Below are 121896 nucleotides of genomic sequence, written 5' to 3'. Positions count from 1 at the left end.
GGAGGAGGGCGTGCGGCCTTCGGGGACCGCGCAGGGCCGGCTGTGCAGCCTTCGGGGTCAGCTCCGGGACCGAATGCACAGATGAGGGTGTGTGGCCTCAGGGGTCAGCTCCGGGACCGGCTTGCATGTAGCAGGTGTACGGCCTTCGGGGTAAGCTCCGGGTCCGGTTGCACGGAAGGGACGGCTTCACGCATGCGCCGGCTTCCCCGGAACCAGGTCGCTAGGGAACGCTGTGCGCCTGGCGCTAGGGAAGAAGGTCGGGTCTTCCGGAAGTGAGGCACCGGAAGTCGCCTGCTGTGTGCTTCCCGGATCCGGCCGGGTTTCTCACGCGGAGCCGCGGACACCATGCAGTCGGATGATGTGAGTCTTCTTCCAGGGCTCTTGCTCCCTGGCTTGGGCTCCGGGCGTTTCGTGCTTTGGAGAGACGGGGTCTACTCAGGTGGCCTGAACCCCGGGTTTGGGGATTTGGGGGAATCACCTGGAGCTCCGAATGAGGGGCCGGCAGGCCGCCTGCTGAGCCCCAAGGATGTGCTGTGCCCAGGCGTGGAGGACAGCTGGCCCCGGGGTGCCCAGCCGTGAAGGACTGCTGGCCCTGGGCTGGGTGGTCTCCGGGGTGCCCAGCTGAAGGACTGCTGGCCCCGGGCTGGCTGGTCCCTGGGGTGCCCAGGCGTGAAGGACTGCTGGCCCTGGGCTGGGTGGTCCCCAGAGCCCGGGTGGTCCAGGTGCACGCTGGCTCCTCGGGCGGCTTTCCCCTCTCTTCTGTGCACCCAGGCTGTGATGTTGCAAGCATCTGTTTGTCTGCTGCAGGAAGACTTGGTTCATTCAATGTGTTAGGTGTTATGGTAGTCACGGGCCAAGGAGTGCCTGCCCTCCTCAGATGAGGTGGGCGAGGCAGAAAGCAAGTGGAGAAATCCGCACTTGCAGCTCTGAGACCCGGCTGGAGGGGTCAGGTGTACTGTCCCTGCCGACGGACCATGGCTGGGAGTCCCTTCGGGGCAAGTTTGAACAGAAGGGCTTGGGAGCCAGGTGGAACCAGCTGCTGCAAGGGGATGTGGAGATTTGAGAGAAGGGAGAGAGGCTGCTGTGACGGTGTCTGGGAGATGGACCGGGAAAGACGGAGCTGATGCGATGAATTTCCTGAGGGAACGCCTTGTCAGAAGTGTTCCAGAGGGAACACATCGGGAGCGGCACCTGCTCGCTACCTGCAGGCGTTTGGCAGAGGTGGGAGAATGAAGGCGAGGAGATCAGGGTAGGATCGGAGTGGCTTCATTCAGCTAAGCCAGTAACTGTAGGTGTCACCCGTACTGCTGGGGACATGTCAGATGACCAGGGGGTGGCATTTTGGATCCTCTAACTTGTTTCCTATTGTGCCCCATCACACACACACACCTATACAATTCCCAAAAATTTATTTTAGTTTTTCAATACTTTATTTTAGAATTTATTATTATTGGAAAGTCAGATCTACAGAAAGGAAAAGAGACAGAGAGGGAGATCTTCCATTTGTTGATTCACTCTCCAAATAGCCTCAACGGATGGAGCTGAGCCAATCCGAAGCCAGGAACCTGGAGCTTCCTCCGGGTCTCCCATGTAGATGCAGGGACCCAAGGCTTTGGGCCATCCTCTACTGCTTTCCCAGGCCACAAGCAGGGAGCTGGATGCAGGGCTCCAGGATATGAACTGGCGACCATATGGGATCCCCTCGCATGTGAGGAGAGGACCTTAGCCGCTAGGCTACCATGCCAGGTCCCCAAAATTTATTGTTTTGTTTTACCCTTCTTCATGTTTCTTGCTTTGAAACTTTTCCCAGTTTCTCAAGGCAGCTCATACCTAGACACTGTTTCTGTAGCTCTCCCCCTGATTAGACACATAAAACTCTAAGGACTATTTTTGCTGGGGCAGGTGCTGTAGTGCAGCAGGCTGGGTTCCTCCTGAAGCCTCCCCTCCCCCCTTTGGGGATGCCACATCCCACGTCTTGATAGTGCTTCCTTGGAAGTGGCAGGTCATGGCTCAGGGCTTGGGCCCCTGCACAAGAGACCCACGGGCTTTCTGGATCCCTGGCTGTTGCAGAGTTGGGGAATGAACTAGCAGATGGTTGGTTTCAGTCGTTTCCTCTCTCCCTCCTCCCTCTGAGTTTCCCCCTTTGTTCCAAGGAGAGGGAAATTAAAACATTAAGAAAAAAACAGGAGCTATCCTCCTTTCATTCAACAAATACTTGAATGTCTACTGTGTCAGGACTAGGAAATGTGCCCCTTTTTTATATATTTATTTTTATTTGAAAGGCGGATTTACAGAGAGCAGGAGAGAGCTTTTGTCCACTGGTTCATTCCCCAAATGATCGATCCAAAGCCAGGAACTTCTCCTGGGTCTTGCATGTGGGTGCGGAGGCCCCAGGACTTGAGCCATCCTCTGCTTCTTTTCCAGCCATAACAGAGGGCTGGATCAGAAATGGAGCAGCCAGGACACAAACTGGGGCCCAGATGGGATACTGGTGATGTGGGCGAAGGCTTAAGCTGCTATACCACTATGCTGGCCCCAAGAGATGTCATGTCTTAATAAATTAAATATACAGTAAATATTGATTGGCTAGCGAGCACATCAGTGGAGGAAAATAGATTATTTTCCTTGCCCTCAGTGAGATAAAGTTGTGGCATATCTATCCAAACATCTAGGATCATGCAGATTTTTTTTTTTAAGATTTATTCATTTTTATTGGAAAGACAAATACACAGAGAGAAGGAGAGACAGAGAGGAAGGTCTTCCAACTGATGGTTCACTCCCCAGTGGCCAAAACGGCTGGAGCTGAGTCAATCCGAAGCTAGGAGCCAGGAGCTCTTCCAGGTCTCCCACACGGGAGCCGGGTCCTAAGGCTTTGGGCTGTCCTTGACTGCTTTCCCAGGCCAGAGAGCAAGATGTTCCAACTGATGATTCACTCCCCAAGCAGCCACAATGGCCAGAGCTGAGCTGATCAGAAGCCAGGAGCCAGGAGCTTCATCCAAGTCAGTCACGTAGGGGCATGGTCCCAAGGCTTTGGGCCATTCTCGACTGCTTTCTCAGGTCACAAGCAGTTAACTGGATGGGAAGCCCGGCTTCTAGGATTAGAACCAACATCCATATGGGATCCTGGTGTGTTCAAAACAAGGACTTTAACCATTATGCTATGGCACCGGGCCCGGATTATGCAGACTTTAATGGAACACATTAAGTGAAAAGGGGGGGAAATTATATATATACATATACACACACATATGGTATCAGCTTGTTGTTTTGTTTTGTTTTTTTCTCTTAGCACATAGACATAAGCATTCATTATTGTTATTCCTCACAAAGACTTCTCAGTAGCAGTGCCACTCTGGGACATTGTCTTTTTGATGAATGAGGCGTCTGTGGGCTTTGTCTTCCAGGTTATCTGGGATACACTGGGAAACAGGCAGTTCTGTTCCTTCAAAATAAGGTGAGTCCGGATTTGGAAGCATGGACTAAAATGTCTCCTGTTTCCCCCTCACTGACCGCTTTGTAATCTTTGTTTCTTTCCTCCCATCCCAGAACCAAGACTCAGGGCTTTTGCCGAAATGAATACAGCCTGACTGGACTGTGCAATCGGTCCTCCTGCCCCCTGGCAAACAGCCAGTATGCCACCATCAAAGAAGAGAAAGGTAATGCCCGGTCTCCACTGCCACAAGAACTGCTCGCAGCTGAGAGGAAGCCGTGCCCTGGGCTCGGGCAAGAGCAGTAAAGAGGTTTTACTTTTCTCTGCAGGGCAGTGCTACTTGTATATGAAGGTGATAGAGCGAGCAGCTTTCCCCAGGCGCATGTGGGAACGGGTAAGGCTTGAGACGGAGCCGGTGCTCGCTGATGAAATGCATCAGAAACACCACGTGCCCTTCCCTCTGCCTTGGTCACCGTGAAGTTAACCTCGGAAGCCATCCTCACTCAGGCCTTGACGTGCCATCAACAAAACGCAGATGTAATAAGCCATTTACCCTTGCCCCGTAAACTCACTCTTTGGTTGTTGTTGTCGTTTGGTAGGTTCGGCTTAGTAAGAACTATGAGAAAGCACTGGAGCAAATAGATGAAAACCTGATTTATTGGCCCCGTTTTATTCGGCATAAATGTAAGCAGAGATTCACCAAGATAACCCAGTACCTGATACGAATTAGAAAACTTACACTAAAACGACAGTAAGTATTTGGGCCATTATTTTTAAATCTTCCACAGATTTGTAACAGGGGTATAACTTGATTTTCCCTACTTAAAAATCTTCAGAAAGTTTTCTTAACTCTTGAAGAGAATCTTTATGATAGAAAATTACCGGGCCCAGCACAGTAGCCTAGTGGCTAAACTTCACACCTTGCCTGCGCTGGGATCGCATATGAGCACCAGTTCATATCTCAGCTGCTCCCTGCTCCCCTTCCCATCCAGTGTCTTGCCTGTGGCCTGGGGAACCAGTAGAGGGTGGTCCAAAGACTTGGGACCCTGCACCCACGTGGAGATCAGAGCAAGTTCCTGGCTCTTGGCTTCAAATTGACTCAACTCTAGCCATTGCAGCTACTTGGGGAATAAGCCAGCTGACGTAAGATCTTTCTGTCTCCTTCTCTGTAAAATCTGACTTTCCAGTAAAAATCAGTAAATCTAAAAAAAAAAAAAAAGATTGAAAATTACCCACAAAATATAAGTAGGAATGCAAAAACTTCCATCTTCATTCACTGAAACTTACTTCAACAAGTGATATCAAACTACGTGAATTAGTAGAATCCATTTTTAAGGAGCCTTAGTCCCTAATAGTTTTTCGGTTGATTGCTAAGAGTTCATCTTCTAACAGCTAATTTCTTTTCTTTTTTTTTTTTTTCCTCTTCACATAAACACTGCTCTTGCATGGTAAATACCCTCAGAAGCCTCAGAATTCCCAAGGACCAGAAAAGCACTGTGGAAAGTGATTTTATAACATTAAGTGTCTAGAAACTTTTGAGTAAATTTGCTCTATCGAAGGCTGAGGCCTATAAAACTGACACTGATCTTTGCCCCCTTTGCTTTTACAAGCAACACATAACACATGACCTGGTGTTTGATCTGATAATATGTTTTCTTTTCCGTAGGAAGAAACTTGTTCCTTTGAGTAAAAAGGTGGAGCGAAGGGAGAAAAGAAGAGAGGTAAGTAACTGCTCCCGTGTTTGCGGGGTTTTACCCTGGGAGAGGGCTGCAGCACCCTCTGGGGAGCGCGTCAGGCCCCCACGGCGTTCACTGATGTATCTGATTTATCATATCCTCAGATTATGCATGGCTTTGATCTGGAAGCTTCGAGGATATATATGATGAAGGGTGGAGAGAATGTAATCAGTTGAGGTCCACATCTCCTTTTAGAAATTCTTGAGTTCGGATATTTCAGAACTCAAGTGTTGGCTCTTTAATCCATCATTACATATTCCTCTCAGCAAGGTCTGAGCATTCTGATGTAATCACTGCTAATTCTACAGTGAAAAGATAACGTTCACACTGAATTTTGTTTTGTTTTGATGCTTTTAATTAGTCTCATGTCTGTTTCCATCAGAGCTGCTAATTTCAGTTTGGGGAAAATTAATAGTGAAGAACTGGAAACTGCTTTGATCTGGGAGTATTTGTTTCCGTGTAGTAGACCAGTTTGCTATTGTAGACTGGTACTCATATGACCTTATCCTCATCCGTGGAAAACATGCTAGTGAGCATGCTCCAACCTTTGTCCAAGGGGTCTGCCTCACTTGCCCCTCCCTCAAGCTGCGTTTTTCAGCAGCGAGACCCAGAATCAGGTGTTCCTGAGCAGCTCAAAGTTTCAGTCATGTTTAGTATTTGCTTTGCTGTCCTCCCTTTCACCAATGGGCATTTACTTTCCAGAGTTGCCACGTTTTGTTAAGAGGTAACTTTGATAATCTGTTTTTCTCCCATCATTTGCTGGATTTTGTATCTCAGATCTTAACCATTGATTTCTACCTCATCATCCTTGAATGTTTTGAATATGCTCTTCCCAATCTTATACATCTATAACTTCCTCTGATTATATCATGTGTACTGTAAATAATAGTTCATGATATAGCAAAAACAAGGTTCTCATTCTTAACTGAGTATTAATTTGTCCTTTTTAAAAAATTATTTTTATTTGAAAGGCAAATTTAAAGGAAAAGGAGAGACAGAGAGGGATCTTCTATTTGCTGATTCATCCCCAAAATGCTGCGCTGGCCTGCAGTGCAGAGACCCAGGGACCCAGGTCATCTTCAGCTGTTTTTCCCGGGCACATTAGAATGGAGCTACATCAAAGTGGAGCAGCCCAGACTGAAATCGGCATGCTTGTGGGATACTAGCATTGCAGGAAGCAGCTTAACTTGCTTCACCACAATGCTGGCCCTGCGTGTTTTTAATTTCTTCCACAGGCTAACAGTTAAAATGCTGTCTTTGTCTTGAAGCATGTGTATTAAGTGCACTTGGTTTTCTTAAGTTTGGTTAGGCTTATACTGTAACAACTGGTCTGTATATTTGCAAAATATTCAGTGTCATCCATAAGTCCATTTAAGTGACCAAACATAAAGTCATATGTTGGAACAGTAGGAATAAAGGAGCGAGAGGAGCACTTTCAAACTGTGTGTATAGTTCCCTCAACATACCTTGCTCCATGTTTATGACATGTTATGTGCCTTGTGGAGTCAGGGCACCAATGGGAGGATTAGTGACGTGGGACTGTCACTGACCTTTACACACACACAGAGAAGTTTGCATATTTCCACCTTAAATGTGTAAGCACACTTCAGGGAATGAACATTCATGTGGGCCCCTGCTACAGGTGGTGCCAGTCTGCCCACATTGTGGTGCACTGCATACTACTAAGTTCATCGTTTGAGCTTAGCCTCCATATTAACACTTAAACCTTCTTTGTCCAGTTAATGCGAAATCGCATTAGAAAAGTTAAGTTAGATTTTCAGGTTTCTGTGGTGAAGTGGTGCAGGCTCACATCGGGGACTCACTTGCTGGGAGCTCATTGCAGGCAGATTTTCATCAGCACCACGTGGAACCTAACGTGGTTTTTAGAAAATACCTGGATGGTCCACCCAGCTGAGACAGTGTCCCAGCTTTGATTTTGCTTCAGGGTTGTTAATTTTCTGAAATACTTTATATCATACTGTCTCTCTAAGGCCTTGTTAGGATTTAATTCAGAATCTATAAAATCGTAGAAATTTTAATTGAAAGGTTCCCAAGGATTTGAGAAAGAAATCTGATTGAAAAGCAATTAAGAGATGATGCTGCTTTTATGTAAGATGTTTAGTCTATGTTTTGGGGAGGTAGACTATCTTCCATGCACTGGCTCATTCCACACAGCTAGGGCAGTGCCAGGCTAAAGCTGCAAGCTGGGAACTCATTCATGACTTCCCATGTAGGTATCAGGGAGCCATCAACGGCCCCCAGTGTTTTGGGAGTGGGGGTTGTTGCACAGTGGACTAAGCCACACTTGGTATAACTGTAATGCATGTAATCCTGTGTCAGAGTGACGGTTTAAGTCCTGGCTGTTCTGATCCTGCTCCTTGTCTAATGCACCTGGCGCAGATCATAGTTCAAATACCTGGATCCCTGCCACCCATAGAGACCAGATAGAGTTCATGGCTCCTGGCTCACGCTGTTTTGGGGAGAATCCACAGATGGAGGATCTTTTTCCGTTAGTGTCACTGCCCGAGGCCGAGCCAGAACTCAGACTACACTTGTGTGAAATGGAATCAAAGTGTGTCTTAACTACATCATCCTTAGCGGAAGAGAAGTTTGTTTTTATAGACTAATGAAATAAATGGGTTTGATTTTTGTCTCTTTCAGGAAAAGGCTTTAATAGCTGCTCAGTTGGACAATGCCATTGAAAAGGAATTACTGGAAAGGCTGAAACAAGATACGGTGAGAAAGCTAGTAGCTTTGGGGGTACCCATTTTTTGAGGTGGTACTGTGTTTTATTTTTCAAAGATTCTAGCATGACCCCTACTCTTATGTTTGTCTTTAGAATACAAGCCTGACATCTTCATTTTAATTCACTGATGTGAGCACATACAATGTGGCAGCTCCCCTTGCTAATCCATTTACTCTAACAGCTCTGTTTCTGCCATTGTTCATGAACTCTCATGTTCCCAAATGCAACAAGGTTCTTTAAAAAGTACTTATTCTTCTTAAAAATTGATTTTATTTTGACAAAAATATTTTTTCTGTATTTCTGCTTATCAGCAAAGTTCATGTGTCAATACATGATTTTATAATTACTATAAATTAAATAATCCAAATCCATCCATAAAACTGACATATTTTACATTATCCAGTGATTATTTTAAATGTCAGAAATAGACTTTAAGACACTGTGAAAAGGGGGAAAAAAAAAGACATTGTCATAAATCTCTGAAAGCAAGCTTGCAGGACAGAGGGACTACAAGTGTAACGTCCAGAAGTGTTTAAAGCCATCTGTGTTCCTGTTCTTCAGTACGGCGACATCTACAACTTCCCCATTCACGCTTTCGACAAGGCCCTGGAACAACAGGAGGCAGAGAGTGACTCTTCCGATGAGGAAAAAGATGACGAAGAGGAGGAGGAGGAGGATGATGAAGTAAGTTTATTTGGTCACACGGTAACTAATGTGACAGGATATATTTTTTCTGTCATTGAGAGTCAGTTCCTTACCCAAGACTTTGAGCAATTTTTTTGGCACATATGCTTTGATTTGGTCAATTGCCTTGTTCTCTAGGCCAAACCAACAACAAACGAAATTACAACTTAATGGCATTCTAATCACTTCTTCTGTATAGATTTCCAACTTGTTTGGGAAAAGCTAAAATTTGGTTGTTTATTAAATACACTCTGATGATTGTTATTTACTGAATAAAAACTAGATGCCTAAACCAAACCTGTCATGCTTTATTTTAGGTTGTGGGAAAAAGAGAGTTTGTGGAAGATGAGGAGGTGGATGAGAGTGATCTAAGCGATTTTGAGGTGAGTTCTACAAACAGAAAACTCTGGCCATCAGGTGTATCTCGACATACAGAGCTGATCCCAGCTTGAGGGGACAACCGAGGAGTCTGAGAAAGCTAGCACTCTCCTTCCTCTCTCCGCAGGATATGGATAAACTGGACGCCAGCAGTGATGAGGACCAGCAGGACAGCGAGTCCTCCAGCGAAGAGGAAGCAAACGCCCCTCACGCAAAACACAAAGGCAAAGCGCCCTTGAAAGGCCCTCTGCGGCGAAAACGAGCCTACGTGGAGATTGAATACGAGCAGGAGACGGAGCCCCTGGCCAAGGCCAAAGCCACAGCCACCTGACATCCCCCAGGCAGCTGCAAATGGGACCCAACATGTTGAACTTTGAACTTATCTCAAACACCTCCAGGTTTTCTTATGTTGGACAAACACAGTATCTGTGTTTATAGAGAGCAAGACATGGAGTCTGTGGAGGAATACCTTAATTGTGAACAGAATATTTTTATAACATGTGTAGTTCAACCCCACACAGCTTAAAAGATCTGTTCTTGAAGCTGGGATGAGTGTAACTGGTTCTAAATACTAACTTCCTCAGTCTGTTCCTAGCATGGCATTTTGATTCTTGCTCTTTTCCCTAGTCCTCTGGGCATGAAAGGAAAGAGAAAAGGAGAAAGACTTACAATGTTCAGTTTCAGAGACTCCATTTGTACAACATGAGATAGGAAGAAAACCCTTTCTTCTTGGATGTCTTATGTTCCTTGCTGGGGGGCAGTGTCAGAAGCCTGATGTACCTTTCTCAGACAGCTCACCACCTTATGGTCTTCACAGCTTTGGAGAACTTTGGCCAGGAGAATCTGAAACACCAACATAGGCTTTGATTTACTCTCCACCCAACCCTTTTATTTTGAATTCTCACACCCAAGAAAAAAGTGTAGATGATACCAAGCCAACTGGTGTTTTAACATGCTTATAAAGATGTTTTTATGTAGCCACGGCAAATCAGGTTGAAAGTAGGGCTTAACTAAGATTCAAGAGTAGGAGACTGAATAAACCGTAAGACAGCAAACTCCATACCATCTGCAAACATTTTCAGGACATTTTTTCATGCCTTCAGTCATATCCGAGTGCCCAGGTTTGAGGCCTGGCTCCTCTCCTGTGCTGTGCGGCTTGGGAAGCAGTAGTAATGGCCGGTACTGGCTCCCTGCCACTGATGTGGAGCCCCAGCTCGTGCTGCAGCCTTCAGCCTGATTCAGCTGTCATTGGCAACTGCTGTTACTCCTACAAGGGCCTATAGCTCATTGTTTCTCCTTTTTGAGTTCAGAGGACTACAGTAGATGCATATTCCACCACTTTCATCAGGATGTTTTTGCCCATTATCTCTATCCTAAACCCCAGCCAATCCTTCTCCCTTTTGTCTAAATGGTTCCAAATTGTTTTAAGAGAAAATAAGGCATTTTATCAAATTCGACTGAAGGCTAGTGGCAGAGCCTAAAACCCTGTTGTGTTCATTTCCAGACTCGGTCAAGCACAGGAACAACAAATTATAATCCATCTCGGGAGTTCTCTGATGAGGCACCCCTGAAACCAAGCTGCTGCCCCCATCTTACCTTCACCTGTCCATGCGAGCAGTGGTCCAGGATAATCAGGCACTCTGTGGCCTCCTGCAGCAGGGCACTCTTAACAGGTTCAGGTGTAAGGCTTGGATCTTTTGCTACATCACATATGAGCTTCAAGAGAGCCTTCAGAAAAACCACAAGTCTGCAGGGAACTCTAGAATCGGGATGAAAAACTAAGTCATACTCAATCAGGATATGAAAATTGAGAGATGTCAGAGGGCTGTGTGGTGGAAAGCTCTCATTTCATAAATGCACTGAAGCCAAAGGTGCGAGACACAGAAGGCCACGGAGCTGGGAACAGAGTAGACTTCAAGTCTGTTGTTTCCATGGCATACTGCTTGCATACATACTGGCCTCCCTAAGACTCTCCTTCCAGAAACTGGCTCTCTTTACAAAAATGGCACCCACCTCAACCGAGAAGGAAGAATAGGGGTCTCTCCTTGCCAAACAAAGTCAGAAATGTGAGGGAGGCACCGCTGCTGTGGCACAACACGTAATACCAGCATCTCATGGATGTCGGTTCCTTTCCCAGTGGCTTCACTTCCAATCCAGCTCCCAGCTAATGGCCTGGGAAAAGTAGGTAACTCAGGTGCTTGGGACTCGATCACCCAAGTGTGACTGGGAGATCAAGGTTTGGCTTCTGGCTTTGGTCTGACCCAGTGTAAGGTGTTGGCAGCCGTTTGGAAAATGAACCAGCAGAAGGAAGATCTGTCTCTTTCTCTTTGTAACTCTTTCAAAATAGAGGGTCACAAAATAGTGCAGGGGAAATAAGCTTGGCTTATGGGAGTTGAAATTATCAATAATTTCAGGTCTTCCTTTGCAATTGGTTAATAAGTCAGGCTTATTTCCAATTACTAACTTTCCTGAAAGTTTTCATTTTCTTCAAGAGTTCTGAAAATGGACAGTGGTAATAACTGGTAACATTACAATTATACACTTCATCTATTTTTTTACTACAAGTAAAAACTACAAAATTTTAAAGCTGGAAAGTCATTAATTTGTCATGTTAAGTCATGCATGGTAAACTGTATTTCCACATTTCTGGACAACAATGTAGGAGATACATTTTATCCCTTCATCTAAAAAAAAAACACATTCTCCTGAGATTGCTGTGCCTCTCAGAGCTGTTACTCACTTCATAATCTCTCCAGTTTCTACTCAGCGCCCTGCATTTATTCACCTCTTCCTTCAACTTGCAGCCTTTGTCTCTGTTCTTTAAAGGCCTTATACAATTTGATTTTATCTGTTCATTCTACTGAAGTCCACAAACATTTGTGTACCTAACAGCAGGTGCAGATTAGACCTTGTAGAGTAACAGGCCGAGTCTTGCATTGTGCTAGAGGTTACAGTTTAAGCAGAGGCATGGTAAACAAGGGCAATCTAGTTACAAATGTGACTAAGGTAAAGACTGTCAGGCAAGAAGTTGCTCTGGATTCCTTGTACATTGATGAGATGAGGAAACGGGGTCTAGACTAGATATAAACCTTGCTGGAGTGCAGGCTCCTCTAGCTAAATTAAATTTATAGTTAATTTGGCTGACTGCATGGTGGGCCTACTAGCACCCTGACCCCTGAGGCTCTGGCAGACCAGAACATGAGCACAGCATCCTCCTGATGGCTGCAGGTGGTAAACGATGTGCTATAAAGTATTCCATCCTCAACTAGATTCCAGGATCTTTTAGATGAACAGAGTAAAGCACGTCTCACTTCCAAGGGGCCCTGAATATCCTAACATGCATTATAAATCTAAGGAGCTACTTAAGACATCATTCACAATAACTTCTTTTTCCTGCAGAATGTTGAAGAGCATTTGGGCAGACATTCTTCAAAACACCCATCTAAGCCACTCCCAGGATATGTGTGTTTGAAAGAAAAGCACTGGTATCAAAAATACTCAAATATGAGCAGCTGGAAAAACTAAATACATTTCATCTTTCTAACACATTTTCTCAGTCTTTAGGTGTGTAAAAATGAGAGGTACTCAAATATATGAAATATTTAATATCTATATTAAATGTACATGTGGACAAACTAAGAGAAAACTGGCTGAGCTTTGTCCCTTTAGCACAGCTGTCCTGGCTTCCGTACCTGGGCCACGTGTACTGCATGACCAGTTTCAGAGTCTCCAGGATCTTCAATCTGGCCTCTTCCTCTGGGCCATCATAGACCTCCAGATAGCCAATGATGACTCGCTCCAGCCTTTTCATGTGCCGCACAGTCAGGATCCCCAGCCTAGAATGGGAAGAAAAGCTGTAGCCCCCGGGCTGAGCAGGGGAATCCCACAGCCCAGCCGTGAGGGACTCGCCTCCTGACGAATGCTGGCAGGTTTCTGGCATAGGTCCTGCGCAGCAGGATGCGGTGCTCGGGCTCCATATAAGTCAGGACCAGCTGCAGGACCGCATCACAGTGCGTGGTGGGGCGGGACGTCTCTCCCTTCCACTGCAGGCCTTTCTCGAGCACGGGGAATAAGTCCAGCAGGCACGGGAGGACAGCCTGTGGGGAGGGAGGCACGAATGTGTAACACTCAGCTTTCCTAAAGACTTCAGCAAGCTACTGCCTTTGGGGTTCCTGCCACAGAGGTTTAGACGATACTAACAACCATACATTAAATGTGTATAACTTTGTATTTTTTTAAAAAGATTTATTTTTATTGCAAAGTCATATATACAAAGAGGAGAGACAGAGAAGATCTTCCGTCTGCTGATTCACTCCTCAAGTGGCTGAAATGGCCCGAGCTGAGCCGATCTGAAGCCAGGAGCCAGGAAATTCCTCCAGGTCTCCCAAGCAGGTTCAGGGTCCCAAGGCTTTGGACCATCCTTGACTGCTTTCCCAGGCCACAAGCAGGGAGCTGGATGGGAAGAGGGGCTGCCAGGATATGAACCAGTGCCTATATGGGATCCTGGCGCATGCAAGGCGAGGACTTTAGCTGCTAGGCTACTGTGCAGGGTCCTATCACCTTGTTATTATCAAGCCCTCTTGGTATTCTTATCCCTCTCTGATAGTAACAGTTAATACCTTCTCTACAAGCCTACTAATTTGTAAAATGAGAATAGCAAAGCTGAAGTTCAGTCCAGATTTTAGGAATCTAAGTTCACTGCCACTAGGTCATTAAGTCTAAGAGACGTTCAAATCAGTGTGTGGGCACCTACAGTTCTGCTGGAAGTTTTGGTTTCTCTCATTGGTGTTCTGAGTGTCTTATGATCTCTTTGTGCACCATCTTAAGAAACCAAACCTTTTAGCTGTAAGTACCTGGATTCTCACACTCAGCTGAAAAGGACGAGAAAGGACGCAGGTGGGGAAGGTACAGAACTGTGGCGGCAGTGATGATCTCACGCAGGATGCCTGCCTCCCAGCTCTGCCTCCAATCCAAATCCAGCTTCCTACTATTGTATACTGGGAAGCAAGGCTGAGCCTTCCAATACTTAGGACCCTGCCACCCGCCTGGGAGATCTGCCTTGAACTCTTGGTTCCTGGCTTCAGTCTGGCACAGCCCTGGCTATTGGTGACATTTGGGGAGTGAATTAGCTAATGGACAATCTCTCCCTGCTTGCTTTCAAATAATACATTTAAAAAATAAGTTTTGGCTCAGAGCAGTAGCCAAGCAGCTCAAGTCCCATATAGACACTGGGTCTACTCCTGGCAGTTCCATTTCCCATCCAGCTCCCTGCTTGTGGCCTAGGAAAGCAATTGAGGACAGCTCAAAGCTTGGGGACCCTGCTCCCGTGTGGGAGACCCAGAAGAGACTCCTGACTTCAGATTGGCTCAGCTCCAGCCATTGCAGCCGCCTTGGGAGTGAATGATTAGATGCAAGATCTTCCCTTCTGTCTCTCCTCCTCTCTGTATTAGCTAACTTTGTAATAAAAATAAATCTAAAAAAAAGCTTATACCTCTGATTTTATGTAATTTTCTTGCTTCTGACTTTAGAATGTTCTTCACCCTCCTAAGCAACTCCATCCTTCATAAACAAATACCACTGCAGTCCCCAAATCTCCTAAACCCTCCACCCCATCCGCTCCTGCCAGCTGCTGCTGGACAGTCACCACAGCGCACACAGGCCTGTCCCAGGGCAGCTTCACTCAGTACTGTTCACACACTTGGTGCATGTACACAGCATCGTGTTCACAACAGCATCCCCAGTAGGGCTTCTCAACCCCTCAAGGGCAGCCTGACCCACCCTCAGAGCCCACAACGGCTGCTGGCACACAGCAGGCACGCAAGGTTTCTGCGAATGACATGAAAGCACCACCATACAGGCAGTCTGTGTGTTAACGTAAGCACAGAAAGAAAAACATTTAAAAATTTTAAAACTACAACTTTCTGTGACGTAAAGCTACCCCCGCAGGTGGTGCCCGGCCCCAGCAGCATGGCTGCCTGTTTGGTGCCAGCACAGCTCAGCTCGCCAGGCCTCACTGTCCCTTCCCAGATCTCTAAGCAGTGCCACCTGCTGCTCCTCCCAGAGAAGCCACAGACGTGCAGCGGCATCGCTTCCACTCACCTCAATGAGCTGGTGCTCTGGTGCATACAGGTGGTTGAAAATGGCATGGTACACGACCTGCGCTCTGTTGTACTGGAGCAAATCTGCCGCTGGCTGCCATAAGACATTTACAATTAATCCAAGTATTCCTAGACTGACAAAACCTTGAGGATTTCTGAAAACTGGATGATGCGTATCCATGGGGAGCCACCATGCACTCTCTGTGCACACATACATTTTAAAGAATTATTTTACTTGAAAGGCAGACAGGAAGGTCAGAGTGTGCCCTCATCTGCCCACATGTTCCCCAGAGAGCCACAAAGGCTGAGGGGCTGAGGGCAGGAGCCGGGAACCCCGGCCATTAAAATAAGGTCAATGGGGCCAGTACTGCTGCCCAAGCCTCAAGTCAGCAGCGAGCCGATTCCGGTTTCGGGACTGTGCATCCTAGCTGGCTCCTTAACCTCCAGGCGACTCATTATTCCTCTGTGTGTATTATGGAAGTCTCATAACACAGAGCTTTGAAAAGCCAACGTTCCTTGGAGCCAGCGCTGAGGCAAAGTGGGCCCGCTACCCATGATGCCAGCATCTCACACAGACATTGGTTCATGTCCCAGCTGTTCCACGTCTGATCCAGCTCCCTGGGGATGGCTTGGGAAATATAATGGAGAAGGGCTTAAGTGTTTGGGGACCTGTCACTCACGAGGAAGTCTTAGATGGAGTTACAGGCTCTGTTTTTTTTTTTAAGATTTATTTATTTTTATTGTAAACTCATATATACAGAGAGGAGAGACAGAGAGGAATATCTTTCATCTGATGATTCACTCTCCAAGTGGCTGCAATGGCCAGAACTGCACTGATCTGAAGCCAGGAGCCAGGAGCCTCTTCCAGGTCTCCCAAGCAGGTTCACGGTCCCAAGGCTTTGGGCTGTCCTCAACTGCTTTCCCAGGCCACAAGCAGGGAACTGGATGGGAAGTGGAGCTGCCAGGATTAGAACCGGTGCCCATAAGGGATCCCGGGTGTGCAAGGCGAGGACTTTAACCTCTATGCTATGGCTCCAGGCCATACCCAAGTTATCTTAATGACTTGACGCTATGAGAATTCCAGCAGACCAAAAAGCCAGAGGCTTCAGCAAAAACAAAGCAGCAGATTTTGCCAACAGGACCAGCCCTGGCTGTCCCATCAGTACAGAGGTGCCTACCACGTTGAGCACAATGTGCTGCAGGCAGCGGACGCCCAGGATCTTGTTCTCTGTTTGATAATCATCCGAGATGAGCAGCGACGGCGGGAGGACCCCTTCCAAATGCTGGCTCAGCCAGGGCCGAGTGACCTGCTGCAGTGTCCACGAGAACACGTGCTTGACGGCGGGGTTCTTCTTCCAGGAGTCCCTGTGTGCACGTGTGGAAAACAGCATGGGGTCAACGGACGCATTCAAGAGAACAAAGTCAGCCAGTTCAAATAAACACACTGCTTTCCTGTCCTTAGGAGGAAAAAATGCCTCTAAGAGAACTCTGGATTTTGGGCCCTGTGTGGTAGCATAGTGGCTAAAGTCCTTACTTTGCACACCCAGGATCCAATGAGGGTGGCCAGTTCTTATCCCAGCTGCTCCACCTCCCTTCCAGCTCCCTGCCTGTGGCCTGGGAAAGCAGTGGAGGACGGCCCAAAGCTTTGGGACCCCGCACCCATATGGGAGAGCCAGAAGAGGCTTCTGGATCCTGGCTTTGGATCGGCGCAGCTCCAGCCGTTGCAGCCACTTGGGTGGTGAACCATTGGATACAAGATCTTCCTCTGTCTCTCTTCCTCTCCGTATATCTGCCTTTCCAATGAAAAATAAATAAATAAAAAGTTCTCTACCATCTCACTACTGTTTAATACTAAGTCTCTCAGAAAAATAATAAATTAATTTTGAAAAATAACTAACTCTATAACATATACTCCAAGATCTGTATTAAAATAACTTAGGTAAAATCCACTTAACATCACTCAGGGCTCTAAGTCTTAAGCTCCCTAGGTGAGAAGCAGCCATTTACAACCCCAGCTGTGTGAAGCACCGTGCTTACACTGAAGATGTGCTCGGCGTTGAAGACCCAAGTAGGGGAAATCTCTCAGTATTTGCACAGTACTCTACAGGTTAGAAACTGCGTTTACACACACAGATTAACCAAGCCTCAAACTAGCAGCCACAGGGTAACAGGTGCATGAGCCTTTCATCAAACACTGTTGCTCTAGCCAATCACCATTCCAATGAGATCCTTTCAAGTCCTGTAAATTCCAACCACAGGTTCAAATTCCCATCCCCACCTAAGGTAGGAAATACAGAAGTGCAGCAAGGACCCAGTGTGGTAGGTAGCCTAGTGGCAAAAGTCCTCCCCTTGTATGTGTGCCAGACTCCCCTATGGTCGCTAGGTCGTGCCCTGGCTACTCTACTTCCCATCCTGCTCCCTGCAGGTGGCCTGGGACAGCAGCTGAGGACTGCCCAAAGCCCTGGGACCCGGCACCCACTCCTGGCTTCAGATCGGCTGTGGCCACTGAGACCATGTGGGAAATGAACAAGCAGATGGAAGATCTTTCAGTTCCTTTTCTCCATAAATCTGATCTGCCTTTCCAATTGAAAAACCCAAAAAGCAGGTGAAGAATCGCCTCTTCCAGGGCAGCTCTCGGGAGGACCGGAGAAAGTTTTAGAACACTCTCAAGACCTCAGTACTTGCTGAGGTCTAGTCAATGCCATTTACGCTTCGTGAGCCCTAACACGTCGTTGGCGCCGCACTCACTTGTTCAGCTGCGGTCTCAGCAACCCCAGGATCCCGCCAAAGTGGCCCCGGTCCTCGGCGGCCTCCCCGCGCAGGAAGCCGGCCACGGAGCTGCAGCCGGCGGCCCGGAGCAGCGAGGCCAGCGCCTCGGCCGCCACGGCGCGGGACTCGGCGCTGCTCCAGGGCCGCTCGGCGCGGTGCGTGACGGCGAACAGGTACACGGGCCCCGCCACGTGCCGCAGGCCCGCCGGGCCCGCGGCGTCCAGCACCCGCAGCAGCAGCCGCCCGATTCGGGCCGCGCTCTCGGCCTCCCCGCCGCCCCGCTCCTCCTCCCCGGCCGGCGCCGCGCACGTCTCCAGGGCCCGGGCCAGCCGCCCCAGGAGCTCGGCCATGCCGTCGCCGGCCGCCAGCAGCCCGCCGCCCTCCGCGGCTTCCAGGAGCGCGCCCAGCTCGCCCAGCGCCTGCTCCCGGGCAGCATGGCCCCGCCGCGCGTCGGGCGCGGAGAGACGATGCAGAACATCGGAGAGAGCGCGCGGCAGGGCGGACGGCAACGGCGGATCCCGGGCCCCGGCCGGCTCCATTGCTGCGGCCGGATCCATCACTCCGGCCACACAGCCCGCGCAGGCGCGGCGGCCACGCCCCCTTTCCGGCAGCAGCTGGGGGTCTGGCCGCTTCCGGTTCCCGCAGAGCCGCCACGCTACGTCTTTTCACGACGCGTGCGGATCGTAAAGCAGTAAAGATCCGGGTTCGGTTAAGACCTTCCGCAAAGGCGGAGCTGGAGTGAATATATTTGCATGGAAAGTGAGGCGAGGCTGGTATATACATATTTTTTTCTGTTTCTGTTTCAATTCTTAAAGCAGAAACAAGAACAATCCCGAATATTAATGCTGTTTTAAAACCAGGCTGAGTTTTATACATCAATGATGATTACGATTTGACGATAGGAATCTCACCCTCTTTGCAAATGTGTGACGTGTACTTAGGGCTTCTTGGTGAAAGCATCGAGCTTGATCCTTTTGTGGTTCATAAGCATGATGATTGGGTTTGCACACGGCTGTGTGATATGTGCCTCCCTCCAACCTTGTTACGACGTCGGCACATTACCCGTCTGACTCGGACCACGGGGATCCTGGCTTCGCTCTAAGACTCTGAAAGCTCGGTTACTTCTGGTGGTGGTTTGTTTTTGATTTTCGCTTTCAGGATGTTTTGTTTCTCTTATATTATGTGACGGTGCTTTAGGTTCTGAGGTGTTTGATCCGGTTCCCGTGTTTGGCATTGTAGCAGAAGCTTGCAACCTCGATTGCCCACTGAGTCTCCCTGCGCTGTGAGCGCGGCAGTTTCAGGTGCACTTTTGCGACTTGGTTTGTGCAGAAGTTGGGCAACCTCTCTGTTCCCAAATGCCTGATAATAATTTTTAGAAGTGCAAAATAATCTGTATCTGATAGAATGGCTGTGAGTAATAAATGAACTAAACATGTAAACGTTGTAAGTTCTGCACAGGTGTGTCCAACTTCCGTTTCCGGGGCGGTCGGTGATGACCCTCCCGTAGTGCCACTGTCGACCTCTCACCACACCAAGGCTCTCAGGCCCGAGTGGAAGCATCAAGCCAGTCAGCACGTAACTGCTGTGTGCAGGCGGGAGCTGGGCGGATGCAAGTGCATGCTGCCTTAGCGGGAAAGGGCTGTGTTGCAGCAACTACCGCCTCTTGCATCTAGTTCCCTGGAATCAGGGGCCGTGGGTGTCTCCGTGTCTGGTGTCTGGCACCGTTTAGCCAGACAGTAGGTGGGGGTTGTTTTACCCAACCGCGTCATCTGCACAAAGCTACGCTGAGCAGCCAGTGCTGAGGAAGGAGGGCCTTCCCCCGTGGCTGCCTTGGCGCTGCATGGAGCTCGGGCAAGGTGGAGCCCGGGTCCCTGCCCTCAGATGAGAAGCAGCCGTGGTGAAGGACATGTGAGCACCAAGGCAGTGTGCGCTGTAAATGCCTAAACACCTAACAGGGTAAAGGAAATCACAATGAAAAGGAAGCGTCTGTGAGTAAAACCATAAAACCATCTGTTTAATCGTTTTGACTTTGAAATCATCTAAATGCTCTACAGTATAACTTTTATAAGAAATAAGCATGTAGGGGCCAACACAAGGGCTCAGTTGGCCAATCGTTTGCTTAGAAGTGCTGGCATCCTGTATGAGATGGGTTTGCTTTCTCAGCTGCTCCACTTCCTATCCAGCTCCCTTCTTATGGCCTGGGAAAGCAGCGGAGGATGGCTCAAGCCCTTGGACTCCTGCATCCACATGGGAACTCAGAAGCTCCTGGCTTTGGATTGGCTCAGCCACAGCCATCATGGCTATCTTGGAAGAGAACCAGTAGGGGAAGATCTTTTGCTGTGCCTTTCCTGTCTGTACATCCGGCTTTCCAACGAAAGTAATTTTTTCAAAAAGAAAATTCGCATTTAAGGAAAGGAACAAATGATCCATATAGATCTGGTCCCTGGGATCTCCACACAGAAAAATAAGAAACTGACTTTGAAAGGCAGTTACGGATAGACACACAGATGTTCCACCTGCTCGCTCTTGCTACAATGCCTGGGGAGCCAGAAGGATGGACCTGACCTGGATCTCCCACATGCATAGCCAGGGCCCGAGTACACTTGGGCATCTGCTGCTACTTAATGCTTTGGCATTCCAGCAAGGACCTAGATGGGATACAGACCAGCTGGGACTCAAACTGGCCCTCTGATATGAGGCATCACTGGTACAGCTTAATATGGGATGTCACAATACTGACCTTGAAACTAACTTTAACACTGGTAAGTTTGGAGTTGATAGTGTGGCATAAGGAATAAAGCCACCAGTTGCAGTGCCAGTATCCCGTTAGGGGCATCAGTTCCAGGCTGCTCCTCTTGTGATTCACTTCCTGCTAATGTGCCTTGGAAAGCAGCAGAAGATGGTGCAAGTGCTTGGGTCCCTGGTCATGTTTGAGAGACCTGGAAGAAGCTCCAGTTCTCTCTTTCTCCCTTTAAATCTCCTTTGCAATATAAAGAAATAAATATTTCTTTAAAAATGAAAAATATCAGGAAGCAATGATAGCCCAATAGCATAATCACTTTTAGTGTCCAAATTCATAGTCTAAGTGCCATTTTCCACTAATAAGAGCCAGAAATCCTTTAGGAAATGAATCATTTCCGAGCTGGGGACAAAGTTGTACAAAATGGGCCCATGGCATTTTGTTGTGCCAGAAGGCAGGATAGCTATCAAATGCTACTGAGATTATTCTGAAGAACTTAAGAGTCCAGATGAAACATGTTAAGCAGAGGAAAGAAACATGATTGTCATGAATTGAAGCATATCAATTATGTGCAAACCAATGTATTCATAGTAATACTAAAAAGAAAATACTTTTTTTTAAACCTCTGCATCAGCTAATGAATGAATTTGATTTTGAAAAAAGAAAATGGTAAATGAAAGGATAAATTTAAGCAGTTATCCTACTGGGAAGTTCAGCGCTGGCAGAGAGTCCTGGAGGATAATGAATGGAACAAGGTTGGTAGAATTGGACCATTGCTGTTCATAACGCCTGCCAGCATTGGAATAGAGCAACCATTGCCCATAGCTATGGAAACTACAAGAAAAAAGGTTGAGGAGAAACTTTAAGACTATTTATTTATTTTTATAAAATGGGAGGCAGCGTTAGAGAGAGATGAAAGAGAGCAAGAACTCCTACCTGCTGGTTCACTCCCCATAGAAGTGCAGCAGCCAGAGCTAGTCCAGTCCAAAGCTGGCCAGCAGCTTATTTCAGGTCTCACATATGAGTACAGGTGCCCAAGGACTTGGACCATCCTCCACTGCTTTCTCAGACCATTGGAAGGGAGCTGAATCCGAAGTGGAGCAGCCAAGACTCGAACTTGTGCCTTTATGGAATACAAACACCCCAAGTGGAGGCTTAACTTGTTATGCCACCATGTGAACCTTGAAACTTTTTTTTTTCTAAATTATTTTATGTATCTGAAAGGCAGAGAGGAAGGTCAGAAAATGAGATCTTCCATCCTCTGGTTCACTCCCCAAATGACTGCAATGCTGGAGCTAGATTGGTGTGATGCCAGGAACAACTTCTGAGTCTCCCACATGGGTGCAGGGGCCCAAAGCTTTGGGCTGTCTTTGTTTTCCTAGGCCTGTTGCCATAATAAATATCTTTGCTGTTGCTATTGTTGGAACTGCAAAGTCTTGCATTAATGTTAGCATGGATTATTTTTAATTTTTTAATTTTAATTTTCTTTTAATGTTGCTTACATGGGATGCACACCCATGTGGGCTTCCAGCCAGAGTGAGGAAGATCAGGTGTGGAGCAAGATAGGGGACGACCATTTGATGATGCCCCAGAGACCCCAAATGTGGGGAAGAGTGTTCTGAGGGTGTTACTTGAATGGTTTTGATAGTTCTGGGACATTGTTGGTTTCATTGTGTCAGGGTTGAGAGAATCTTTCCAGGGGCAATTGGTTAACAAAGTTCACCTTCCACAGACCCAGGAATATGCTGCAAAGCTAGGCCAAGAAAGTGGTCCAACCTGTTCTGCTTTCCATGCTCTGATGAGGCAGTCAACATCCCCCACTGGCCTAGATGAGCTGCTGTCATGGCTCCCATGTGCATCTGGGCATGCTGTCCACTGCATCAGCAACTGAGGAAGCCCAGGCCAAGGTTGGCCCACACATCCTGTGATTTTTCTCTGTGGGCGGGATCTGAGTCCAGCTATCTAGTTAGATATTCCCCACCAAGAAGCCTTGCTTGGAGTGACCTCAGACTTGATTCTTGTGTGTGCCAGCTAGTACAAGGTCAGGTTGAGACTGTCACTTGCACCAGCCAATGCACATACTGGTGGACACAGGTATCTTTTCAGTTCCTCCTCAGCGTGATATCTCACACGATCTGAACCAATGGTGCTGTGGCCCAGCCCAGCCAGCCAGCTCACCACAGACCTGTTTCTCATAAGTAATAGTAGGTGTCACAGCCTATTTGGGGGAGATCCCCAATAACAAATCCTCCCACACCCCGGACCCATCCCTGATTTTTGAACGTGCCTGCCTCTGCTGTGGTCTAGCATGACCCAGCCTGCATCCTGTCCAACTCGGGACTAATAATGGGTGCTGCAGTTTGATTTGGCCTGCTCCAGCCCTAGACCCTGTGCTCATGTATGCCAACAGGTGCTGCTGCCTTGTCCAACCTGGCCCATCGCTAGCCCTGATTATCATGCTTACCAGCAATAGGTGCAACCTAGCAAGGGAGTGTCCATAGTTCCCCTGTGAGGCAGGCTCCCAGTCCCATGCCTTGTGAGTGCCATGGGGTACTGCTGTCTAGCCTGACATGACATGTACCCCGTCCTGGCATTTGCCAGCTAGTGCTCTAGCCTAGTCTGGATGGTTCACAGCCATTCCGGCTCTCTCCCATGCCAACAGATTTGGTAGCCTAGTTTAGCCTGGCTTTCCCCCATCCTGCTGTCATGCTTATCCATGAAAGCAGCAGCCCAGCAGGGAAGTCCCAGAGGTTCCCCTACTAGGTCTGCTCTTAGCCTTAGATCTAGCACCTGCCAGCAGGTATTGCCCCCAGTTTCTGCATTCAACAGCAGGTAATATAGCCTGGCTTAGTCCAACCCACCCCTAGTCCAGCTTTTGCCAGTGGGTACAGCAGCCTAGCTCATTCTGGCCCATTCTCAACCTCAGCCCTCATGTGAACTGTGAGCCTTGCAGTTTGGCCTGGCCTGGCCTGCACCCTGTGCTCTCTCTCACTCATGCTAGTATGTGCTGTGAACTGACCCTGTTCAGCCTGCCCCTAGACCTAGCTCACATGTATGTGTGCTCCCAGGCCTGGCTGTTGTGCACACCAGCAGGAGCTGCAGCCTAGCAGGGGTTTCCCAGAGAATAAATCTTACATGTGCTGGTGGATACTGCTGCCCAGTCCCCAATCCCAGAGGAATCCCACTGGAGGGTATTCCTCCCAGCCTGACTGGCCTATACCATTCCAGCTCTCACTGGTGAGTGCTACAGCCTAACCCAGCTTGGCCCACCCTCATATCTGGCTCTCACGTGACCCAGCAGATGCCATGGCCTAACCTGGCCTGTCTCATGCCCATTCTGGCTCCTATGAGTACCAGAGGGTACTGGAATCTAGTCTAGTTTGGCCGGTCCGCAGACTCAGTCCACATCTATGCCAGTGGGTGCTACAGCTTGCCCAGCTTGGTCCACCCACAGCCCTGGCTCTCACACTCAACAATGTAAGCTATAGCTCAGCACAGAAGCTCCATAGTTCCCCCTATCAGACCCATTCCAAGCCTGGGTCTTTGTGTTCTGGCAGGTGCTTCGGCCCAGAATGGAATGATCCACTGGCAGTGTCAGCTCTTGCTGTCAGGTTGCAGCCTAACCCAGCAAGGCGTGGCCTACACCCTGTCCTGGTTCTTGTGTAAGCCAGCAGGTGCTGCAGCCTGGTAAGCCTGGCCTGTCCCATACCTGCCCACACAAATGCCGAGGAGCACTGCAGCCTTGCCTGGCATGGGTGCCTCCCCACAAACCCTTAGCCCTCACCCTTATGTTTCCCAGCAGGAGTTGAGGCTCAAATTCCCTTAAGAAGCTTGATCCTAGCCCTGGATCCCACGCAAACTGGTGGCTGCAGCAGTCCTGCTTGGCATGGTCTGTCCTCAGTCCCGGCCTTTGTGTGAGTGGGTGCTGCAGCCTGGCCCCACACGGTTTTCTCTCAGCCCTAGCTCCTTTATCAGAAAGGCTCCTGTCTGGTAAGTTCAGCGGTCCAGCCTAGCTCAGCCTGCCATCACATCAGCTCTCTGTGCCAAGTAGCAGGTGCTGCAGGACTACAGAGATGAGCCCATGAATCCCCTACACAATCTGCCTCCAGATCCAATTCTCTGGTATTCTGGTATGTGCTGCGCCCCACATGGCCCACCCCCTCCATGTTTATTTAGTTGGGCATTGTGCACCTTCTGGTGGTGCCTATTCATGTGTATATGTGTTTTCTGTCATTCCAGTAAACTACACACATCTTAGGAGTTGACACAGTTTTGTTCTTGTTCGTTGGCACCGTGACTGGTACATACTAGCACATACTGGCACATACCAACTCAACATGTTGGTTATTGAATTCATCTGAAAAGGTTGACTTTTAAGTACAATGATCCATGTCAGAATTAGCTATAAATGGTGTAGTCAATGGATATCAGCTGTGCTCCATGAAGTGAGGCCAATCCCGTGACATAAATACACGCTCAACAAAAGACAGCTGTGTTCATTAGGATGCTGGGGATGGTGGGAATGCATAAACTTCCTTATTTCTTACTGACTTGATTTCACTTCCTCATCTGGCTGCAAGTTCATAATTAGTATGACTCTGAGTCTTTCATGGACATTTGTTATGTGTTTTTCAGCACACCCAGAGGCAGTTACCATTATCTCCATTTTACAGAGGAGATAAATGAGGCTTAGAGGGAGTGGAGGAGAAGGCCGGGGTCGCCCAGCTAATTAGAAGCAGAGCTGGGCTTACCACCCATTCTTTGGATTCCAAAGCTGGCTTTGTTTATTCTCCTTTACGAATTAATCTCATAATGAGCCCGCACGAAGGGAAAGTCCCCACGTTTGCCTACAACACAGGCACGTCTCAGCGCTGCCTGCTCACCAGCGAGGCTTTTGTTTCCTTAACACTTGGGCCCTTCTGCTTTTCAAAACTGGTTACTATGAACAAAACTCATTCATTCAAAACCGTTCTTTTCTTCATCTGGGCTAGCATCACGCCTTTTTGTTGGGTAAGCAAGACTTTCTAGAAATTGCTTCTGATGGCTTTCTTCTCCAGGGGGACAACTTTAATAAAAACCTTTCTTCTCCAGGGGCACAACTTTAATAAAAACCTGTTTTTATAAGCAGATGTTAGTGTTGCCAGGTCTGTAAGCAAAAAGTGCTGAATCCTGTCTTCAAGAATGCACTAGTCGTGAGTAGCAACTCCACGGAACGCCTGGCAGGGCAGTCGGTGGTGTCTGAAGGTCCTCAAACCGAACATGGATGCTTGAGACTCTGCAAACATACAGTGAGCTTGTCGGGTTGCAGTCTTTGCTGTGTCTCCAGGGTATACACTCTTGCTTCTCGGCAGGGTGATGAAGCTAAGGCGATGGATTCCTACCCACCAGGAAACCCAGACATCTCCCCCACCCGGTTGGCAGACTTCCTCCAAAAAAGGTTGCCTACAGTGGTGCTTAAAAGATAATTCTAGCTTGCTAAATTTAGGGTGTGGAAAACACCCAAAATGAGACGATTCTGTGGGTAATTAGGCAAGAAATGTTAGTATGTGCAGTGAAGGGAGCATGCCCTACCCTCTCAAGCACTTTGTCTTGCCACACAGTGTCTCATTTAGCAGGGTTAAAAGTTAACTGAGACAGCCACGAACTCTAGATTGCCGTCACCACATTTTCAAGTGTAGATGGCTTCATACTGGAGTTGCTGCCAAGCCACCCTGAAGTCAGAGCGACTCTCCAAAATGTAACAAAGTCGTCTGTTTGCCTGCACACTGAAAGGCAGGCTTCCGATCAGATCATCCCCTTACCGATGGCAAAAGCAAGCTCTCTAAAACAAAACAAAAACCTTCCACTGTGCTGGGGTGTGCGTGGGGCAACCAAGCAGAGTCTGGACCCTTCAGGGTCTATGCTGCAATCCAAATGCCAAGGCTCAAACACCTGCCTCGTATACTGAAGTCCTTGGGTTCGATTCCCAGCTCTAGCTGCTGACTCTAGCATTTCTGCAGGCCTTACGGGACAGTGATGATGGCTCTGGCAGTTGGGTCCCTATCTCTCTGAGACTTGAATTTGTGCCCAGCCCTGGCTGTTCTGGGCGTTTGAAGAGTGACAGACTCTCTCCCTCCCTGTCTGCCTTTCTCCATGACCGTCAAATACATACATTTAAAACATAATGAACATTTTCCATAAACTTTTAAAAGACTCAGTCATGGGCATTTTATTGTGATCAGTAGCAGGGCTAAACTTCCACTTGTGGCACTGTCCTCGCATAATGGGTGTAGGTCAACTCCTAGCTACTCCACCTTTTTTTTTAAGACTTATTTTATTTTTATTGCAAAGTCAGAGATATACAGAGATGAGAAGAGACAAAGAGGAAGATCTTCCATTGATTCACTCCCTAAGTGCCTGCAACAGCCAGAGCTGTGCTGATCTGAAGCCAGGAGGCTGGAGCCTCTTCCAGGTCATCCACGCGGGTGCAGGGTCCCAAAGCTTTGGGCCGTCCTCGACTGCTTTCCCAGGCCACAAGCAGGGAGCTGGATGGGAAGCGGGGCCGCCGGGATTAGAACCAGCACTCATGGGATCTCAGCACGTGCAAGGCAAGGACCTTAGCCACTAGGCTATGGGTTGGACCCCTTTTTTCTTTTTAAGATTTATTTTGTTTATTGGGAAGACAGATTTATAGAGAGAAGGAAAGACAGGGAAAGATATTTCATCCACGGGTTCACTCCCCAAATGATCACAATGGCAAGAGCTGAGCTGACCCAAAGCCAAGAACCAGGTGCTTTTTCTGGGTCTCCTTCGTGGATATAGGGGGCAAGGACTTGAGCCATTTTCCACTGCCCTCTTAGGCCTCAGGCAGGAAGCTGGATAGGAAGTGGAGCAGTGGAGACATGAACCAGTGCCCATGTGGGATTCTGGTATTCACATGCAGATTAGCCAGTTGAACCATTGTGTTGGCTCTGGATATTTCACTTCTGGACCAGGGAAAACAGCAAAGGATGGCTCAAGTCCTTGGGCTCTGTACCCATGTGGGAGACCCAGAGGAAGTTCCAGAGGCTCCTGTCTTTGGATTGGCCCAGCTCTAGCCATTGCAAACTTTTGGGGAGTGGACTAGTGAATGGAAAATCGTCTCTCTGCCTCCTTCTCTTCCTGTAACTCTGCCTTTCAAATAAAAATAAATCTTTAAAAAAGAAATGTAGGAGTTGGCACGGTGTCAGCGGATCCTGACTGTGGTGCTGCCATTTCATATGGGCACCAGTTAAAGTCTCAGCAGCTCCACTTCCAATCTAACTCCCTGCTTATAACCTGGGAAAGCCGTCAAGGATGGCCCAAGTCCTTGAACCCCTGCACCCACACAGGAGACTTGGAAGAAACTCCTGGCTCCTTGCTTCAGATCAGCAAAGCTCTGATGGTAACAGCCTCTTGGGGAGTGAGAGATCTGTCAGCCAGGGCAATCAGAGATGTTCACATTCTGTCCAATAAGGAATTTGAAATTCCTCATCCCCGTCCCAGTGACCCACTTTGCCAAGTCTGGATCCACTGTGGAATGGAACGACCCACCCTTGGGGCTGTAGATAATTCAAGTACACTGCTCATTTGGCAATTCTGTTTTCCCTGACTGCGCCAGTCCAGAGTTCTCTAGCACCTGCTACTGCCTCGAATGCTTTCATAGATGTCAGCTTCCAAAGCTCAGGGGGCAATGAGGACAAAATCAAATTGAGATCCACACGGCCTGGGTTTGTGCTTGCCCTCATTATTATTTTTGTCATCGTGGGCAAGCTTTGTGCTTTTCTCAGCCTTTTCTCCCCTAACCTAAAACTCAGAGAGGTATATTTGGAAGGGAAAGCAAAATGTCTTTGGTGAAAAAACCCTGCAGAGAAGTTAAGAGCTCATTATCTGAGCCCAGGGTGTTTGGTTGCCACAGATAAGATCATTGAGGTAGGAAGCCTGGTGTGTAGGATGATTACCTAGCTTCCTTCGTTTTTTTTTTTTTTACTGGTTGAAACACACTCAGGGTGCAGATTCTTCAGTAATGAGAACCATACCAGGCTTGAGGTAGCTGCCTAGAACACTAGAAGGTGTTTCTGCTCTCAAATGTGCTCAGGATATTTGCAGATCTACACTGTATCAAGTCCAGGGTTCCTGACCACATGTGGCGCTTCCCTAGCCTCTGGCCTTTGCCCACAACCTCATACTGGATTGCTCACCGTGCCTGTCCCCAAACTGGCTGGCTAATGCTTGTGCGGCTTTGTCCATGTTCTTTCTGGAGACTCAGGCCTTATGTCCCAGCTAGGCACATTTGTTGAAAGGCACATTCCAAGCCGGTGGCACACAGGGTGTCTGCCTCCTTCCTACAAATGTGTTTTCAGCAAGTGGAGCATGTGTGCCGCATCCCCAAATCAAGGCTGTCTCCCACAGCCTGGCAGAGTGTCCGACCGTGGTAGCAGGCTCTCCAGAATCTTGGAACTCAGTAATAAGACCACACTTGGACTTTATGGAAGTGGACTTGTGAATGTAAGCTTCGTGTCAGCAGCTGCCGATTCATATCTGATCAGCTAAATGCTATCAGAACAGACTGTTTTACCTAACTCAGTGGAAGCCCTGGAAATAACAAGGCAATTTGTCTCTTGTGTATGTTGACTTTGTGGCTTGGAAACTGGTAAAGAGACTTTTTATTGCTAACATTCTGATCAGTTATCACTGAAGGTCTTTCTTGAGGGAGCAGAGCAGGTTGAGCTGTGCCTGTGATGCAGACATTCCACTTGACAGTGCTGGTTGTTGAGTTCCTGCTGCTCCACTTTCAGTCCTGCTCTCTGCTTCTGGTTTGAGAAAGCAGTGGATGATGGCCAAGCCCTTTCGCCCCTGCCACCCCTGTGGGAGATCCGGATGGAGTTCCAGGCTCCTGCATTTGGTCTGGCCCAGCCGTGGCTGCTGAGGCCTTTTGGGAGTGAACAAGTGGGAGCCAATGAACCGATGAACCAAAGGGAGTGAACCCCTCCCTTTATCACTGTGCTTTTCAAAATGAATGTTTCCTAAAGATTTATTTATTGGAAAGGCGGATATACAGAGATAAGGAGAGACAGAGAGAAGATCTTCTGTCTGATGGTTCACTCCCCAAGCGGCCAGAATGGCTGGAGCTGAGCCAATCCAAAGCCAGGAGCCAGGAGCTTCTTCCGGGACTCCCATGCGGGTGCAGAGTCCCAAGGCTTTGGGCTGTCCTTGACTGCTTTCCCAGGCCACACGCAGGGAGCTGGATGGCAAGTGGGACTGCTGGGATTAGAACCGGCGCATGCAAGGCAAGGACTTTAACCATTATGCTATCACGTCAGGCCATTCAAAATGAATTAAAAAAAAAATTTAAAGATTTATTTTTATTGGAAAGACAGGTTTAGAGAAAATAGAGAAGTCCTCCATCTGCTGGTTTATTTTCCAAACAAACACAGCTGAGCTTATCCAAAGCCAGCAGCTTCTTCCGGGTCTCCCACATAGGCACAGGATCCCAAGGCTTTGGACCATTCTCTGCTGCTTTCCCAGACCACAAGCAGGGAGCTGGATGGGAACTGAAGCAGCTGGGACATGAACCAGCACCTATGTGGGATGCCAGTGTTTGTAGGTAATTAACCATTGAACTCTTGTGCTGGCTCCTGAAGTTTCTAAGATAGGAGAGTGGAAATTAACTACTCAAGTCCTCCACCTGATCCCAACAAAACTTCCACCCTGCGGGGCTTTGGGAGTGGTTTCTGGTTGCTTAGGAAACACACTTTACTCTCCACACTAAGAGAAGTGACAATACCAGACAGGGTGTCCCTGATCAAGACCAGGCCCATCAGGCTTGGCAGCAGCAAGTGAGAAGTAGGGGGCTGGGGTTCTACAGAGCAAGGGTCACCCCTCAGTGTAAAGGGGAAGGGGTAGCGAGAACAAGCCTACCTTGGGGCAGAAGAAGCCAGCAGGACAGGTGCCAATGACTCGGGTTGCCCAGCTGCACCTTGAGGCTGTCTATAGTGCAACCTGTGCAAAAAACCTCCACGGTGATGACACGATCACGGGGGTGGGTTTGGGAAGGCACCGCCCTGCCCGCTGGCCTGGACCTTCTGTGTGCATGTGCCTCTTACCTCTTGCATATCTGACTCGCAGCACACTATGCGGTCTTCTAAAATGTTCACAGAAAATACGTACAAACACACTGCATGGGTTTCAAGACCTTTTTGTACCAAAAGAAATGTCTTAATTCCACTTCTTCCCCATGGACCTTTTGGAGGAGCCTTGTATGTTGTGCTAGCCTTCCAGGATGGCATGGGTATTGCTGTGTTCCACCAAGCGGGGGGCAGCTGTGGCTCAGCTGCTCCAGGCTCATGACGACTAAAGAAACCTCTCAGTAGGATTGACCAGCAATGTCGGAGGGCCTGAGGACAAGGTCTATGTGTCTAGGCAGCTATTAAGTGTTACCAGGCAGCACCTGGAGGTGGCATGATTATCAGCTGGTAAGAAGAAATCGAGCCTCTAGGGTAGCAACCTGCACCCGCACCACCTGTTTTGGTGATGTTAAGGGCTTCGAAAATGACTTGAATTAGAAGCACGATTCTGTTGGTTTTGACTCTTAGTTGTTGGAATATTCCTTAATCTTAAAAAAAAAAAATTCCAGAAATCAGATGAACAAGACTGGCTTGATCAGGTCTTTATGTACTTTGGTATTAGTCCTAATCTAGACTACTCAGATTAATGTATCAGCTTGTCGTTAAGCATTAGAAACATGCATCTATGTTTGCTTCGAAGGTGAGGCAGAGGGCTTTGTCTCCTCTATCAGTGGAAAAGGTGGAGCAGGTGGTTAGCTCAGCAGTGCAGATGCCAGCATCCTTCAGCCAGTATGGTGGTACAGTGAGCAGATCCCCTGCCTGCAGCACTGCTGTCCAGATGAGTGATGGTCCAAGTCCCTGGTGCTTCGCTTCCAATCCAGCTCTGCTATGGTCGGATGGCCCAAGGCCTTGTGTCCGTGCCTGCCAGCTTCGGATGCACCCTACCTCTTGGGGAATGATGCAGCAGATCTGTGACTCAAGTAAAAACATTTTTTTTTTTCCTTTTATATATTTCATTTGAAAAACAGAGGTAGGGCCTGGAATTGGCCTAGTAGCGAAATCTTTGCCTTGTGTATGCTAGGATTCCGTATGGGCACCACTTTGTGTCCTAGCTTCTCCACTTGCCATCTAGCTCCCTGCTTGTGGCCTGGGAAAGCAGGCCCAAAGCTTTGGGACCCTGGACCTGAGTGGGAGACTCAGAGGAAGTTCCTGGCTTCGGATTGGCTCAGCTCTGGCCATTGCGGCCACTTGGGGAGTGGACTAGTGGAAGATCTGTCTCTCCTTCTTTTGGTAAATCTGCCTTTCCAATAAAATAATACATAAATCTAAAAAAAAAAAAAAAGCAGAAATATAGAGGACAGAGAGCTCTTATATTGGTTTGTCTGCAGGACTAGAAGTGGAGCAACTGGGATCTGAAGCTGGTGCCTAAGTGGCATGATGGTGCCTTAGATGGAGACTTAGCCTACTATGCGCCACAGCGCCAGCTCAGAAATAAATATTTTAAGAAAATGCCTGTATCCTGTCGGAGGAGCATTTAGAAGGGCAAATTCAAGAGGATAATGAGGATTTGAGAACTTTTTAACATTGATTAACTTTTTAACTTTTAACATTGACTAAAATGAACTTTAATGTTAAAGATTTGATTTGATTTTAACCTGCTAGCAGTGCCAGATGAAATTACACAACTTTGCCAACATATTCCTTAATTTAAATTGGCTTTTGCAGTTGAGTGGAACTTTATATAAAGCATAAGGACAATAATTTAATTTAAAAAAAGGCAAAACCTAAACCACATTTGAAGAGGTCCTAACAGATCGATACAACTTTTTTTATTTTTAAATATTGTACTATTTATGGTGGTGGTGGGGCATTCTTATTAAAACACAAATTCAGTCATTTCAAAGTAAAAAAAAAAAAAAAGCCTGCATCCTGTACCTGACTGGCCTCGGTTCAATGCCCAAGTCCAGCTCCTGACTCTAGCTTCCTGTTAATGCGGTCCTAGTGAGGCAGTGGCCATGGCTCAAGTGACTGGCTACCTGCTACCCATGTGGGAAGACCTGAGATTGTCTCGCAAGTCCTGGACCATCCCTGGGGACCTGTGCATACGTGGACAGTGACCCAGAGGCTGGGAGCTCTCTGCTGCTCATCTACACACAACAGGCACAGGCCACAGACAAAAACCACCACGGGCAAAGACAGGTTAGAGAAACATATTATTAAATTTAATATTCTTTTAAATACATAACTTTCTCCCACCCCATTCTGGGGATTCCATGTGGAACGCCTGAGATGGTGAGGAGCAAGTATAAACAAAAATACTATTTACAGGAGTGGGGGGGTGGAAAGAAGGCGCCTGCGCAACCATGGCTATACACGGCCCCCAGCCCCCGGGGTCCTTTTGCTCCTTTAAGAAAAAAGCCCCTGGGAAATCAGTTTGAGTGTAGGCCAAGCCCTTTCTCTGGAGGGGCACTGAGACCCCCACTCAGAACAGGAAGCTCTGAGAGTAACTGAGGAGGAGGGGGAGAACGGATAGCACCTCAGATTCTGGCAGGGGAAGGGGTCTCCCCCACCTCCTTCAGCCTGGAGGCAGCCGGCCGGCCAGCCAGCCTTTGTTCCAATGGGGTGTCCAATGTAAACATTGACTTTTCCCTTGTGTGTGTCCCTGCTCTTCCTCCTGCAGCCACAGGGCGAGGCCTGTGGGTCCTTGGTCTTCCCTTCCTTCCCACCTTTCCTGTGGGAGGAGCAGGGAGGGGAGGAAGGACTAGAGGGGGGCTAGGGCCAGCTACAGCCCTTGTCGGTCAGGGCAACTTGTCCTCCTAAAGGAGAGGTCCCATGTTCTTGGCCAGACAGGAACAGACTATTCCCCTACGGAAGCAGGGACCAGGCAGGTGGATTGTCCAGTACCAGCAAACAGGGTCTCGGTGCAGACCACATCAGGACGGTGGAGGAAGGCAGGAGGAGGGTGACAAAGTATGTGACCAGCCCTCTCCCCCCCTGACAATCTGCCTCATCCTTGCTTGTACAGGCTGAGGGGGAACCGGGCACTCCCAAAGCAAGAAGTCTTTTGTCCAGCTGCAGGTGTAAACCCAGGTGGCGCTCACACCAGCTCATCCAGGAGGATCCCGATGCTCTGCGAGGCCTCCGAGGGCCCGGCAATGGGCTTGTTACACATGGGGCACACACAACGCACTTCCAGCCACTTCACCAAACACCTGTAGGCCAGAGAAGCACCATGAGCTGGGAGGAGATGAACAGGAGCATCGACCCTATCCCCTCTGTCTTGCATGTGGGATCGAGTACATTCAGGTCTGGAAGGTTCTAGAAGATGCTTCCTCATTACACCCTTCACTCCCCTCATGACACCCCCTTCTTCTGCTGGATGTAACCCCCCTTCACTCCCACCTCCTGACGTACTTGCGATGAAAGGCATGCTGGCATGGGAGCACGCCTAGCTCGTCCTTCCCCTTGAAGTCTTCCAGACAAACGGCGCAGGTCTGCTGTGGAGAGAGATGGCTGCACGTGAGAGGAGATGGGGCTAGCTCCTCATTCATCCATCCCCAGCCAAGCCCAGCCCTGGCCCTGTCTCCTTGATCAGACAGATTCGCAGTGTCCTGCACTGGTAGGATGGCAGCAGTGAAAAGAGCAGGTCATACGTTCAGCTCAGGCTCAATAGCCTCACATGGCGAGTGGTTCCCATATTGGACAGACTTCTGGGGTCACTGAAGCGCTGTTCTAAGACTCCCTCACAGCCTGTCACATCTGCAGCTAGGCCTCTATGTAACAGCGACAAGTGGGGTAGGCATTGTGGTGCAGTGGGTCAGGCTGCCACTTGGGACGCCTGCACCCTCCCGTTCAAATCCCAGTCACTCAGATTCTCATTCAGCAAGAGAAACAGCAGAGAAATGATGGCCCAGGTACCCGAGTCCCTGCCACCCAGGCAGGAGACCAAAGTGACGGTCCTGGTTCCTGCTTTCCTCCTGGCCTGTTCCAAGCCATTGTGGCTGTTAGGGGAGGAAATCAGAGGTCTGAAGACCCCTTGACCTCTGCCCTTCAAGTAAGATAAAAATGAATACAAAGTACTTCCCGGAAATAGAATCAGGAGTTTATTTTGCTGCCAATATTTTTGAAGTACATGCATGAGAATCTCAAAAAAGTTCACAAAATGTAAAAAAAAAAAAAAAAATCATACATAGACCTCCAAATATTTTTTTGCAACAAAAAAATCAACCCATTTAAAATGGCAGCTAGCTATTAAACTCCCCTCCCCTTTTAATTTGTTTATTTGAAAGGCAGAGTAACAGAGAGAGGAGGGAGAGACAGAGACCAGCCACCTGCTGGTTGTCTCCTTAGCTGGCTGCCACTGCTGGGAGCAGGCTGAAGCCAGTAGCTTCCTCCCCACCTCCCACATGGGTACAGGGGCTCTAGCACTCTGCTGCTTTCCCAGGTACATCAGCAGGGAGCTAGGTTGGAAGTGGAATAGCCTGGACACACACCAGCACCCATGTGGGATGTTGACATGGCAAGCGACAGCCACAGTGGCAGCCCCATCCATTAACTGCAGAAATGTTTCCAACCCAAACAGGGTTAGAAAATAGAGATTGTTACAATTTTGGAATATTTAATAGACTATATCAGTCAAGGACATACAATCTGAAACCTAAAATACAAAAAAAAAAGGGGGGGAAATCCAAAATGGGCATCATGTTGGCAGAGCGTTTCTGATTCTGGATTCTGATTGGAATGCTCAGCCTGGATTGATTAGCTGCTGGGATGAGTTCCTTTTGTCTGGCCCAAGCAAACAAGGCAGGAACTTAGCAACTACAAAGATTCCTGCAGGGCCTGGCGTAGTAGCCTAGTGGTTAAAGTCCTCACCTTGCATATGCTAGGATCCCATGCAGGCACTGGTTCTAATCCTGATGACCCCGCTTCCCATCCAGCTCCCTGCTTGTGGCCTGGGAAAGCAGTCAAGGACAGCCCAAAGCCTTGAGACCCTGCACCTGCGTGGGAGGCCCAGAAGATGCTCCGAGCTCCTGGCTTTGGTTCAGCTCAGCTCCGGCCGTTGCGGCCACTACAGAGTGAATCAGGAGACGGAAGATCTTCCTCTCTGTCTCTCCTCCACTCTGTATATCTTATTTTCCAATAAAAATAAATAAATCTTAAAAAAAAAATTTCTGCAACAGCTGGCACAGGGGCTGGGATAAAAAGTGCTGTAGACCTCCCCGCATACTTACTCCATATAGCTGTAATTTCTTGGCATCACCTTTCAATACCACCTGTGAAGAAAAGAGGGGTGGGGGTTTAACGTCAGCAGAAACCAACTGCGGGGGGCATCAAGTGGGATCTTATAATGAAAGGAGTCCCAGTCCTTTACATGGGAGCCTGCCTCTCTTGCCTTATCAACAAGAGAGGGCTGTGGTTGGCCTGGGGCAAGGACAGTGGCAAGGGCTGGCCTCCTTCAGGGCTGCCTGAGCTTGCCCCTGCCTTGCCCTGCCCCAGTGGGAGCAAACAGCCCAGGAGGAAGTCCCCCAGGAGAAGATGTGGCATCTTACCTCCTTGTATCCGTATCGTTCACTCTGCGCCTGGTTCCGGAGTTTGCTGGGGGAGAAAGACAGAGGCGAGAGATCAGGTTACTTTGCTTGTGCCCAAGCGGAGAGCAGGGGAGGTGGGTGGGCTGGTGACTTGGGGACTCAGCTTAGCTGAGCACTGAGACTCTCAGGAGCTTCTAATTTACCGCTGGGTCCCATTCATGGGCTGCCGAGTTCTCGGGCAGGACAGTCCAAACGGTTCCTTTGCTCTCCGCAGTCGCTCCTAGTGCTAGGTGAAGTCTTCCAGGTGTCTGATTTACACAGCTCAACCACATGCCGAGTGCACGGAAATTTAACATGTTCAAGACACATTCCTGTTAATAATCAGGTAGCTGGCTACGTGAAGTCTGTCTTTATGTTGCTGTTAATTTTTTTTTTTTTAAGATTTGTTCTTATTGGAAAGGCAAATCAGATTTGGAGAGACAGAGAAAGATCTTCAATCCACTGGTTCACTTCCCAAGAGGCCACAATGGCCAGAGCTGAGCTGATCTGAAGCTAGAAGCCAGGAGCCAGGAGTTTCTTCCAGGTCTCCCACATGGATGCAGGGTCCCAAGGCTTTGGGCCATCCCCTTCTGCCTTCCCAGGCCATAAGCAGGGAGCTGGATGAGAAGTTGAGTATCCTGGACATGAACTGGTGCCCGTATGGGATCCTGGTGCTGGTAACGTAGGGGTTTTGCCAAGGAAAGGACTGAGCCACCCTATATGAAGTCTATTGTTCTCGGAGCATTTTCCACCCAGGGGACCTAAGAATTCTGGACCCATAGCACTGGACACTCTCCCTTCCCAGCGCCAAACACCACCAACAATGCCTCTGATTCCTTCTCCTTTTAGGCCAGTGTCCTGCATATGCCCAGACCCTCAGCTGCCAAAACACAGCACATGGCCACTAACGGTGATGGCATAACAGCTCCTTGGTGCTTGCTGGGGGTCACTGCCGGGACAGTGAGCCAGTCACCTAAGTTCTCACAGGATCCAAGCACTGGGGACAAATGAAACCCAAAGGAGTCACCTGCCCAAACTCCATAGGGTTCACTGGCTGGCCAGTCTGGACTGACAAAGTCTGTGTGACGACCCGCTTGCCCACTAAGGCAGGACAGGGCACAGTGAAAGGATGCTGTCTGGCCTACATTTCATCAGGCCTGTGACTCTCAGAGTGGCCAGGAATAGAATCTTGTGCCAAGTTTCTGTTTGATTCTCAGCCAGGGAAACTTTGGCTCTGCAGCTGTACATGACCTCCTAGCTGTGGGCTCTAGTAGGGACCTGCATAGGGCTTTCTCAGCCATGTCTCTCTCATGCCTGTGCTATGCCAAGGAACCATCAGGAACACTCCAGGTTAGGATAGGTGTGATCTGCTATGATCTGAGGGTCAAATCCAGCTCACTAGTCACTTTTAGACAATCCCAACCTAAGAATGGTTTTTGTTCTTAGAGAACAGTAACTCTGAGGGCCAGCATTGTAGAACAGCAGTTAAAGCCACTGACTGTGATATGGGAACCCCAGAGGGGTGGCACCACATCATGTCATGGTTGCTCCTTTTTTTTAAGATGTATTTATTTTTATTGGAAAGTCAGATTTATTGGAAAGTAGAGACATAAAGATCTGCCATCTACTGGTTCACTCCGCAATGGCAACAACAACCGGAGCAGAGCTGATCCAAAGCCAGGAGTTTCTTCTAGGTCTCCTACATGGGTGCAGGGTCCCAAGTCTTTGGGCCAGCCTCCACTGCTTTTCCAGGCTATAAGCAGGGAGGTGGAAGGGAAGTGGAGCAGCTGGGACACAAACTGGCACCCATATGGGATCCTAGTCCACGCAACATGAGAACTTTAGCCACTAGGCTACCATGCCAGGCCCTTTTCTTTTTCTTTCTTTTTTAAGGTAGCATTAAATAGAGGAGAGAGAGAAAGAATCTCCCATTTATTGGTTCATACTCCAAATGGCCACAATGGCCAGAGCTGGACTGGTCTGAAGCCAGAAGCCCAGAGCCTCATCTGAGTCTCCCCAGTGGGTTCAAGGGCCCATGCATTTGGGCCATCCTGTGCTGCTCTCCCAGGTGCATTAGTAGGAAGCTGGATCAGAAGTGGAGTTAGCCATGACTTAAACCAGCACCCATTTGAAATGCCAAAGTCCCAGGCCCAGCATGCCATGCTACATTGCTGGCCTGGCCCCTGCTCCACTTCCACCTAGCACCCTGCTAACAGCCTGGAAAAACTGCAAACATGGCCCACGTGCTTCAGCATCTGCTACTCTTGTGGGAGACCCCAGATAGAGTTCTAGGCTCCTGCTGAAGCCTGGCTCAATCCTAGCCATTACTGTCATCTGGGGAATGCGTCAGCAGCTGGAAGACATTTCTCTATATGTATCTTCCCCTCTCTTCGTAACTTTCATGTACAAATAAATCCTAAAAAAAAAAAAAGATAGTACCTTGTGACATACACAAACTACATGGAATTCAAATCTCAGTGTCTATGAGATGTCACGGGTACCCAGTCACATTTACAGTTTACACAGTTTTCGTGGCTCTCTTTGCACTCCAAGGAAAAGCCTGCTAGTTGTGATCCAGCCCTCAAGAGAAAAAGGACCGCTGACCTGAGCTAGAAAACAGAAACTGAATCTCCAGAGACTAGCTGGATCAGGGGGTGGAAAAAAAATCTGCACCCGGCAACAGAGAAGACGGTTCCGCAGGTGGTGCAGGAGGCAGAAGGTGAGGCCAGAGCCAGGTCCACAGGGTAGGGCCAGGCAGATAAGAGCAGGCTGCCAGCTCCCTCTGTCCTTCCTGATGGGAAGTCAGGTGGTCGGGCATGGTTGGCGATTCCTGGCACCTCTACAGAATCACTGTCCAGGTGGATGGCTGCCATGGCTTAGGGCTGTACCTGCAGGGTCCTTCCCACCTCTTCTCTCTGTGATCCCCGCAGGGCTGGGCTATGGACCAAAGTGGGGCTCCCACTGTCCAGTCCTTAATGTGCAGTGCATGCCTCTGTCTTAGAAACAACTCTTGCATGTCTCTCTCTTTCCTGAATGGCAGGAGAGGCACAGGGAAGGACGCACAGGAAGCTGCAGTGAGCTGGGCTACCACCTGCAGTCTCCATCACCAGGGAGCTCAGAGCCTCCTCCGGAGACCAGACCCCGCAGGCCTGGGACGAGGTCTGTGCAGAGGTCACGTGCCCAAGAGCCTGTATTTTTCACTCTGTCCACACAGCTTTGGATACTCACAGGCCTTATTAGCCATGCAAGCACCCCCAAGTGAAGTGTGGCATCTTCGGCTTGCTGGATCTGCCTGCTAGCCTGCCCTCCCTCTCCCATCTTCGCCCTGCTGTCTGGGCTGGCTCCTCTTAATGATATCACTCAGGGGAGCAGAGCCTCTTTTACGCCAAAGGCCATTTGGATACAAAGGACTTCATTCACAGACCACAGGCAACCATCAACAGGCAGCATTAGTTTGCTGTATATACAGATTCACTGAATTTTGAGTCCAGTCCGTGGAGGCCTTGTCAGGGCCAGACCGAAGGACTCTGTGGGGCCTTCTACGGCCCACATGGGCCAGATGTGCCCCATCCCTGGTCCAACTCAAGGAGTCGTGCGGAATGCTCAGGACAGGAAAGGGCTCACGAGTGGCGCCTGCAGCCTGTGTACGGATCTCAGCTCAGGAAGGATCCGATCACAATGCAGCAGGGCCGGAGGTGGAGCTGAAGGCGCCATCCCAGCTGGGGTTGTGGTGCCAACCACTCCGGACAGGTGGCTTCCACAGCTGTTCAGATGAGCCAAACAACTAAAAATACCCTCCCTTTCCATGGGGGGGGGGGAGGAAGGGGGTCTCCCTTTCCTCTTTTCCCTTTTAGAACAACAATGCAGCCAGATCCCCCAAAATAAGTGTTTCTTTCCTGTCTATTTGTAGTTCGCAGGCCCCTCCATCCTGTGTAGGGCAGGGGTCAGTTCTTCAGGGCCCGAGGGAGGCGCGAGGAGGTGCTAGGGGTGGGGACTCTGGCTGATGAGCTCACCAGGTCGGGGAGCAGCAGTCACGGGCCTATTTTGGCCGAGGAGGAAACCAAGAAGCAGGGAGAGGAAGTGGCGTCTGCGCTCGTGTGTCCTTCTATATATAGATGCACTCGGGCTGCCACATACCAGTGGGCCTCGAGAACCCTGCAACACCAGCGTCAGCAGGCTTCAGGCTGGAGGGCAGGCCACAAAGGAGCAGACGGACACAGAAGTGACAGGTGGCACACGCAGCTCCACAGCTTTTCCCATAGTGCGCACTCTGACTCCAGCCAAAGACAGCAAAACCGTCCTCCGCAGGAATCACCATCTCCCCAACCCCCACCCCACCCTGGTCAGCTCTAGAGAAGGTGGCCACAACATCACAGCAGCTCTCCCACCTCCCACTCGGGGACTGAGACTCGCAGCAGCCCACTTGCAGAAGATGCCTGAAAGCCTAGCTTGTTGTTCCCAGGTGGGTACCTCTCTCGGCTTCCCTGGATGGGAATCTTGGGAAAATCCTTAGCCACCAGAACATGGCTTTTCTTGTTTATAACCTGAGGAGCAACTGAGGGGATGACTTTAAAAATGCTGGCCATGAAGGCTAGTGCTGTAGCACAGTGGATGAAGCCACACCCCGCAGTGTCTGTATGGGTGCCAGTCTGAGTCCCGGCTGCTCCACTTCTGACCTAGCTCCCTAATAAAGCACCTTGTGGAAGCAGTGGAGGATGGCTCAAGTGTTTGGGCCTCTGCACGCATATGAAAGACCCAGAAGGAGCTCCTGGCTCCTGGTTTCAGATTGGCCCAGCTCGGACAACTGCAGCCGTTTGGGGAGTGGACAAGCAGGTGGAAGATGTGTGTCTCATCTCTGACTTTCAAACAGTGTTTTTTTCAAAGCTGCCTACAATTCCTCACAACACAGGAGCCAACTCAAAGTCACACCTGTTAGTGCCACAATCAAGAAAAGAATCCCTGTCATGTACTTTCTAGCCCAAAGCAATTTTCTCTGGAGTTTCTTCTCTTGACCATGTTTTGCCCTCTGGAGTGCGCATGTGTATGAGACCAAACAGAGTTAGTTTTGCAAGCCCTCCTAGCTTTGTCATGAATCTATTCTGGGGAGTCTCCCCACCTTCAGCCCCTGAGGAATGAGGCTAACTGCTTGAGCGCTTGTTTGGAGGTGCTAGCAGGGGAATGCTGCTACTCCTGTGCCCTTGACGGAGGCCCATCCTTTAGCGAGTAGGTCATCCTCTGCGACCAAGTGCTCGACTTTGGGAGGAATGCCCACAGAGCCATGAGGGAGGAAGGGGATCCACTTAGCCAGCCAGATCAGCCCAATCCACCCTGGAGATTAATGGGGCGACAGATGTCACAGCCAGATCACCTTCACATTCAAGGCCAATTGCCTGATACGACGATTAAAGGCAGGGTCATTGGGCATAAGAGTTAGAGGGAGAAAACTCAGCCTTGGGAAAAGCAGAGGGATGGAGAGGGAAGAGGGGGAGAACTCCAGAAACCTACCCTCACCCCCATTCTAGAGTCGGATGCCAATGTCACACTCGGTCGCACCACAGCGAACCTCAACCCCGATTTTCTTTGCACAGGCTTTGGTGAAAAACCCAAGGCAGCCACACAGGACTGAGAGGACAGTTCCTTCCTAGGGAGCCCCTTCTCAGCTGACAGAGTGGGGAGCATGCCTGCCTCCTCTTCACACACTCACACGTGCTGGGCTTCTCAGCAGGGAGCCCGGACACCTTTGCCTTAATCTTCTTAAAGGATTTGGTCAGACACCAGCCCATAGCCCACACCCCGGCAGACCAGATGTCTGCCCAGGCATTACCATTCTGTGTGGAGGGGGGATGGGTGGGCACCGTTGTCACAGTGGCTCTAAGGATAAGGAGCCCTTTGGTGGGGGTGGCAGGGATGCTCGGCACTCTCCCACCCACTGGACAGTCCCACACAGTGCGTTGGCGTCTGTACCACCAGCACACCCCAGGGATGTATACCCCGAGTTGGAGTTCATCCAAAACAACAACCTTGCTTGACTTTGTTTTGAATGCTAGATACAAACCATGACCAATTTCCATGTCCTTCAAAAGGAAGCAGAAGAAAGAGTTGCTAGGGCTTGGCCAATGCTGTCAAGCTTAAATCTGTGCCTGGACCCTAAGCAATTAAGAATAGGTGACATATTTAGCTCTTTTTCCCCTCCCTTCAGTCTCAAAAATAAGGGCTTACAAGGCAGCATAAACTCACAGATCTCCAGACAGCAGCTTGCTAATATTAGCAGAGTGGACAGCAAGATTTCCCAGGAGGGCATAGGAATATGCCCCTAGGAACAGTCAATCTCCAACTGACTACAGGTCCCCCCAGAGGGCACGGGTGGGGAGTGCAAAGGGGAAATTGAGCTCTACTATACAAATAATAATTCCAGGCTACCAGAGATGAGCTGGCCAAGAAGTGGAATGCAGTCTGACCCCTGATGACTTAACATGCTCTGGGCCACCATGATGGGGTGGTACAAACAGAAGCACCAATCTTCGGAGGCCCCAAGAGGGGCAGCTAAGCCACATCCTTAGAGCAGCTGGCTCCAGTGTGTGGCCAGGCCAGTTGTGCAACCCTCTCTGCTCCCTCCAGGACTTCCCATCCCTGTCGGCCAGGCATGCACTCACCTGATAAAGTAGCAGCAGAAGATGAGGCTGAGCATGAAGACAAAGATGCCTGTGCCGAAGATGACCATGTAGATGTTGAGAGGAAGGTCTTGGAAACTGATGGGTGGCATCGAGCAGGACTTGTTGGTGCTAACCAGTCCCAAGCCACAGAAGCACCCTGCAAAAGGAGAGGAAGAACAAGGTTAGCGTTGTCAACCTACCCTCTCGAGCTGAGGGCCCTGTGTCACCCAGGATGCTAATGGAACAGTGCAGGACATCAGACCCTGTCTCGCTGGCTACAGCCTATATAGCCCAGCCCTAACACTAACCAGCAATGGGATCCCCGCTGAAGTTATTTCACTGGCCCATAAAATGGAATACTACATACAGTATATCAAACAGCATCCCATCTAAGCAGTCTAGTGATGGGCACAAAATTGAAAATTCAGTTCCATCAGGTGCAAGCCCATATAGTTCAAAGACGGACTATATAGATATTTCTAATGTATGAAAATGCATTGTTTGAATTCCGACTCTACCTTTCCCAAGGCAGCTCGTGACCTTTAAGAGATGCTGCACTTAGCTTCACTTTGTCATAGAAAAACAAGCAAAATGTAGAGAGGAGACCACAATGGTGGAAGAAATATGCTCTGTAAATTACACGGTGTAATTGCAAAGGTCATTTATCATGATGAAGCCACCTGCTCCAGAAGATGAGCCGTGCCAGGACTAGAATAGAAATTGTTCACTCCAAGGCCCGGCCAGCATTCCAGAGAGTGGCCGTAGGGACAGGGCTGAGGAGGGGACTGCAGTTCCCTTGCTGGTCACCTCACGCCTTTCGACTCCAAGCCTCCATGTACCCGCTGGCCAGTATGTCCCCAGGGAACTTGGTAGACATGCACGCAGACTGTCCTTGTCCCTCTTCCAAAACATGAAATCACAATTGGCATTTTCACAAGATCCTCAGGAGATTCCTGTGTGCACTGGGGTTTCAGAGGCAGCACTGGTGAGGACCTTCTAAAGTGGCTATGAGGAGGGGGAACTGGGCATTGTGGCACAGCCCCTTAAGCTTTTGCTTGCAGAGCTGGCCTCCTAGATCAGAGCCCCAGCTTGAGTCCCTGCCATTGCACTTTTCCAAGCTAGCTCCCTGCTATTGTGCCTTGGAAGCAGTGGAGGACGGGTCATCATTTGGAATTCCTGCCATTCACATCAGAGACTGGGAGTTCGTTCCTGGTTCCTGGCCCAGCCCCAGTTGTTGTAGCCACTTGGGGGAGTTGAACCAGCAGATGGAAGATCTCTTTCTCTTTCAAATCAATGAACAGAAACTTTTAAGAAGTGGCTTTGGGATCCAGCACAATAGTCTAGCAGCTAAAGTCCTCACCTTGCACATGATGGGATCCCGTATGGGCACTGGTTAGGATCTTGGTGTTGTGCTTCCCATCCAGCTCCCTGCTTGTGGCCTGGGAAAGTAGTCAAGGATGGCCCGAAATCTTGGGACCCTGCACCTGCTTAAGAGACCCGGGAGAAGTTCCTGGCTCCTGACTTGGGATTGATCAGCATGGCCATTGCAGCCACTTGGGGAGTGAACCAGTGGATGGAAGATCATTCTGTCTTTCCTCTTTGTAACTCTAACCTTCCAGTTAATAATAATAATAATAATAAAAGTGGCTGTGTACTTCCCTTTCTACAAGGGTCAGGGATAACTCATGCTGGGTTATCGACTACAGTTGTCACCTCCTATCTGCCAGCATTTGACGGGAAGGTGACGTCTCTGCTAGGAGCCACAGTCTCAACAGACTGCACAGTTCTCTTCTCGGGTGGTCCCTCCCTGGGTTGCCGGAGTTCTGCAGCAGACTGGCTCCAGAGCCTGGAGGTGGACTCTGACCTCATGTATGGCATTCCTTGCCACCCCTGGCGTGTACCCTATGAGCCTGCATCTTCAACCTCTTTCAAGGGCTACACACATCAGATACACACTTCCCAGTTCCCCCTGCTCATTGCATACTACTCTCTGCCTAGAAATGTCATCCTGCTTCAGGTTCCTGCTGCCCCTTCTGACCCCACAGCCAGACACACTGTATTTCTCATGTATTTCCCAGTCCTTCTGTCTCCCTAGTAGCTCCTGACTCCGTGTTCTCCAACACCACACCCTGAGGGTCAGCCCAATGCCACCATCCACCCACCTCTCCCCACCGGGGGCTCCCTCTCCCCCTCTGCCACTGGCCAAACCTGGTCTTTGTCCAAAGACCCCTTGCTTTCTTAAAGCCTACAGCTCTCAACCCCATGCCACCTGCTCTTGCTCTCGCTTGCTCAGTAAGCACAGGACACAGCTCACACCCCTAGCACTGACTTATAGCACAGACATGCATGAAGCATCGATCACATGCTAGCAGGATGATGTTGGAGATACACAAGCCTGAAAGAAATGACTGGGTAAGCTTACCAGACAGGGAAGCTGACATGAAGATATGCATCATGGGAAGTGAGGTACTCTACAACAAATGTGGCTATAATCCTGCAAACAAAGCCAAAAGAGCCACAAAGTATGCTCCACCCTCCCACACCAGCCCAGAACACTCCGAGGTCCGTCCGTCCGAGGACATCGACTATTTGTATTCCCCATACCCAGCCTGCCCTACTGCTGGGCTTGTTAATCACTTCTGGGGTTCTCAAAACAACCTGGTCCCCTCAACAAAGGCTCCTGTTTCCATGTAAGGAGACGAAGGTTTGGGCAACCTGCCCAGGGACTGCCCTCGGCGGATGGGTCACCAGTCAACCAGCAAGCACTGCAGAGAGCTGCTGCCCGCACTGACCTAGACGCTGGGAGAAATACAAAGTCAAAGAAACCCTTGTTCTCCAAGACTTTCTGATTAATTTGCAATTAAAGACTCATTAGCTTCTCAACAGCGCTGATGGTGCTGTTTCTAATAGGGAAGCACTTTTGCTCCTAGGCTCCAGCAAGGGCTAGAAAAGTGAGTTTTCAGAGGCCAGAGTTGTGGTGCTGTGGGAGAAGCCACCCTGGTGATGCCGGAATCCTGGGCGCTGCTTTGAGTCCTGACTGTTTTTCCTGGGATCCAGCTCCCTGCCAGTGCATCTGCGAAAGCAGCGGAAGAAGGGGCAGGTGCCCGGGTCCCTGCCATTCAGGTGGAAGCCTGGAAGGGAGCTCCCAGCTCTTGGCACTGGCCTGGCCCAGCCCCAGCTGTGGTGGCCATTTGGGGAATGAATCGGTGAATGGAAAATCTCTATCTCTTTAACTCTGACTTCCAAATTAAAAAAATAATAATAACCTTTTTTTTAAAGATTTATTTATTTTTATTGGAAAGGCAAATCAGATTTGCAGAGAAGGAGAGAAAAGATCTTCTATCTGCTGGTTCATTCCCCAAATGGCTGCAACAGCCAGAGTTGAGCTGATCCGGAGTCAGGAGCTTCTTCCTGGTCTCTAAGTAGGTACAGGGTCCCAAGGCTTTGGGCTGTCCTCTACTGCCTTCCCAGGGCACAAGCAGGGAGCTGGATGGGACGTGGAGTGTCTGGGACATGAACTGGCGCCCATATGGGATCCGACACTTGCAAGGTGAGGATTTAGCTCTTGAGCCATTGCACCAAGGCCAATTTTTTTTTTTTAAAGTACCTTTCGGGCAGAGGATGGCTCAAGTCTTTGGGTCCCTGCACCCACATAGGAGATCCAGAAGCTCCTGGCTTTGGAAAAGCCCAGTTCTGGCTTGTGGCCATTTGGGGCATGAACTGGTGCATGGAAAATCTCTGTCTCTCCTTCTCACTAACTATGCCTTTCAAATAAAAAAAATCTTCAAAAAAAAAAAAGTCAGCTTTTGCCAGCCTTCTCCACTTGAACACTGAATCTCTTTGCAGGCCACACCCAAACCATTTTTCTATGATGGCACCTTGATGGACCAGCTAGAGATGGACAACTTTTGGTCTACCCTAGCCAAGGGCCTCGTGATTCCTTCCCAAGACATGCAAGTCTCAACTCCCAGGAGCCTTTGGCCCTAGAGTCTCGGCAGCATCAGCTGGCATGGGATGGTGGAATCCCTGCTATACCTTGGAGCGCCCCTTCACCTTGTATGAGTGGACCTTGGCATCTTCAAGGTCCCTCGGAATCTCTCTCTACTTCCAGCCTCGACTTGGCAGATCTGTGGGAGCAGGTACTTCCCCAGGCACACGGGGCCCAGCCCACCTTGGCTCGCTTTATCCCTATCAGCTTGCCCTGTCAGACAGAGGTTTTCCCTGGGTCCCGGGATTAAGTCAGCTCAGGACATCAGGGGATAAAGAGTTGCACAAGGTAAGAGATGTTCATTTGCTTGTATTACAGGTTGACTATCCCTTACGCAAGATGCTTGGGTCAAAAGTCTCAGACTGGATTTGTTTCACGCCCCTCCCCCCATCTTGGAATATCTGCACATACATGAGGTTTTCTTGGGTGGAGGAGAGAAACCTCAACAAGAAATTCACATGTTTCATACACACATGACCTGCAGGCAATCTGACACACAGTACTTCAGTTTTGTGCATATTCTCCAAAGTTTCACAGTGTGGAGTTTTTATCCACCTGTGGCTTCCGGTCAGAACTTTCAGAATTTTGGAGAATCTTGGAATTGAGATTAAGGACATTTGACAGTATCTCCCAAAACAAAGAAAGGACAACACAGCCAGCCGTGCAGGGCGTCCACGGCCTCCCAGGCAAGGGAGCCCCTCTCCCTAAACCTGGGCCCCATTGTCTCTGCCAACCTCTGAAAGCCCTGACATCAGAGCTCCTCAACGCAAGCCCGTGGGCTGCGAGCAGGGCTTATGTCAGAGAAGGGCCGGCCCAGGAAGGCCAGTGGATCTGGGTACGGCTGCTCCTTCGCAGCCAACGGGAATCCTTCCCGGACTGGGATGCACCCCGCCGTCCCCCGCCCCCTCCCACATTACCGGCCTATCACACAGAGCTTGGGTCGTTTTCAGGAAATTAGATCCGACTCGCCCAAGGAGGAAGGAGGGGAATGGGGGTGGGGAGAGGACGCTCACCCGCATGTAGCCTCAAACCTTGCCCTAAAACAAAAGCCTCTCGAAATAATTAATCCAAGACCTGCCAGGAGTTGGCTCCCTAGAATGGGTTTTTCTTTTTTCCCCACCAGTGACTAGCCAGGCTGCCTCATCCAGAGACAAGGCCAGCTGCTCCCCCGCCCCTTCTCTACTCCCCATACGCTTGGGAAAAAAGAAAAGAAAAAAACCTTTTCCACACTCCCGGACCCTTGCGGGAAAAGTGAGCAGGTTACAAATATTTGAGGTTCTGGCATTCACCCCGCCTAACCTGTGTCACCTGAATCACACAAGAGCCTCAGGTGAGATGAATTAACTTGGCAACACGCCCTGGACCTGGGGAGCGGTGAGGCGGAGTGGACGCGAGGAGCAAGACAAGCCGGGTTGGGGCCGCAGTTGCTCAAGTCTCTTAAGGGGGGCCCCGAACCCCAACGGAGCAGCTGCGTGCTGGGGTGGGTGCAAGCCTTTACCCATGCAAAGAAGCAAGGCTGTTTCATCTGGCGCCTTCCACAGGGTGGTCAGGGCGAAGCCAACAAAGAGCGAGCGAGCCAGGACAACCCAGCCGCGCCGGTGCCACACGCTGCGCTGTGCACCTATTTCAAGTAGCCTGCAAAGTTTCAGGCTGGGAACTTGTGAGCTCCCTCTAGGAGATCCCAGCCCCAGCGCGGAATTCATTCCCCCAACAGCCCACAACAAAGAACCGAACGTCTGGGGCGCACAAAGGCAGGGGCAAGCGGGTGGAGGACGAGCCCGACAGGCCACACAAAGGCGAAGTAGCTCCCATTCCCCTCCTTCCCCTGCACCCGGACCCCGGCGTGAAACTTGCGCGGTTTCCCATCCCGCGCGGTGCACTGCCGCGCTGAGAGCCCGGGATGCCGTGTCCACCGTCCCTTCTTTGGAAACGCAGAAAACTTGGCTTCCCCGCCCGGGGACTCACCGTTACACCACTGGAATGGGTGCATTAAGGAAGTCTCCACGAGTTCCCTCGGGCGAGCGGGCGCCGGCGGCGGGGTGCTGGGGAAGGACGTGCGAGTCTGCAGGAAGGGGCCGGTGCGCTGCTCGCAGCCGCCTCTTTCTCCGGGAGCGGGAGCGCTGCGGCGGCGAGGCCGGGTTCCGGAGCAACAAAGGGGGAAGAGGAGGAAAACAGATCGCCGCAAAGGTCCGGCCCCGGCCCCGGGCTCACGCGAGCGGGTTGAGAGGGTGAGGTTGGGAGCGCGGGGACGCCAAAGCTCCGGGAGCTCCGCGGTGCGGGTTGGGATTCCGAAACTGACACCCACCGCGCACGCCCCCTCCGTTTTACGCCCCCCTCCGACCCGGGAAACTCCACCCCTTGCCCGTCACCCGCCCTCCGGCCAATAAAAGCCTTGCTCCTGCGCGCCCGGGGCGGGTGGACCGGGTGGGGTGGACACTCCGGCCCTCCAGCGAGGAGGGAACTCCCGGGCCTGGCGGGCGGACGTGGAGAGCCACATGGCCCTGCGTCCTGTTAGTGCCTGGCGCTTTTGGAGCTCCTAGGGAAGCGGGGGCTGGGGGAGAGGCTCCAGGGCTGGGCGAAGGATCCTTGCCCCGGGATGGGTTGGGGTGGGGGCGGCTGGCATGTCCCCACCCCCGACAGCGCAACAGGGCAAGGCGGGTGTGTTCCACAGGAGCGAGGACTGAAAAGGGCTCTCTCTGCCCTGGCCCTGCCTTGTATTCATCAGGAGCGGAGATGACCCTTGAGGTAGCTGCCTCGTACTAGGTACAAAACCAGAAACGGAGATTTTCAGAGCCTTTAGGGCAGGAGCCTTCTGCGTTCCTGTCACCGCACAGGTGTTGAATGGCTCTGAAGTCCCGTCCACCATCTTTTTATGTGATGTTGCATGGTTGGTTTGGTACTTTTCGTCTTTATTCGTTTATTTATTGCTCCTTTTATTTTTAAGATTATTTTTATTGGAAAAGCAGATCCCCCCCCCCCCAGACTTCTTTGTGATGGGCCCCCTCCCTGGTACACAAGTTGCTTTAGTAATCCTTTAGAAACAACAGGTCCTGCTTTGGGCACTTGGGGTTGGAAAGGGGAGGACAGTGTGCCAGCCAAGCACAAGCAAGCAAAGGAGCCAGCGAGCACTTGCAAGTCTGGGTTTTCCCAGTGAAATTCTTATCTCCTTCCATCTGTTCATTGAAGATAAGTGCATTATCTGACTCCAGGGAATTCCTGACACCCAAATAAGATTATGCAGGATGCCTGCTTGGCTGTGGAAAAGCATTATCTTTAAAATATCACTTGATTTGAGAAGATCTCAGAGAAGGCTGGGATAAATGCAGTCCCCCTCCTGTCCCCAGGGAATTGGATCCAAGCTGCATCTCTCAGCTACCAAAATCTCAACATGCTCTGTGTGGCATTTGTCCGTGACCTGTGCCAGCCTCCCATATGTTCTACATCCCCTGGGGGTTTCTTATAAAACAGAATGTAGCGTTAATGTAAACAGCTGTCACATGGCACTGTTTAGGGAAGAACAGCCACAAGCCTGCACATTCAGTACACCTGCTTTCCCCTCAAGTATTTGAAGATATGTCCGTCGTCAGCACCCAAACACACCGGGGAACATAGAGGCCAAACAGACTGGAACTTAACACGTCATGACTGGTTGTTACAAGCTAGTCTGCAGTGGCATCGTGCACAGACCCAACAGATTTATTAGTTGGATAGTTGTAAAAAGCCTCCTTAACTGGCCCAACGCTCCTCTGTATCTTCAGACTTCAAAGCCAGCAGGAATCTCTTTGATGGTGGAGATGTAACCTAGGCAGACTCCCTAGGCCCCCAGAGCCCAGAGTTGAGGTTTCGGTAGTTAGAGGAACGGCCCCCAGAAACCTTCACTTCAATGGAAAAAAAAAGTCATCTGCCTTTATTTACCCTCCAATCCATTCTTCATGCCGGCACCAAAGCGGGCTTCTCTCTGAAACTTCTGTCTGTACATGCATTGCCTTGGTAGCTTTTCCTGGTCTCTGGTGTGGGCAGAATGGGGCTCTCACCTGCAGGGCAGCGCTGGAAGCTTTGGAATCCTGGTTCGTTCCACACACGCACACACTTACATACCCACTATTCACCAGCACACACGTGTGTGGCCCTGCTTATTATTCCTTGAGCACAGTCTGTTCCCTCCTGACTGGCATTTTGTGCGTGCTGTTGCTTCTGTATGGAATGCCCATTTTCCTTCTGGGCCTGGCAAATATTTCACAAGAGACAACTGAAAGTCCACCTCTTGTGTGGCCTTCCCTGTTAGCCTTGTCTCCCTCCAAATCTCCTTTAACACTTTACATGCACAATGAAGTGTGTGATGGAATGACAAAGACAATTCCGCGATTTCCTGAGATTGACTTTTCTTGAGCGCTCCTCGTGAGAGATGTGAAGAGTGTGGACCCACATTTCATGGTTCCAGTGTGTGATTCAATATGTGTTTTTGGAACTTGTGTTTATGCATGCATGTGAATAAGTAACTTAAGCCAAGTTCTAGATAGAGTGTAGAGGTTGAAGAGATTGGGTTGATTACACTGTATGATTCCAACTGTGTGATTCTTCTGGAAAAGACGAAACTTTGCACACACACACACACACACACACACACACACACACACACACACACACACAAAAGCCAGTGTACCAGGGCTGATGAAAGATGACGGAGTGGTAGGGCCCAGGATACTGCCGTGTGTGGTGCTCTAACGGTGCGTACAGGTCATTACACATTTGTCCAAACCCCATGCAGCACAAAGGGGGAACCCTAATGTAAACTGTGAACTTGAGGTGACTGCGGCTGTCAATGTGGGTTCATCAAGGGCAACAGACGCACCTCTGTGGTGCAGGTTGCTGGTCACAGATAGGAATGTGACAGTGTGACACGCTGGTCTCACATTGCAGCTCTGGGGAGGGAGATGGCATCGGAGATTCTGGTCTTTGTCAGTGTTGCTCTGTGGCAAAATTTGCTGTGAACTGTGGTCTAGGAGAAAAACAAGGGTGTGTGGTAGCTGCTGGCCTGGCATTCCTCACAATTCACTGGTTCAGAGCAGAGGTGTGAGGAGGTGGCAGGGAGGGGATACAAATCTCCCGCTGGGTGTTACCAGTGCCAAACTGTGGGAGAGTCTTTGAAGGGGAAATTGAGGTGCAGAACAGTTCCCTGCCCCCCAACTACAGACAAGCTCACAGTGAGTAAACTCACAGGACGCAGAGCTGGCCCAGCCAGTGCAGGGAGCCTTGCTTGCTAATACCTGTGTGTACCATGACTGCTGTTCTCAGCCGAAGTTGCTCCGAAGCGCTCTAACGCATTACCGACTCCAGCTTGCAACAACCCTCACATCCGCAGTCTTCCAGCCCCGTTCTTCCTGGCTGCTATGGCCACAGGGCAGTGTGCCTCAGCGAGTGACTTGGCTGCCACCTGTGGACTGGAGGAAGGATTGGGCCACCTGTTGGAGCTAAATGGATTCCTTATAATGTGCCAATCCCATTTAGGTCTCTTACCCACCCCACCTCCACCAAGCCATATGGTGGTTTATACCCCTAGGTTTCTGTGAGTCTGAAGGCAAGCCTGTTATTTTATGGAGAAGAAAACTGAGGGCTTATGTTGGGGTGCAGAAGGTTGACCTCTGTTTGTGGTGCCACTTTGCTAATCCAGCCTCCTGCTAATGGGGCTGGGAGAGCAGCAGAGGATGTCCAGTCTTCTATGCAAATCAATGAGTATTGGAGCCCATCCTGATCCTGCCCACTGAACACTCTGCCCTCATACAAACCAGTGAGAGCTGCAGCCTAGTCAGATTGACCCATAACAACCTCCACCAGGCCTGCCCCCCTGTCTTGGTTCCTGTGCTTGCCAAGATATGCAGTAGACTGGTCCAGTCTGTCCCCAATCCTGTTCAGCTCTCATACGTGTCAATGGCACTGAAGCCCAGTTCAACCCAACCAGTCCCACTATCCAGCCCACATATGTGCTGGAAAGTGCCACTCATTGTCTAGCCATACCCTAGTCCTGGATCTCACGCTAACCAGTCAGAGTGGCAACCCAAGAGGGAGGTGCCATTATTTCCCTAATGGACCCATTCCCTCTTCTAGACCTTGCACTCTCCAGCTGGTTCTGCAGTTTGACTTGACAGAATTTGCCCCCGGTGCCAGCATCTGCCAGCTGATGCTGCAGCAAAGCCCAACTGACCCAGTCCCACTCTGGCTTGTGCATGCACCAGCAGGAACAGTCAGCTTTCCCCTGATTCAGCTCACATGCAGGCCAACAGCCTGGTCTGTTGTGGCCCTGCCCAGCCTGGTCTGTCCCCATCCCAGCTCTCACACTCTTCAATGGAAGTGGTGGTCCAGCAGGGGAGCCCCATGCAGCCCCCCTATGGGATCATGGGCGTGCAAGGCAAGGACCTTTAACCACTTGCGCCATCGCGCCGGGCCCGTTTGCCAACTTTGTGTTAGCTATACCACAACATCCACCAGCTCATGCAAAGGCCAGGACAGATGGGGCAGACTATGCCAGGTAAAGACCTAGCACCTGCTTGCACATGTGAGATCTGGGTCTGGGAATGGGGAACTTGTGGGGGAACTTGGGAAACTCTCCTGGTGGACTGTAGCTCCCACTGTTAAGCATTCGATTGACCTATATGTTGGTTAGACCCAGAAAAGTAGCTCCATTTATTGACAAATGTATGGGTTCTGGAGGGGGTGAACCAGGTAGGGCTGGGTCAACATTATCCCACTGGCATGTGCAGGAGCCAGGCTGGAGTGTGGGTCATGCCAGGCTAAGTTATCACACCTACCTGTTTGCGTGAGCCAGGATGGACCAGACTAAGCAGAGCTAGGCTGCAGCACCCACCAGAGTTGGGACTGGGGTTGGGCCAGGCCAGACCAGGCTGCAGCATCTGATGGCAAAGGCCAAGCGGGGTGATGGGTTATGCTGGACTGAGTCAGAGCAACCACCAGAATACACAAGATTTGTGGCTGGGGGGCAGGCCTAGTTGGTGAGCTAAGGTGATGCCCCAGCTGGGCTATAGTTCCCACTACTGAGTGCAAGAGCTGGAATGGGGGCAGCAAAGTGGGCTGGACATGGTTACAGTATATTTTTGCGTGGGTGAGCCAGACTGGGCTAGGCTCCAGCACTTAACAGTGTTCACAGGAGCCAAGGTAGGTGTAGGACAGGCTAGGCTAAGTCTCTCCACCCACTAAATCATATGAGAACTGGGTCTGGGGGTGAAACAGGCAGGGCTGGGCTGTAGCACCCAATAGTAAAAGCTGGAATGGGTGTGGGCTGGTTGGGCAAGGCTGCTGTACCTGACAGGACAGGAGGTGGGCCAAGTCAGGCTAGGCTGAGAACCCACTGGTGTACATGAGATCTGCCACTGGAGGGGGACCTGATAGAGAAGGTTGGGGAACTCTTCTGTCAGAATGCAGTCCCTGCATATGAGTGTAAGAACCAGGGCTGGCAGCAGCCTAGACCACGCCAGGTTGCAATACCTACCAGCATAGGTGTAAGTCAAGTCTGGGGGTGGGTCAGCCTGGGTACCCACTGGCAGATGTGAGAACCAGGACGGGGTGTAGGACAGGCTGAATTGGGCCACAACATCAGCCAGTTCACATTAGGATCAGGACTGAGGGGCTGGCCTGGCTGGGCTAGGCTGCAGCACCCACCAGCATGAGCTGGGACTGGGGGAAGACTGGGTCAGGCAGGCTACGGCACCTGCCAGGGAATGCCGAAGTGAGGCAAGCCATGCCAGACTGGGCTGCTGTACCCACCAGCACATGTAAGACCTGGAGGAGAAGGGTAGCGAGCCCGGTAGGGGGCTGTGAGGACTCCACTACTTGGACACTGCAACCTCTGGTGAGCCTGAGAATTGGGACTGGGGACAGACCAAGCTGGACAGGGTTACAATACCTATTGGCCTGCATGTGAGCTGGGTTAGGACAAGAGGCAGGCAGAGATAACTGACCAAATCTACTGGTACATGCATGAGCCAGAGTTAAGTGCGGGCTTGTCGGGACTTGCTGCAGCATCAGCTGGCAGGTAAATTCTGGGACTGGGGTCAAGCCTTGTCAAGCTTGACTGAAGAACCACCTGGTGAGTGTAAGATCCAGGGCTGGGACTGGGCCTAGTAGGGAAATTGTGGCCACCCTTCTGGTGGGCTGCAGATCCCATCAGTGCACATTGGAACCAGGGCTTGGGGCTGGACAGGCAGTGGCACTCACTGGCATGAATGTGAGTTGAATAGTGAGGATGATTAGGCTGAGCTGATCCAACACCCACTGATGTGTACAAAAGTCAAACGGAATGCGGAATGGTCTGGACTAGTCTGCTGCACACACCAGCATGCAGGGGAACCAAGTCTGGGGTGGACTTGGTGGGGGTTATTGGGGGTTGCTCCAACTAGGCCACAGTTCCCATGGGTGTGTGAGGACCAACTTTGTGGTGGGTAGGGCTGGGCTGTGATGCAGCATCCATTGGTCTGAGCATGAGATGGGGCTGGAGACAGAACTGACTAGGTAACTGCCGCTACCCATGTGTGCGTAGGTTGATGTGGGTGATGGCCTAAGCCAGACCCCACACTGGCTGACACACATGGAAGAGTCAGGTCTGGGGTCACCTCTGGTGAGGTTTCTTTGGGGACCTCCTCACTGGACCTGTAGTCTTAAAACTCCAACCATGGGGAAAAAATCACAGGATTTGAATGTAATCCCCATCGGAGAGCCTGGGATGACATCAGCCCTCTCCGCTTTCTTCTCACTTACCCCAGATGCAGGAAGAAAAGAGGAGGTTGGAAAGGGTTATTTCATCCATTCTCCCCCATTCCTCAACCCTCCCCACCTAATCGGTGGTCCGCATGAGCATGGATCTCTCCTGACTACTTTAGCATCATCAAAAATAAACTATTCAAAAATAAAAATATATATTACAAAATTATACAAATTGTCACAGTGTTTTCCCTTAATTTTTGAGAAGAGCCTTTGTGTAAAGTATTTGTGGTTTGTTAGAGAAGTTGAGAGTTAGTTATTCATAGTCTATTGGATCTTTCCATTTTTTTTTTTTTTAAGATTTATTTTGTTTGAAAGGTGCAGTTACAAAGAGAAGGAGCTATAAAGAAAGAGCTCTTTCATCCACTGGTTCCTTCCCCAAATGATCTCAAAATGGCAGCAGCTGAACTGAACCAAAGCCAGGAGACTCCTTTGGATCTTCCACAGGAACTCAGGGGCCCAAGCACTTTCGCTTGGCCTTTTCATAAGCAGAGAGCTGGATCAGAAGTGGAGGGACAGGGACCTGAAGTGGCACCCTGGCATCAACGGATGAAATTTTAGTTACTATGCTGCTGGCCCCAGGTCCTTCCATCTTTTTTTACTCTTAAAATCTCCATCCTTCCGCTGTTCAGATGCTTCAGGGTCCTTAGAAGCCAGGCTATTTTAGGGGATAGATGCAACCCTTGGCCAAAGGTATCTGTCATCTTCCCAGGAATTGTCCCAGGGCAGATCTGTGGAAGTCATTTTGCCTCCTCACTTCCTGCCAATCCACATGGAAAGATCCAACAGGAGAGGAAGGTGCTTTTTTGCCTGAATGTAAAATCCTGGATGGGCACTCCGGGATGGATAGCGACTTTTCCCAGGGCGCTGCACTCAGCAGCCCTGGACGCTTCCCTGGGCACCAGCCGAGCCTGGGAGGAAACAGGTGCAGTGCGGCTCAGGTTGACCTGGTTTCCCAGGAATTCTGCACAGTTCTGCTTTGTAATGGCTTTCTGGAGTAAAGCCAGCCCTCTAGCTAGAGCGGAACCAGCTCATGTGTGACACTACAGATTCTAGAATAAAGTAGGGCCACCTTTTATCATTGTTCTTAAAGATGTATTTATTTGAAGGAGGTGGGGATATCTTCAAATCATTGATTTGCTCTCCAAATGGCTATAATGTCCTGGGCTGAGCCAGGCTGAAGTCAGCAGCTGGGAGCTTCATCTGGGTCTCCCATGTGGGTGCAGGGGCCTGAGCACCTGGGCTACCCTCCCCTGCTTTTCAAGGCACACTAGCAGGGAGCTGGATTGGAAGTGGAACAGCCGGAACTTAAACAGATACCCATCAGGTCATGGCTTAACCTACTGCGCCATAACACCAGTTTCCAGAGGACCACTTTTATTTGTTTGAAAGGCAGATCAAGAGAGAGAGGGAGAGAGAAAGAGAGAAAGAGAGAGATTGCCCATCTGCTGGTTCACATTGCAAATGCCTGCAACAAACCAGGGTTGGGACAGATCAAGATTAGGACCTTCTGGGTCTCCCATGTGAGAGTTAGGGACCCAGGCACTCGGGTCATCCTTGATTGCTTTCTCAGCCACAGAGCAGGAAGCTGGATTGGAACCTGAGCAGCTAGAACTTGAACTTCTCACTGAACCCCCCATCCTTCCACACCCTGTGTTCCAAGCTCTGTAGTTGGTGTTAACAGAACTATAGCAACCCCACCATGGCCTGTGGACGATTGCTGTTGGCGCTAGTATTCCAGGCAAGGTGAATTTCTCACCCCCAAACATGCTCTTTCCCCAAGACTAGTACACATGGTGAAGAGTAAAACTCTGGAGTCTGGCAGCATCTGAGCCACAGTAAGCCTCATGTTCCCAGCAGTGGAGTGCAGTCTATTGCAGAAGCTGCTCCAGAGAGGTATATGAGGGACGGAAGGCGTGAAAACTGCTTGCCATATGCCTGGCATGTAAGGCCCTAAATGCTAGTGATTATTGTACTTGGACAACCTATAAAAACATAACTGGGCCTGAAGAGGAGGCAGCGGACCAGAAGTTGGTTGAAGTAGTGTATGAATTAGGAGGCAAGCTAGGATACTGTTAGCATTCTTATATATATAAGCCTGGAGCCTGGAGCTCAGCCAGGGTCTCCCACAAGAGTGGCAGAGCCACAAGTACTTGAGCCATCCATTGCCTGCTGCCAGCTAGAATCAGCAGCTTGAGCTCAAAGCAAGCCCTCAGATCTGGGGTAGGGACTCGCCAACCAGTGACTTAGCTGCTATGCCACCCACCCAACACTGCAGCCTGATTGTTCTCACCCACCGGAGTCTGGGCTGGATTTGATGATTTTACTAACACAAAGAATGAGGTGAAGGTGACAGGGCTGGACTTGGGACACTTGGGTGTGAAAACGCATTGCACCTTCCTTCTCTCGCTCTCCCTGTCCCTCCTGTCTCCTCACTTGCTCCAGAGGAAGTTAGAGTTCATGTCATGGCACATTCACACGTGAAGGACTCCAGGGGCAGTACTTGAGGCCTTGGAGAAACGTCCACGCGTGGGGCTGGGAGTACACAGTCTCACCCGACTCAAGTGGTGGGATTGCCCAATAGCCTGTTTGTGACCTCATGAGAGATTCTGGAACACGAGACACGGGTAAGCCTTCCTGATTCCCAACCCATGGAATCAATGAAATAATAATAAATGTGTTTTGGGGGTCTGGTGTGGTGGTCCACAAGGTTAGGCAGCTGTGTGCCATGCTGGCATCCCATATCTAAAGCTGGCTGCTTTGCTTTGAATCCAGTGCCTTGCTAATCACTCTGGGAAAGCACTGAAAGATGGCCCAAGTATTTGTCCTCTGCTACCCACATAGGAGACCAGGATGAAGCTCCCGGCTCCTGCTTGGCCCATCCTTAGCCACTGCGTCCATCTGGGGAATGAACCAGCAGTTGGAAGACCTGTCTCTTTCTCTGTAGCCCTGACTTCCAGATTAAATATATATGTATATATTTCAACTTCAAAAAGGAGCTTAAAGGGGGGAGGGGCTGGCATGGTGGGTCAACAGGCTAATCCTCTGCCTGCCAGTTCTGGCATCCGATCTGGGTGCCAGTTCGAATCTCAACTATTCCATTTCCAATCTTCCCTGTTGATGGCTCGGGAAAGCAACAGAGAATGGTTCAAGTCCTAGGGCCCTGGCATCATCAGGGAGAAAGAAGCTCCTGGCTCCCAGCTTCAGCCATCGCAGCCAAGTGGAGAGTGAACCAGCAGATGGAAGAGCTTTCTCTTTCCTTTTCTATAAAGCTGCTCTTCAAGTGAAAATAAGTGTATCTTTAAACACAGGAAAGGAAATTATGCACAGACTACATTTTTTTTGCACCAAAATAAATTTATGTTTTAATTCTATTGTTAAAATATATGTTCCTTTCCCTCCATCCCGAAAACATGAATTAAAATCAGACCAGCAGCGGAAGTGCAAAGAGGAAGAGGAAGGGAGGGACGGCCTTATGCCTTGCAGTGTAGTGCCTCCCTGAAGGTCAGGCCTTGCGTATGACAGGTGGCCTTCAGACATGTGCCCCAACCGCAGCAGCACAATCTCCCAGTGATGTTTGAAAACCAACCGCATGCCTGACAAATAAGGCTCTATCTGAGTGGGGAAGTCCGTGGAAACAGTTCTCTCCCTGCCCCCACCTCCACCTGCACATCAGCGGCTCGATCCAAAACTCTTACACTGAGTTTTCTTACTTGTTTGAGTCAGAGAAGGAGGCTCCCAGCTGTTGACTTTCTTCCCCCATTCACCCAACTAAGCCAGGAGCCTGGGGGGGACTCTTAAGCTGCGACTCCCCACGGACCAGCTACCTGCCAGGTCAGCTGGAGTCAGAAACAGAGCCTGGAATGAAATCCCACGCGTTCGCAGGTGGGATGCTGGCGTCTTGATGCGGCATGGTGACTGCAAGGCCCAGTGCTCACCCTGGATGCTGTTTTAAGTTCCAAGGCTCTGGGAGTCACTGAGCCCAGGGTTCTGCTGGATGCCTTCCAGGGCTGTTCGAGGCTGTGCTCACTTGCCTGTGTGCCCTTAACTGGCCAGGAGGACAGCCTGGTGGGAGCTTCCTGACCCTGGCATGGCAGAAACAAGGCATATTCAGCCTGCTTCCTTTTACCCTCCTGAGACATCTCTTTTTAAAAAAAAATTAGTTATTTTGTGTTTATTGGAAAGGCAGATCAGATTTACAGAGAGAAGGAGAGACATGGGAAAGATCTTCATCCACTGATTCATTCCCCAAATGGCCACAATGGGCAGAGCTGAGTTGATGTGAAGCCAGGAGCCAGGAGCCAGGAGTTTCTTCCAGGTCTCCCATATGTGTGCAGAATTCCAAAGTTGGGCCATCCTCTACTGCCTTTTAGATCGGAAGTGGAGCAGCTAGAGCATAAACTGTCTCCCATATGGGATCCCAGCATATGCAAGGTGAATATTTAGCCACTGAGCCATAGTGGTGGGCTCCATATATATCTTCTTTATAGTCCCTAGAGGCCAAGGTGCATGGGGCTCGGTTGCAGCGTGGCCCCTGTCACCCTTCTCATGTGGGCTTGGAGGTTCTTGGAACCACCTGCTTCCCTCCTGCCCACTGGCCCCTCTTGCCTTGCCTACTTCCAGCCTGCAGTTGCTCTCAGCTGGCACTGGGAGCTGGTGGCTCACTCAGGGTTATAGAAACAGAACGCTGCTTTCCCAGGCTATGGTTCATGCTTTTCCCAGTCAAGCAGGAATCTTGACTGGACGCATGAACCAGCACTCATACGAGATGTCAGTATCTCTGGCAATGAATTTACCCCCACTATGCCACAATACTGGCCCCTTTCTACTTTTATTTGAAAAGCACAGAGAGGGCCCGGCACGGTGGCACAGTGGTTAAGGTCCTCGCCTTGCACACCCGGGATCCCATATGGGCGCCGGTTCTATCCCTGCCTGTGGCCCGGGAGAGCAGTCGAGGACGGCCCAAAGCTTTGGGACCCTGCACCCGCGTGGGAGACCCGGAAGAGGCTCCTGGCTTCAGACCGGTATAGCATTGGCCATTGCGCTCACTTGGGGAGTGAATCATCGGACGGAAGATCTTCCTCCCTGTCTCTCCGCCTTTCCAATGAAAGAAATAATAAAAATAAATCTTTAAAAAAAAAAAAAAAAGAAAAGCACAGAGAATGAGAGAGCAGGAGAATGGGAATGAGAGCAGACCGAGAGAGAGAAAGAGAGAGAACAAACATGAGCTCTCATATCTGCTGATTCACTCTCCAAATGCTCACAGTGGCAGGGGCTGAGCCAGGTGCAAGCCAGGGATTTGCAACTTCATCTGGGGGACTGGTATTGTAGTCAAGCTTCTTAATGCAATGCTGGCATCCCACTTGGGCTGCAGATCAAGATGTGGCTGTTCCATGGCCCAAGGGCCCTGCACTCACATGGAACACCTGACTATGGCCCGGCTCAGCCTTGGCCATATGGCCATTTGGGGAGTGAGTCAACAGATGGAAGAGTCTCTCCCTGAGTTGAGCCCTCTCCTGTGTAACTATGTCCTTTAAATAAATCAGATCAAAACAAAACAACTCCACCTGGGTCTCCCATGTGAGTGGCAGGTGCCAAGCACTTGAGCCACCACCTGCTGCCTGCTAGGATGCTCGCTGGTGGGAAGCTGGGGTGGAAGTGAACCCGCTGGTGCTCCAACCAAGCACTGTCCAGGACGATGTGGCACCCCCCGGGTGGTGACTGCTGCAAACAATGAGCATTTCTGGGTGGCACATGAGGATGCAGTGATGAGGGAGACCTAAGGAAGCAGGTGGAGGGGGCAGGCACTGGCTCAACGGTAGGGACACCCACATGCCATATGGGAGTGGGTGAGCTCCATTGCCCACCTGCTCCCGACTCTGACTTGCTGCTAATGTGTACCTTGGGAAGCCACAGGGGAGACTCAAGTACTCGGACCCAAATGGAGTTCCAGGCTCCCAGCTTTGTCGTGGGCACTTGGAGAGTGAACCAAATGAAGAACTACCCTGTCTTTCTTTTATTTTTCTACGTTTAAAAATTACTATTATTTTTAAAAGAGTTATTTTATTTTTATTGGAAAGGCAGATATACAGAGAGGAGGAGAGAGAGAGAGGAAGATCTTGCATCCGATGAGTTACTCCCCAAGTGACCACAATGGCTGGTGCTGTGCCAAGTTGAAGCCAGGACCCCAGATCCTTCTCTGGGTCCCCCATGCAGGTGCAGGATCCCAAGACTTAGGGCCATCCTCGACTGCTTTTCCAGGCCACAAGCAGGGAGCTGGATGGGAAGTGGAGCTGCCGGGATTAGAACCAGCACCCTTATGGGATCCTGGTGCATTCAAGGTGAGGACTTTAGCTGCTAGGCCACTGCACTGGGCCCTACTACTATCATTTTCTGATACAGTTCCATAGGCCCTAGATTTTTCTTACCCCAAATCCACTCCTCCCACTGAGTTCCTCTATATCGTTACTATAGTATAGCTCCTTATAAGCAGTCCTAAGTCCATCATTGTCATTTCCAGTGTGACATAGTCCATGAATTTCTGGAACTCCTGTGCTCTCATTGTTGATAAAAAGGTTTGTTACAAGTGTTCTGAATTCTGTATCCCCCATTTTCTTGGTGCATTCCTCAGTTCTTTGGGTTCATTTCCTAAGCTCCTGGTGAGTGCCCCTTCCCACCTGGCTGCTGGTGGAGTTCAGATCACCATTAGCTGAATGCCGCTGGGGTATCAGTCACTGCAACACCACACCGTTGTGTCCGCTGCTTTCCTGTGTCTGTCAGTCTCCTGGTACCCCTCTGCTGTTGTTCTGTCCTCTCCTATTTCCTGGAATGTGCCCTCTCTGCCTCACACTGGCTAATGTTTCCTCGCCTGTTCAAACATGTCTTTTGTTTCTTTTAGGTGAACTTTAAAAATATTTAGCTTCATAAAAAAAATACAAGTAAGTTGAGGAATTTCAGCTATCATCAGTGGGAGCTAGTTCAGACTGCTGGACTCAGAACCCCGACCACGGTGAGAAGTGCAGGCTCCATGGTCTGGCCGTGGAGTGCATGTGTCAGAGCTGGGCCTCCTGAGCGGCTCAGAAAGAGCAGTGGACAGCGCATCCAGGTGCACATGGAGGACGTGGCAGTCCATTGGAGCCTGGTACAACAGAGGATAGAACAAATTGATCAACTACCCCAGCCATGTGTAGGCAGTGAAAATCTGGGCAAATGGAGACTCTAAGGTGGATTATGTCAGCCAGTGGATTCTGGAGATTTTTCATCATGCTTGGGATGGTGAGTTTGGCAGCAATTCATAACTGTTGAACTATCAAAACCACTTGAGCAGTGCCTTTGGAGCATGCCCCACCTTGGGGACCTTGGGATGGTGGGGAGGCTGGGTGGGGCTTCTCCCTTTGTCTCCTCCCTTCCCCAGGTACAGGAAGGAAAGAGAGAATAGAGAATGTGGAAACAGTGGTCTTACCCACTTTCCTGTGGCCCTTGACCCTTTGCATCCTAATCAACTATGTAAAGATCATTAAAATAAAATAATAATTTAAAAAATACTTGATTACAAGCAATACTACAGTTTTTACATAGGTGATTTTAAGATTTATTTTATTTTAATTGGAAAGTCAAATATACAGAGAGGAGAGACAGAGGAAGATCTTCCATCTGTTGATTCACTCCCCAAGTAGCTACAACGGCCAGAGCTGTGCTGATCTGAAGCCAGGAGCCAGGATCTTCCTCTGGGTCTCCCACATGAGTGCAGGGTCCCAAGGCTTCTGGCTGCCCTCAACTGCTTTCCCAGGCCACAAACAGGGAGCTGGATGGGAAGAGGGGTCGCCAGGATACGAACCAGTGCCCATATGAGATCTGGTGAGTGCGAGGTGAGGCCTTTAGCTGCCAGGCTACCATGCCAGGCCCAGGTGAATTTTTTTAAAGATTAGATTTTTTTTCTTTCTTTGCTGTGTAAGAGAGGAGAAAAGGGACCCTAGAAATAAAAAAATTCCACGTGAAACTTTCTGGTTGTGGAAGAGCAGCGCCCTCTGCTGGTAAGTTGTGTGCACTGAGCACCACTTTGCAAACTAATTTCTATGGGGTCTCCCACTAGTGCTTTTCACCTGCCAGCTCTGTTTTTCAAGCTGCTTTACAGATTATTCCTGTTACTTTGCAACTTTTTTTAAAAAGGCAAAGCAACACACACACACACACACACACACACACACATCTTTCATCTCATCTCCTAGTTTATTCCTCCATTGCTCACCAGGAGCAGGTTGAAAAGCCAGGATCCTGGAACTCCACCTATGTTTCCCTTGAGATCGAAACACTTGCACCATTTCTAGCCTCCCACAGTGCATGTTCTCCGGAAGCTGGACTGCAGATGGGGTACAGACTAACCTGGCACCTATCTGGGAGCGGGATGCAGAAGCCCCAAGTCTGACCACATCTGCCAGGGAGTACTGCCATTGACTCTGGCATGACTCACACCCAGTCCCAACACTTGTCAGCTGGTGCTGTGGCCTAGTTTGGACTTTTTCACACTCCAGTGGGTGTAGGGCAGCTTAGCCTGGCCTGGCCTGCTTCCAGATTCAGCCCAAATGCTGGTTCAAGGATGCTGCAGCCCTGTCTGGACTGGCCCACCCTGCTCCAGCTCTCACGCTCACCAGCAGAAGCAGCAGCCCAGCAGGAGGGTTCCAGAAGTTCCCCTACCAGGCTTACTCTTGTGCTGGATCTTGCAAGTACTGGCAGGTGCTATAGCCCAGCCTAACACGGCTGGCCCTCAGTCCAGGCATTGGCCTGTGAGTACTATGGCCTAGCCTGACTGACCCATACCTATTACAGCCCTTGCTGGTGGGTGTTATATCCCGGCTCAGCCTGGCCCAATCTCAGACCTAGCTCTCATGTGACCCAATGAGTGCCACAGCCTAGCCTGGCCTGCCCCACATCCACTCTGGCTCTCACAAGCACTAGCGGATGTTGGAGCTTAGTCCAGTTGACCTGCTCTTAGATCCAGTCCACATACATGTCGAAAGGTGCCGCAGGCTTTCCCAGCTTGACTCACCCACAGGCCTCGCTCTCATACTCATGAGTGGGAGCCATAGCTCAGCAGGGGAGTCCCCAAAGTTCTCTACAAGGTCTGTTCCCAGCCCCAGGTCTTGTGTATGCTGGCAAGCCCACCTGGAGTCTCATCTCTCGCTGGCAGGTGTTACAGCCTAGCCCAGCCCGGTGGGGCCCACACCCTGTCCTTGCTCTTGTGTGCCAGTGTGCCAGGTGTTGCCACCTGGCCCAGCCTGGTCTGTCCCCAGACCTGGCTCACACAACTCTGATGATAGCTGTAGCCCTGCCTGACCTGGCCTGCCCTCGGTTTCCACAGGTGTAGTGGCCCTGCTTGGCATGGTCTGTTCTCAGTGATGGTCTTTGCATGGGCTGGTGGGTGCTGCAGCCTGGCCCTGCCCATTATCCTCTCAACCTTGGCTCCCGTGAGAGTCAGGTGAGTTCTGTGGTTCAACCTGGCTTGGCCCATTACTAGCTCCAGCTCTTGCATGAACATGAGTGCTGCAGTCCCCCAGAGGCAAGCCCACAAGCCCTTCAGAATCTGCCCCCATTCTGGTGGGTGCTGTGGCCCACTTCCTTACTGCAGCCTAGTCCAACCAGGCATGCATCCAAGCCCCAGCTTTGCATGTATTGATGGGTGGTCCAGACCCAGTCTCCCACATGGGTAGCTGCTTTGGCCTGACCCAGACATGCCCTCCGATTCCCCACCTCTAAACCACTCCATCTTGAGTGGAGGTCCAGGCTCTTGGCTTTGGTCTGGTCCCAGCACAGCTGATGTGGTTATTTAGGGGTAATGAGCCTCCAAATGGAAGATCTCTTTGTCTCTCCCTTCCTAGTACAAATATTTTTTTTTTTTTTGAATGAGGTATCAGGCAAAGGTGCATGTTCATGAAGTTTTGGATTTCACCTCTCTGCCAAGGCAGTCTCGACAATGGAAAGTTGTGATGACTGAAGGTTTATTACAACGTGCCTACTCTTCCTCTGGCTGGTTTGAGTCAACATTACAGAGCCCGTGGCTGCCCTGGCCTGGCTCAGTCACCTGCGGGTGCACAGGCTGGCTGACTCCGGTGAATTCTGCAGCCCTTGGCTTGGGTCTCATCAACCGCTTGCCCAAGGACAGAGGGGTGGAGAGGGAGGAGGCTGGACGTGCCCGCTTCCCGTATGGCAGAGCTTGGGATCGAGTCCTGTCTTCTTCTACTTCTTCTTCTTGAGATCTATTTATTTTTATTGGAAAGTCAGATATACAGAGAGGAGGAGAGACAGAGAGGAAGATCTTCCATCTGCTGATTCACTCCCCAAGTGGCTGCAACGGCTGGAGCTGAGCCAATCTGAAGCCAGGTGACCGGAGCCTCTTCTGGGTCTCCCACGTGGGTGCAGGGTCCCAAGGCTTTGGGCCGTCCTCGACTGCTTTCCCAGGCCACAAACAGGGAACTAGATGGGAAGCGGGGCTGCCAGGATAGAACCGGCGCCCATATGGGATCCTGGTGAGTTCAAGGGAGGACTACTGTGTGGGACCCCTAGTCTTGTCCACTTCTGATCCAGCTTCCTGTTAGTGCACTCCCTATAAGCTGGCAGCCGACAGCTCACCGGCTTGTGCCTCTGGCTCCCCTGGGAGAGACCTGGATGGTGCTTCAAGCCATTGACTACTGTTGTGACAGTTGGAGGAACGAACCAGCTGATGGAAGACCATTCATTCTTTTATTTGTGAAAACCTATTTGAAAGGGATAGTTACGGGGGCGGGGTGGGGAAGAGACAGAGATAGGGATCTTCCATCTGTTGGTTTACTCTTCTAACAGCTGCAACATTCAGGGCTGAGCCAGGCTGAAGCCAGGAGCCAGGAGCTTCATCTGGGTCTCCCACATGGGTTCAGGAGCCCAAGCACTTGGGCCCTGCTTTCCCAGGTGCACGAGCAGGGGACTGGATGGGAAGTGGAGCAGCTGGACTTGAACTGGTGCCCATATGGGATGCCAATGCTGCAGGTGGAGGCTTATTCTATAATGCCACAGTGCCAGCCCCTCAGTCTTTTAAATAAAATGAAAATAAACATTTAAAAGCAACATTCTGCTATCCTATCACACTGAGGAACTTACACAGACACCAGGAAGATCTTTTCAAAATAAAACGGTACTGCTTACACAGCCGAGCAGGTGAACAGAGCTAGATTCTAAGCCTGAGGGGTGGAGGGCTGGAGACGTGGAGGGGGTGGGGTGATGGGGTGGAGTAGTGGAAGGGTGGGGGGTGGAGGGATGGAGACTTGGAGGGGTGGAGGGGTGGAGGAGTGGAAGGATGGAGGCTGGAAGGCTGGGGAGAGGTGCAGGGGTGGAGGGTGGAGGGGTAGTGTCTTGGAGGGGTGGAGACTTGGAAGGGTGGAGGGGTAGAGTAGTGGAGGGGTGGAGGGGTGGAGGGGTGGAGGGGTGCCTGCCATTGGAACCACAAGCACAAAGGCGCTGCCAACATCACGTTCCTGGTCCTCTGCTTCCCCCTCGTGGACTAACTGGAAATAGCAGCTCAAGATTTGGCTCTCGGCGAGGACCGGGAACTGGAGCAGGGAGAAATGGCGCCGTAAAAATCCAGGGAGGTTCAGAGTCTGGTGCCAGGCTTTGGTCACGGACAGGAGGTTGTCAGGAGCTGTGGCTATCCTCAGCGAGGCTGGGCGGGGCGGGGAGGGTCTCAGGGGGAGAGGCCCAGACTTCACCCACCTGTCAATGACGTCAAGGACGCGCTCTGCATGTCCATCGTCTTTATTTTTCCTTCAGACATCGGAATCCAGTGTTCAAGCAGCCATTGCAAGACCCCCAGTGCTTTCTCTGGCCACGAGCTGCTGCAGCGCCCTCGGGCACAATGCCAACCCTCACGCACCTCCTCTGGCAGTAACCAGCCCTTGGCTTTCTGCCTGTGTTGTCAGCGGTTCACTCACATCACCTCCTCCTCCTGTCTCTGTGCTCTGGGATCCACCCCTCCACCCCGTCCCATTCAAGCTCTTTGCACCCCTGCCTGCTCGCACTGGACGGAGGCGCCTGCTGCCATCAGGTCAGAGAGAGGGAATGAGCGGGGGAAGGAATGCCCCCGAGCCAGCAGGCAGGAACCCCACAGCCTGGCTGCCTCCCGCCCCAGGCAGGCCCCTTCTGGTGCCCACTGTGCTACCAGCCCCTCCCACAAAAGGGCAATGGTGGCCTAGGCCTCTTACTGTCTTGCCCCCTGGAGGGGATGCGTGCCCTGGCTCTCCTACCACCTGCGAACCTGGCCTGGGTTTCCCCTGCCCGCCGCCCCTCACGCCTCCAGCCCTTGCCGCAGCCTGCGGTCCAGGGCCAGGAGCTGTCTCAGGAAGCCCCGGTTGGGGGTGATGCCACGGTGGTCCTTGACCTTCTTGATGGCTTCCACGAGGGTGAGGCGGTGGTACAGCATGAGGTAGGCCAGCACCAGCGTGGCGGAGCGGCTCACTCCCACGGCGCAGTGCACCAGGATCCTCCCTGCGAAGGGGGCACGGAGACAGGGCTGGAGGCTGGCAGGAGAGGGAGGCCCTCGCGCCTGGGGGTAAGCCGGTGGAGGTGAGCAGAGACCTAAGCAGTCCCAGCAAGGGATGCTGGCAGTATGCAACCGGGAGGAAAGGAGACAGAGCCACCTGGAGAGGACACAGAGCAGCTCACTGACCCCCACCGGTGTGAACTTGGCCTTGGCCTGGGCTGAGCACCCCTGGGTGCTCAGGGGACAGCACTCTCTGGCTGTCTTATCCTTCTTTCCTTCAAGATTTATTTGAAAGAGAGAGAGAGGAGAGAGAGAGAGAGAAAGAGAGAGAAAGAGAAAGAGGAGAGGGAGAGAGAGAGCCATCTTCCATGCACTGGTCCAGTCCCCAGTCTGTTGCTTGCATCGCTGGTACCCACAGGGGCAATTATAGGAAGCAGTTTTACTTGCTATGCCACGACGCCAGCCTAGACCCCTTCTGTCTAACCCTGCCGTTCTTCAGTCTCCCTTCACCCACTGCATACATTTTTATTTGTATCTTCCTAACCCTCTAACCACCAGGGCTGAGGGGACAGTTCTCTGTCCTGAATGCTGTAGCCTGAGGATGTTATCCTGCAGCTAACATCTCTCCCCTAGGGAGATGGGCGTTGTGGTGGAGTGGGTGAAGCCTCTACCCATGTGCAACAAAACGTCATCCTGACTTTCACGTGATTTCCTCAGTCTGACAGGATAACAGATTACTACTCTTGCAATGTTTGTTTTTGTTTTATTTAAAAGGTTGAGAAGCGTAGGCGCCTGCAGCACTGGCAGCCCAGATGGGAGCCTGTCCGAGTCCCAGCTGCTCTAACTTCTGATCCAGCTCCCTGCCAATGGTCTGGAAAAAGCAACAGGAGATGGGCTCAAGTGGCCTGGGCCCTGTCACCCAAGTGGGAGACCCAGATGAAGCTTCTGGATCCTGGCTTCAGACTGTCCCAGCATGCCCTGAGAGTGAACCAGCAGATGGAAGATCCTGCTCTCTCTGTCCCTTCCTCTCTCTGTTACTCTTGGTTTCAAATAAATAAACAAATTTAAAAACCCCTAAATTTGTCTCCACCCTTGAAGCCCAGGGCTCCTCCCAAGCTGTCTGAGGCCCCTTCCTCTCACCTACCTCCCGGCTGGCTCAGGGCCCGGTGGATGAAGTCGGCGGCTGTCTTGAAGTGGACGCTCATGTCAAAGGCTGGCGAGTCGTGGGCCTCGACACCCAGGTAGCGGATGCCCAGCCCTTCGTAGGCCTCGGGGGTGCCTCGCCACCTGCTGTGCGACGCATTGAGTATGTGTGTGATGCCCAGGCGGCGGAGCTCTCGGCGGTTGTTAGCCATGTCCCTGTGTGGAGCAGAAGTTGGAGACAGGGTGGGGGCAGCCAGGGGGAGGAGCGCCATCGCTGGTTCCAGGCGCTGTCGCCGGGGGAGGGCCCAGCGGAAGCAGCCAGTCCTAGCCTGTTGGCCTGGAGGGGCGGGAGCTGAGGGTAGGGGTGACGCTGGGTCTGAAGAAGGGAAGGTTAAGGGGGTACGGGGTGCAGAGGCCAGCCGTGGGAACACGGTCGGAGTGCTGGGAGGAAGTGAGATGTGGCCGGATCTGTGGGGACAGTCCTCATGGGTAGAACCGGGGTTGGAAGACACCACTGGACAGCTGACCCCAAGTTCCCAGCCAGGAGGGGACTGCCCAGGGGGTATTCAAGCAGTTGGGGATCACACAGCACGGATGCTGCTGTGCGCACGAGGCTACCCGTGGGCTGCTGGACTTGCTCACATGTAACCTTGAGCTGCTGTGGCTCTAACCCAGTTCCTCTATGCTTCCTTGGAGATCCACAATGCTCATGGGTTTGGCCAGTTATCCTGCAGCGCGTAAGTGCCTTGTTCGCGTGGTGTGACCGGCATGTGTTCGGTCGGCCAGTGACCCCCTCAGCTGAGTGGCAGATGCCCCTCAGAGCCAGTGTGCTGTCTGAGAGCCAACTCCTCAAGGAGACCCTCCCAAGTCCTGGCTCTGCTACTTAGGACCTGTCCGAGCTTCAGTTGCTTCACCTGGACCCTGAGGGCCCTGGGATACCCACCCCACGAGAGCTGTGAGGAACAAGGGAGAGAATGCAACTGAACACAAGCTTTGCACCCTCCCGAGTCCTCGGGTCGCTGGTGGGAGAGGATGAGGAAGGGGGACTGTCCTTCCTCTGGGGGTCCTGTCCCCTCAGCCCTGCCATGTGCTGGGTCCTGCAGGCATTGCAGGGTCTCAGGGGGCCTCATGCCTGTCCTTGGCTCCAGCAGTGGCCTCTGCCCGCAGCCATACGGCACGAGGGATGGAAGCACAGGGCGTCATGTCCAGGGCCAGCCTGGTACACCGGGCCGGCCTTGCCTACGGACTTCACAGTCATCTTTACTATCCATCTGGCCCACGCTCCCCCAATCCCCATGGCCTCTCCCTGCGCCCTGCGCCCTTCTCCCTCCTGGGTCCCCACCGTGGAAAACCAACAGAACCAACAGCACACACTTGCCGCCTGCCTGCCTCTCTCCTCCTCCTCCACACACACACACACACACACAGGTCCAGCCACGGTCCCAGGGTGCCCCGTACATACTGGTCTCCGAGGTAGAGGCCTGGCCAGACCTCATCAGCGTGGTTGCAGGCTGTCTTGCCGGTATAGAGGAGCCGCTCCAGCTCAAAGACGTTCAGGAAGGGATGCTGAACGGCCGGCATCTCCTCCAGGCTGCCTCGGGGGCGGACGGGAGACCTGGTGCTCCCCCGGGAGAAGCGGGCCATGAAGGTCATGGAGGCCCAGAGCCAGTTCCCAGGGCACATCTTCCAGGCGGCTGCGGGCACGAGGGGCCAGGTGCTGGCAGAGGCAGGGGCGAGAGACAAGGCTTGGGTGAGTCCAGGGTGGCGGCCGTGGCTTCTTGACAGATGTCCGGGCGGGGCCCCGGGCTGGCAGGTTCCTGAGTGAGGGGAAAGTGAGTGGGTGTTGGGGGGAGGGCTTCAGGACTGCTTCCCCCCCCCCCCCCCGAGGAAATGGTCATGAGCAATGCTCATTTTACTCAGCCAGGCTAAGAGGTAGGAGAGTCACGTGTCCTTGTTTACGGGAAGTGAGTTGCCCAGCCCCCACTGCTCGCTCGCTCTCTCTCTCTCTCTCTCTCTCTCTCTCTCTCTCTCTTACACACACACCCCACTGGCATATCAGGGTGACCAGACGCACTGCTGGGGCTCATGCTAGCCCCGACAGTTGGGGTCTGTTGGCACAAGAGTCTAACAGATCCGGGCTGGGGTTAGGGCCTTCTTGAAAATCCATCCAGAGGGAGTTAGCAGGCAGACAGTAGCATTTGGGGACATGACATATGCCGGGTCTGCCTCCTTGGCCCTTGGAGATAAGCCAGTTGTGGAAAGTGTGTGTGTGTGTGTGTGTGTGTGTGTGTGTGTGTGTGTGTGTTAGCAGCGCAGGGTGGGGTAAGCCAGAAAGAGAAAGAATAAGTTTTGTGAAGCTACCTGCTGGATGCAAGAGCTAGTGGGAGAGGACGCCAATCCTTGGGCACAACAGGCAAACCACGATGCTTTGGCCCGGCACCAGGACACTACTGATCAAACTTTACTACTTCTGTTGAGCACTCATGGTTGAATAGGGCTAATTGTGTGTGTGTGTGTTTGCAAAGGCGGGGGGTGGGGGGGGGAGAGAGCACAGCAGGAGGGAAAGGCCAGGACCAGCCACACACAGGGGCTCGATGGATGTCCCTGGGGGAGTCAGCTACGGGGCTCGGAGGGTGGCTCTCACACTACCCGCGGGCAAGGAGCCCCTGACAAGGCAGAGCCAGGGAGGGCCAGCCTGGCAGACTTGCCCTGGGATCCGCAGGCAGACAGGCCACTTGGCCAAAACCCCTCTGTCTCCCTCTTCCTCTCACATGTGTACGCTGGCCTGTTTGGAAGGATGGGCTAACCTATAGAATACCCTCCCCTCTGCCCAGCGACTTCAATCTAACCACCCCCTCCTCCTGTGAGAGGCCATCTTTGTCCAGGACCACACTCTTACCAGGGCCTGGCTCTTCCAGTTCGCCTTCCCACTCACTCCAGCTTCTTCCCTACTCCCTCCCCACAGCCCAGATCAAGCCCTTGCAGGGCGTCTTAGCATCAAGACAGGAAGAACCCCCGCATTCCTGGGGTGTTTAGGGAGAGATCTCACACATACCCTGCCACGGTGGGGTCAGAAGGAGCATAGGGCTGTGGCACGCTGTACCAACAGCACTGCTCATCCTCATCGGCCGTTTCACCACCACCACCATCATCATCAACATCATCATCCTCACCCACCTGTCTCTTGGGACCGAGAAAGATCGCCATCACTTTTATTCCTAAGCAACCTCCCTTCTTTCCAGACCCTGCTGCCTACGTGACGCCGAAAGTAAGAGAAGCGGGAAGAACAACAGATGAGCTCACCGCGGAACTCTAGGTGTCCTGGCGAGGCGGAGACGCCCTCCCGCTCCCGGAATGTACCCCTCCTGGCCTAGCCTTCTACTAACCCTCCGCCACTCTCAGGTCTCTAAGCTGTCGCCGCGGTTCTAACAGGTTCATGGCTGTCGCCCCAGACTCGCCAACCCAGACAGTCGGGCGCCGCCGAACGCGCGGAGGAGGGCGCGCTGGAGAGCGCGCAGCGGCTCGTTCTGTTTCAGCCTCTCTCTCTACTCCCAGCCCCGAGCCCGTGGGAAGGCGACCACCCGCATCAGCCCCTCTACCTTGTCGCCGCGCAGAGCAGGGTCTCAGTCCCGATGGCAGGTGGTCGGTGCACGCAGCCCCCAGGCCATGACTGTCTCCCGCGCCACCGCCGCCGGCGGCGGCACCGAATGAGTGTCTATTTTTAAGCCGTGACAAGCACGTCGAAGCGGGGTTGGTGTCTGGGTGTGTGTGGGCGACACGCAGGCCCGCGGTCTCGCACGGAGCGGTGCGCGTGCCACGCAGCGTGGGCCCCGCTGCACCCTGCGCGCGGGCGGAGCGCACCCAGACCGCGCAGCACCCAGCGCGCGCCGGCCTGCCAGCCTGGTGGCGCCACCTAAAGCGAAAGCTTTTGGCCTCAAGAAGACGGTCCCAGCCTTTGCCAGACTGAACCTCAGACACGCACACTCCTCCTCCTGGATAAGATTCTGTACAGGGGTGTAGTCCTCAGCCTCAAGAAAACCGTGTGGTAAATGGCAGTGCTCATGGCCGTGTTCCAGATACCCTCAACTGCAGTCTATGAAATCAGCATGACCCTTATTTTCTCATTTTTGGCAGGTGTTGGAGGCACAAAGAGAAGTCAAGCCATTTACCTTGGGTTGCAATGCAAATGATTGGTGGACCTGAATTTCAAACTCTCTGGTTCATGACCTTCATGACCTTTTCTTTTCTTTCTTTCTTTCTTCTTCTTCTTCTTTTTTTTTTTTTTTTTTTGCGATTTATTTATTTGAAGGAGAGAGTTATGGGGAGAAGGAGGGGAGATGGGGGGAGGGGAGAGAGAGAGAAAGAGAGAGAGAATGAATATGTCCACTTGCTACACAGTTGTAATGATTACTGCTGAGCTCGTCTGAAACCTGGTGCAATGAACTTCTTCCGGGTCTTGGAGGGGTCCCAAGGCTTTGGACCATCCTCCATTGCCTTCCCAGGCCACAAGCAGGGAGCTGGATCAGAAGCCAGGGCTTGAACTGCTGTCCATACGGAATGCTGGCACCACAGGCGGCAGCTTTACTTGCTGTGCCACTGGGCCAGCCCCTGGCTCACATCCTTAACCAGACCCTCACCCAGGGCCCTTCCCACAGGTGTGAATTTTCCACTTGCATCAGCTGAACTCATGGCCAAGGTCACTCTTTCCCCAGACTCCGAGGAAGGAAAGGCCACCAGCCGCTGCCAGCTCATCTTGATGTACCTGCGGAGTGTGCAGTTACAGCTGAGTGAGAGGAGGGTAGGGAGAGTAGAGTCAAGTTTGTTAAAGCACCTATCGAGAGGGGCAGGGAAGAGTCGTTGAGGGGAGGTGGGGCACCCTCTCTTCCTGGTTCTATCCCTAAAGTGCTGGCCGGTGATGGGACTCTGATGCTCATGACTGGCGTTTGTGATGGACACCTGCAAGCCATATACCACTGGGTCCCTGTGCATGTGGGCGTGGACCAGCCCCTTCTGCTGTGGCTGGGCTTCCTGAGGATCTTACAGATCGGATCACCCAGCTGACGGCCTTGTGGGGCACTGTTGGACAGCAGGGTCCTTGGCATTGCTTCTGGAGGAGGGTTTTGCTGCTCCTCCCTGGAAGCTCAGGTCTACCTTGTGCCCCACCAGCTGTCCCAGGTACGTTCCTTTGCCCACAAACCTCTTTATTGTCAGTATCATGTAAGTTTCAAGATTTAAAGTGCATCAGAGGCTATGGCCGGGTTACCTTCTCAAGAGCCTACCTCTTGGGGGTGTAATGGAGTGGGTAGGCGAGGGAAATGAGGCCATGGGCGGGGAGGGGGTGGGTCCCAGATGTTGCTGGGTAGAGAACCAGGCAGATTGCAACTCTGTCTCCTGGGTTAGAGCACGCTGGTGGATTCTTTGTAGCTGAGATCCTCCCCAGCAGCTGTGGCACACCAGGCTTTGATTCCTGGGTGGGAAAAGGTGATGGGATCCCTGAGCCACTTCTGTGGGAAAGGGGCAGTCACTTTGCTGGATGCTCTAGAGACTTCTTCTCCAGAGGTACAAAGGTTAAGTTCTTTTCAGTTTCCCTTGGCTGGCTTGGTGGGATAGCATGCCCGAAGCAATGTAATCCTTGTCTTTGCCAACCATGAGGCAGCCTAGGAAACCTGAGGTCTGCATTTGCTGATCCAGAACACGCTCGTTTGCTCTGGTCACACAGTCAGCTGGGAGAGGCACTTATTTGTCAGTTCAAGTGCATGTTAAGTGACCTTCAGTGGTGCTGGTCAACTGAGAAGATGCATCTTTCAGGGGACTTGTCTCCCAATGCTGTACTGATCTTCGCTCAGAAAGCTGGGACAATGTGGTTTCAAGAGACCGGCCTTGTTTATGGGTAACCATGGAAACCGGGCATGCCAGCATCTCCATGAGGACCGTTGCCATGAGTCGACCCACAGCCCACACGGCTTCCTATTTCTCTCTGACTCTGAAAGGCTCATTATGTGTTCAGGTGACATCAACCAAGCAAAGAGAAACCACGTGTCCCCACGATCTCTGTCAGCCCAGTTAATCCCAGCTACATGATGGGTGGCTGTTCATGTCCTTGTTGAATACCAGAGGAGGCTGATATTTGCAACTTGTGGACACAAAACTTAAACTCAGGGCTGTTTTTTTTTTTTTCTAGAAATGTCAATATTACAAGGATGAATGACTGCCTATAGAAAGGCTTGCTGCATTGTTTCTTTTTTTTTTTTTAAAGATTTATTTTTTTATTATTTTTTCATTGGAAAGGCGGATATACAGAGAGGAGAGACAGAGAGGAAGATCTTCCGTCTGATGATTCACTCCCCAAGTGAGCACAACGGCCAATGCTATGCCAATCCGAAGCCAGGAGCCTCTTCCGGGTCTCCCACGCGGGTGCAGGGTCCCAAAGCCTTGGGCCGTCCTGGACTGCTTTCCCGGGCCACAGGCAGGGAGCTGGAAGGGAAGCGGGGCTGCCGGGATTAGAACCGGTGCCCATATGGGATCCTGGGCGTGCAAGGCGAGGACCTTTAACCACTTGCGCCACTGCGCCGGGCCCTGCTGCATTGTTTCTTATGCATGGATTTGTTTCTTGCGCTCCTTCTATCAAAGGATAGGAGTTTACTTGTTAATGGGCAGATTTAGAACTGTCCTTGGGCCTGCTATTGTGGCACATCAGGCTACGTTTCTGCTGGTGATGCCAACATCCTATAGAGTGCCTGTTCAAGTCTAGGGTACCCATTTCCAATGCTGCTCCCTGCGAATGGGCCTGGGAAAGCAGCAGAGGATGGCCCAATTGCAAAGGCTCCTGCACTCGTAAGGGAGACCTGGATGGAGCTCCAGGCTCCTGCTGATGTTTCGTCAGCCAACCACATCCTAACAGCCTCATGTCTGTTCTTCCAGCGCTGGTCTGCCATTGTAGGTCCAAGCTGTCCTCTTGGCAGGTGTTCAAACCTGGCAGCACCAACAGATAGCTCCTTTTGTCATGAAGAATAACAAAAGACTGATCTTTGGGGGTGCCCCGTGTTGAGGCTGGTTCAATTTTTACGCCTCCTTCTTTGTCTTCTTTCTCAACTTCTCCCACTTGTGACTGGTCCATGGAGCCTTTCTCTGGATAGCACTTTGGTCCTTTGAGTACAGTGAGAATTTGGTTTGGGGTTCAGTTCCAGCCCTTCCTTCTCCCCCCATGCAGTCTGCAGCACTTTCCCCATGAGGGATGAGGACACATACCACCATGAATGTAACTTTCCTAAGGGCCACACCTATCGCCAGGAGCAGAAAAGAAACAAAGAAAAACCAGGAGCAGAAAAGAAACAAAGAAAAACGTGTGTAAGCACATTTTGGAAAAAATGGTAAAGAACTATGCTAGATACTAATGGAAACACTAGCCTGACTGGTTTTTATCTCAGTCTTTAAACCGTAATGCCATTTGGTTGACGATTCCCGACTTTTCCACCACCTGGATTAATTAATTGTTTTTCTATGAAATTGGTTTCAAACTTCCTTAGGGGCATACCTGTGTTTCACACGTGCTTGAAAAACTGGCAATCTCCACTTGGGAATTCAGTTTTCCATCTTTATTTCCCTTCTCTGAAAGGTTTTAAAAGATCCCAAATCATTCATGTTTTTGTTTTGTTTTGTTTTATTTGTTCCTGAAATTGGGATTAAAACCTGCAGCGTGTTTGTGAGCTTGTTGAGTTCTAGGCTGTGTGATTAACATGCAAGGTTTGCTGGTATTATCTCTTTAAAATTTAAAACGGTCTTTTGGATAATCGGTAGTGTCTCTAGGACTCTAAAGACATTTTACTTTAAATTCTACTGTGATAGTGAGATTGACTTATTTTTCTGTTGCTATTTTTCTTACATTAAATTTGATCTGTTTTTTAAAATATTTTTATTCTTTTTTTTTAAGGTTTAGTCATTTTTATTGGAAAATCAGATTTACAGAAAGGAGAGAAACAGAGAGAAAGATGTGCTGTCCATTGGTTCACTCTCCAAGTGGCCACCATAGTGGCCAGAGCTGAGCCGATCCGAAGCCAGGAGCCAGGAGCTTCCTCTGGGTCTCCCACATGGGTGCAGGGTCCCAAGGCTTTGGGCTGTCCTCGACTGCTTTCCAAGGCCACAAGTAGGGAGCTGGATGGGAGGTGGAGCATCTGGGACATGAACTGGAACCCATATGGGATCTTGGTGAGTACAAGGCATGGATTTTAATCACTAGGCTACCATGTGAGGACCCTTAAGTATAACTTTTATAAACTGTTTATATAACTAGATTTAAAAAAATCAGTCCATATCTCAGTGAGTCTTTTTATATTTATTGTGATTATTGGTATCAATTAACTGATTTCTGTTGTCATGCCTCTTTTTTCCTTTGACTCGATTCTTAAATTTTAATTTGACTTTGTGTTATTTTATTTGGGAAGCAGAGAGATGGGGGTAGGGGAGGAAAAAGACAGGGTAGAATTTCCCATTCTTTGCTGGTTCACACCCCAAATGCCTGCAACAACCCAGGCCGGGCCAGGCTGAAGCCAGGCGCTAGAAACGCACTCCAGGCTGCCACGTGGGTGGCAAGGATGCAGGCACTCGAGTAATCACTCCCGCCTCCCACGACATGGAATTGGAAGTGGAGTCAGGATTTGAATTCAGTTCTGATGTAAGATGCATGCACCCTCAACAGTGTTCTAGATGCTATGCTGAACACCCATCTGGGATTCTTTTATTTATATATGTTTATTGGAAAGGCAGGTTTACAGAGAGATCGTCCATCCTCTAGAAGGTCTATAGGTGGTGACCCAGTTGCTTTGCTCTGCCTGCGTTGTGGCACAGTGCGGTAAGCCACCGTGTACAGGGGCTCTGGCTGAAGTCCTCACTGCTCACTTCTGATCCTGGTCCCTGCTAAGGACCTGGGAAAGCAGCAGAAGGTACTTTGAGTGCTTGAGTCTCCACACCCATGCGGGGGACTCGGAAGAAGCTCCTGGCTCCTGGCTTTGGCTGGACCAGTCCTGGCCATTGTAGCTGTTTTGGAGGCGAACCAGCAGATGGAAGATCTCTCTCTCTCTCTCTCTTCTTCCCTTTCTCTCCTCTGCCCTCTCTCTTTTCCTCTCTGCAACTCTCCCTTTCAAACAAACAAACAAACAAACAAACAGACAGACAGTGAAAGTACCAGAGACCAGTTCCAGCTGACTCAGAGCTTGCAAAGGATGCGTGGATCGGCGAGACAATAAGAAAGAGAAGATAAGAAGAGGCAGAGGAGACACGGACCACTATGGCATGATGCTCATAACGGACAACCCAGAAAAGTTACCTTCTTTATTTATACATAAATCGTCACAAGCTTTTGCACAACATCCAATTGTTTCATTTTTACTCCATTATAAAAAAAGACTACAAAATCAATCCTGAAAACATTATTATTATTTTACTTCAGAGAAAATACTTTCAGCAAGCTATTACTCTTTCAAACCTGCAGTCACCCGGCTGAAGCCGGGAACTCCACGGTTGGCAGCACATGCAGTTACATAGTGGTTTACTTATATACAAAATCAGTTTTCACTAAACATAAACTAACATTACTTAAAATATCAACAGTACAGAATTAAAAGAAAAACTCATAAATGAAAGGAATTTATGAAAGCATATACCATAGATTCTTTATTAAATCTTATAATCAACCATGCATTAATTGCCATGACTTTCACCTACTAATGATGCAATTGTTTTTTGGTCTTTTGTTAAAGGGCAGTGAAAGGGATTAGGGCAACTCAGTTTCTACCAACAGAGGGCCTTTACAATAGACTTCTTTTTATCTTTATAAACTGTTTTCTTTCCCAAAATATGAGTGCCAATATAAGGTAGAAGTTTTTATAAACTGTTTTCTTTCCCTAAATATAAGTGCCAATGTAAGATTGGAATTTTAAGCCATTTTTTGGGGGGGGGGGCTCACATTTGTCTCCTTTTAGAAGATCCCCCATATACTTTCTGCTTTCCATGGCGAGAAACCAAAATGAGTCATTTCATGTGTTGTAATAGTTCGAGGCGCATGGTAAACAAACTCTTTGTACTTCCATGATTGCCATCTGTTCCAAGATATTATCAAGCCATTTCTTAAGGAAAACATTACTTATATTAGGGCAAGCTCCAGGACAAAGGTGGGCACATAGCAGGGTGCTTGGAGACATTGTGGGCTCAATTGTACTATTGTATACTTTAAGCTGTGTGTCATTGCCTTATGTTGCTAAAGATGTTTTTATCATAACATGATTGATCAGTGTGAGGTGTTATACCAGTTACAGGAATCATTTCACATTAGCAGAAAAATAACAACACTCTCAGGAGAATTCTGTGAAACATCAGAGAGGTGATCGAGTGTCCACACAATGGGATGAGGCAGCAATGAGGTGACCAGAGACATTCTGCCGGACCTTGCCACGCGGGCAGAAACTCCTCGTAGCCTTGCTAACCCAGGAGCGGTGCTCATCACAGACCCATGCCATCCAATCCAAATGCATGGCTTCCCCGGCATGGGTGAAAGGAAAAAACGTTGGCCTTGAGCTTGTAACAGTGGCCTGAAATTGGCTGGGATCAGTGAGAGTGAAGTTGTGCACTTTGGGCATCTGTTGCCTTGCAAAGTTTCATTACATACATATTTAATATTTAGAATGCTAAAGCTATGTATTTGGTATTTGTAATTGAATCATGATTGCCTTTCTTTTATACTTTCTGATTTCTCTTTAATAATTTCTGATTGGTTGCTTACTTATCAGTGAATAGCTCACTCATCCCACACATTCTCCTGCTTGTTTAAATCTCCTGTCAGTAAATATATCAGTTGCATTGTCAATATATGTTTCTTCTTAATTTTTTAAAAAAGGTACTTTTATTTATTTGAAAGTCCCAGTTAGGGAGAGAAAGAGATCTTTTGTTTGCTGGCTCATTCCCCAAATGACTGCAACTGGGGCAGACCACAGAAGAGCCAGGAGCTCCATCGATGTTTTCCATGAATGGCCTGAGTACTTGGTTCATTTTCCACTGCTTTTGCAGGTGTAATAGTAGGGAGCTGAGTCGGAAGTGGAACAACTGGGACTTGAACTGTGGTACTCATATAGGATGCTGGCATTGCAGGTGGTGGTGCAACACTCTGCACCACCATGCTGACCTTCCAGGGTCTGTGTTAGCAGGACTCAGCACTGGATCTGGGGCACTCTGATGAATAGGGATATAGCAGTTGACACCATAAGCTGTGTGCCCAGTGTGCACCCACTACCAGCAGTTCTAAAGAAGGTTTCTCCTGGAGCTTCTGACACATCCTTGTCTGGACAGGGTGCCCTTTCTGTTGCTGCCCAGCCTCACTCCAGGATTGACTTGGTCCTGCGGGGAGTTCTGCTCACCCTGGGTGTCCTGTTTGCTGGGCACCCTCATTTTTTATGTGTTTCTTCAGTGCTGTTGCTGTGCTCAAATGTGTGTGGTCTCTCCTTGCTCAAGAAATCTTTTGTTTTATCGCCTTAGAGCATAAACCCCCAGTCTCCCGCTGGAGCAGGGAGAATAGGTGCCAGGCCGCAGGGACTCACTTGCCCAGACTTCCGATCAAATCCGATCAGACGCCTGCTGCTGGTTCTCTGCACTTTCAGGTGCTCTGTTGTGTAAATCAGAATAGTTGTCAATTTTCCCCAAAATAGTTTCTTCTCCACTTTTCCAGCATCCAGCATTTCATCGCTATTACGGGTTTCTTGTTCTTGTTCTTTTTGTTGTTGTTTTGTTTTGGATAGTTTGTTATTTAATCTACTGTCATTTTTGTGGGGTTTCAGGAAGAAGCAGAATTAACTACTTATTTTTAATACACAATCTTTAATTAGGATTGCCAGCTGGTCTTTGGAAATATAGGAGTGGTGATTGCTATTCTGTTTTCTTACATTCAATATTTATTTAGACTTATCAGCATTTTAAACAATTCTTTTGCATACTGTTGCTTCTTTATTCTTTTCATTCCTTCTATTTTTTTTTTCTGTTAAGCAGCTCTTTTTATAAGGGACTATTGATAGTAAATTTCTAAATGCTGGACTATCTAAAAATGTCTAATTTGCCTTGACTCATGAATAATATTTTTTGCCTGAGTTCAGAGATTTAGGTTTTCAGTTATGTTTCTTCAATACACCCAGCATGCATTTCTGCCTAGGAGAAGTCCTTTTCTTAGGGCCCTTGCTATTTCTTTGTTATCATTTACCCTTCACTTTTTGCTGGCTTTAGAATTTTCTCTTTGTTCTTGAAGAATGTCAGCTTCCCAACTATCACCAAAACAACCTCTTGTTAATACAAAGCTGACTATTCTACTTATCACAGTAAGGGAAAATGCTGCCCCAGGCGGATAGCATCTCTGAGAAGGGAGCTGTGTGCAGGCTGATTCATTAAGATGTTCAACTGTGCTTTAAGATGGATCTTTCAATGCAGGGAGTTGATTAGAACTGAGTAACTGTTACACAATGAATAGCTGAGGATTGTGGAAACAGAAGGGTGAGGATTTTTCTTTAAAAAGATATATTCATTGGAATGGCAGAGTTTTAGAGACAGAGGGAAAGAGGGAGAGAGAGGTTTTCCATGTGTTTGTTCACTCCACAAATGCCTTTGACCCTGAGTTCATGTGTGATGTTGGCATTGTGGGCAGAGGTAGCACAGTGCTGATCCCAAGGTGAGGATTTTTTTTTTTTTGACTATTCAATTCTTACTTATATTTGCTTTATTTGAAATGCAGAGACAGAAATCTTCCATTTGCTGGTTCACTCCTGACTCCAGTAGCCAAGGCTAGGCTAGTCCACTTTCAGGAGCCCAGAACTTAAGCCAGATTTCCCATGTGGGTGACAGGGACCCAAGTACCTGGCCATTATCTGCCTCCCAAAGTGCAGATCAGCAGGCAGTGGAAGCCCTTGGACTCAATCATGGACTCTAATATGGGATGTAGGAATTTCTTTTTTTAAAAAAGATATCTTTATTTGAAAGGCAGAATGATGGAGAGAGATAGGGAAAGAGAGAAGAAAAGAGAGAGGAAGAGGAAAAGTTCACCTTTCATCCTTTGGTTTATTTTACAAATGGCCACAACAGGCGGGTCTGGCCTAGGGTGCAGCCAGGAGCCAGGAACTCCATCCGGGTTTCCCACGTGGGTGCAGGGGCCTAAGTATTTGAACCACCTTGTGTTGCTTTCCTAGGCTCATTAGCAGGAAGCAGAGCAGCTGGGCTCTAAGTGGCAGTTCCCGCTGGGCCAAATGCCTGCCTCCTATCATCTGTATCTGAAGAAGGTGGGCAAGGGACCCCCGTGGGACAACACAAGAGGAGGAGGTAGTTTGGGGCCTGGGAAGACTAGTCCCTGCTTGTGTATTGTCACGTCAGTTCACGCCGTCTTCTCCCTAGGCACCAGCCACACTGGCACGCTCTGAGAGCCTTCGACGAGAACCCACGAAGCCATCTGCAGGCCTCTCCTGCTTTGCAGGACTTCTTCCAGGACAACGTGGAGATCTCAGCTTCAAGTGGGCTCCAAGGAAGGCCACTTTTGCCCATCCTGCTGGAAACCGGCAGCTACATCTTTGCCTTCACAGCACCGGCCACCATAATCTGCACTGGCGGCATTTATTTAATGCTTGTCTTGAGTCCTACCGTCAGAGGAGTGCAAGGGCTCTATTATCCACTCAATAAACACTTGGGGGAAGGGAAATGAATAAATACAAGCGAAGTCTGGGCAGCTGCTGGGGAAGCCAGTGTCCACCCAAGTGGTGCCCCAACCACCGGATAAGCCGCATCTGTGCAGCTCCTGCCCTGGCTTCCCCAAGTGTGCTTTGCTGGTTATAAGAAGCAAGTCCTTCCATCGTCTGTCCATTCAGGGGACCATGCTTTTCCCCAGGCTGCAGGCTTAGCGCTCACCTCTGCAACGCGGTGGGGAAATGCGCGACCTCCTCAGGCCTCAGGCGCGGGAGCGCGCACGGGCAGCGGGCCCGACTTCACGCACGTCCGGCAGAGGGCGCCGTGACCAGGAACTAGCGCCTTCCTAGCACGGCGCCTTCCGACAGCGGCGCGGCGGCGCGGAGCACGTTCGAAGAGCGTTCAAAGCGACCGAAGGCTGCCTGAGGGGCCGCCCCGCAGGAAGCCGGCCGCCTGTTTGAAAAGGTAGGGCCCCGCTCGGGCGGCACTCTCTTCCGGCGGGCTCCCCTGTGGTTTGCACTCCCTATCCCTGTGGGCGCTCGGACCCGTGACCCGTCTGGGAACGCCGGCCCTGGGAGGACGAAGGCCCGCCGAGGGGAACCGGGCTCGGCCACTTGGCTCCCAGGCGGAGGAGCCTCCCGGCTGGGTGTCCGTGTCCCCAGGAGGGAAGCCGCTTCGGGAACCGACGCCGCCTGTGTGCTGGTTGAGTGGCTGTTCCTGCAGGGGGCAGGCTCGAGCAGGAGGGCAGTTCCAGGCGGTGCGCGAACCCTTCCTCTCTCTCCGGTGGGGAGCAGCTGGAGAGCACGCCCTGCCGCCTCAGAAGGGTTGGTGACGGCCGCCAGGCTGACTGGGGATTGTTCATGGCCCTAAGTCCCGGATGTGGGGCATGCTCTGAGATACTCGATCAAGTGGTTCCAATAGTTCACCATTCATGGGTCGCTGCCAGTCTCGCCACTCCAAGCACGATGTGGTCGTTGAAGAGTCCATTGATTGACACAGTCCCTTCTAGAGTCTCCATTTGCCCAGTATTTTGCTGCCAACAGATAGCTGAGGTTGTTGCTTGACTTGTTCTGTCTTTCCTTGGTTAGGACTCTGAGTCCGGTGTCTCGAATGGGGAGATCCTCGAAGAAATTTTGAGGTATTCCCAGTCCAGATTCCTGCATGTTCTAGTAGCATAGGGTCCGGCACAGTCCATTGCCCCGATCAGCTGGTGGTTGCAGTTGCTGGGTCGGTTCTGTCTCCACCCGTGTGGTCTTGCAGTCCCGCCTGGTTCCGCCCTGGACGCACTTGTCCCTCGCACGTACCAGTAGGAGTTGCAGCCGAGTCAGGGCGGCCCACAGTAACCCCAACCAGGCCCACCCCCTACCCTGGCTTGCCAGTATGTATGGCAGACTAGCCCAGTCTGTCCCAAATACCCTTCTGATCATATACTTGCCAACAGGTGTTGCAACCTACTTCCATCCAACCATCTCCTCCTACCGTCCTTAACGGATATTGTTGGGTGTCTGTCTAGCCACCCCAGCCCCTGTCCTAGTTCCCATGCCCTCCCGTGGAAGGTGATGACCCACGAGGGAGGAGCCCACTATTTCCCTCCCAGGTCGCTCCCATTCCAGTTGTGCCCTCTCCAGTTGGCCCTGTGGTTCAACTCAACGTGTCTAACCCTTTGTACCAGCTTCCGCCAGCTGGTGCTACAACTAAGCCCCAACAACCCTCACCAACTCTGATTGTAGCTTGCACCAGTGGGAATAGTCAGCCCAGCCTGGTTTTCACCCAATCTGGTCCACATGAGGTGCACAGGTGCTGTGTCCCTGCCTGGTCTGGTCTATCCCCTACCCAGCTCTCGTTCCTCAGTGTAAGTTGCTGTTCAGCTAGGGAACCTCCCCTTATTCCCCTGTCAGCACTGCCTCCTCCTTTCCTGGTTCTCACGTGTGTTGGTTGGGTGCTGTGGCTGCATCCGGCTCAGGCTACCTCACCTTGGCATTCCAACTTGTGTGTTGCTTTTGTCACGACCAGACCTGGTTTGACGCACACTCTGTTCTGGCGATCAGATTTACCAGTGGATGACATGAACAGATTCAGCCTGGTCTGCCCCCGACCCATGCCAAATGCATGCCAGTGGGACACTTTCTGTGACCTCTTGGCTGTTACCTTCCATGTTCCTTGCGCTGACCTGCAGGGTCTGTGTCCTGCCAGAGGAGTTGCCTGAGCTCCTCCATCAGAACCCCTCCATGTGCCAGGTTTCGCGCATGTCAGTGGGTCCATGTGCCAGTTCGCCTCTTGTCCTAGCAGGAACAGTGGCCTTTCCTAACTGGCCATCATCCCGTTCTGGTTCTTGCTGTAGAGTGTTTCAGCCCAGCCACGGTCGTCCATGCCTCCATATAGCTCGTATATGGCTCAGTTGAGGTTGGGACCTAGCCTAGTCCGTCCCACATCCACCCTGGTACTCCAAAGCACCAGAAGGTGTTACGGTCTGGTCTGGCCCGGTACGTCTTTTCCCAATCCACATTTGTGCCAGGGGAGACGACGACTGTATCCAGACCCTGCTGCAGCCCCATCCACCAAGGTGAGGATTTTAAGATGAGTAGTTGAATGTGTAGAGTAAGGATATGGATCCTTTCGAGTTGCTGAGTCTTCTGCTAAATTCCTTTGATGAATAATGAAGACAATTGGGCAGTGAAGTCCTGGCACAGACAACTTGCTGTGTGGGAGTAGAAGGCTTAGGCTTTCATTGTCCTCCCCTCATCACCCTCATCCTGAGCTGAGGGATAGAATATTAGTTTCTGGGTGGTGAATAAGCCAGGTTGTCACCACTCTTTGAGGCACCAGCATAATGTATCAAGTACCCAAAATGTGGGGCCAGCATTGTGGTGTGATGGGTTAAGCCACTGCTGTATACTGGGTCATGTATTGGCTGCTCCACTTCTGAGCCAGCTTGCTGCTAATGTACCAGGCAAAGCAGAATGATCTTTAGGCTGTTGTACCCATGTAGAGGGCTTGGAATGGGTGCCAGGCTTCTGGATTCAGTGTGACTCAGTCCTGGCTGTTGGGGTCGGTCATTTGGCAGAGTAAATCAGTGGATGGAAGATCTCTCTGTCTCTAGAAATCTGCCTTTCAAATAAATAAACAAATATATAAATAAATAAGTTATTGGGAATGACCAGTTCAACTTTATGGCTCTAAGGCTGTTTGTTACAAGCTCCACTAGCCTTGGATTTTTCTGTTCCTTATTTAGCCCCTTTTAAGTCTCTGGAGACCCTTTGAACGTTGAAACTCTTAACAATATGCCAAGAGAAGGATCAAGTTCAGAGCTGCATTCACTTCTCAGCCAGGAGCAAAGCCAGTGCCCAAATTATGCCAAGGCCTGAAGATTCTGTGCAACCAATTCTGGTGCTATTAGCCAAGTGACAGAATTTTCTGATTTGTTTATTTGTTCCTAGGTTTTTATTTTGGTTGTTTTGGTGGTTTAGTGGTATTAGATGCTTCGGAGAAAAAAAAATTAGAGGTTTTCAGGGATGTAAGTACAACATTCTTCTTCTAAAAGGAGGCCTGTTCCCTAAGAGAAGTCAGTGTCATGTCCGTTGTCACCCCTTCCACTCCATTGCCTGTCCAGTTTCAACCAAGGAGTCTTATGGTTTTGATGGCATCTTCCGAATATGCCTGTTGTATTCTAGGCTTCACCTTCTTTTCTTTTCTTTCTTTCTTTTTTTTGTTTGTTTTCATTTTCAAGATATTTAAAACATTTCTATTTGAAAGCAAGAGTTAGAGAGGCAGGAGGGAGTGAGAGAGTACAGATTCTTTCATCCTCTGGCTCATGCTCCAAATGTCTGCATTAGTTAGAGGTAGGTAGATCCAAAACTCAGAACCAGGAGCTGCTTCCAGGTCTCCTTCATGGGTGCAGGGGCCCAAGTCCCTGGGCCATCCTTTGCGGCTTTTCCAGGCAAATATCAGCAATCTGGACCAGAAGCAGAGCAGTTGGGACTAGAACTGGCGCTCATATGGGATCCTGGCATCACAGTCAGAGGATTAACACCCAACCTGGCTCTCATGAGTACCAGTGGCTGTTGGAGTCTAGCCCAGGCTGGCACACCCCAGACCCAGTTCACACCCGTCAAAAGGAGACTGCAGCCATGTCAGTCCCAGCCCAATGGCCCTGTAACATCTCTTGTGCTCACCAGTGGGAATTCTAGTTCAGCCAGAGTATTCCCTTAGCTCCCAAACCAGGCCTATTCCCAGATACAGATCTTGGACGTGCCAATGAAGATTGCTGTTTCACATGGGTGAGCCCACATACGCCCCCACAAATACTATCCCCAAGACCTGATTCACTTATGTGCTAGTCGGCTTCATGGGCCACCCTCACATTATCAATTCCCTTTTCTGACATTTGCTGGTGGGTTCCACTGCGAGTACAGTGGCCTTGTCCATGGAAATTCCTCAGAAGTCATTCCTCACCTGGACATGAACACTCAGGTCCCTGCTAGCCCCAACCTGTGCCATTCTCCCTGTAACCCCACACCCTGAGTCTCCAGAACGTACCTCTGGGTGTTCTGAGGGCTTCACCCAGTGCCATTGGCACTCAAGCCTGGTGGTTTAGACATGCAGCTGGGGGAGCAAAAATCCCAAGCCTCCAGCCCAGCCCAGGACAAGATCCACTTGCAACATGGTGGTGATGGGTGGAACTAAAATCCCTGAGCTTGCAGCCCAGTGCAGCCTGAGATCTTCCCTGGCTTTGGTTTCTTAAAGCAATAGGTTAATTTCCAGTTTAAAGGGGGTAATCACTGGATCCTTGTGCTGTTAGTCCGAATAGTAACACAGAGATGTCCAATGATCTATTTTTTTTTTTGGCCAAAATAGCTATTTGAGTTACCCAAGGCTGCAGCACTTTGGCTTCATTTGATAGCAAGGATATTTTGGTATTAGGTGATGAAATTTATAACAACAAGATCACGAGAGACTGTCAAGGTGCAGTGGGTTAAACTGTTAGCTGCAATGCTGGTGTCTCAGCTGCTCTACTTCTGGACCAACTTCCCACTAATGTGCTTGAAAAGGCAGTGGAAGATGGACGAGTGCTTAGACTCCTCGCAGCCATGTGGGAAAACTTAGATGAAGCTTCTGGATCCTGACTTCGCCTGGCCCAGCCCTGTTGGAAAGGAGGCAGTGGATGGAACGTCTCTCTGTGTTTCTTTATCTCTGCCTTTCAGAGAACTAGCTAAATCACTTTCCTTAAAAGGCCTATTTTATTTATTTTTCTTGGAAAGGCAAAGCCCTTGGGCCATCCCTCATTGCTTTCCCAGGCCATTAGCAGGGAGCTGGATTGGAAGCAGAGCTACTGGGGCTAGAGCTGGTGTCCACAGGGGATGTTAGCAGAACAGGTGGCAGGTTTCCTTGCTGTGCTACAATGCTGCCAGCCCCCACTGCCCCCCCATCAGTGGGAGCTTTGGAAGGAGGGACACAGGAATGTTGTGAATAAGCATTCTGTCTCTGTGTGTGTGTGTCTCTCTCCCCTGGCTTACCATGTGATCCTCCTCTGCACATATTCCACCATCCACCACAATCATCAGATACCAATTAGATGGGATAGCTTGCTCTTAAAACCTGAAACTCTAAAACCCTGAGCCCAAACAAATGTTTTTCCTTCTGAAATACTGCCTCTGGGGGTATTTCTGATAGTGACTGAAAGCCGACTAACACCGGTGCCCATTATGGAATGCTTTTGCCTCTCTGTGAGATATCTTACGTTGTATTTTTGGTTGTTGCTTGGGGAGGTGGGGTGCAGGGGGTGGAAATGCTACTCAGATGTCATGTACAGAGGCATGACCTAAGTCACAGGAGAGTACCTCGCTTGATACCAACTCCTACTGAGGTGCCACAATACAGATTTTGATTTACTTTTTAAATTTTATTTTATTTTTCATGATACAATTTCATAAGCTCACCCTTCCCAAATATAATTCCGACATTGATTACCTGGTGGCTTACGTTCTGATGGGACTGCCAGCACCTCAGACACAAACTGTAAATCTGAGTGGCCAATCAGTCTAACTGACTTGGCTATGGATTTGGGGCTCCCCTAATCCCACCAGTTCAATAATTCCTTAAATGAACCACATGACTGAGGAAAGTGAGTTTTTCTTAAAAGATTTATTTATTTTTATTGGAAAGGCAGATTTATGGAAAGAAGGAAAGACAGAGAGAAGGATTTCGACCCACTGATTCACTCTCCCAATGGTTGCAATTGCCAAAGCTGAGCTTATCTGAAGCCAGGAACCAGGAGCTTCTTCTGGGTCTCCCACATGGGTGCAGGACTCCAAGGCTTTGGGCCAGCTTTCACTGCTTTCCCAGGTCATAGGCAAGGAACTGGATAGGAAGTGGAGCAGCTGGGACATGAAGTGGTGCCCATATGGGGTCCTGGTACTTGCAAGAGGAAGATTAGCCAATTGGGCCATTGTACCAGGCCCAGGAATGTGAGTTTTCTGCTAGGGGATACCCACGGAGTGAGAGCTGAGAGTAGAGGCCTTCCAAGGCCTCTCCTCTTGGGGCAGAGTCTATTACGCGTCTGCTGCATCAACGTGTTTACAAACCAGGAAGCTTCTCCGAGCTTCAGGGCCTAGAATCTTTCAGACTCTTTCCCTGCTTTCATGAAGTAGATGTAAAAAATAAAATCACAGACCATAAGATTGAACTCGAGTTTTCTTCCATCCCCTCCACTCCTCAAAGGCTGTTCAGCTAAAAGTCTTAAATCCCAATCACACTCTGGGTTTTCTGATCACCAGTTCCAAGATGAACTTCCTGGGGTCAGAACCTGAATCACTTTATTAGTGTAATGGAGACACTCTTATCACTCTGAAATCCCAAGGATTTAGATTCTTCCTATTTAGAACCAGAAATAAAGTCCAGATTCTTCATTTAAAAACCTACCCATGAGTGTCATCAGCGCTGGGTTTGAGCTAATGATCTTTATCAAAAGGATTTATTGGGGCCAGCATTGTGTTATACTGAGTAAAGTCACTTCCTGCGATGCCAACATCCCAAGTGAGCACCTGTTCAAGTCCCAGTTCCCTGCTAAAGTGTCTCGGAATGCAGTAGAAGATGAGCCAAGTACTTCCATCTGCTGGTTCACTCCCCAGATGACTGCCAGGCTGAAGCCAGGAACCAGCAACCAGGAGCTTCATTTGATTGCCTACATGGACACAGGACTTGGGCTAGCTTCTGCTGCTTTCCTAGGCATATTAGCAGGGAGCTGGATTGGAACGCTAAACGGAACTTACGTGGGATGCTGGCATTGCAGATGGTGGCTTAACCTGTTATACCACAATATTGACTCCTTATATTTTAATTTTTTTCTTTTATTGATTTATGATACAGTTCCCTAGGCTCTGGGATTTTCCATTCCCTTCCCAAAGTCCCCTCCCTTCCCATTGATTTCCCTTCTCATGTTATAGTGGATGTCCTTCATGAATAGTCATAAGTGCATCATTTTGCTATTGAAGTTTTTTCTGACATTGTAGGCATGGACAGTGTCAGAGTCCAGCATCCTACTGTCAGGATATTTTCAACTGTTTCATTGGGAGTCCATCTTTGGTCTGGATGCAGAGACATACTGCACCATGTCTGTACATCTGGATCTGTCAGTCTCCACTACACATGCATTATACATCCCCTTAAATAGACAGCCAGAAAACACAGTCCTCAACAGGGAGAAAAACAGAAAAGTTTAATCACCATGAAGTTAAACAACCTGCTACAGAATGACCAAAGCTTCACTAAAGTGATGAAAAAGAAAATCAAAAACTTTCTTGTAGAAATTGTTGCTATTGCATGACTCATGTGTCACTAAAGAAATGACAATAAAAACAAGAACATCATTGCCAATGAGATGTAGCAAAAACAGCGTTGAAAGGGACATTTCCAGCATCAGGTGCTTACAAACAATCAAAAAGTCTCATATGGATGATCAAATAATGAATCACGAGGACTTACTGAAAAAGATACAAATGACTAGGAAGTGTGAAGAGGTAAAATTCAGAGCAAAATAAATTACATTTGGCTCTAAAAAACTGCAAATTGAAGCAAGAAAGCCATTCCCTAAGAAGATGAGCAAAACAACCCCTCTACCATAATAGCTATGAGCATCGCAAGGGTGCAGTCACTAAAAATTAGAGGTGAAAGACAAAAGGTTCCCACCTTTTACTCTCTATGTGGGTCATGGCATTGTTGGCATGGTCAGTAGTAGGGACTGTAATTTTTTAAACAAATATTTATTTTTATTGGGAAGGCAGACATACAGGAAAAGGAGGAGAGACAGAGAAGAAGATCTTCTGTCCAATGATTCACTCTCCAAGTGGCTGCAAAGGCTGTAGCTGAGTCGATCCAAAGCCAGGAGCCAGGAAACTCTTCTGGCTCTCCCATGCATGTAGAGGTTCCCAGAGTTTTGGGTTGTCCCTGACTGCTTTCCCAGGTTATAAGTAGGGAGCTGGATGGAAAGTGAGGCTGACAGGATTAGAACTGATGCCCATGTGGGCTCTCGGCACATTCAAGGTGAGGACTTTAGTTGCTAGCCTATCACACTAGGCCTGGGATTGTAATTTTCTGTTATCTATGTATATTTAGAAGTTTCACCAGGAGTCTACCTTCATTCTTTAGTAGAGATGCGTTCTGTTAATTTTCCCTGATTCCTGGTAGTCTATTCTCCATTGCACCCTTTGTTTATGGATGTTTTTAAAATTTAAAACCCTTTAGTTGTATTTGTTTGAAGGCAGAGTAATAATGGGGCATGGAGGGAGGGATAGAGGAAAAGAAGAGAGAGAGAGGGAGAGGGAGAGAGAGAGAGAGAGAGAGAGAGAGAGAGACAGAGAGAGACAGAGAGAGACAGAGAGAACTCTTTCATCTGCTGGTTCATTTCCCCTCAAACAGGTGTGATGGATGGCTGGGAGTAGGTCAAGTCTAAGACAGGAATCAGCCAGGAACTCCACCTGCGTCTTGTACATGGGTGGCTGGAGCCCAAGCAATTGGAGTATCTTCTGCTGCTTTCCCAGGCCATCAGCAAGGAGCTGAACTGGAGGTGGAGCAGCGGGGACTTGGACTGGTACTCCGGTGTGGGATTCTGGCATTGCAGGAGGCAGTTTAACAATGCCAACCACTCCAACACTATCTGAGGTTTCCACATCTATGAAAGTAGCAGAAATCTGCCCCTAGGGGGAGATTGAGCTTAAATGTAGACTAAGACCCATCGAATCTGAGGATGGGAGGCACAAATATATTTTCGGGGTGCCATCCAACTATACAGCATGACAAGATTTGGTGCATCAGAACAGAAAAGTCTCAGGGAGAAACATACCCTGTACATCTAGAAAATCCTGGACCAGACATCATCTTCAAGGTTTGCTATGTGGCTCAGGATGAAGTTTCTGCTGATTACTGGTCAGAGAAGGACCTTGGGAGGAGTTCAGTCTCGGAGGCTAGCTTGATGAATGGGTTTCTTCTAAGCTCTAGCTCTCTCATCCTCTCTCTTGTGAATTGATGTTCATCACAACGACAAGCACAGACAGAGACAAATGCCAGACTAGTCAGTCACACAGCCGATTTCCACCAAAAAGAAAAGCTGTTTTTCACATCTTCTTCTATAACCACAACGTTCATCAAACTCCAGAGACAAAATAAACTAGTACATTTGGGTAGCTCAGTGAAAAGAAACTGGAATTTGGCTTCTAACTAGAAAACCTCTTTGGATGAGACTGACATTGTGGTGCAGTGGATTAAGTGGCTGCTCATGATGCTGGCCACCCCATATTAGAGCGCTGGTTTGAATTCTGTCAGCTCTGCTTTTTCAAAAGATTATTTATTTTTGCTTCTATTATATTTTAAATTTTATTGTACAATTCCACAAGCTCTGGGATTTCCCTTACCTCTTCTCCATATTCCTTCCCCCCAATTTATTTCCCCCATATTATTACAATAGTGTAGTCCTTTGTAAGCAGTCATAAATCCATCATTCTGTTATTTAAGTGTGTCCTTACATTGCAGGTACAAACAATAGCAGAAGTCCAGCATAACATTGTCTAAATATGTTCAACAGTTCGATTGGGAGTCCATCTTTGATTTGGAAATAGAGATGCATACTGCTTTTTATCTTCACAACTGGATATGACAGTCTCTATTATGTAGTTACTAAACATTCCTATAAATGAGAAGCCATAAAACAAAATCAACAACAGGAATAAAGATAAAACAAAATATTTATAGCACCATGGAGTTCAGTAACATGCTACTGAGTAACCAACGTGCCAGTAAAGAAATGAAAAAGAAAACACAAAAGCTTTTTGGAGAAAATGATGCTATTGTGTGATCTATGAGTCAGTGATTAATTTAATAAGAGAAAAGAAGGTATTTGGAAAAAATGAAAATAAACACAGTATCAAAATCCATGGGTAGCAGCAAAAATAGTAGGGAAAGAGTTATTGATCTTAAAAGTTACATTAAGGTTGCCTAATCAGAGAGAATATATGGTATTTGTCCTTTTGAGATTGACTTATTTCACTGAGCATAATGGTCTCTACTTGGTACCATTTAGTTGCAAATTGAATAATTTCATTCTTTTTAATGGCTGAGTAGTATTCTATGGAGTAGATGTACCACAGTTTCTTCAACCACTCCTCTTTGGGTGGGCATCTGGGTTGTTTCCATGTCTTTGCTATTGGAAGTTGTCCAACTCTGTTTCTGATCCAGCTTCCTGTTAATGTGCCTAAAAAGGCAGCAAATGATACTGTAAGTACATGGTTTCTTAACACCCGTGGGGGCCACCTGGATGGAATTCATGGCTCTTGATTTTGGTATGGCCCAACCCTGGTTGTTGTGGACATTTGGGGATTGAATAAACAGTTAGGCAATCTGTTTTCCTTTCTCTTTCTCTATCTTGCTCTGCCTTTTACACACACACACACACACACTCACACACACACACACCCCTTTACTGACAATGGAGGCTCTCTGGCAGTGGACAGAGTGGCCTCAGTGGACAGGCTGTTTTCTGTCCCAAGATCTTGAACGTTCATGGGAAGAACATTTTGGTCTTGACCCCATATCAGAAGTCCTGTGAAAATGACTGAATATGAAGTTTAAAGTATTGATAGAATAACTAGTGCATAAAACAGAGCTCACGTTCATTGTTCAAGCATGGTATGGGGGAGCAACACTTGCACAGAGTCTTGTAGGGTTTCTTGCAGAAAGGACAAGCTCTCACTTGTTGAAATGTCGAAGCCTGCTGTGAGGTGGTCTTTTTCAGGGTGTCCTTTAATGAAGATGAGATGAGTGATGTGATAGAAGTAATAAGGCGAGGATTTTGAGAAAAACAGTTCAAAAAGACTTGGGATCTCACAAATCCAATCACTGTTGTGTTCTTCTCTGACTCCATGATGGGAAAGTCCTTTGCTCAATTCATGTGCAGAAATGACTTTCAAGGGCTGTTGCCATGGCATGGCAGTTTAAGCCTCCACTATCAAGTGTCAGCATCCCATATGGGTATTGGTTTGTGTCCTGGCTGTTCCACTTCAAATCCAGTTCATTTTTTATGCCCTGGGAAAGCGGCAAATGATTGTCCAAGTGTTGGGTCCCTGCACCTATGTGGGAGACCAGGGATTGGGTGCTGGCTCCCTGCTTTGGACCAGTCCAGCTCCAGCTGTTACAGTCATTTGGGGAGTGAATCTACAGATGAAAGATTACATTTTGTCTCTCCTTCTCTGTAAATCTTTTGAATTAATATAAATAAATCCTGGGAGCTGGCACCATGGATCAACAGGCTAATCTTCCACCCAGTGGTGCCAGCATCCCATATGTGCATCAGTTCATCTCCTGGCTGCTTCACTTCCAATCCAATTCCCTGTTTATGGCCTGGGAAAGTGGAGGATGACCCAAGTCCTTGGGACCCTGCACCCATGTGTGAGGCCTCTTGGACCCCTGCATCCAAGTGGGAGCCCTGGAGGAAGCTCCTGGCTTCCACCTTTGCATCAGTTCAATTCTGGCCATTGGAGCCATTTGGGAAGTGAACTGTTAGATGGAAGATCATTCTTTCTCTCAGTCTCTACTTCTTTCTGTAAATCTGCCTTTAAGATAAAAATAAATTGATAAATAAATAAAAATTTAAAAGAAGCTTAAAAGGGAAAGGGGTGGCATGGTGGCTCGGTAGGTTAATCTGCCACCTGCCAGAACCATCATCCCATGTGGAGGCCGATTCATGTCCCAACTGATCCATTTCCCACCCAGGTCTCTGCTTGGGAGCTGAGAAAGTATCAGAGGATGCCCTAACTCCTTGGGAACCTGCACCCACATAGGGACCCAAAATAAGCTCCTGGCTCCTGCCTTCGAATGGGCTCAGCTCTGGCTATTGTGGCCATTTAGGGAGTGAACAAGTGAATAGAAGAGATTTTTCTCTGTGTCTCTTTCTCTCTGTAGCTGCATTTCAAACAAAAAAGAATCTTAAGAAAAAAGAGAATTATCATTTGGTAAAGATAAAATTACAAGAATTGCTGCAACAGTGGCCTGAAGAGCAAGAATCATGACAATAGGTTACTTATGGGAGAAGAATCTGTCAGAGTGTCGTTGCGGCCCATGCTGTTTTAGGCTTAAGGTGCCACCTCATAAACTGGCACCCTATATCAGAGCCCCAGTTGAGTCTCAACTTGTCAGTTTCCAATCTGGCAGCATGCTGATGTGCGTGGAAAATCTGGGAAAGTAGTGGAGGATGGCCCAGTCTGATCTTAGATCCTTGCTTCCCTCGAGGGGAAGCTGGGTAGAGTTTCTGGCTCCTGACTTAGAAAGCCCGGTCTGGTTCCAATCATTGTAGGCATTTGGAAAATAAACCAGCAAATGGAAGATCTCTCTCTCTCTCTCCCTTTCTTTTGTTATTTGTCCTTTCAAATAAATATAACAAATCTTAAAAATAATAATATTAGTAAGAAAGGATGGTCACCAGAAGCTAAAAATGAAAAACAAGCAGAGGAAGAAGAGACAGTAACAGACACGGAGTACAAATCTGAGTGGCAGACAGGAGCCCCTCTGAAAAGGCCGTGGAAGATGACACAATCATTAGCGATCAGCCCTTGATTGCTCAAGTTCGATATGTGAGGTATATTAAACATCACACTGTGCTCTTGTCAACACAGCCTGAGATTGTCCTCTGTTCGGTTTTTCTGCAATCAATGCAGGCTCAGCTCCCACTGATTGCTCAGGGCCATGGGTACAGCTTTGCTACACACAGAGGAGAGGAACCGTGGATTTGCATAGAGACTGAATGTGCTTGGGAAAGAGCTGACTGCAGGTGACCCACCACGGCTGTGTGTTAGCAGTGAGGGTGAGAGAAGTCCAGCTTTTGAATTCCTAAAGTCACCAACATGAAATGGAACCAGAAACTTCTCAGGGAATTGAGACTACCTGAACACAGAGAGAAAATAATAAGTCAAAGGGTAGAAAAAAGAAAAAGGATGTCAGAAAAACCCAAGTTAACATAAGCAATATAAAATACCTTTTCTCCTCTTCCTCCTTCTCTTCTTCCTTCGCTGAGATTTCAGAAAACTGCAGCCAAGAAAAAATTAGAAAAAAGAAGAAGAAAAAATTAGAAGAAAGTTAAAAACAGATATTTTGTGAGTCTGAAGAAAAGGGCAAATCTAAGAAGAGGAAACGACATGAGAAACTTTCTTTTTAACAATTATTTGAAAGGCAGAGTGACAGAAAGAGAGAGAGAGAGAGAGAGAGAGCGCTGCTTTATTCACTGCTTCACTCACAATGTTTGGACTGGGCCAAGCTTTCAGGAGCCAGAAACTATCCACATCTCGCATGTGAGTGGCAAGGATCGAACACTGGGCATCCTCCGCTGGTTTCCTAGGCATGTTAATATGGTGATGGATTTGAAACAGAGATTTGAACAGGACTTGAACCAGCACCTATATGAGATGCTAGCACTGCAGGTGGTGCCTTACTTCACTATGCCATGGTTCTGACTCCATGAAGAACTTTCTAGCAAGGAAGACCCTAGGTTTTTAGGACAGGAGCATTCAGGAGAGAGCAGAAACATTGCCTGTCCAATACTGACAAAAAGTCCAGGAACCATAATCATGATTGATTGACTAGATGATCTCTGACATGAGGGGGAGCAGCAGAGCAGAGACAAGGATGACAGGAGGAGAAGTCCAAATGGAAGTCCTGGGGGTTACAAGTCAATAACCACAATGGAGTCCTGGGAGAGCAGGAGAAGTGATGTCAGAGCCATGGTACAGAGAAGCTCAAGGGATCAAAAGTGAGCCAGAGAGAATGGGGCTGAAAGGGAGGGAGAGAGGGAGACAGGAGGAGAGAGGGAGAGGGGAGGTAGGAGAGGGGGAGAGAGAGATAGAGGGGGAGAAGGAGAGGAGGAGAGAGGGAGAGAGAGCGAATGAGGGTGGAGAGTAGGAGAGGGGAGGTAGGAGAGGGGGAGAGAGGGAGAAAGAAGAGAGGGAAGAGAGAGGAAGAAAGAAAGAGAGGGAGGGGGAAGAAAGAGAGAGAGGGAGGGAGGGAAGGAGAGAGAGAGAGAGAGAGAGAGAGAGAGAGAGAGAGAGAGAGAGAGAGAGAGAGAGAAGAACAGGGAAAGAAAGAGTAAGGAAGAGAGGAAGAGAGGGAGAGAGGCAGAGAGAGATAATGACCGCAGTGTCCTATATGGGTGGATGTGGGTTCAAGTCCCAGCTCCTCCAATTCCGTTCTCGCTCCCTGCTAATGTGTTTGGGAAAGTAGCAGATGACTCAAGTTTTTGACCCCTAACACCCAGGATGAAATTCTTGGTTTCTAGTTTTGGGGTAAAGCAGTGGATGAAAGATCTCTTTGCTTTCTCTGTAAATCTGCCTTTCAAATAAAATAAAATAAAAATGAATTTTTAAAAAAGGGACCTAAGGAGAGAAAGTGTGTGGTGATTACTTGGGAATAAAAAAAGGCCTCCATTTTTCTGTTGAATACATTTAGCAAGGGCTGATTTATGTACTGTTGACTTTCTAGTAAAAAAAGGAAGGAAACCCATCTGCTTCTGTTTTTCTTTAAAAGATCCTTATTTTAAATAAAGTCTTGAGACAGAAACTCTTTGTTGGTGCCTTCTAGAGTTGCTGCATCTTTCGAGAAACTTCCATGAGGAAGACTGGCAAAGGGTAAGTGGAAATTTGGCCTGCTATTCTTGCAACTACTCTGTACATTTGAAATTATTTCAGCATAAGCTGTTAAAAATGAAAGGATCTGGTACCTAAAATGAATGAAATAGATGTAACAAGTGTATTTAAATTTTTTTAAAAAATTATTTTTATTGGAAAGGCAGATTTACAGAGAGAAGGAGATACAGAGAGAAAGATCTTCCATCCATTGGTTCACTCCCCAAGTAGCCACAATGGCCAGAAATGAGCTGATCCGAACACAGGAGACAGGAGCTCCTTCTGGGTCTCGCATATGGGTGCTAGGTACCAAGGCTTTGGACTGTCCTCTACTGTTTTCCCAGGTCACAAACAGGGAGCTGGTTGGGAAGCGAAGCAGTTGAGACATGAACCAATGCTCATATAGGATCCCAGGGCATACAAAGTAAGGATTTAGCCACTGAGTCATCATGCCAGGCCCCAAAAGTATGTTTTCATATGGGTATAAAACCCACATTATTTTTTTTAAATTTACTTTACCATCAGAGCATATTGCTCCTTTTTGTCCAACACATCCCAACACACTGGGCTTATTCTTCTCCATTTCAACAAGTAAAGCAGAAATCTGGAGAAGTGCTATTTAACAACCTGGAGTAGCGGTAAAAAGGTAACTAGTCCTAAACACTTCAGTAGCTTTTGTGGCTTTAATGTTCTATAGCATGGCAAAAGTAATTCTTGCTGCCCTCCCAATTACTGCCTCCTGTTAATGCATGCCCTTGGGTGCAGCAGGTCATGGCTCATGTAGTTAGGATCCTGTGGCGCTTATGGACTGAGTCCCCCATGTCCGGCTGTGGCTTGGTCCAGTCTTGGCCATTGCATGTGTCTGGGGAGTAGACCTGTGAGTAGGAACTCACTTGCTCTGTCTGTTGGGCTTTAAAAGACAAGCAAATAAATAAATAGAAGTTTTCAAAAAGTTGAATGAACAAGTTTGTGTTGATGAGTGAATTTACATATTGTCAGGCAGTAGCAGTGTCAGTAGCCCATGGTAGACACTAAATAAGCATCAGTTCTGATTACGTTAGCCAGTCTACTTGTTTTTAGATTTGTTTATTTTTATTGGAAAGACAGATTTACAGAGAGAAGGAGAGACAGAGAGAAGAAAGGTCTTCCGCCTGTTGGTTCATTCTCCGAATGGTTGCAATGGTCAAAGCTGAGCCATACTGAAGCCAGGAGCCAGTAGTTTCTTTCCAGTCTCTTACATGGATGCAGGGTCCCAAGGCTTTGAGCCATCCTGTACTGTACTGCTTTCTTAGGCCACAAGCAGGGAGTTGGATTGTAAGTGGAATAGCCGGGACATGAACTGGCACCCATATGGAATCCTGGCACTTGCAAGGGGAGGATTTAGCCATTGAACTATCGTGCCAGGGCTCCTTTTCTTGTTTGAGTTGTTACGCAGAGGGTGAACTCAGCTCTTTTATATCTTGGAAAAACAAGTGTCACAGTTTATTTTGTGCAACCGTAACAGCACTACAGACCAGATACTTGACAATGAACAGAAATGTATTTGATTCATGATTCTGGAGGATGCAAAGTCCAAATCCAAAGGGCTCACCAGGCAATGACCCTCTGGTTGCCAAGGTGTCATATGCTGAGAGAATATGAGCCAGCAATGGACACTGAGGGGGCTGAGCTCACTGTTACCACAGATCACTCCCACAGTCACATTCAGCCGCTTAACAGGGCTGAGTACTCATGACACAACCGGTCCTGCTTCCTAATACTTCTGCCTAGAGGACGGTATCTCCAATACAGGAATACACCCTGAAATCACAGTCACTCTGACCTTTGTGGTTTTCATGTGTGATTGTGTGTGTGTGTGTCCATGCACATGTGTATATACCTCGAGCCTTCTTTCTTTTAAGCTGGCACAAAAGAAGTGAGAGGAATATTAGGGATCATTTCAGGAGATTGTCTATCATGTCATTTCAAGTATCAGAAGATGTGATCTTAAGAAAAGAGGAGCAGAGGGAAGGGGTGGGCATTGTGTTTGGCCGCTCCTCTGGTTGGTTCTGTCGGAGTCCACTTCTGATTCAGGTCCCTGCCTTTGCATCCTGGGATGCAGCAGATGATGGTCCAAGTGTTTGGGTCCCCACCATCCACACGGGAACCTTGGATGTAATTTGGCTCAACCCTCGTTGCAGGCCATTGGGGAGTGAGCCAGAAGTCGGTGCATCTCTCTGCTTCTCCCTTTCATGTACATGAAAACAAACAGACATTGTTTATACAGCGAAGGAAAGGGGATAACAGGACAGGGTGGCTGAGACTGGGTTGCTTCAGAACATCTGAGACTCAAGTTGTGAATGAACAGAGAGGACAAAATGAAGAGAAGGGCTTTATGGGAAAGTGATGAGACCTAGGAGGAATTCACCCTTGCTGCCACTGGAGGCTGCTCTGGCTTCTCTTATCAGCAGCTCCGTGCAGCAAGCTCACTATGCTGCTTTCCTGGCAGAGGACTCTCATGCCAACGGCTAACACGGAGGTTCCACCCTCTGAAAGGGAAATGTGGGCATCAATGGAGCAGATCCTGGAGACAGAGCTATGCCTGGCAGGACAGGGACAGATCATGAAGACAGGATCTCTTTTGAGGACAAAACTATTCTTTCTGAAAATCTGGAGGGGCAGTTCACATGACACCTGAACTTTCTAGAACTCAGATTTCCTCCTAATTACACCAAATAATAGAAAAGAGAATACCTCTGGGGAACAGGTGTCAAATGCACACTGAGCTGCCGATGACTCCCACCAGGCTCTTTCCTGACAGTCAGGCTGTATAGGACAGAGGCAAGAAGTAAATCTATTTCCTTCTAAAAGCCTGTTTCTAATGAGGAATGCTTCTATTATAAACATAAGCCCAGAAAACTATAAAGAAAATGCATTACTCACAGTCCCTTAATCTAAAGGTAACTTCTGCTGATGTGGTGAATTTATTTTCAGTTTTAGGATTTGACACTGGAGGTATAGAATAGATTTACGAGACAAAACACTGGAAACCATATTAATTTTTGAGCTCTAGTATATTAAATATTCATTCTTTTGAGTTCAGCAAATGCAAAAAAAAAATACAGTGAAAAGATACAAACAATTATTCCAAAACCCCAGCACTCAGAGATGGGCATAAAGGTATTTTTCTCTTTTGCTTTTTATTTTTCCCCCTGTGCATAAATACATATTTTTATGGAAATTGGAATCATATTGCATATACTGTTTAGTAACCATTTTTTCCCCATTTAAGAGTATTGTGTGACTTTGTCTCCATTCATTGAATTTTTTTTTCAACACAAACATTTTAAATGGTTACATACTGTGTTATTGTGTGACTGCATCATGTGCAGTGAATTAGAAAGGGGCATTGAGCAAATCTGCAAGGATTTAAGGATTTTTGGAAGTCATCATTTCAACCCAAACAATTACATGACTCTTGTATGTCTACAAAAGAAAATTCAATAAAACAAGATGAATAGGAGACAATATGAATAAAGGTAAAACAAAAATGAAACAAAACAAAAATATAACACAATCTTAAACTTTTTCCACTTAAGGTCTATAATGTGGTTTTCCATTAGTTCAAGCTAATCTTTGCCGGATGAGTTCAAACTGATGAGGAGTTTTGTATTAGTGTTTCTTTTACAAGTTCCCATACTCTGAGGTCTGCAAACCAAGCGAATTCTGGTTTCTTTTCTCCCCTGTCTTCTCTCCCCTTCTCTCCCTCTGCCCCAGCTGCCTGATCCTGAAGCGGAAACTCCGCCTGTTCCCTTGGCCCCTTCCTCACCTTCACTTCATCCAATCAGGTTCCAGAGGAAGTCAATACACCTGTTTGTCGTCTTTCAGCTCACCTTTCTCCTCGCCCTGGCTGTCCCTCTTCAGGGAGGCCGGCTCTTTAGGTATCCTCAGAGCCTCCAGATTGAGTCTTCCACTCTCTGCTTTGAGTACAGTGAAAGAATTTGTCATTTTTGAAAGCTGGAGCCATAGGCATCCATCTGAGCCAGGACATTGTTTTCTTTCTGCTCAGTCTTTGGAGCATGGATGATACTCAGTAGACATTTCACTCAAAAGTGAATGATGAAGACCCCGTGCGATAGAGTAGTATTTAAAGTCCTCGCCTTGAACACTCTAGGATCCCATATGGGTGCTGGTTCTAATCCTGGCAGCCCTGCTTCCCATCCAGCTCCCTACCTGTGGCCTGGGGAAGCAGTCAAGACGGCCCAAAGCCTTGGGACCCTGCACTCACGTGGGAGACCTGGAGGAAGTTCCTGGCTCCTGGCTTCAGATCAGCACAGCACTGACTGTTGGAGAGTGAATCATCGGATGGAAGATCTTCCTCTCTGTCTCTCCTCCTCTCTGTAATAAAAATAAATGAATCTTAAAAAAAAAAAAAGAAAAAGAAGAACCTGGTGTGTATGAGGCTGATATTGTGGTATTGTGGGTAAAACTGTTGCCTGTATTGCCCACCTCCTAAATGGATACTGATTCATGTCCCAGTTACTTCACTTCTGATCTAGCTCCTTGCTAATGCCCTGAGCAAAGCAGAGGCAGATGGCCCAAGAATTTGGACTCCTGCCGCTTTCATGGGAGACCTGGCAAAAGCTCTTGGTTCCTGGTTTTGGCTTGGCTCAGCCCTGGCCACTGTGGCTATCTTGGGAGTGAACCAGTGGATGGAAGATCTGTTTATTTCTGCTGTCTCTCTCTCTCTCTCCCTTTATTTCTATAAGTGAATTTCAAAACAAGTAAATATTAAAGAACAAAACAGAATCTGATAAGTGAACCATCTAAGACATAAGTCCTACACCCCTTATTGAGTTTTTAGTTGAGTAGTCCTGATTAATATCCTGATTCCAGTTCAGGGGAGACCCCGTACCAGAACTATCCAGTTAAGCTGCTTTGGAATTCCTGAGCCACAGACACTGAGAGGATCAACGTTTGTCATTTTAAGGTTTTACTGTTATAGTAGTTTGCCATTGAGGTTATTCAGGTTCACTCCTCAAATGCCTGCAATTGCTGGACTGGGGCAAAAGCAAGGAGCTGGGAATATAATTCAGCACTCCCAAGTGGGTAGTGCGATTCCAGCCACTGAAGGCATCACCCTTGCTGTCCATGACTGCAGTTATGGGAATCTGGAGTCAAGAGATGGTAAAAGTGTTGGGAACAGGCACTGTGAAAGGAGGTAGGAGCATCTGGACTGTGGAGCTGAGACACCTGCCCTGCAAGAGAGTTCTGCAGGGGCACCATGGTAAAATCAAAGAGGAATTGATGATTCCAACAGCATCTTCAGTTGTGCTCAATTACTTCAAAAATCCTCACCTACTTTGGTAGAGAGATTTGCCTGTGGTGTGGACAACTGATCTAGAATGAGTTGGAATCAACTCTGCTTTCAAGCACTGCATCTCTGGACACACTTTATAAACATACTTGGATCAAGATTCCTCCTGTGTAAAATGTAGGAAAGTAATAATTGTCCCAGCTATTGAGCTGGTTAGGTGTCCAGTGTTCATCATGGCCAAGCAATGAGGGAGGTTCTGGGGGTACAAAAGTTCCTTCTCTATTAGGCCTTCTAAATATAGAAAACAGGATAAGGGAAAAGCACTTTGGATGAAAACCAAGCTGATAATTTGTCCTTTGGGGTCCTGGAGGGCAGTTGGTTAACTTGGTGAGTAGGGGTTGATGTGGAAAATTTGGCAGAGGACGAAACTTTCTCTGGGATACCTGAAAGATGAGCAGATGTTATCTAGAAGAATGTTGGGATGGGGATGGGGACAGATGCGCAGAAAGAGGGAGCACCACTCACAATGGATTGGAGACGAGAGGAGGTGGGCGGATTCAGGGCAGGGCACTGTAGCTGGAAACCAGGGTGCTAGGTAGAGACTGATGAGAGAGACTATGAGGTAAGTTGTATCAGAATGAGAAGAACTTCACCGGGTTAATGTACAAGTTCAATAATATGTGGAAAGTATACTAATAAGAGCTCGTTCCTATAGTTGAAATTTTAGTTCAATGAGATTTTTCTTTTTAATATTTATTTATTTTAAAGATATATTATTGATTTTATTTTAATATTGGTTTTTTTAAAAGACATACTATTTATTTCCCAGGCATGAAGAATAGAGAGAAATCAGCAATCAGCTGGTTCACTTCCTAAATACCCATAACAGTCAAGGCTGGACCAAGCTGAAGCCAGTAGCTGAAAACTCTGAGTCTCCATTGTCCACTGCCTTCCCATATGCGTCAACAGGAAGCTGGGTTGGAAGTGGGGCAGCCAGGACTAGAACTGGGTCTCTGATATAAGATGCCAGTGTTCACAGGGCTGCTTAACCCAGTGTGCCACTATGCCAGCCTCTGAATGTTCTCTTCTGCCTCTTCATGCTCTGTGTGCTTCTGCTCCTGTATTCTTTAAAACCAGGCATTGGTTTGAGTCTGTATGAAAATCTGGAGAAATAATACGCCCAAACAGTAAGATTTTGTGCTTTGTAAGGATTGCTGGGTCACATGGGACAGAAGTGGCTCAACACATGTGCGCTGAGTACAAACAAAGGTGATTGAAAGAAGCTATGTGCCAGGCCTTGGGTATGTTTTCTTTTATCCCTTGGAAAAGGAAATTTAATCATCAAATGTAGTCATTAGGAGAATACTATTTCCAAGTCCATATTTGGTATTGAAGGACAGTTTTGTCTAAGTACATATAAAAACTAATTTTTTGGTATTTTGAGAAGGATTGATTTATTTTTTGAAAGTCAGAGTTGAGAGAGAGAGATTCCATCACTGGTTCACTTCCCAAAATGATTGCAACAGTCAGAGCTGAGCCAGGCTGAAGTGCGGAGCCAAGAGTTTCATTTGGATCTACCATGGGAGTGCAGGCACCCAAATACTCGGGTCCTTTGCTGCTTTTGTAGGCACAACAGCAGGGAGATGGGTTGGAAGTGGGGCAGCTGGGACTTGAACTGGTGCCCATGTGGGATGCTGGTATCACAGGGGGTAGCTTTACCTACAATATTACAACATAGGCCTTTAAAAAAAATTTGTGGTAAAATAGGCACAAACTAAAATACACTACTTTAACCCTTTTTAAGTGTGCAATTCAGAGGAATCAATTACATTTACCACATTGTGCAATCATTACCATTAGCTTATCCCATTTTTTTTTGGAAAATAAATTTTTCATCTCAAACCAAAACTCTGTAACTACTAAGCAATCACTTCCCAGTCCTTGTCTTTCCAGCCCTGTGGTGGCCCTGTGATTTCCCCCCATGGGATCACACTTGGCATTTGTCCTTTTGTGTCTGGCTTATTTCACTCAGTAAATTTTCAAGGTTTGCCTGTGTGGCAGCAAGTGCCAGAGTCCCATTCCTTTCTGTGGTGAGTTATGCCCGTTGGAAGCAGACAATCATGTTATTTATCCTTCATGTGGTGAGAGATGCTCAGGTTATTTCAATGGTGTTGTGGTGCAGTGGGATAAGCCACCACCTGTGGTGTTGGCACTCCATAATGGAACACTGGTCTGAGTTCTGACTTTTTGCTTCTGACTCAGGTCCCTGATAACATGCTTGGGAAGGCATTGAAAGATGCCGGAGGTCCTTAGGGTCCTGCCACCCACGTGGGCGAGCTGGATGAATTTCCTGGTTCCTGGCTTTGGTCAGATCCAGTCATTTGGGGAGGAAACCGAACAGAAGATCTTTCTGTCTCTCACTCAGTTTATTTTAAATAAAAATAGACAGTTTTTTTTTGAAAACAAAATGCTGCTATGAATCTTGTCATACAAATAACTATTCTTGCTTTCATTTGCTTGGTCATTATGTAATTCTATGTTTCTTGTCCTGAGAAACCACAAAACTGTTTTCCACAGCAACCACATGGCTCCACATGGCACAAGGGTTCTAATTTTCCAATTTTTCCACATCCTTTCTGGCCTTTGCTATTTTCCAACATTCCTGATTTTTTTTTTTAATAATATCCACCCTCACGGTGTGTGTGGTATAATCTTACTGTGATTTTGGTCTGTAGTTCCTGAATGTGGAACAAGGTGGGTTTTGAGATTTCACATATATTTTTCGTTTGGTTTCCTAAATAACTGCTAGTATCGCTAGTTGGGGGAATATTGAAAAATGAGACCCTTGCATGTTGTAACTTGAACAAAATCCCATAATTTGAACAGTCGGATGCAGGAGGGAGATCCAAGGCCTCTGGTTCCAGGTCCCTTCCACTGTACTGCATTTTCTAAGTTTTTAAACATCTTACAAAGGAAAGTGTAATTCATTGTTCTCCAGAATTTGTGTTTCTAGCATGAGATTTCAGGATTATGAAGGAACAGTGCACTTGTGTGGTTTAAAAGTGTAAAGTCATTCTCCCTACCTCCTCACAGTGCAGCAATCATGTGGTGTCATTATGTTGCTTTCTCTGCTTCTGGATCAGGCGAGGCAGCTCCAAGGGGGAAGAGAAGGCAAAGAAAAAAAAAATAAAACCCTTCATAATCCTGACCCTGATTTTGATTTCCTCTCTCCTGGGCTTAGGTTCAGGTTCCTAGAAAGCACTTGGATGGGAATATCAGTCATTCAAGCCAAGTCTTCTGTTTTTTCCCCAAGGCTCAGCACACGCCACCTGGTAGGAGGAATTGGACAGCAGGCGGCTGTGTTAGGTGGAACTTTTTTTTTTTTTTTTAATCTTAGTTTATTAGGGTACAAAGGGTCACGGGCTACAGGGTGAAAGTGGGTAATATCATTGTTTCCACACTAATATAATCATTTTGCCCTGTATCTGGGGTTATGGGGAGTAACAAAGGGAAAAGCCCCACCCTACTTCCCACCCATCCCCGATCCCCAACATGAGGCACGCTCCAAGGGTCCTGCTCAAACAGTTTTGATAGTTCATCAGTTCTGGATTGCTGCCAATCTCACTGTCCCAACTGCAATGAAACCTATTCAGAGTCCACTCGCTGACAGTCTCTTGATGGTTGGGGTTTCAAGATCAGCAGTTCAGTTGGAGAAATATCCAAAGAAACTTCATCTGAGTTGATCCCAGATCTGATTCTTGAGTGAGTTTGCCAGTACAGACTCCAACACTGTTTGTCACACCAATCAGCTTATGCATATGCTGGTCGTTGCGATTGCTGGGTCCATTCGGCTTCCAGCCCTGTCTTCCTTGTGAACCAACGGGTATTGTAGTCCAGCTCAATTCTACCCACTTCATACTCGGTCTTCATGCAAACCAGTTGGAGCTGCAGCCTAGTTGGGGCGACTCCCCAAAACCCCTACCAGTTCTGCCCCCTACTCTGGTTCCCATGCTTGCCAGTATGCACCGCAGGCTTGTCCAGTCTGTCCCACATCCCATTTAGCTCTTGCACACGTCAATGGACATTGAAGCTTGGTTCAACCCAACCAACATATTATCCAGCCCATACACCTTCACCTGCTTGCAAAGGATAGAAGTGTGGCAGGTGTCAGCACTCCTCCAGGGCCATCTCCTGCCCCCTGCTCTCATGGCTTCTTTTCATGACTCTGGGTTTGGGGAAGGGAAGGCATGGTGAGTGTGGAGCTGCAATACTGACCTTGTCTCACAAACACAGTTTGGACCCAGTTCTGGATCTTGGTCAGAGAGAGCCAGGGCCAAACTCTGCTTGGTGCTGCTGGGGACATGTTCTTGGGATAGTCAGTGTTGGGGGCACCCAGGTCATGTTCAGATGTTCTCCACTGATGTCACTTTCAGAGCACCAGAGCCCCTGAGAGACCCCAGTCATCATGTGAAGTGACCAAGTGAGCGGGGAAAGAAGAGGGAAAGGGCAAGCACCGCCCAGGAGAGAGCTGGGAGGTGGAGTGCCCCTTGAAAGGAAGAGACGTGCTGTTGGCCGGTCTGGGAACAAGGATCCCTTGGAATGAAATCCCATTTGCAAATCCAGAAGAGCCAAAACTTGTCTATGCATTTATCTAAAAGACACTGGAAAATGTCATGCGTGCGCCTCTGGATGGATGACTTACCTCTTTATGTAGTGAGAGTGAGTCCTCTTTTCTGTAGGATGAGTTGAAAATGACTTCACATTTCCTTTCAGCACAAGTGGTCTTTTTGAGTTCTCTGAAGTTGGTCATTTGGAAGCATTTTCTTTCACTCTACAGGTTCTCCTGCGGAGTGCCCTGTGTCAGGTTCCCTCATGTTTTCTGGTTCCGCAGGCACCACCTGTGGGGAGCCTTTGGCTACACTCTGACCCAGCTGTGGAGAGGGACTCATGTATATGAGGGTCTTTTTTTTTTAAAATAATCATTTATTTTTAGTGGAAAAGCAGGTTTACAGAGAGAAGGAGAGGCAGAGAGAGGGAGAGGCAGAGAGAAAGATCTCCCATCTGCTTGTTCACTTCCCAAATAATTGCAACAGCTGGAACTGAGCTGATCTGAAGCAAGGACCTGGGAGCTTCTTCCAGGTATCCCATGCAGGTGCAGGAGCCCAAGGCTTTGGGCCATCCTCGACTGCTTTTCCAGACTACAAGCGGGGAGCTGGATGAGAAGTAGAGCAGCTAGAATATGAACTGGAGCTCATAGGAGATTCCTGGGGCATGCAAAATGAGGATTTAGCACTAGGCCATGATGCTATGCCCATGAGGGTCCTTTTGATGGCTACATGTGGTTCACCGAAAGATACTCAGTGGAAGATATTTGGCACAGCAGTTAAGACACCACTTAGGACAACCACAGCCTTCTCAGTGTGCCTGGGTTTGAGTCCTGGCTCCTCTCCTGATTCTATTTTCTGCTAATGTATACCCTGGGCAGCAGCTGTTGATGGCTCAAGTGCTTCAGTCCCTGCCAGCCACATGGGAGACCTGGACTGAATTCCTAACTCCTGGTTTCAGCCTGCTCCAGCCCTGGCTGTTATAGACTTTAGGAAGTGAATCAGCAGGTGAGAGATTTCATCTCATTTTCAAGATAAATAAATAAAAATAAATGATTTAAAAATGGATGTTCGGGGGTCGGTGTTGCTAGTATCCCATATAGGTGCTGGCACAGGTCCTGGCTGCTCCACTTCCAATACAGTTCCCTACTCATGTGTCTGGGAAACCAGAGGAAGATGGTCCAAGTTCTTGGGCCCCTGCATCCACACAGGAGACCTAGAAGAAGTTCCCAGTTCTTGGCTTTGGATCAGCCCAGCTCCTGCCATTGCAGTCATTTAAGGAGTGAACAACTGACCGGGATATCTCTGTTTCTCCCCCTCTCTCTGTACTTCTACTTTTCAAATAAGTAAATAATTAAAAAAAAGTAGATGTTCATATCTAAATCCCTGGCAGCTGGGTTGATACCTTATGTGGAAAAAAGGCCTTTGCAGATACAAATACATTTAGGGATAGGGAGATTTTTTTGGGACTATCCAGTTGGGTGCGAAGAACCATCATAAATATCCTTCCAAAGAGGGAGACAGAGAGACATTCGGCAGCCACAGAAGAGAATAACTCAGCAGGATCACGGGGGTAGCAGTTTGAGTGACAGGACAGCAAGTCAAGGAGTGCAGGGAGGAACAGAGAGAGGCGCTGCTTGTCCCTTTGTGTCTCTCGGTGGAGTGAGGCCCTGTCAACAGCAGGATTTCAATCTGTTGATTCTGACCTCAAATGCTGGCCTTCAGAACCGCAAGAGAATAAACCGTTGAGCAGTTTTAAGCCACCAGGTCTGTGTTGTTCCAACAGTGTAGGACAAGAATTGAGTCCCACAAGTTAAGCTTTATTAACTTCACACCAAATACAACCGCATTTTTGTGTTTTTACATCTTTGGCCGGAAGGTAGGTGGAGCGAGAGGGTGAAGATGGAGGGTTAATTCATCTTCAGAAAGGTGTTTCAGAGCTAAGAGAGGAAGTCAGCTTTTACGTCTTGGCTAGGGTTGCCAAAGGGATATGTTGCAGATCTGGACACTTAACGACAAATAGAGTTTTCAGGTTTCTGGAGGGCTGGGAGTTCAAGATGAGGTCTTTCTTCTTGTATCCTCACGTAGCAGAGAGAACTCTAGCCTTTTCATCTTTTGATGATCCTGTCTGAAGGTTCCTCACCTGCAGTTGGAACTTATTCTCCCCCCCTCCGCCGGGCCCCACCATGCCACCCACTGGGGTGGGATGGGCAGGACTTGAATAGGAATTTAGGGAGAGGGGACACAAACACTCAGTTTTTAGCATTCTGGCAATGGGGACTTAGGCAAGCTCATTGAGCCAGGGTTGATTTTCGGTTGTTGGCCATTTTTGTGGCTGCCTTGTTGACCTCTAAGCTTAGCAAGAATGGAAGGCTAGAGTGTTTGTTTTGACAGAAACTATATAAGGAATGAGCTAAATGAAAACAAGGAATCTTTTGCATGGTAAGTCTCGGAAGAAACAGAAAATGGAATCCTATGAAATAACAATGGAGCCAGTAGTTTTGAAGAGGAACTTTGTGTTTTTAAAGGCTTAAGTCTCTGGGGTTCAAGACAAGAGCATAGGCGAGTTGGAGATGCTTCTTATCTAGAGATGGGTGCTGAGAAATGTTGCCTCTTCAGCTTGGCACAACTCCATGTAGATTTTATTTCTATTAGAGAAAATGGAAGAGGAGAGCAGTTGGCCTGTGGCAGAGTGCCTTCCTGTTTCTGGTTGCTTTCTGTATCTTTCCAGGAAGAGGAGTTTTGTATACTGGGAAGAGTGGGATGCTGGGGTTGTTTGTTCCTACCTAGCTTGACCATGAAGTGGATGGGCCTGGGGAAGGCTTGAAGTGCTGAGGCAAGCTGTAATAGTCAATATTGCAGAAGATGAAGCATATGTGGAAGCAAGGGGATGGGATGGCAGGAGCATGGAGTGGCATTTTAGTCAGGGGGTTTCTAGCACGAGTGAAGTGTTCGAAGGATAGGAAGGTGCTAGCTCTGTGCAAAAGTAGAGGAAGGAGCTCAGCAGAATGGGTGTTCCAGTCGAGGCTGACAAGGCCCAGGGATGAGTGTTTGGGGCAGCTCAGCTGCTGCTTGTGACACCTGCATCTCACATTGGAGTGCTTGGGATGGTTGACTCCTGACTCAGGTCATGATTCTAGCTTCTGGCTAATGCACACTTTGAGAAGCAGTAGGCGATGGCTCCAGTGCTTGAGTTTTTGTCAACCACATGGAAGATTTCCACTAAGTTTTGGGTTCACAGACATTTGGGTGAGTGAACCCAGCAAAACAGATGTCTCTATCTTTCTTTCTCTGCTTCTCAAATAAGAATCATAAAATGGACAAAAATCTGTGTTTAAGAGGATGCTGTCTATGGGAAACATAGAATGGATGCATTAGGTTGAGGGGTGGTATGTTTCTTGGAAAGGGGTTTGGATGTCACCCCCAAATCTCTGAGGAACCCCTGAAGATTTTTAAGAGGAAACAATAGTATCACATTTAGATGCTCAGTTGAATGGAATGGATGCTCTTTTAGGCAATAGGATGTGCTCAGAACACTTGTTGAGTGGCTCAAAGGAAACTGCTGAAGCTATCCGCCACATGCCCCACAGGGCTTTGTTTGCAAAGGTATTTGAGGGTGACCCCATCATTAAAGGCAAAGGTGCTTGAGGGTGACCCCATCATTAAAGGCAGCAGGTCACATATTTCTCTTTCTATTAAAACATGCATTTGAGTATTTTTTTCCCTTTGAAAAGGGAACAACGTGAAAGCGGAGTGCATTGTAAGCGAGTGCCTCACAAGGCAGTGGTGATGAAGTGACTGCTCAGAGGAACACCATTAGCTACCATGGTGATCTTTATACACTTTTGATTTCCACTCTCAGGGAATGGTAGTTTAATATATTCCTATAATGTGCTGTTGCTTGAAAAAAGGAAGTAGAAAAAACCCACATGTTAAAACACAAGCGTTAGGAGTGCACATGGCAATGTTTTAGAGGGAATAACTGGCCTTACCAAGTGGTTAAACCAAAACCCAAGGGGTGCTTTCGCCCCTTCATTGGGAGTAAATGTTATCCATAGCAAGGGTGTGTGATCCTCAGAATGTACTTGTAAGTATCAGCTTGTAGCCTCTCATCTCATCAATTAGACATATGACAGGTCAATAGCAAAATAAACCACTTCACATTTTAATGCTAAAAAATACATTCAAAAGCTTAGGCTGTAAAGGCAGTTTTTGTCTAGATTTGATGGCTATTTTGATATAAAATAAGTCTTCTAACCATGTGTGATATGATGCCAGTTTGGAACATTTTATTATCCATGAGTAATTTAAGTAAAATTGGATAACGTATCTTTTAGTAAATGAGAATAAGTTGTATGTTAACAAGATAATAGTGCTTGTAACTTATTAAAGTCTCAATTTGTATTTGTTGAATAGATAAATATATATTTTAAAAATTACGCGAATACAAACTTTATAAGCTATATTTTTAAAATCAACACACACACCCACCCACACACACACACACACAGGTGCACTGTTATCTGTTGGTCTGCTTCCCAAATGCCTGAAACTGTTAGGTCAGACCTGAGTGTTAGGAATTCAATCCAGATCTTGCACTTGAGTGGCAGGGGCCACCTGCATTAGGAGGAAGCTGGAGTTAGAAGATAGGGCTAGATATCAAGCCCAGGCATTCTGAAATAGAATGGGGCATCTTTACTGGTGTTTTAATGACTAAGTCAAACACCCAATCCTATAACATAATTCTCACAGGTGCGTAGGTCTAAAACTGAGTTCTTTCTGCATGAAATCTCTTAATGATTCTGGAAGAGCAACAGGGTGGGATTCTATGCTTTGCGATTCTATACTATGCATATTATGAGATTCTGCTTCAGTGTGTGTTACGTCAAGGACACTGGAACTGCAAATATCTCTTTGTAGCGATGGTCTCATGAAATCCTCAAAGATCCTTCTAAGGAAGTGAGGAAACCAAGACTAATAAGGTCCTTGGCTTTTTCTAGATGACTTGGCAAATGAGTGGAATGGCTCTGATTCCAGCATGGGTTTCCTGGTTCAAACCTTTGCCCTGTTGCCTCCTGCTCCCATCAGAGTGGCTGAGTACTTTGATCTCCATGAGCAAGAAGCAGAGCCTGGAAAGGTGGTGGGAGGCAGAGGGGTGGAGCTGAGAGCACTCAGCACTTGCTGTGTGAGAGGTGTGAGGCTAAGAGGAAGATCTTCCATCCGTTAAGTCACTCCCCAAGTTACTGCAATGGCTGGTGCTTTGGTCCCTGCTGCCTACAAGGAGACCTAAAATGAGTTTTAAGTTCCTAGCTTCAACCTGGCCCAGCCCTGTTGCTGCAAGCATCTGATAGGAGTGAACTAGCAAATAAAAGAGTGTTTCAGGCCCGGCGTGCTGGCTAGTGGCTAAAGTCCTCACCTTGAATGTGCCGGGACCCCATATCGGTGCTGGTTCTAATCCCGGCAGTCTTGCTTCCCATTCAGCTCCCTGCTTGTGGCCTGGAAAAGCAGTGGAGGATGGCTCAAAGCCGTGGGACCCTGCACCCACGTGGGAAGACCAGGAAGAAGCTCCAGGCTCCTGGCTTCGGATTGGCACAGCTCCAGCCATTGCGGTAACTTGGGGAGTGACTCAGCGGATGGAAGATCTTCCTCTTTGTCTCTCTTTCTCTCTCTCTATGTATCTATATATGTATTGATGGCAGAGGGCGTCTGTTCTTGACCTCTGCTTTGAGGCAGGACTTGCAATGTTGCCGTGGTGACTATGGTAATTTATCACTCTTCCTAGGAATGCAAAAAAACTCCATTCAAGTCGAGCTGTTATAGGTAGGAGCGTGTGTGTGTGTGTGTGTGTGTGTGTGTTTGTGTGTGTGTGTGTGTGTGTGTGATGAGCAGGGGACAGAGAAGGGCAGGCGTTTAAAGCGAGTGAAAGACATCAAAATGCTGGGAGAGAGATGGAGACGAGCTACGGTGAAGGTAAATCATATCTAAGTGAACAATGATAATTTACTGCGGGAAAGGGCAGCAGGCACCAGCTGATATCTAACATTGTCTGACAATGAAAGGAGTAACCTTTCGGGAGAGCAAGGCATTCACACAGGGCAGAAGAGGAAGAGGCATTGTTCTTTGAAGGGCCGTGTGAAATTTGGCTTCTATTAAAATCAGAAAGGTCGGAGGGAAATAGGTGTTGAAAACAGGCAGATTTCTGGGGAAGCGTGGGTGACCCAGTCAGCAGAGAGGCCTTAGCTGCTGGCTGTTGCTGCCTCATGTGGTCATGGTGAAGACCTGGCTAAGTTCAGTAAGGAGTTTGGGTAGATCAGGAGTGTCAGTTTGGACAGTGAATTTAGCTTGTTGGACTGACAAGCTGCATCGATACCTGCATCTCTTCAGAACTTGTTTATCTGAACGGTTCTCTGTGCACTGGTCTCCTTGTGAGGAGTTGGAGGGGTTAATAGGCAGCTAGGAAAGCCTCTACCTCTCCGACCCACCCAAGGGGCTAAGGAGCAGGTGTTTGTATGAAACCAGCCCTCTGCTGATGAGACAGACATTGCCTCAAGATGATAAGATTGACAGGGAGCACAATAAATCCCCTACCCATAGGTGAGTGACCAGAACACACCACAAAGCAACGTGTTCTCAGGTGTCACAGTTTTCAAATAGTTAGCAAGGTAACATTTGTTAACTGGTTAGTAACCATGACCACCTCCTCAAAGACAAGAGAAAAAACAGGCAGACCCCAGATGTATGGAAACTACAAGGAAGAATTGATCCATTGGTATGTACTCCCTACAGAAGCGCCCAGATCTTGATGGACCTCTCCTTTCGGGGCCTGTTCTGGCAAGCAGGAGCTGCAGGTTCTCAATAAAACCTGCTTGCACTTGCTTTGCTCGCCTACTGCCCCCATTGTCTGTATCTTCATTCTTCATTGCAGTGAGACAAAGACCTGAGTCCAAACTCCTGTACTGTCCCCAACGGGCAGGATGTCCATTGCTGGCATGATGAGCTAAGGTCCTTGTTAGCTACGGAGACTCCCTCCCTGGAATCCCTTTACCCTCAAGACAGCTGCCAATGGGGAGTAGTCTCTCTAGCTGCACAATCCCTTATTTTTTTTCATGAAAATAAGCAAGGTTTTGGTTAATATTTTATTTTTAAAGCAACCTGTGGCCACTCATTTAAAACTTTTGTTTATTTTTTGTAAAAGATTTATTTATTTTTATTGGAAAGGCAGATTTACACAAAGAAGGAGAGACAGAAAGATCTGTATGCAAGTTCAGTCTCCGAGTGCTGTGGCTGGAGCTGCGTCGATTTGAAATCAGGACCAGGAACTGATCCTCCGTCAGCTACTTCCTCTGGAGTCAGTCTATCCTTGAACTCTTCTAAGAAAGGCTTCCCGACTTTCCTCTCCCCTCAGTTTATGCCAGTTTCCTTTGAGAATCTCTACAGTCATCTAAACTAAAACATATTGTTTCTCAATTGTCTGTTTCGTTGTCTGTTTTCAGGAATAGTTTCAAGATCTTTGAGCAAAAGGACCATGGCTGGCCCTTTGATGTAGCAGTTAAGATGTCAGGTACTCATATCCCACTCCAGAGTTGTTGGGGTCAGAAGGTTCTGTTTCTGACTCCGACTTCCTGCTAATGTGCACCTTGTGGAGCAGCAGGTGATGGCTTAAGTAGTGATGGCTTAAGTAGTAGATCCCTATCACTGCTAAGGGAGACCTCTCGGCCTGGGTCAAACCATGGTAGGCATTTGAGGAGTAAACCGGTGAATGGGAGACCTTTTTCTGTCTGTCAATGTCTGTTTCTGCCTCTCAATGAGTGTACCACACCTTTTTTATTTTATCTATTTTTTTTATTATTTCATTTTATGACACAGTTTCATAGGCTCTGGGATTCCCCCAAGCCCTCCCCCATATTGAATTCCTCTCTATTGTTACAGTAGGAGTACACCATACTTAAAAAATGAATAATATATGCACCTTTAAGATTTAGCAGGTACTTGGCTCTTTTTTTCTAAAGATTTATTAATTTTATTACAAAGGCAAATGTACATAGAGGAGAGACAGAGAGGAAGATCTTCCGTCCGATGATTTACTCCCTATGCGACTGCAATGACTGGTGCTGTGCCGATCCAAAGCCAGGAGCCAGGAACTTCCTCCAGGTCTCCCACGCAGGTGTAGGATCCCAAAGCACTGGGCTGTCCTCGACTGCTTTCCCAGGCCACAGCAGGGAGTTGGATGGGAAGTGGAGCTGCCGGGACTAGAACTGGCACCCATATGGGATCCTGGCACGTTCAAGGTGAGGACCTTAACCATTAGGCCACACTGCCGGTCCCAGATACTTGACTGTTATTAAATAGTTTGTGATTTCATGAATACATGTACAGAAGAAGGTAGATTCTAAGTAATTGCCTGTTGATCTATGACTAAATCACATTTATATAAACTATATATTATGTATATATATATAATGTAACTGTATATATAATATATAGTTGATGTAAATGTGGCCAAAAAGAGCTCAACATCAAGTCTTTGTTGTAAGACAAATACACGATTAGTTTTCTGGTGTTTTTGAGTGAGAAATGGGCTAACTTTCAAAGTGTTTTAAGCGTAAGTAAAATAAAAACAGGACATTGGAGGTCTGGGTTAATGCTTACTACATGAAAAAAAAAATCCAAGAAATAATCCTATGTTTAATTGCTCTCTGCTTCTTTTCTTTCTCTTTTCCTGTTTTTTTCATTTCCTCTGTGCTTGACATCCCAGACAGACACCGTGTTAACAGAATGAAGATGTTGGGAGTTGGAATCTTGGCCTTGCCACAGGTGGAGTTGGTTGTTTTCTGAAGTGATATGAGCTGTTTTCATTTCATCCCATGAGCGACAAGCCTTTGTTTCACTGCAGCGTGTTCTGTAGTGCTAGACACTGTTTCTGCCGTAGCTTTTATTCCGTCAGTGGCTATCAGTGACAGAGCCACTGCAGGAGCAAGGCTCTCTGTACTGGGCAGGGGTGGACAGGGTCCGGGTGACGCTGCAGCTGCTGACCCAGCCATCAGGACCAGCTCTGAGCCATCTGCTTGGCCAGTCATTGATTGCTTGAACATAGAAAGGAATAAAACCCAATCAAGACAGATGGCCTTTAGTGGAACGCAACATTTTGCAAGCAGCTGCAGTGATCCCGAGACCCCAGAAGGAGCAGGCGGATCTGCCTGGCTTTTCTGTTGGATTCACATCAAACTCGTTCATGTCAATAGGAGAGAAATTGAGCTTGTCTTCGTTGGGAGCCTAATGAAGCCTTTGCTGGTTGCACTAAATTCCTCCCTTTGATTTCCCTCTTTTTGCTTTTTTCTGTTTCCTTTTATTTCCTGTCCCTCATGGCAGGGGCTCTTTCCCTTTAGTTTCAAGCAAGGGAGGGGAGAGAGAAGTTTAAATACTAAGAAAAACTTGGATGTGACTGGCTAGTCTTTTTCCAAGACAACGTGCTTAGATCCCCACAAGTCCAAATCTGGGAAGCCCCTACAGTGGCTTACTGCATGGTGGGGTACAGGGGCTGCAGGAGTGGCAGAGGTTGAAATACATGCCAATGCCTGGAGAATCTCTACTCATTGGGAACAATCTCATATGAAAAGATTAGCATGTCTAGCTTTTAAATTGATCTTTTAAAATCAGCTTTTTTTTTTTTTTACAATTATATATTTATTTCAAACTTATTTGAAAGTCAAAGAGATCAAGACAGAGAGAGAGAGACGTCTTCCATCTGCTGGGTTGCTCTCCTAATGTTCTCAACATCCGGGATTGGGTGAGACAGAAACCAGGAGCCTGAAAGTCAAGCCAGTTCTCCCATGTGAGTGGCAAGAACTCCAGCCCTTGAGCCATCGCACTCTGCCTTCCAGGGAGCTTGTTGGTAGGACACTGGAATCAAGCCAAGTTGAGATTCACACGCGGGTGTTCCAATACAGGGTGCAGGACTCTTTAGCACTATCCCAAAATCCTGCCCCTCCAACTCACTTTTAAGTAATAAAATAGGTTGTAGATAACACAAAACTCATTTCAAAGTGATTTAAGCAAAAAAAAAAAAAAAAAAAAAAAAAGAGACTTCATTGACATATAGCTGGGAAATCTCAGAGTGAAATTGGCTTTAGGTGCTATCATCAGAAATTGTTTTCTTCCAACTCCTGTTTCATAGTCAGATCCATCCATAGGTTTCAGGTAGGAGTCTTGGCAACTGCAGGATAATCTTTCACCTTTTACTAAAGATTTCCATGGAGAGGAATGATTCTGTGTCTTTACTCAATTTTTTGAGGCCTCGTTTCAGCAAGGCTAAACAACAACAACCACCACAAACAAACAAACAAAACAACCAGGTTCAAAAACAACAAAGGAATATCTGTTTTGTACAACACAGCTGCTGCATAAGTCCCAGGAGCAGTTAGGATTGGGCCAGTCTGACTGTCAGCTAATCACGGTGGCCTGAGTGTGTGATTTGTTAACTGGCCAGGCCTAAATGGTGAGTGTTGACTGTTAAGTCTTGGTTATGATTTTCTCTCCTGATTTAGGGTAGATCCCATTCAAATCGTGAGTCTTGAGAAATTTTGTATTTCTGAGAACAGAAAAGGATACCATTGTCATTGAAAAGAAAAAAAAAAAACCAAACTAACCGAAGAATGGATATAAAGACACTGCTATGATTTGAATAAGTTTGTCTACCCTGAACTTGTGTTAAAATCTTATCCTTGTTATGAGTAATTAAGAATTGGGACTGGGTGTCATCTGTAAGAGGCGGTTAGGGTTCTGGGCCCATGAATAGACGACACTCTTCTTTTGATTACTGGACTACTGGATTCTCTCACCTCCAGTGGACATCCCATCTCTTGCCCTGTGCTGTCTTTGGGACTCTTGTCAGCAATAAAACCATCCAAAAAAAAAAAAAGCAAAGAACAAAAAACAAAAAACAAACCAAAAAGCCTCTCTCAACCTTGGTCCAGAACAATGAGCCAAAATAAATCCACAAGCATGAATCTTAAGCCGTTACTCTGAAGGGAGCAGGAGCAGACCTCAATGGTCTCCACTCATTGCCACTTCTGTGGGTGCTGGGAATGAGAGAGCCATGGGGTCAGGGTTGCTTTCCCCAGGATTTCCAAGGAGAGGCTGGGGTGCCACGCCAAGGCTTGTCGCAGGGCTGGAGTAATGCCTAGTGGAGTCATGGGGGTGGTTGATTACCACTGTTGTGCTAATACTGAATGGCCAGAGCACACCAGTGTGTGATTGCTGGAGTCACGACTCCAAACAGAGAGGGCTGTAGCACGGCAAAGCCCAGGGGCAGGGCTTCTCCAGGTCTCCGGGACCCACCCCTCTCCAATACACATGTGATGTCAGACACGGGATGTTAAGATTTTGTGTCTGCTGAGCTGGGTTTTGAACTCACTTTGGACCGTTTGTTCCTTTCTCATAATCTGTTGCTGTCTTTTGGAATGGGAACTGTGTCTATGTTGCTATTGTATATTGGAAGTCAAGGACTTCTTTAGACTGTATATGCTCACAGCAGAAAGAATTTGTCTTAAGTCTCAATTGAATTTTTGGTTGGCTTTGGAATGAGTGAGGACTATGATGCTAATTTGAATGAAATGATTGTAGTTTTGTATATGAAAAGGACATGAGTTTAAGGGGAGCTGGAAGAATGCCACGATGTGAATATGGTTGACACATTTTTAAAAAAGATTTATTTCATGTTATTGCAAAGTCAGATATACAGAGAGGAGGAGAAACAGAGGAAGATCTTCCGTCCGATGCGACTGCAATGACTGGTGCTGTGCCGATCCAAAGCCAGGAGCCAGGAACTCTTTCAGGTCTCCCACACAAGTGTAGGGTCCCAAGGCTTTGGGCTGTCTTTGACTGCTTTCCCAGGCCACAAGCAGGGAGCTGAATGGGAAGTGGAGATGCCTGGATTAGAACCGGCACCCATATGGGATCCTGGTGCATTCAAAGTGAGGACTTTATCCACTAGGTCACCTCGTCAGGCCCTGATTGACACATTTAATCTCCACTATAGTTGGGGGGATGAGTAATAAGAAGGAAGGCGCCCAGGTAGAACTTTTAAAAAGGGTGATTAGGGACCCAGAGTCATCAAAGGGTAAGCTAAGCCCCTTCCTGTGACATACCAGCATCCCGTATGGGTGCTGGTTTGAGTCCTGGCTGCTCCCACTTCATTTGCAACTGAGTAGTAATAAACTGATAACTGATGCAGGTGGGGCATCGAAGGTAGCAGAGTGGAATTGGGCTGGTACAATATGGAGATGTATGTTTCGCACACTGTGTAGTATTTGGACCAAAATTTGTGGATAGATGTCAACGTGGTTAGATTTTAAAGTGAAGAGTGAGGAAAGGGAGAAGGATACTAAGACGCAGCATATGATGCCATTACACACACAGACACAGACAGACACAGACACACAGACACACATACACAGATACAGGCAGATATACACACAGACATATAGACAGACACACACACACACAGAGGCACAGACACACACAGAGACAACACAGACAGACACAGACACACAGACAACACAGACAGACACAGACACACAGACACACACAGATATACACACAGGCATATAGACAGACACACACAGACACACACACAGAGGCACAGACACACACAGACAACACAGACAGACACAGACACACAGACAACACAGACAGACACAGACACACAGACATCACAGACAGACACAGACACACAGACAACACAGACAGACACAGACACACAGACACACACAGATATACACACAGGTATATAGACAGACACACACAGACACACACACAGAGGCACAGACACACACAGACAACACAGACAGACACAGACACACAGACACACACCTCCAGTGTGTTTTAAATGAGAATATCTCCTGCTGTTACTCTAGGTTGTTGGCTGTAGGGGATGAGAATGAGTGGGAGTGGAGGGGTTGGGCTTTTTGACGTGGAAAAGTGAGATTGCCCTCAACGCACACTTTGAAGACTCTCAACGAGTTAGTGTATCATCCGTGCAGGGGCCATGGGAAACTTCTCTGCATTGTTCAGACTTTAGCATATGTGTTGTTGAAGTGAGCACAGTTTGTGAGACTTTTCTAAGTCTCTTCTTCCCTCCCGTGACCAAACACACTTCCTCGTTTTACTTTTTCTTCTTTTTCTTACACAAAGAAAGGCTTATACCCAATCTTCGTGCCTAACAAAAGTAATAAAGAAAAAAAGAGGGCCCGGCGCGGTGGCGCAGTGGTTAAGGTCCTCGCCTTGCCCGCCCGGGATCCCATATGGGCACCGGTTCTAATCCCGGCAGCCCCGCTTCCCATCCAGCTCCCTGCCTGTGGCCCGGGAAAGCAGTCAAGGACGGCCCAAAGCTTTGGGACCCTGCACTCGTGCGGGAGACCGGGAAAAGGCTCCTGGCTTAGGATCGGATCGGCATAGCATCAGCCGTTGCGCTCACTTGGGGAGTGAATCATCGGACAGAAGATCTTCCTCTCTGTCTCTCCTCCTCCTCTCTGTATATCTGCCTTTCCAGTAAAAATAAATAAATCTTTTTTAAAAAAAAAGAAAAAAAGAAAAAGGAGCCGAAAGAAGCCTTTTGTATACAATTATGATACTCATGAGATGAAAAAATGTGACTAATTATTGCCACGTGGTTGTTCAGGAGTACATTTACAAGTGCAATAAGCACTTGTTGCTTACCTAGCCTTTCAAGGTGAGGGAAGTGATTTTCATTAGCTTGGGCAGTAAAGGGAATTTTACCAACATAGTAACATAGGTCATAAAAATGATGAAAATAAAAATAAAAACCTATTCATTTAAATTATATTTTAGAAATAAAACTTTCTGAATA

At 48.7% G+C, this 121896-nt stretch overlaps 4 protein-coding genes and 3 non-coding genes across 8 annotated transcripts; 3 read left to right on the top strand and 4 right to left on the bottom strand.

Annotated features, from left to right (window-relative positions):
* Positions 1–288: 288 nt before the first annotated feature.
* On the top strand, positions 289–9545 carry MAK16 (MAK16 homolog). Its single transcript, XM_040994204.1, has 10 exons — positions 289–360; positions 3405–3454; positions 3547–3656; positions 3760–3824; positions 4030–4181; positions 5097–5151; positions 7828–7902; positions 8474–8596; positions 8914–8979; positions 9102–9545. Exons 1-10 carry the CDS (start codon positions 346–348, stop codon positions 9303–9305), a joined length of 915 nt encoding a protein of 304 aa, XP_040850138.1. The 5' UTR covers positions 289–345; the 3' UTR covers positions 9306–9545.
* TTI2 (TELO2 interacting protein 2) lies at positions 8169–18416 on the bottom strand. The gene is made up of 8 exons (XM_040994203.1): positions 17821–18416; positions 16251–16437; positions 15074–15166; positions 12884–13071; positions 12667–12810; positions 10571–10733; positions 9644–9817; positions 8169–8518 (listed from the first exon to the last, which is right to left on the bottom strand). Exons 1-7 carry the CDS (start codon positions 18396–18398, stop codon positions 9713–9715), a joined length of 1458 nt encoding a protein of 485 aa, XP_040850137.1. The 5' UTR covers positions 18399–18416; the 3' UTR covers positions 8169–8518; positions 9644–9712.
* A 393-nt stretch (positions 18417–18809) lies between these two features.
* On the top strand, positions 18810–18913 carry LOC121165590. The gene has a single exon (XR_005885292.1). It is a non-coding gene; the product is annotated as a small nucleolar RNA U13 (small nucleolar RNA).
* Positions 18914–32903: 13990 nt separating this feature from the next.
* RNF122 (ring finger protein 122) lies at positions 32904–49132 on the bottom strand. 2 transcript variants are annotated; one of them, XM_040994201.1, is made up of 6 exons: positions 48819–49132; positions 42866–43022; positions 36195–36240; positions 35877–35918; positions 34060–34142; positions 32904–33857 (listed from the first exon to the last, which is right to left on the bottom strand). In XM_040994201.1, exons 1-6 carry the CDS (start codon positions 48841–48843, stop codon positions 33743–33745), a joined length of 468 nt encoding a protein of 155 aa, XP_040850135.1. In that variant the 5' UTR covers positions 48844–49132; the 3' UTR covers positions 32904–33742. The 2 variants fall into 2 exon arrangements, with proteins under 2 accessions (XP_040850135.1, XP_040850136.1); XM_040994202.1 differs by having other exon boundaries at positions 34060–34139.
* Positions 49133–67393: 18261 nt separating this feature from the next.
* DUSP26 (dual specificity phosphatase 26) lies at positions 67394–72973 on the bottom strand. The gene is made up of 4 exons (XM_040994253.1): positions 72873–72973; positions 70736–71090; positions 69275–69489; positions 67394–68135 (listed from the first exon to the last, which is right to left on the bottom strand). The coding sequence occupies exons 2-4, from the start codon at positions 70954–70956 to the stop codon at positions 67936–67938; spliced, it is 636 nt and encodes a 211-aa protein (XP_040850187.1). The 5' UTR covers positions 70957–71090; positions 72873–72973; the 3' UTR covers positions 67394–67935.
* Positions 72974–118223: 45250 nt separating this feature from the next.
* LOC121165593 lies at positions 118224–118339 on the top strand. Its single transcript, XR_005885294.1, has one exon. It is a non-coding gene; the product is annotated as a U5 spliceosomal RNA (small nuclear RNA).
* Positions 118340–121025: 2686 nt separating this feature from the next.
* On the bottom strand, positions 121026–121131 carry LOC121165585. The gene has a single exon (XR_005885288.1). It is a non-coding gene; the product is annotated as a U6 spliceosomal RNA (small nuclear RNA).
* Between the last annotated feature and the right edge of the window lie 765 nt (positions 121132–121896).

This window comes from Ochotona curzoniae, unplaced genomic scaffold (genome assembly GCF_017591425.1).
Source record: "Ochotona curzoniae isolate NIBS_2020 unplaced genomic scaffold, NIBS_Ocur_1.0 contig_899, whole genome shotgun sequence".
NCBI lineage: Eukaryota > Metazoa > Chordata > Mammalia > Lagomorpha > Ochotonidae > Ochotona > Ochotona curzoniae.
This window is presented reverse-complemented; position numbering and strand designations above follow the sequence as displayed.

Coding starts and splice junctions, on each gene's coding strand:
- MAK16 (XM_040994204.1), top strand. Junction 5,152..7,827: donor GAAGGGAGAAAAGAAGAGAG/GTAAGTAACTGC, acceptor TGTCTCTTTCAG/GAAAAGGCTTTAATAGCTGC. Junction 8,980..9,101: donor GTGATCTAAGCGATTTTGAG/GTGAGTTCTACA, acceptor CTCTCTCCGCAG/GATATGGATAAACTGGACGC.
- TTI2 (XM_040994203.1), bottom strand. CDS start 18,398: ATGGATCCGGCCGCAGCAATGGAGCCGGCCGGGGCCCGGGATCCGCCG. Junction 15,167..16,250: donor AGCACATTGTGCTCAACGTG/GTAGGCACCTCT, acceptor GTCTTATGGCAG/CCAGCGGCAGATTTGCTCCA. Junction 10,734..12,666: donor ATGCAGTACACGTGGCCCAG/GTACGGAAGCCA, acceptor TCCCGATTCTAG/AGTTCCCTGCAGACTTGTGG.
- RNF122 (XM_040994201.1), bottom strand. CDS start 48,843: ATGCACCCATTCCAGTGGTGTAACG. Junction 43,023..48,818: donor CCCATTCCAGTGGTGTAACG/GTGAGTCCCCGG, acceptor CTCCTTTTGCAG/GGTGCTTCTGTGGCTTGGGA. Junction 35,919..36,194: donor AACGATACGGATACAAGGAG/GTAAGATGCCAC, acceptor TTTTCTTCACAG/GTGGTATTGAAAGGTGATGC.
- DUSP26 (XM_040994253.1), bottom strand. CDS start 70,956: ATGTGCCCTGGGAACTGGCTCTGGGCCTCCATGACCTTCATGGCCCGC. Junction 69,490..70,735: donor GGCCTCTACCTCGGAGACCA/GTATGTACGGGG, acceptor TGCTCCACACAG/GGACATGGCTAACAACCGCC. Junction 68,136..69,274: donor GGCCCTGAGCCAGCCGGGAG/GTAGGTGAGAGG, acceptor CCCCCTTCGCAG/GGAGGATCCTGGTGCACTGC.